This window comes from Garra rufa, chromosome 14 (assembly GCF_049309525.1).
Source record: "Garra rufa chromosome 14, GarRuf1.0, whole genome shotgun sequence".
NCBI lineage: Eukaryota > Metazoa > Chordata > Actinopteri > Cypriniformes > Cyprinidae > Garra > Garra rufa.
The window spans coordinates 33,614,676-33,758,854 of NC_133374.1; the positions used below are offsets into that span (position 1 = coordinate 33,614,676).

Consider the following 144,179-nt stretch of genomic DNA (forward strand, 5'->3'; position numbering starts at 1 on the left):
TGCTGCCGCCCCTCCCACTGTCATTTCCATCCTTCATTAACTGGCTACTAGTGGTTGTCATAGCAACACTGTGAAGACTAAAGACTTCCATTAGGAAACCGGCAAGTAATTCCCTCGCTAATGCTTCTCGACTAATGGAAGCTAAATTGACACCTTATATAGGTCTTAAAAAAAAAAGAATAATAATTTAATAGAATCTGAAATTTTTTTCTGTTTTCTCAATAAGACAGCTGAAGTACACAATAAATTGAAATAACAATAGATGATGTTAATATTTACAAATGATATGTAAGGGTCATTCCACGAAATGCCTTTTGCGTCCCTAAGAAATAATCAAACATAGAATTAATATAACGATTTAAAAACATAACAGTGTATTCTTTCATCAATATTAAATTTTTTTAAAAAGTGAATTAAATCTTAATTTAAATAATTTAAATGGCGTCAAAAGGGTAAGGTTTTTGGCCTGTTCTGACTTTTAATTAAATTATAGTCTTATTGTTAAGCAATGCTTTTGGCATAAATATACATTTTTTCTAAAAAAAATTTGACATATGGGAAACAGGGATGACATAGATTAGGTGTCACCCTGTTTCAAACATTTTAAAGGTCACCCTGGGTGTATTATTGAGCTAATGTCTATATCATCCAGTGGTATATGAGCCTCAGTTACATTTTTAGTTATTATCGTTGGTATTGTTACTATTACTATTGTTGTTGTTAATGACCAGGATAGGATGATCAGTCTCAGTAAAACTCTTTTTTTTCTCCATAACTCATTGTCAATTTAATTTACATGGATGCATTCCATGTAAATTAAATTACAAACAAGAGCAGCAAGGTGACTGCAGACTCTCACCCCATTCTTTCAATGTTCAAATAAGTCAAACCAAATTTCAGCATCAAGATCTTGGTCTGGTTTCAGATGATCACAGAAATGCCAAGATCTTATCATCATTGTTTGCCTAATAATTGATCCAGATCAGTATATTTTAAGTTCTGTAAGGGGGCCACAGACAGACAGATAGACACATTTTGTAATTACAATACTTTTAAAACATTAGGGCAAATTCCAAATGGCTTTTTTGCGCCCTTCAAGGGAACTTTGGGAAGGGGACGCCATTTGTAGGGACGTTCCAAACAAAAGTGAGCAACTTAATTCCTTCACGAAGGGCCCTTCCAGAAGTCTGTTAGCGAAGGGAACATTCCATGGTCAAAGGTTTAAAGTAAAGTTGGGGTTGATTTCTGATGCACAACTGATGGAGTGCTGAATGCTGCATGCAGTCAGTCATTCCCTTCGCCAAGGGAGTTACAAATGCTTAAAAGAGACAGAAATGCCTTACTCCCTTAAAAGAACCTTAGGGATGCTCACTTCCGTTTGGAATTCGCCCTAGATCTCTTAGAAATGTAATGTGCTAAATCAACAATGAACTAACTTTAACTGACAAATTGACTGTTTACTATTGTCATACAACTATGTCAAGTAAGTGCAAAACAATATAATGCAATTTAAAATGGTAAAAATGTAAACAAATATGTGCAGTGTGCTGAAGCATGTGTGCGCTGTCATCCCTGTTACTCTGTTACTCTTATATTTATAAAATATAATATATATATATATATATATTTTTTTTTTCTTGATTGCCATGTGGTCACCATCCAGAATTAGGATGTTCTTGGTCATCTGAATGACAAATATAAAACTATTAAAAAAATAAATTCCAAAACTTGAAGTCAAGTCAAGTCACCTTTATTCATATATTGCACATGAAAATAGAGACTCCAGCCACCATAGTCCAGTGTTTACCGGGAGCCAGAGTGCCTGACATCTTGGCAAATTTAAAAGTGCTGGCTAATGCTAAACGTAAATTCAGTAAGATTGTTATTCACGTCGGCACTAATGATGTTCGACTTCGCCAGTCGGAGATCACTAAAAATAATGTTAAAGAGGTGTGTGAACTTGCAAGTACGATGTCAGACACTGTAATATGCTCTGGTCCCCTCCCTGCTTACCGTGGTGACGAGATACACAGTGGATTGTCATCATTAAACGGTTGGATGTCAAAGTGGTGCCCGCGAAATAACAGGTTTCATAGACAATTGAACGAGTTTCTGGGGCAGACCCGACCTGTTGAAAAGAGATGGTCTTCATCCCTCCGGATGTGGAGCATCTCTCCTATCTAGAAATATGGCACATAGTCTTAGCGTTTGCACTTGACTAACTGGGGCCCAGGTCAGGAAGCAGACAGACTGGCTAAACCGACCGTCTGCTAGCCGCCTCACGTCACAGAAATCAGTTAATTCTCAGCACATAGAGACCCTTTCACCTAGATATCACACTATAGAGACTGTGTCTGTTCCCCGAGCAAGAAAATACAAAAAACGCCTGAATCAAATCAAGACTGACAATTTAATTGATGTTCAACAAATAAAAAATATATATAATACAGAGAAACAAATGATAAAGCTTGGCTTATTGAATATCAGGTCCCTTTCTACGAAAGCACTTTAGCCTAGCCTAGGGTCCGAGATATGCCAAAAAAACAGGGGTTTGGTGTTGTGGACTTTCCTACTGGTGCTGGGATGTGAGGGAGGCGGAGCGAAAGTCCACAACACCAAACCCCTGACGCTGATTGGTTGGAACACTGTTTGTTTTTGTGTGGAAAGGTTGGTAGTGCCGATTGTTTTATTGGCATATCTCGGACCCTAGGCTGACCAGAGAGACGCGGTTTTTTCACAGACAATTTATGGGGCAGGCAGCGAGCGGATCGTGATGAAAGGTCAGCTGAATTTGACACTTTATGTTTTAGGCTAGAAATCGCTGATACAACCTTTAATAGTGGGTGATTTTAACATCCATGTTGATAATGAAAAAGATGCATTTAGGAACAGCATTTTTAGATATTTTGAACTCTGTTGGGGTTAGACAACACGTGTCAGGTCCTACTCATTGCCGAAATCATACTCTAGATTTAATACTGTCACATGGAATTGATGTTAATGGTGTTGAAATTCTGCTGCAAAGCGATGATATCTCAGATCATTATCTAGTCTCTTATATACTCCAGATAGCTAAAACTGTTAATTCAACTCCTTGCTACAAGTACGGTAGAACCATCACTTCCACTACAAAAGACTGCTTTGTAAGTAATCTTCCTGACTTATCTGAATTCCTCAGCATATCCAGTAGCTCAGAAAAACTTGATGATGTAATAGAAACTATGGACTCTCTCTTTTCTAGCACTTTAGATAAAGTTGCTCCAGTGCGCTTAAAAAAGATTAAGAAAAACAGTGTAACACCATGGTATAACGATCACACTCGCGCCCTAAAGAGAAATGCACGAAAAATGGAACGCAGCTGGAGGAAAACAAAGCTAGAGGTTTTTCGTACTGCTTGGCGTGAATGTAACTTATCTTATAGAAAAGCATTAAAAACTGCCAGATCGGATTACTTTTCGTCTCTCTTAGAAGAAAACAAACATAACCCTAGGTATTTGTTCAATACTGTGGTTAAATTAACGAAAAATATAGCAGAAACAGGTGCAGACATTTCCCAGCAGCACAGCAGTAATGACTTTATGAAGTACTTTACCTCCAAGATAGACAATATTAGAGATAAAATTGTAACCATACAGCCGCCCGCTACAGTATCGCATCAGATAATGCGTTGTAGATCTCCTACACAACAATTCCACTCATTCTCTATTATAGGAGAGGAAGAATTGTATAAAATTGTTAAATCATCTAAACCTACAACATGCATGTTAGACCCTATTCCATCTAAGCTACTAAAGGAGGTACTTCCAGAAGTCATAGATCCTCTTCTGAATATTATTAATTCGTCACTATCATTAGGATATGTCCCCAAAACCTTCAAACTGGCTGTTATTAATCGACTCATTAAAAAACCACAACTTGACCCCACTGAATTAATTAACTACAGAATCTCCCTTTTCTGTCAAAGATACTAGAAAAGGTAGTATCCTCACAATTATGCTCCTTCTTAGAGAAAAATGGTATCTGTGAGGATTTCCAGTCAGGTTTTAGACCATATCATAGTACTGAGACGGCTCTTATTAGAGTTACAAATGACCTGCTCTTGTCAACCGATCGTGGTTGCATCTCTCTATTAGTGCTACTGGATCTTAGTGCTGCGTTTGATACTATTGACCACAACATTATTTTAAATAGACTTGAAAATTATGTAGGCATTAATGGTAGTGCACTGGCTTGGTTACTTATCTGACCGTCATCAGTTTGTGGCAATAAATAGAGAGGTATCATTTAAATCGCAAGTGCAGTATGGAGTACCTCAAGGCTCAGTACTAGGGCCATTACTTTTTACGCTTTACATGTTACCCTTGGGAGATATCATCAGGAAACATGGTGTTAGCTTTCATTGTTACGCTGATGATACTCAGCTCTATATTTCTTCGCAGCCCGGCAAAACATATCAATTCGAAAAACTAACAGAATGCATAGCTGATATAAAACTGGATGGCGAATAACTTCTTACTGTTAAATTCTGAAAAAACAGGTGTTAATTATTGGACCTAAAACCTCCACAAGTAATGACCTAAAACACAGTCTAATACTAGATGGCTGCTCTGTAAATTCGTCGTCATCAGTGTCAAATGCTGAAACATTAATTCATGCGTTCATGACCTCAAGGGTAGATTATTGTAATGATTTATTGGGTGGTTGTTCTGCACGCTTAATAAACAAACTCCAGCTGGTCCAAAATGCAGCAGCTAGAGTTCTTACTAGAACTAGAAAGTATGACCATATTAGTCCGGTTCTGTCAGCACTGCATTGGCTCCCTATAAAACATCGTATAGATTTTAAAATCTTACTAATTACTTATAAAGCCCTGAATGGTTTAGCTCCTCAGTACTTGAGCGAGCTCCTATCGCATTATAGTCCCTCACGTCCGCTGCGTTCTCAAAATTCTGGCAATTTGATAATACCTAGAATATCAAAATCAACTGCCGGTGGCAGATCATTTTCTTATCTAGCGCCTAAACTCTGGAACAATCTACCTAACACTATTCGGGAGGCAGACACACTCTGTCAGTTTAAATCTAGATTAAAGACACATCTCTTTAACCTGGCTTACACATAAAAACATTAACACATTCCTATAATTCAAATCCGTTAAAGCATTGTTAGGCTGCATTAATTAGGTAAACCGGAACCGAAAACACTTACCTTAACACATGATGCACTCGTTGCATCGTAAAAAGAATGGCATCTACGCTAATATTAGTCTGTTTCATTCTGTATCCGGATCAGATGGTCACTGCAGTCCCCCGGATCCAGTCCGTACCCAGCTTAGATCATGGATCACCACCTGGAGATGACTTCAATAGCCGTGGATGTCAACCAGATGAGCTCCAGAGACGGATCATCACTAAAGACCTTGCCAACCTAGACGGCCATCGGCGCTACACCACAGGAACCTGATGAGTTCTCTACAATCGGACATTGGTACAAACTGCTGGTTTCGTCTGGCCAGAGGAGAACTGGTCCCCCGACTGAGCCTGGTTTCTCCCAAGGTTTTTTTTCTCCATTTCTGTCACCTTTGGAGTTTTGGTTCCTTGCCGCTGTCGCCTCTGGCTTGCTTAGTTGGGGACACTTTCCAGCGATATCGTATACTATTTGAACTGAACTGACGATGATATCAATGAATTCATTGATGAACTGCCTTTAACTGAAAATTGATTATTTACAATAATGCGTTACTTACACACTATGGTGCTGTTTAAATACTGTGCAGTTGCTTTGACACAATCTGTATTGTTAAAAGCGCTATATAAATAAAGGTGACTTGACTTGACTTGACTTTTAACAATACAGATTGTGTCAAAGCAGCTTTACAGTATTAAATAGGAAAATAGTGAGTCAGTCAATAATGCAAAAGGGCAACACAATTTTCAGTTAAAGGCAGTTCATCATTAAATTTAGTGATGTCATAATCCAGCTCAATTCAGTTCAAATAGTATACGATATCGCTGGAAATTAAGTGTCCCCAACTAAGCAAGCCAGAGGCGACAGTGACAAAGAACCAAAACTTTTTGGGAGAAACCAGGCTTAGTCGGCCGGCCAGTTTTCCTCTGGCCAGATGAACCAGCAGTTTGTTCCATGTTGCGGCAAAGTCAGATTGTGCAGAGGACTCATCAGGTTTCCAAGGTCTTGTGCCGATGGCCGTCTAGATGACAAGGTCTTCGCTGGGGATCTGTCTCTGGGGCTCATCTAGTTGACGTGGTCTCCGCTGACATTCAGGGCTGTAGAGGTCGCTCTAGGTGCTGACTGCAGTGACCATCTGATCTGAATACAGACTGGATCTGGGTGGCAACGGTGAACTCGGAATAAGAATGAAACAGACTAACATTAGCATAGATGCCATTCTTCTTACGATGCAACAAGTACATCAGGTGTTATGGGAAGAGTTCCCGGTTCCGGATGACCTAATTAATGCAGCCAAACAATCCTTTAATGGATTTGAATTATAGAAATGTGTTAATGTGTTATGTGTAAGCCAGGTTAAAGAGATGGGTCTTTAATCTAGATTTACTTTTGAATGGTAGTGTGTAGTCAAGTCAAGTCAAGTCAAGATTATTTATACAGCGCTTTTTACAATACAAGTTGTGTCAAAGCAACCTTACAGTATTAAAATAATAAAATAAAATGTCAATAATAATGCAAGAGTTCCATATTGCAACAAAGTCAAATTGGGGAGGACTCATCTGGTTCCCATGGCCTTGTGCCGGTGGCCGTTTAGGGTAGGAGTTCTTTCTTGATGATCTGTCTCTGGGGCTCATCTAGTTGACACGGTATCCGCTGACATTCGGTTGTAGGTGTTGATCCACCATCTGCTCTAGGTTTGGACTGGATCCGGGGGACTGCAGTGACCATCTGATCTGGATACAGACTGGATCTGGTGGCTATGGTGACCTGGGAATAAGAAACAAACAGACTAATATTAATGTAGATGCAAGAGTTCCAAGTTGCCACAAAATCAGATTGGAGAGGACTCTGGTTTTCGCTGTCTTGCGTCGATGGCCGTCTAGGTGATGAGGTCTTCACTGATGATCTGTCTTTGATGTGGTCTCTGCTGACATTCAGGGCTGTAGAGGATATCTCTGGGTGCTGATGGGCACGGACTAGATCCGGGAGACTGCAGTGACCGTCTGATCTGGATACAGGTGGCTACGGTGACCTCGGAATAAGAAGGAAAGATACTAATATTAGCGTAGATGCCATTCTTCTTCTGATGCAACAAGTACATCTGGTGTTATAGGAAGTGTCCCTGGTTCCGGTTGACCTAAATAATGCAACCTAACAATCCTTTAACGGATTTGGATTATGAAATGTACATACAGAGATATGTAATTTAATTACAAAATAAATGTAACTATGTTACAGTTACTGAGAAACAAATGTGTAATTAAATTACTTTTGAAAATGTTAATGATTACAAAGGGGGTTACATCTGAATATTATCACACACACACACACACACACACACACACACATACAGATTTATTTGCCAAATTACATTGTCCGCTCTAAAACATGAGACACCAATGTTTCAGGAGTTTAGGACAGATGCTTATTCGATAGGCTGACTGTTTTATTTCATATTTGGGTTTATGAGATTTATACATAATAAGCTTTCTATCGATGTATGGTTTGTTAGGATAGGACAATACTTGGCTGAGATACAACTATTTCAAAATCTGGAATCTGAGGGTGCAAAAAAATGTAATACTGAGAAAATCGCCTTTAAAGTTGTCCAAATTAAGTTCTTAGGAATGCATATTGCCAATCAAAAATTAAGTTTTGATATATTTACAGTCAAAAATTTACAAAATATCTTCATGTAACATGATCTTTACTTAATATCCTAATAATAAATTTATCATTTTGACCCATACAATGTATTTTTGACTATTGTTACAAATATACCCATGCTACTTAAGACTTAAGGTTTTGTGGTCCAGGGTCACATGCTTTATTATAGGCATTGTTAAATGCCAGTGTTTTCTGTCATAGCTATGCAAAGATCAGTACTGAACGATCTCAAAGTAAAAAGAGATGTTAAAGTCTGATTTTGTGGTGGCTGTGATTTAAAATGACATTTTTCTAATCTTAATTTAAATGATGAAGGACTTTGAAAGTCTGACAGTAATCAGTATTGAGTACTACTGTAAGGTTAACCCTGTCTGGTTTGAATGTTTAAGAATGAATAATCAGAAATTTAGAAAAGTTACCAAAAAGTAATCAAATGTAATCAGTTACACTACTTTAATAAAGTAATTGAAATAGTTACGCTATTTATTACATTTTAAATAGGGTAACTTGTAATCTGTAACTTACATGTCCAAAGTAACCTTCCCTACACTGTGTATATGTACGGACATTCTGAAATTCATATATAATTTAGAGAAAAAAAAGGAAGAAAAATAAAAATAATTAAAAAACATTGTTTTAAAATAGAAAAGTCTGCAAAATAGAAGTGTTTTTATTCATGGACTCATGGACACTGTTTTACCATACATGTGTTATGTGTGGAGTGTTATTTGTGGATTACGTTATCATGACTATCCTGACCATCCTCATTAGTGTTGAGCTGACTCATCAGTGAGCATTAATGATGCTTTCTTAACAAAGTTCGGGAGGAGCACGATCAGATAATCAACCAATTTGGCACAGGTGGAACTCGTTTAGATAATCATCCTAACTAGCTCGATAGGTATATATACACAGCTGACTCACCTTTGAACCCACAACAGTTTTCCGGCATCCTTCCTCCACCCCAATTCCTTACTCTTAATCTCTTCTCATCCCATACTAGGGACAGGGGGAGTTCTCTGGGTTCAACCCTCCCTCAGGGCAGCATGCCAAATATGCTTACTATTTGCTCAATCAGACTATATGTGAGAGTGAACTCATGAATGTGTGTTCATGGAAGGAGCAAGTCAGCAGTCACTGCTGAATGTTTGCCCTGATCATAGTCTTTGGACACATTGGTATGGTCCTCATGGTCCTTATACAGCTGTAAATATTGAACATCTAACAGTAATTTACATTATATGACTTAAATGACACTTGCATGAAACTTTAAATGAAATGACTTGCAGTCACATTTCAAGCATCCTTAATGTTTAAATAACCTGAAAGAATCTCACAAGGCCTGTTACAAACTTAGTCAAGGTCGTATTTGAATCCAAATAACAAACAAAAAAAACTAAATTGAATAATCAAAGTCTCATGCTAGCACACTTCATGTTCTGTATGCACTTTTTAAAAAATATTTTTTGTTCATCCCTCAGTCCGTCAGAAGTCATGTGTGGCCCGTCTGGGTGGGCGTGCAGAGGGCCTGGATGCTGAGCGGGAGCGGTTGATGGTACAGAGGCTGAAAGAGAGATGTGAAGAACAGGCTCGGCAGCTGATCACCCTGCAGGACGAGCTCAGGAAGTCATCACGATGCTTGGATGTATTCACCATAACCACACAACACTTCTGTCAAAAGGTAACACACTGTCAAAGCTATGAATGCTAGAGTGCTGGAAACGTTACAGTTAAAGAGATAGTTCACCCAAAAATTTAAATTTGATGTTTATCTGCTTACCCCCAATGCATCCAAGATGTAGGTGACTTTGTTTCCTCAGAAAAACACAAACGAAGATTTTTAATGAAAACCGGTGTTGTCTGCCAGCCTTATCATGGACCTGGATGGGCACCAAACCTCTAAAAGTAAACAAAAACATGCACAGACAAATCCAAATTACACCCTGTGGCTCGTGACGATACATTGATGTCCTAAGACACGAAACGATCGTTTTTTGTGAGAAACTGAACAGTATTTATATCATTTTTTACCTTTGATACACAGCCACGTCCATCTCTCCTGAGCACGAGTTTGGCATCAGTCACGTCACATGTGCACGCGCTCTGTCGTAGAATACGCAAACGCCGGAAGCGATCTGTCGCATGAATACGACACTCATTGTTTCCACAGTGCACAGAGATTGTTGGTATAGCGGCTATTCAAAATGGTAATTACTTGCGCGTATCCTGATTGTTTAAACTGATTTAAAGCTAAAAGATTACGTTTGCTTGCACAAACTCATCCGGGACTTTTCACTGATTTCCCCTTACGGCGTTTGCGTATATTACGCCAGAAGCGCGTGCACATGTGACGTGACTGATGCCAAACTCGTGCTCATGACAGATGGACGTGGCTGTGTATCAAAGGTAAAAAATTATATAAATACTGTTCAGTTTCTCACAAAAAACGATCGTTTCGTGTCTTAAGACATCAATGTATCATCACGAGCCACAGGGTGTAATTTGGATTTGTCTGTGCATGTTTTTGTTTACTTTTAAAGGTTTGGTGCCCATCCACGTCCATGATAAGGCTGGCAGACTGCACCGTTTTCATTAAAATTCTTCGTTTGTGTTTTTCTGAGGAAACAAAGTCACCTACATCTTGGATGCATTGGGGGTAAGCAGATAAACATCAAATTTTCATTTTTGGGTGAACTATCCCTTTAAGACCCACAAAAGTTGCAGGTTCAATCCTAGATAGGGATGACCCAGAATTTAAAGTTAAGGTTGTAAATAGCATTAAAAAAATTGCTAAATAATTGTTTTGACTGAATTGTTCGAAGCTTTGTTCGAAAGAATTGATTTGTGGAAATAAGCCTGACTTCCCATCACTATTACAAAAGCAGAGCTTTTGATCCCCTGGATGATGTAATCATCAGGTCATTTGATTCTGGTTGAAAGATAAATCAGCCCCTTTTTCTAGTCACATTAGGAACAAGACAAAGATTCTTACCATTTAAACTGTAGAACACTAATTACAAAGAAGGGCAGTTCTGAGCAAAGTAATTTGATCAAGAACCCATGGGTCAAAAAGCAATTCCTTAAACACAAACTTGCTCAAAAATAAACAGCTGTTTGACTGACTGTACAAATAGATTTAACACAAAATTTAGAGCTACAGTATGTTTTTACAGGCTGCCAAAACTTACAGAAAAGAGAAGCAAATGAATCAGTTTGCAGAAACCACTGGAATCCAGGCAGTGATTTGCAGTTACCATTTGTTGAGATATGTTCTGTCAGATATGTTGAATATTAGGGTAAAATCATACCTTAGGTTATAAGCTTATGTTGTACTGACACCTCACCAATTAAATATTTACTTATATTCTTTGTAGTCTGTGATGTTTTTGTTGTCTTTGTAGTCTATGTCAGCATTTATTTAACCCTTTAACTGATATCTCTACGTACGGTTCAGCTAACTTTGATAGGGAATAAATCTATCTAAAGGAAGAGATGAGAGAGCAATATTTCCACAGCTATACTGCCTCATCTCTGTGTCTGCATTGTCCATGGAGGGATGGGAATTTTTAGTTTTGAGGAGTTTCCAATTGACACCAGAAGTTTACAAACTACAGTCAGTCACACAGAAGGGAGATTGGTGCTAGTCAGTCATCAGATAAAAGGGTCAAACAAGCAATCAAGGAAGTAGGGATGAAACCATAAAGTTGTTGTGAATAGGGTAGAGGGTAAAGAAAAGAAAAATAGGAAAATATATGACAAAATGCAGAAATGTTTATTTATAATAATTATCCAAATCATGTGTGACCGTACAGTTGATATGTCTGTAAAACATGGTATTGCATATATATTGCCATATGGCTATATATATTATACAGACACTTAAAAATATATTTTTTTAACTTTGTCGACCCTGAAAGTTATGAGATGTATCCAAGAGACTAATAAAGTTAAAGGAATGTTTACTATTGCAAAATAACTCATGAAATAGTTATCTGAATTTAAAACAATACTTACCATGGACTGACATCTCAAATGTACGGTAGAGTTTTATAAATAAACATAAATTGAAAAAAAGTGCTTGAGGCAATTTATTAGATGTCTACTAATAAGAATTTTAAGTTAAATAATTTTTTCATTAGCTCCTTTTAGGGGTGAAAGTTAAAGGGTTTTAAAAACATCCAGAGAATATTAGACAAACCCTAGTTTTCCTTACAAAGCAAGTAGATTGATAGATAGACAGACAGACAGACAGACAGACCAGAAAATATCAGCTGTGGGATGCTACATTTTAACCTGTTGGATATTGACCAAATATCTTTTGGCTTTAATAAGATTACCCCAAGAAACAGGCAAGAAATCATGAATGAACTGACAAACTCGTAATTACACCTTCAGAAGTGGGAGGTAGGAAATTTCCAATAGCACGTGAATTGCAGCATAGCTATAATATTGCTAAGGTGTTGTGAGTGGTTCTTTGAGTGTTTCTATGCAGTCATCAAGTTGTTCTAGGTGGTTACTTGGGTTTTTCTACTTGTGTGGATGGTAAAATGTTCTAAATGATTGTTGCTGGATGTTCTGGATGGTTGCTATGTTGTTAAGGTGTTGCAAGTGGTTGTTTGCATATTGCTATGTGGTTGCTAGGGTGTTGTTATGTAGCAAAAAAACATGTAAAGATCATTCCAAATTACCAATTACTTTTTGTGTGATTTATTCTATTCAAGTGTGCTTTTTTATTGCAGTTTTTTGTTATTATTATTTTGGTCTGTTGCATCTTTATAAAGCACCTAAATTACAATTTCTTTTTCTTTTTTTTTGCATAGGACTGTTGTTAGAGCATAATTAATGGTGTAGAAGTGCAAATGTCAAGATTATCATAAGTGTTGCCACTGTTCTATAGAACAAATTCTTTATCATATTTCATCTGGAATGCTTTCTTTGGTCAGGTTGGATGCTTATGAAAATGTGTTCGTTCCCAGTAGACTTTAGTATCAGACAATGCACATGTGTAATTTCGCTCTTTATTGATCTCATTCTCCTGTTCCTATCTCTTCATCATTTACCCCTCCTCCTCCCAGCATCCTTGAGTGTGTGTGTGTGTGTGTGTGTGTGTGTGTGTGTGTGTGTGTGTGTGTGTGTGTGTGTGTGTGTGTGTGTGTGTGTGTGTGTGTGTGTGTGTGTGAGAGAGAGAGGGCGAGAAGCTTGGGGGTGGTCTGAAGAACATGTGTAGAATCGCAGACTCACGGTACTCATTGTTGCAGTAGTCAGGCTATGATGCTAATCACAGGATGAGGTAAGGCTGGTTGTTGGGCGATTTTTCTTTTTCTTTCGCATTCTCCCTTACTCTGCCTGTCTGTCTTTCCTCCACTCCCCCTCTCTCTCCTCATTTCTCTCTCTCTCTCTCTCTCGTGTCTAGTGCATATGGTATTCCCCCGACAGGTTTTTATGAAGCTACATTCTACCCTAGCATGAGCCAGTGTTGCTGTAATATCTCTCTGTACGTGTTGTTTGGATACTACGGTAAAACAATAGCAAGAATAGTGTGTGAGTGTGTGTGATGCTGCATTATTTCTCTGTGACTTGTTTGCTAAAGTAGAATCAGTGATGCTTTTTGCACAAGACCTTGTTCATTTCATTCTACAGTCATCTTTTAGATACTTTGTGATGATGGTGGTGGTGGTGGTGTGTGTGTGTGTGTGTGTGTGTGTGTGTGTGTGTGTGTGTGTGTGTGTGTGTGTGTGTGTGTGTGTGTGCTGTCAGTGAGAACAAACATGTGCTCTTGTAGTGAGGGAAACACCCCACCCTGACTGCTGACACTTGATGTGAGAGGTCTGTTATCACTTATATTTCATTTCAGTTTTGGTTTTTATTGACCTATTTGTGTTTTTTTTTTTTTTTTTTTAGGTGTTGTGGGTTGTTTTTAGCAGGTTACTATGCTAAAGCGATCTGGGTGGTTGTTAGGGTGTTGCTATGTGTTTTTTAAGGAGTTGTGGGTTGTTTTATGTAAGTGTTCTGGTGTTGCTATGTGGTTTTTACTGTGTTGGTTGTTTTTTGCAGATTACTATGATAAAATGTTCTAAGTGGTTGATAGTGGATGGATGTGGTGGGTTGTTTTTTGTAGGTTACTATGCTAAAGAGTTCTGGTGTTGCTCTGTGGTTTTTACGGTGTTGTGAGTTGCTGTTTGCAGGTTACTGCGTGGTCACTAAAGTGTTCTGGGTGGTTGTTAGGGTATTGCTATGTAGTTTTAATGTGTAGTGGGTTGTTTTTGCAGGTCACTATGCTAAAGTGTTCTGGGTGGTTGGTAGAGTGTTGCTATGTGTATTTTACAGTTGTGGGCTGTTTTTTGCAGGTTACTACATGATCACTAAAGTGTTTTGGGTGGTTGTTAGGGTGTTGCTATGTGGTTTCTAAGGTGTTGTGTGTTTTTTTTCAGGTTACTACATGATCACTAAAGTTTTTTGGGTGGTTTTTAGGGGCCATTCACACAGAACGCGTCTTTGCATTTAAAAACACGAGACGCATCGCTCAGGAAGGGTTTTTTAAAAAGCGTCTCAATACGCGCTTTTGAGATGTGATGCAATAACGAAAATAGTCAATGACAGAGATATTTCTAGGATATTTTTAAGGAACAAGTTGTGATAATCGCTTGAAGAAATGTCATATAATTCAAGGTATCCAGACACAGCCACTATAAGCACCTCCTCCGCCGTCAATTAAAACAGTTGTCATGCCAACTTACTACTGTAAACAGAAGCTCGCAACATTTGCCTCACCTCTGAGTTCTTCTGATTGGTCCACTGCTTTGTAACTGACATTGATGAGCGGCGCTGTGTGTAAAAGTTGAAATTCCTTGAACTTGACATGGCGTCTTAAAAACATGGCTCTCACGTGCGAAGTACTGCAAAATATGCGAGACGCAAGCGTATCGGTCATGCACATCCATTGATCGTGTGTATACATAGAAAAACAATGGAAAAGTAGTTCATTAGAATGGAAAAACGTGTTCTGTGTAAACGGCCCCTTGTTGCTATGTGGTTTCTAAGATGTTGTGGGTTGCTTTTTGCAGGTTACATGATCACTGAAGTGTTTAGGTGGTTGTTAGGGTGTTGCTATGTAGTTTCTAAGGTGTTTTGGGTTGTTTTTACAGGTTACTATGCTAAAGTGTTCTGGGTGATTGATAGGGTGTTGCTATGTGGTTTCAAAGATGTTGTAGGTTGTTTTTTGGAGGTAACTATGTGGATACTAAAGCGTTCTGGGTGGTTGTTAGGGTGTTTCTATGTGGTTTCTAATGGGTTGTGGGTTTTTTGCAGTTTACTACGCTAAAGTGTTCTAGGTGGTTGGTACGGTGTTGCTATGTGGTTTCAAACATGTTGTGGGTTGTTTTTTGCAGGTTACTACAATAAAATATTCTGGGTGGTTGGTAGGGTGTTGTTAGCATGTTGCTATGTGCTCACTAGGGTATTTTGAGTGGTTACTAAAGAGTGCTAATCTGTTGTTAGTGGGACTTAGCATGTTGTTATAAAGTTTCTAGGGTGATTGCCATACTTACTGGGCCAAGGCAAAGAGATTAGTTTATTTAGTGTAAATATATTAGTAAAGAATACCATAGAAATGTAAGGTTAACCTCTCATCATAATGTCTGTAGACAGCGTTAAAGAACCAAAATGTAATACTTAGGGATAATGGTTTATTCAAATCCCTAATCCTCAAGATAAGCAGTAGTAATAACGATGCTTAGTAGACAACACCAATAAGAAAGTACATGTATGTTTTTAAAGCATGTCTAGTGTTATAGGTGTGTAACAGGTGTTATAGGTGTAACAGTGTTACGCCCTACAGATTTATCTTTTGTTTTATAGGTGGGGACTGAGTCCTTGAGACCGCCTTGCTCTCACTATTATAGACCTTTCAGAGCAGGAAATGAAAGTAGGTGAGGTAACCACGGTGAAGAACAAGGCAGTCAGATTTGTATTCATGGAAGGACTCCCCTGGGATCTGCATGACATGTTTTGTGCTGGAGGAAAATCTGATTGGGTGAGATCTGGAGAAGGGACATAATGTTGACAGATCAGGGCATTTTGTGGGGTCATAGGGTCTTGACCCTGCTGCTGGTTTACATATGAGAAGGTTATAAATTAAAAATCTAGGCTAGCAGCATCTATTCAAACCATGATAAATTACAAATTGTCTACAAATTGTCTAATGTTTATTAAATCAGTTTTATATATAAAAAAGGAAGACTTTTCTTTACAACAGTCGTTATTATAGCAGTTTCATTTGGTGCAGAAATTACATCACCTTTAATTTATTTTATCTTTTTATTATCTTTTTATTCATTGTTCATTAACCTTTTGTCAGATTTAATGGCCTAATATACAGATTAGTTTTTTTGGTTTTGTTTTTTTTAAATAACATGCTACTATTTTGGACAGGTGCCATGGTAATGGCATGGCATTCCTAAAGGTTGTTAATACAATGGTGCATGGATTTAAGTACCATGGAACTACTATGGTACTACCATAGTAATTTCCACAATGGCAGTCACTGTCCATATGGGAGTTTTAAAACAGCAGATGGTGTGGTTGGTTCTTAGCTGGCGTTTGAAACTGAATGAGTGTAGAATTCAGGTCTGCTATGTTACAAATGCTGACTCATGCTGTATAATTTGCTGACATTGATTCTTCTAAATAAGTATGGATCATAAAAATCTCATTGTGTTGTGGAATCATTAAACTTGCCAGGTATAGATGTAGTTGGTTATGTCAGTGTGAGATAAATGTGTGTTATTAACAGATATAGCTACTATCAGTGCAAATCGATGCATATTAAGGTCTGTGGCACGTTTGGGTACTGGATATATATATATATAGAAGTGGATCCACAACAGTTTTGGTGCCTGATCTCATGCACAAGAAAGCTTTCCACCAGTAGCTTGTCCAAAAATGTTTACAGATTACCAAAAATTGCATTATATATTGTTCCATCTGTTTTCCCCATGCTTGTTTGCTTCACGCATTTGTGACATGTATACAAATATATGTGTGGAAGCATCAGTATGTCTCTTGAGAAGACAATACCACCTGTTTCTAACTGCCCTACTTTTAAATTGACACCTACCATGGTGTTTCTTGATTGTCATCACTGATTAATTAATAAACACATGGTTTCTATGAAAGTTAAGAAAAACCTCTTACAGAATTTGTGAAAATGTGAATAATTGTAACAAAATAAGAGAGATCGTACAAAATGCATGCTATCTTTTATTTAGTACTGTCCTGAGTAAGATATTTTACGTAAAAGATGTTTACATATAGTCCACAAGACACAAAAGTAGCTGAAATTATTAAAATAAACCCCCTTCAAAAGTTTGGGAACCCTTGGTTATTGAAAATGTGTGTGGTTACCTGGATGATCTACGACTTTTTCTTTTTTTTGTTTTGTGATGGTTGTTCATGAGTGCCTTGTTTGTTCTGAACAGTTAACCTGAGCACTGTTCTTCAGAAAAATCCTCCAAGACCTGCAGATTCTTCAGTTTTCAAGCATCTTTTGCATATTTGAACCCTTTACAGCAGTGACTGTATGATTTTGAAATCCATCTTGTCACACTGAGGACAATTGAGGGACTCAAAAAACAACTGTTAAAAAAGGTCCAAACCTTCACTGATGCTCCTGAAGGAAAAACAATGTATTAAGTGCCTCGTGGTGAAAATTTTTGAACAGAATGAAGATGTCCAAATTGTTATTATTTTGTTGAAATATCATTTTTTATCCATTTAGTACTGCCCTTCAAAAGCAACAGAAGGTACTTGCATGTTTCCTGGAACACAAATTAAGTACAATTTACATTGATCTTCAAATTAAAAAAAGTTTTCACCCCAGCTCTTAATGCATCATGTTTCCTTCTGGAGCCTCAGTGAATGTTTGAACCTTTTTTAATAGTTATGTCCTTCAGTTGTCCTCAGTGTGAAAAGATGGATCTCAAAATCATACAGTCACTGCTGGAAAGTGTTCAAATATGCAAAAGATGCTGGAAAACTCAAGAATCTGCAGGACCTGGAGAAAAAAACTGTCGTAGATCATCCAAGGAACCACACACAGTAAGAAGCAAGAAACAAGGGTTCATAAACTTTTGAAGGGGGTTATTTGAATAATTTCAGCAATTTTTTGTCTTATGGACTATATATAAACTTATTTTATGTAACATATCTTCCTCAGGATAGTACTAAATAAAAATAACATGCATTTTGTATGATCTCAAAGATGCTCATGCTGCTTTGGTACAGATGAAAATTTTATATGATATGTCAACTGTTGATCACATCCCTGTTGAGGTGACAATCAGATCTAATTGTATACCTGTTACGGTTAACGTTGAAAATAATCCAAACCAGAAACACATAGACTGGACCAAGCTCTCTACAGAAGAATTGGCCTCTTACTATGCTTGCACTGATCAATTATTATGTAATATACAATTACCAAGAGATGCAATTCTGTGTACAGACAGTAACTGCCCAAACATCAGGCACAGAACAGATATCTCTTCTATGTATTCAGACATAGTCAGAATATTACTTGAAGCAAGTTTACCTTATAATAAACACATAAAGAAAGGCAAAATTAGGCCTGGTTGGAATACACATGTATCTCAGTTTCTCACTGAAGCCCGCGAAGCAACAACATCTTGGGTCCTAGCGGGCAAACCTAGACAGGGGCCTATATTTGACCATAAAAAGAGGACAAATGCGAAATACAAATATGCAATAAGATTTATTAGGAAGAATGAACAAATCATGAGAGCTGATTCCATGGCCAAAAAACTATTAGGCAAGAATACAAAAGCCTTTTGGAAAAATGTAAAAATGATTAATAATAGCAAACCCTCTCTCCCTTGTACAGTAGACGGAGTCTCTGGGACAAATATGATTTTAGAACTTTGGCGACAGCATTATAGTAAATTATTCACCTGTGTTCAGAGTGAACCTTACCAGGTTGATAATGTTACTGTAGTAGATGCAATTAAAACTCATGAGGTTTTTCAAGCAATCAAAAACTTGTCTGTAAATAAAACTACAGGTATGGATCTCATCTCTGCTGAACATCTCAAATTTGCAAGTTTAAGGTTAGCGCCTCTTCTTGCCATATGCTTCACTGCCTTTATTGTTCATGGTTTTATGCCAGAATCCATAATGAAGGTTCTCCTAGTTCCTGTAGTAAAAGACAAGGTAGGAAAAGTGGGCAATTCAGATAATTACAGACCCATTGCGCTCTCTAGTATACTCTCTAAAGTTATTGAGCAAATTTTTCTGGTAAGGATTGACAAACTAGTTCATTCAACAGATAATCAATTTGGGTTTAAGCCTAAACATGGCACAGATATGTGCATTTATGCCTTAAAGGAACTACTAAATGACTACAAGAGCAAGAATTCATCTGTTTTTATATGTTTTTTAGATGCCTCTAAGGCGTTTGATCGTGTGAACCATCGAAAATTATTCTATAAACTATGTCAAGTGGGTGTGCCCAAGTATATAGTTAGATGCTTGTCATATTGGTACGCAAACCAGACTATGCAGGTCAAGTGGGCAAACTGTGTGTCTGCTCCTTTTCAGGTCTGCAATGGGGTCAGACAAGGAAGCATTTTATCTCCTATTTTGTTTAATTTTTATATGAATGACCTGTCTAAACAGTTAAACCAGTGCAGAACTGGCTGTATGGTTGGAAGCTCAGTAGTAAACCATCTAATGTATGCTGATGACTTGGTTGTGTTTAGTCCTAGTACAGCTGGTCTCCAGCATCTTCTCAAACTGTGTTCTGAGTTTGGAGAACAACAAGATGTCAAATATAATCCATCTAAAAGTGTAATCATGATTTGCCGAACGAAAGAGGACAAAGGTATGATATTCCCTGACTTTAAGTTGTCTGGTAATGTTCTTAAGGTCTGTGATGAAGTCAAATATCTTGGTCATGTGATCACAGACCGTCTGTCTGATGATGAGGACATTTATCGTCAGTGTCGTATGTTATATGCACAAGCTAATGTACTCCTTCGGAAATTTGGTTATTGTTCTGATGAAGTTAAATTAACCTTGTTCAAAGCATATTGTACTTCTCTGTACACAGCAAATCTCTGGTGGAATTACAAAAAAGCCAGCCTTCAGAGACTACAAGTGGCTTATAATGATGCACTAAGACTTTTGTTAAAAAAGCCGAGATGGACTAGTGCCAGTGACTTGTTTGTGTCTGCTCGAGTTAACACATTGACGGCTGTTTTGAGGAACATAATGTATAGTTTCATTTGCCGACTTAATGAGTCTGGAAATAGTGTCATCATGATACTGATTAACACTGAATATAGCGCCATACGTTATACATCTAAACTTTGGAGACACTGGTATGACTGTCTCCTGAAAGGATAGAGTAATTTTTTTGTGTGTGTGTGTTTTTGTGTGTTGTTTTTGTAAACGATGGACCATGAGTCTGCAATAAAGTCTATCTATCTATCTATCTATCTTATTCTGTTAAAATTATTCACATTTTCACAGATTCTGCAAAGGGGTTCCCAAACTTTTGCAATGCCACTGTATGCTGGTATATCTTATTTAAAGTGGTATTTTGGCTGGTATGTTTTATTTTGTAAAAAGTGAACAGCATTTTATGTTGTTTATGAAAATTGTATCCATAATCAGGTGCTGGAGTTCTGCAGATTTCCACAGATTCATTCCTCATGTTCATTTATTACAAACTAATTTGATAATGTTTTGAGCACAGTTAATCATATCTAAATCAGTTCCTCTGTATAATTGTCCCTTACACTCATGTGAGCTTGCAGATTGTGTGTTTGTTTTGCAGAGCGAGAGTGCTGCTGTGAAGGAGAGGGAGTTGTCCCTGCAGTTAGCCAGGATCAGGGATGAAGTGGGTAAGTCTCCTCTGGATCAGAGGTTAAAACAAATTACATCACACATCACATTGATCTCATGCCACCCACATTTGCTGTAGCATACGTACAAATGTTAGGATGATGTCAACCATAAAATAAAAAGGTGTGTTCGACTTCATGCGGCGCTGCGCAGACTGATCGGCGGCTGACTTGAAGTAGTGCATGCCGGTTAGAAATTTTGTCCGACTTGAACCGGCGCCGACGCCACGTGACGTTCACGTGTGGCATCAAAGTAACGCGAGAGCGTTTCGAGAACAGCCGGCTTGCTCAGCCAGCGCAGCATTTCAGGAGCGACTGCGTCAGGCTGTGATGACGTCACAGCTTCTCATGATTGGCCACATTCACCACATGACGATGATCACGCGTTTCGTGCCATTTTGTAAATAGTTTACGATCTTTAGACTGCAGTACATTTTTTCCCTTAAATTCTTTATATTGGATTTGTGCATAAGTTTATTATTGTACTTTTTTCATACAGACCACTTATAGTATTCAGCTGCATATTTAAGTAATATTTTTTATGGAATAACTAAAATGTCACAGACATTTAATGTAATGTTGTCAACATTGATTGATGCTGAAATCTGTAGTTGCTGCTTTACTTGCTTGTGCTGCATTTCTTTCAACAAAAAAAGGTATTTCTATAGCTTCCAGTTCATCTGCAATAAAGTAGGCAAACGCCACGTGATCTGCCATGTTTGAGGAAGCAACGAGATCCCCAACGTGTCCGACTTGACGGCTCCGTTTTCAGCTCCTCCCCGACTGCTTTCGGCTAATCTCGCCGATCGTTCTGCGCAGCGCAGCATGAGCTCGAACACACCTAATGTGTTACGTTCATGTCTGTTCATTTGGTTTCTCCCATTGTCTCCCCCTGTCATTCTGTGATCATTTGGTGTATTCCCTCGTTTGTCCAGATCCCCGTCACCTGTGTCTAATTATTAGTTCCCCTTTATAAGTCTGTTTGTTTGCTGAGTTCTTTGTCGATCTTTAACGTTGAATGTTCGTGTGTGGAAGTTCTCCGTGTTCTTGCCTTGATCCTGTCAGAAGATTATTAAATATATTGTTCTTATTGTATTTCGCATCTCGTCCATCCAGCACGTAAACCATAACAAAAAGAGACTACATAAACCTTCTCCGAGTACATATTTGTAAACTGCATTATCTCTATCCATCCCTCTCATATTTAATTTGGCATATGACTCGTTTGTGCACAGATGAAGTAACACTTCACGATTTTTGCCTAAAATAGTATCATATTCTACAAATATAATACACTTTTTTTTTTCAAAATTTTCACTCATTTTAATTACCAAAAATATTGTAATTATCTGTGTTATTTTGTATGCAACCCTGTTACAGCATGCTTTCCCTTGCTATTCTCTATACTATTCCGTAAAACTGACACCCAAGAATTTTGTTTTCAAATATTTATGTATTGACTACATTGACAACATTCAACCATCAACCCTCTCAGCCAAGCTATTGCAAGAAAAATTATCAAACAAATATTTACATTTATTGATGGGAAATTTAGGTTTATCACAAGTCAGCATTTGATGTCTGAGTGACAGCTGTATTAATGCTGAATTTGCAACCCTGCTACTTTTAACCTTGGTATCTATTTTGGTGAACAAACTAAATTTTTAATTCCTATTCATTAAATACAGGGTTTGCAATTTTCAACGGGTCTCAAATTTTGCTAAAGGGTTTCAAAAATTGCAAACGCTATATTTAGTGTATAAAATAACAGCCAGCTCATGTAGTATTTAATTTGTTCACCAAAATAGGTTCCAAGGTTAAAAGTAGCAGGGTTGCAAATTAATCAACATTCAACATTTATCAACAGCTGTTTCAAACTTTGTTTTAACCATTTTTTTTTTTTTTTTTTTTTTTTTACAAAATGACGTCACAACAGGTCATTCTTCAATTCTGCTTGAAGTATATCAGAGCTTTTATACTTTTTAAATTTACACTGGCACCTGTCGGTGTGGATGTGTTATCAAATGTTTTCTAAATGTTAAGCATATCCTTTTACTGACTATAGCAAACTATTTTCTGTCTCTCTAGTGGTCAGTGTTCAGCGGTGGGAGCATCTGCAGGGTGCGAAGGCCCAGCTGGAGCAGAGTTTTGAGCGGGAGCTGAAAGGACTCCAAAAGGAGCAACAGCAGGAGCTCAAGGCCCTACAGGAGAGACTGGTAGAGGAGCACACCTCTGAGATACAGCGGCTCCAGCAACAGCAGAACAGCCACCTGGAGCAGCTGCGTTCCCAGCACCAGGAACAGGTGAGATGAGGAAGTAACAAGGTGTAAATTCTGAATTTATCATTGACACACCTTTAAGAGGCTTTAATTTTAGTATTGTACAGAAAGGAGTGCAGGGTGTGAAGGCTCATGAGGGTTAAGAAAGAGGGTTAATTAATGTCTATCTAGTCTGATGATGCACTAATTATCTTCCCTTAAAGGGGTCATGAACTGAGAAACCAAAATTCCCTTAAATATTTGACATATAAGAAGAGGTCATTGTACTATAAAAACATCTTCAGAATGAAAAACTTTCTTGCTAGTCTAAAAACCGCTTATATTGAAGCCAGTCTGCCAAAACAACATGTTCTGGAATGTGCCACTCTGTGATGCAATAGTGTGGCTAAACACTGTCTCCGCAGACGAAGATCAACCCCTGCTTCTACATGACTGCCTGTTCTGCCTCGCCCACTGATTCACGCACGTGATGTAAACAGTGAGAGGCAAACTCAGGTCTACGCAGAAACCAAATGATAAAGATCGCTCTGAATACAAGAAGACACTGTTGAACAACAGTCTTTGCATTGCCTTCCTTCTGATCCAAATAAAGTTCCAGACCTAAGTTCCAAAACTAAGATACGTTTAGATGTGAGGTTATTTAGATAATTGCTCACCAGTGTGTTGTGTTATTTATGAGTAAATAAGGTGTGATACTACAGTGACAAATTAAAGCATTAGGATGGCTATCATACTTGGATCATACTATCATACTCAAAAAACAAAACTCACTAAATTGCTGAACCAATTAGACATCAAAATTCAGCATATGAAACTCTGATGCATGCTGGGTATCAACATAGTACAAAACTCATTCACGACTCCTAGAATGCATTGCAGTTGATCTATTTATCTAAATTAGTTTGATGATTGTTACCATTGTTGAGGTTTGTATGATGAGTGTTGATGTATAAATCTTTCTGTTTGTTTTGCCACAGTATCTTTGCATTTGTGAAATTGTGGGTTGCAAAAATGATATTAATTTAGTGCCATTAACATTGAAAACTAATTTTAACATTGATTCAGTGTTTTTCACTTACTCTCTTGCTATCTGGGTTGGTCCTTTGTTCACTTAATTTTACTGTGGATTTGTTTACAAACAAGGCTAATACTAATAGACGATGATGTGTGATGTGCCAGCTATATTGTATATGACACTAATGTCACCACACAAGAGTGAGTAACTGTTTTAATTATGTGGTCACTATTGCTTTGTCTGCTATTACAGATAGTTTCATATCTACTGAGTATTTATGCATTTTTGACCTAAATCACAGCAGCGTCCATCAATGAGGAATGTGTGCTGTCAAACATATACAACTGTTAGCCAATCATAGCAGTGGGCATTTACTTCTAAGTCTACCAGATGTTCACCATGCCTATTCAAACAGAACGTTCTGATGAGGGGGGTTAAAAACAGAAAAGAAAATAACCTATTACTTCTAAATTATGTTTTTTGGTGTAAAAATTTAAAAAGGGGATCTCAGAGAACAGTACAAAATAACAAAAAATGCAGTTCATGACCCCTTTAAGCCCAAAATATACCTCAGTTTTGACATGCTTAGAGCGTACAGCCACACAACGTTTAGTAAATTAGTGTTATGCGCACTGTACACATACTCTGCTATATTTCACTGACAAAATTGCTTAATTCAGTTTTGTCAGTGAAATCCAGTCATTTCAATGGGAATCACGGAAATGAACAGAGTGATATAAGATGAAAGCAGTATGGTACAGTATGTTTCTATGGGTAATGATCAAATACAAATTTTACTATTGTAAAATGTTGTGATTTACCAATATGAATCCAATGTTTCAGAGCACCTTGTAATAACTGTCAACCATTTTTGTTTTTCATTTTAGATTGAGGAAATGAGTGAAAACCATGAGAGGGCCATGATGGAGATGGAAGCAACCCATGGTGCCACGTTGGCCACTTTACAGGAAGAACACACTAGAACCATTAAGAGTGAGTCCTGCTTACAGACACATCTATCACACTCCCAGAAATTGAATCAGCTGTGTCTAGTGAAAAACCTAGTGAGCTGCCTACATTGTAAAATGTAATAAGAAAAAATGAGGAAACCGATTGCACTTAAAAAAACTAGGAAATAGGAATAGTATGTTGTACTGACAAATGTTTAGTTAGTATAGTTTACTTACACAAGAGTTCTAGTAACTAAAAAATAACTGTAGAGGGTACTTGATTGTTTACTTTAGGTTTACTCTTGACTTAGTATTGCTACTCACTGACTCCTAGAGTGCATTGCGGCATGAATAAATTATGCAATTGCTTTTTTTTACTGTTGTTTTCATTTGCCAATTTTATTTGCTGTCTTGTGTCAGTGGTAGCACAACAAAAAGAGCAAATAAAATGGTTATTGTTACAGTTAATAAAAATAAATGAAATTGAATTGTTACCATTGTTGTGATTTGCGTGCTGAACGTTACAGTCTGTGTGTGATTCAAGCATATTACCTCAAATATTAAAGGACTGTATCAACCCAATTAAAAGCTTCTGAAGGTGTTTATAAAGAACAATAAAATAGTAAAGGATCATTAGTAAACATAAAATACAGCTAATGATATATATGTAAAGATTGAATTAGAAGATAGATCGCTTTCTAAAAGCAGTGTACTTATTTATCTTTCCTTGAAATCAAATTACATTGATTTCATGATGCATTGCTGCATCAATAGGAATAAAGTTATAATAAAATAAAGTTCCAAGTGCCCAACCAAAGGGAACACTAATCACTATAATGGTAAGTTTATTTATTATTTTTTTTAATCAACATTAATTTATGACGTCTGTTTATGTGATGTTCTCTCAAATATTTCAGTTTTATTGAAAGTTCAACATTTAAGATGACTTTGGGAAACTAGTGAAAGAAAGATAACTGCAGACATGTAGGAAATGAGTGAAAAGTCAATTAAGAATTGCCCCACCTCAAAAAATTTTCTTTTCTTTTTCTTCGGTTATTTTGCACATTACCAACATATTAGTGCACTGCTGCCTCTTACTGGTATATTAATGTTGTTGGTTCCTTTGTGGCTACTTGAATATTTTAAGTAAGCGTTACTCGAAGCAGTGAGTAAATTGTTTTACTTGCCTTGAAAGTAGCTGTAACTTAATAAAACCTAGTAAGTGTAGCAACTAAGTAAAGATAACTAACTATATCTAAGTAAGGTAAACTATTGGATTTTACAGTGTACTTAGACAGCATTATTAGGGCATCATAGCCTAAAAACTATATAATACCATGTAGGTTTGACCCATTATGAGAATTGTAGTGATTTGTGCTGAAAGTCCTTGCTTAACAACATTACTACACACAGCTGAATCAAAACTGTTATTTTTTTTAAATGTTAATTCTTTTTCATCAACGTTTTCATAACATGAACTGGTTGTTTGTATATAGACCTGAAGATGGCACATGAGCAGCAAAACAAGTCAATGGAAGAGGAATTTGAGAAGCTCAGACTTTCACTACAGGTAATGTAGGTCCTCTTTTTTTGATGCCATCATGTGTTGTACATTGTTTTTACCCTTTTCTTTATAACAGCATGTTTAAGGGTGTGTGTTTCTGTGCTGTGCTTAGGATCAGGTGGACACCTTGACATTTCAGAACCGTGCTCTGCGAGACCGGGCCAAGCGTTTTGAAGAAGCACTGCGCAGAAGCACAGATGAGCAGATAGTGGTATTGGTCTTAATATTCTTTTTTGTGCATGTGTGTCCAGTGGTATTAAAGAAGAGTTCATCCCTAGAAAATGTAGTCATTATTTTTTTAGTTAGTTAGTTTGTCAGGTAGGTACTTGTGGAATTAGGGTGAGTGCATGACCCGAGAATGTTTGTTTTCGAGCCCCCCCCCCCCCCCCTTTTTTTTTGTCAACATTACAGTTCTGCAAATTCTATACATCAAGGGTACTTTTTAAAATGTACTGAAACATGCCAAACAGTTGTTTACTGCTTTGTAGTTAATTTATATTTTATAATGTAATTATAATGTAATTTAATTTATAATGTAATTATAAATATAGATTTAGTTAATTATATGGTTAGATGTGGGATGTAGATACTGTACGTTGTAGATCATCTGTTTTCTGTTTGTGTGTGTACAGGATGCCCTTGCTCCATATCAGCATATCGAGGAGGACTTGAAGAGTCTTAAAGAAGTTCTGGAGATGAAGAACCAGCAGATTCATCAACAGGAGCTCAAAATTTCAGAGCTGGAAAAAATGGTAAACTGCATTAAGAAACATTACAAAACAATAAATATAGCTCTGAATATTAAAGACACAACGAAATCCGCATTTATGTTTATGAACTTTTTAAACAGATATATGCATTTAAAATGTATGTGTGTTAACTTGCATCTCTTTTGAAGTGAATTCGGCCAAATTTTTTATTACTAAAGTTGCCATACACAGTTTTTTGATCAGTCAGATATTCTGTTGAATAAGAATGTCCCTTTCCCTGCCAATCAGCATGTAGCTGAGTATGGTTCATGGTGTAACTAAAGCCTATTTAAAAAAAATTCTCCCTCCATATGTCTCACTCAAACTTGCAAGGAATTTGTCAACACAGGACAGATTTCATAAGGTCTTTAAAGATGTACTAAAAAAGGCAGTTATTGACAGATCGGAGCGCGCTTCGCACCTACCCCCTTGCGTTACAGGTAAATGCATGGGAAAAGCTCCCAGGGGTTTCACAATGGGTGCTGGACATTATTAAAGGAGGCTATTCGCTACAGTTTCACCGACTTCGCATGTGGTATATGTGCCCACCCCAGAGTGCCCACACATATTACATCAGGCAGGTCTTACGGTTTCTGTAAACCGGACGACGCCCAGTCTACGCGGCTAAAAGCTGCATCGAGTGTGTTAAATGTGCCCGTTACCACGCAACCACATATACACACAGAGAAAGCAGTCCCCGCGGTCAGCGTACCCCGAGCCTTGCATGTCACAGACACCGAAGCGGCTCCGTTAGTAACAGATCGGAGCGCGCTTCGCACCCACCCCCTCGCATTACATGCAGATGCATGGGAAAAACTCCCAGGGGTCTCAAAATGGGTGCTGGACATTATAAAGAGAGGCTATTCGCTCCAGTTTCGACGACGCCCTCGCCGTTACACGGCGCGCGTCGAGACCACGATAAAGGCAGATGCAGCACACCTGCTACGAGCCGAAGTGACCACTAGATCTAAGGCAACTGAACAAAGCGCTAGTGAAGCGAAAGTTCAGAATGCTCACAACCAAGAAAATCCTAGCACAAGTGTGCCGAGGAGACTGGTTTGTGTCAGTGGATCTGAAAGACGCGTATTTTCAAATACAGATAGCGTCGCGTCACAGGCGATTTTTGAGATTCGCCTTCGAGGGCCAAGCTTATCAGTACACAGTCCTGCCATTCGGTTTGTCCCTAGCACCCCGTACATTTACGAAGTGCATGGACGCAGCGCTCGCCCCGCTCAGACAGAAAGGCGTGCGAATACTGAATTATTTGGACGATTGGCTGATTTTAGCGCAATCTCACTCAATGCTCAGGGAACACACGACCATGTTACTCGATCACCTCGAGAACTTGGGTTTGAAAGTCAATTGGGAGAAAAGCTCGCTGAACCCCAGCCAGAATATCTCCTTCCTGGGCATAGAATTGGACTCGCTGGCAATGACAGCGAAGCTTTCGTCAGTGCGCGCGCTGAACGTTCAGAGCGCAGTGAGCGCGCTCTGCCGCAGCAAGTCTGCCCCGCTCAAGGCCTTTCAAAGAGTGTTAGGTCTTATGGCTTCAGCATCATCAGTTCTACAGTTAGGGGTGCTTTGCATGCGCCCACTGCAGTTCTGGCTGAAAGCGCGCGTGCCGCGCCGAGCGTGGGCGTCCGGTCGACTCCGTCTCACGATCGATCAGAGTTGCGTTACAGCCCTGATGCCGTGGAGAGCAGCCGACTGGTACCGAAAAGGTGTCACTCTAGAGAGACCCTCGAGGGTGAAAGTAGTGTCCACGGACGCGTCCACCTCGGGAGGGGGGGCGCTGCTAGAGGGCAGACCGGCGTTCGGCCTATGGTCAGAACGAGAGAAGTCACTGCACATCAACTGCCTCGAAATGATAGCAGTGGAGAATGCGCTGACATATTTTCTTCCCCTATTGAAGGGAAGTCATGTATTAGTCCGCTCCGACAACACATCGGTAGTGGCTTACATAAATCGCCAGGGCGGACTCAGGTCCAGAAACCTGCATGCACTTGCAGAACGCCTTCTGGTATGGGCTCATCGCAACCTGTGCTCGCTGAGGGCAGCGCACGTGCGGGGGACCCTATATGTAGGACCAGACAGACGGTCCAGGAACAATGTTCCGGCGGGCGAATGGTCGCTGCACCCTCAAACGGTGCAGCTATTATGGAAGGTATTCGGCAGAGCGGAGATAGATCTATTTGCATCTCAGGACAACGCTCATTGCCCATAATTCTTTTCCAAAGCCAAGGACGCACTAGCCCATACGTGGCCCCGCCGTCCTCTTTATGCTTTTCCCCCGGTCTCTCTCCTACCTCAGGTGATAGAGAGGGTGAAAGAGGAAAAGTGTGCAATTCTGCTGATAGCGCCGTTTTGGGGAAACCAGACTTGGTTCCCAGCGCTGATGCAGATGACGAGCATCGCACCGTGGCCAATACCTGTGAGGAGAGACCTCCTCTCGCAGGCGGGCGGCGCGATCTGGCACCCCCATCCCGAGCTGTGGTCCCTTCATGTATGGGTCACCAGGGAATATATGATGAACTCCCCACAGGAGTGATATCAACGATCACACAGGCTAGAGCTCCATCTACTAGACGGCTCTATGCCTCGAAGTGGTCGATATTTGCGGACTGGTGCACAGCCCGCGGATCCACACCCACAGACTGTGGTGTGACAGATGTACTTTCTTTCCTACAAGAGCTGCTGGACAAGGGCAGGTCCCCGTCCACGCTCAAAGTTTATGTGGCGGCCATAGCAGCGTTCTCGAGGACAACGCTAGGTCAGTCAATAGGGAGGAACGATTTAATCATACGCTTCCTTAAAGGAGCTAAGAGGTTAAATCCACCCAGACCGCCTTCAGTCCCAACATGGGACCTTTCTGTGGTGTTGGACGCTATGAAGAGCGAACCATTTGAACCACTACAGGCGGCTGAATTAAAATATCTGTCTCTTAAGGCTATATTCCTACTAGCGCTTGCTTCAGTGAAGCGCGTAGGAGACTTGCACGCGTTTTCAGTGGGCGCGACATGCATGGAGTTTGGACCCAACGACTCAAAAGTCATACTCAAACCCAAGCACGGATACGTGCCAAAGTCTATTAACACACCGTTTCGAGCACAGGTCATCGCACTGTCTGCTCTACCGGCTGTGGATGAAGAGGCTGACGCGAGACTCTTATGTCCAGTTAGAGCGCTAAGAGTCTATGTGTCACGCACGTCTGCTTTTAGACAGACAGAACAGCTGTTCGTCTCGTTTTACGGGCATTCTAAGGGAATGGCTGCGTCAAAACAGACTCTATCCAGATGGATAGTGGATGCTATTGCACTGGCGTACGAGTCCAAGGGCAGGCAATGCCCGCTGGGTGTCAGAGCACATTCCACGAGGGGCGTGGCCTCGTCGTGGGCTTGGTCGAGTGGGATCGACTTGCAAGATATTTGTACGGCGGCAGGCTGGGCCTCTCCGTCTACATTTATAAGATTCTACAACCTGGAGGTTCCTGCCCTACAGGCCAAACTGCTGTTGGTCTAGATATTAACAGATATCTAGACCCATGTTCCAAGTTTATCCAGGCCGTTTACCTGCCCGGATACACCAGGAGCCAGTGTTTTAGGGCACTAATCCCCTTATACGTTTAAACACTATATGAACCCCGGGCTATGGCCCTAGGGTCTATGGTATCAGATCTTGGCATGCATGGCGTTTTACAGGGCGTTCCCCTAGCGTAAGCTACGCAGTAGGAGAGACCTCTCGTAAGAGAACGTACTCGGTTACTAACGTAACCTCGGTTCTCTCAGATAGGGAACGAGTACTGCGTACCTTGCCGTGCAAGCGTGTGCTCTGGGCGCTTTTATGATGAAAAAAACAGAGTGTAGCTACCTGCGAGCGATATTTATAGGCTGGGATCACGCCACTTTCGGCGGGAGATGACGTATCAGGCGCGAAATGCACTCATTGGAGCTGGCATCGCGCCAAGCCTCGCTCGATAGGTGCTGCAGTTGCTGCGGAGCAGCCAATAGGCACGCAATACGCCTCGCCTATGTCTGCTCACCGCGGCAACGCGTTTTACATTAATACAAAATTAAGGATAATTTTTTGGCTTCAATATCTCTCGCGGAAAGGATTTTCCCCTAGCGTAAGCTACGCAGTACTCGTTCCCTCTCTGAGAGAACCGAGGTTACGTTAGTAACCGAGTACGTTTTCAGTTACTTGTGCCAGTAGACATTGAAAAAGTCTATATGCAGATGTAAGTCTATATGCAGATGTACACCGCCGCTCAAAAGTTTGGGATCAGAAAGATATTTTTTTTTTTAAATAGACTCTTATGCTCATCAAAGTTCCATTTATTCGATCAAAAATACAGAACAAGTAATATTATTAAATATTATTGCAATTCAAATGTTTTTATTTTAATATACTTTAAAATATAATTTATTTCTGTGACGCAAAGCTGAATTTTCATCAGCCATTACTCCAGTCTTCAGTGTCACATGATCCTTCAGAAATCATTCTCATTCTAATTTATTACTTTTATTATTGGAAACACTTGTGCTGCTTTATGTATGTGTTTGGAACCTGTGATACTTTTTTCAGGATTCTTTGATGAAAAAAAGTTTAAAAGATCAGCATTTATAATAGAAATCTTTTCTAACAATATAAATCTTTACTATCACTTTTTATCAGTTTAACACATCCTTGCTGAATAGAAGTATTAATTTCTTTCAAAGAAAGAAAGAAAGAAAATAATTACTGACCCCAAGCATTGAACGAGATGTTTATTGTTACAAAAGTTTTCTATTTTAAATAACTGATGTTCTAAGTTTTCTATTTTAAATAACTGATGTTCTTTTTAACATTTTATTTATCAAAGAATCCTGAAAAAAGTATCACAGGTTCAAAAAAAAAAAAAAAATTAAGCAACACAACTGTTTCCAACACTGATAATAAATCAGCATATCAGAATGATTTCTAAAGGATCATGTGACACTGAATACTGGAGTCATGATGCTGAAAATTCAGCTTTGTAGCACAGGAATAAATTGTATTTTAAAGTATATTAAAATAGAAAAAAAAAAATTTTGCATTAACATTTCACAATTTTAAAGTTTTTTTTCCATTTTTTTTTTAATCAAATAAGCGCAGCCTTAATGAGCCAGAAATTCTCCTTTAAAAAGCATTAAAAATCTTACTGATCCCAAACTTTTGAGCAGCAGTGTATTTGTCAACTATAGTCCAGTAACAGTAACAATAGTGTTACCAAGATTCATTTTTTGGCCTCAACAAGGCAACCCACCTGCAAAATAAAGTACTTTTTTGGCGTCTGATATGACTGTACTGATATGACTGTACGTACATGATATGACAAGTTTCAGTGATTCTCCATGTTATAGATAATGAGGAATAAAGCTGTTTGAAATTAGAGAGAATTTAGAGAATTTTTCAGTGATTTATCATGTTTGTCATGTTTTTACACAGGCCCAAAAGAATGTTCTGTTGGAGGAGCGTATTCAGGTGTTACAGCAGCAAAATGAAGACCTAAAGGACAGGATTGACCGCAACCTTGCCACGTCCAGGTCTTTATAAAACATTTCTAGTTATACCATTAAAAGCATCCTAGTTTGGAATGATTTTCAAACTACATTTAAAAAAAAAAAAAGTTCTTTATTGGCATCGATGGCACCTTTAACATTAATGGAACCTTTCCATTTCACAAAAGGTTCTTCATAGTGGAACAAGTTTTAGATTATTAAAATGCTATACCTGCTAAGTGTTCTTTGAAGAACTGTTTACAAAAAGGTTTTTTTGGCACCACTGTAAAACTGCCCTTATAAAATCTTTACTTTTAAGAGTGTATGACCCCTGTTAAGCTACAGAATAATTCTCAGTAGTTGTTTCCTCTATTCTACCAGGCAACTGTCAGAGGAAAATGCCAATCTGCAGGTGTATGTTGAGAAAGAGAGCAACGAGAAGAAACGACTGAGTCGCACCAATGAAGAACTTCTGTGGCGTCTTCAAACGGGCGAGTTGAGCCCACGAATGTCTCCCACCCAGTCGCCCCTTCATCGACCAGCCTCTAGTCCCGGTTCACCCTCCAAACAAGAACCCTTCCCTAGATGAGTGTCCAGTTCTCTGCCGCCTCTCTTACTCTGTCTCTCGCACACTTTTTCTCACTTTTTTTTTGTATTTCAACTCATGTTTTTCATTGTGTATATCTGATTTAATGGAACAGAGGATGCTCTCACAACTCTTACACCATTGACAGTGGTCATTGCCCTTTCTGTTTCATCTCGCCATAATTGGAAGGTATTCTCACTAAATATTGATAGGTTTGATACTGTGATCAAGGTTTGAGTTGGAGAGTGTCTGAACAAAATAGCTGAAGGCAAGTATATGTACAGTCATGTGAAAAAGTTAGGACACCCTATTGAATTTCATGGTTTTCCGTATCAGGACATCAAAAAAAATCTGGTCCTTGGCTGGTCTTAAAATTTTGAAAACAAAACCTCAGATGAACAACAACACATGACAAATTGCACCGTGTCATTATTTATTGAACAAAAGTAAAGCCAAAATGGAAAAGCCATGTGTGACAAAGTTAGGACACCCTTACTGTTAACATTTGAATAAAGAGGGTAAATAACAGTCAAACACTGCTAATCAAATACCTTTGATTAACTGATCATCAGCAAGTTTGAGCGCCTCTATAAAAGCATAAGCTTTGGCAGTTTGCTGGTCTGGAGCCTTCAGGTGTATGTTAACACAATGCCAAGGAGGTAAGACATCAGCAATCATCTTAGAGAAGCATTTGTTGCTGCCATCAATCTAAGAAAAGTAATACGGCTGTGTCCAAACAATTTGATGTTTATTCACAAGTGATAGACATTTCGTCACCTTAGAATTATAAGGTTCTATCTGCATTCTGAGCACTTTCGAGATATTGAGCTTCAAAGTTTTTGTGTTCCATAGACTTCTGTAGATAAAACCATTTTTGTTTTCTAAAAAAAATGCCCCAAATGTACATAGCTTACAAAAGAAACATCAAATAATGTAAATACATTGTCACAGAATAAGAATATGTGAATAACTCATTTTTGACAAAAATGTCAGATAGAACCTTATAATTCTAAGGTGACGATTTAAAACAGACATCTCTCCTTCCAGGAGTGGACGTCCCAGAAAATTCACCCCAAGATCAGAGCGTGTAATGCTCAGAGAAATGGCACACAACCCAAGAACTACACCTCAGGACTCTACAGGCCTCAGTAAACATGTTAAAGGATAAAGTTCATGACAATACCATTAGAAAAATATGGGACAAAAATGGCATGTTTAGAAGCCTTGGCAAAGGAAAGCCTCTTCTATCTAAAAAAATAAAAACATGGCAGCACAGCTTAGGTCTGCAAAGTTGCATCTGAACAAAACAAGTGTTCTAGAATAATGTCCTTTGAACAGACGAGACCGAAGTGGAGATGTTTGGCCATAATTCACAGTGCCAAGTTTAGTGAAAACCTAAAGAGCATATCAGCACAAACACCTCATACCAAAAGACAAGCATGCTGGAGGAGGGCTGATAATTTTGGGCTTGTTTTGTAGCTACAGGACCTGGGCACCTCACAGTCATTGAGTCGGCCATGAGCTCCTCTGTATATCAAAGAATTCTCGAGTCAAATGTGAGGGCATCTGTCTGACAGCTAAAGTTGGGTCAACATCGGGTCATGCAACAGGACAATGATCCCAAGCACACCAGAAAATCTACAACAGAATGGTTGAAAAGAAAAGAATCAAGGTGTTGCAAAAGCCCAGTCAAAGTCCAGAGCTCATCCTGACTCAAATGCTGTGGTGAGAGCTGTGCATAAGCAAATGCCCACAATCCCTAATAAACTGGAGCAACGTTTAAAAAGAAGAGTGGTCCAAAATTCCTCCAGAACAACGTTTATCTGAGGATTTATTTTCCAAATTTTAAGACCTGCTAAGGACCAGATAATTTTTTATTATGTCCTGATACAGAAAACCATGAAATTCAATAGGGTGTCCTAACTTTTTCACATGACTGTAAATGGATAGTTCACCCAAAAATGTAAATGTAAAAATGTCATTATTTAATTGTTCTGAACCTGATGACTGACTTTCTTGTAGAGCATAAATGGAGATTAAAAAAAAAAGGTCATTGTTGTTCTTCTCACACAATTACAATGAATAGAGACTAAGGCTTTTAAGCTTTAAAAGTATGCATAAGAGTCCAATTTAAGTTGAGTGATATATACCGACTACAGTTTAATCAGATAGTTGAGTCAGTGAGTTGAACTCAAGAACCAAATCAGTTGTTTTCATGAATGAAACAATCTGTCTTGTTAGTATGATGTGACATACAAATGAAAACGTTGTCTTTTAGTTAGTCAAGAAAATTGTACTTTAACAAAGTAGTCCTTATGTTGAATGTTTGTTACATGAAGCAATAATCTTACATTATTAAGATTATTTAGACTGATTCACCAGTTGTATAGATCACTTTTAATACAGTGTTATGGTGCTTTAAAAGCATTAATCCCCATTAGTTGTAAGTGCATGGAAAAGACAGACCTGCACATTTTTTAGAATTTCTCCATTTGTGTTCTATAGAAGAAATTCATTCATATGAGTTTGGAAAAACACAAGAGTAAGAAAAGAAGAAAATAAATTTTGAGCTTCAAAATGGCTAAACTAACAAACATGATTCTACATTAGAGAGAACGGAAACAGGAACATTACTAACCCCTTTTTTACTGTAAGACTGTATCGTGTTCATCACAATGTTGTGCATTATGAAGTTTCATAGGCAATTTTGAAAATACACCTTTTTTGTACCTTCTGCTCTGGATTTGGCTCTTGGGCTTGTGCTGAGGTTTTCCATTTAAACAGGACATCATGGTGCTTGTTCCTTAACCTTTGCCTAAGGTCTCAAGCTTTCCCAAAGAATGATCGGAACAACATACCAATTTTACTAGGAATTTGCCTTTTTCAAAGGAAAACCACCCACCAGCAACCTTGTGCAAGCCCAGGCAGTACTGTACTCAATACACCGAACAGGAAAACACAGGAAAACATCTTTATAGGCAAGTTTAGGATGGACATCTGTCATTCAAATGAGGTAAATACTTTGTCAAAACACAATGTCAGCTATTAGTTAGGTAGTCTAGGTGCTTAAATGTCAACACAAATTTGAGTTTAAGATGTACTTACACTTTTTAAGGTGGTTTATTTGCATTTTGTAACCACTATACAAGGACGCTAGTATAAGTATGGACTGACAATGCAGCAACTTGCAAAACTTCAACCTGCTGTCTTTACCTTCGTCTCATGTTTGTGAGGTTGAATAATCCTCATGCCTTCATCTCAACTGTCCATGTTTACAGAAATATCCGGAATGCATTAAGCTGTAAGAACTGCCTGAGAACTTGATGCCACAGTTATCGTTCATGGCTGTTTATGTCCCTCTTCTCTGTACAGTACGTATCATAAGTCTTCCAGTTGCTCTGACTCAGATAATATGCTTAAACTGCAATCATGTGGACACTACATAAAGACTTTCCTGCATAATATTTAACTAAAAGATCAGAACATTACGATGGCATTTCAAGTTTGCGACAAGTTATCATGAGTACCTCAGTCCTTGAAAATGCAGGCTTCTACAGAGACTTATTGTTTATTGTAATACATTCAGGGTCTACAGTGTTAAAGCCATGGTCTCAATACAGGAAGTTCTTTAGTCATGAATAATAACCAGAAAGTATTTAAACTACACATGCGTTTATCTTCCCTGAATGGCCTACAACAACTGTCCTGTATATTAACTGGATCATTTGTATGTGTATATGCACTTGTATTCTTGCTGACATTGTGGTGAAAATCTGGATTCAGTCTGGGAACTTTACAAAGGAGTTAGGAAGTCATCTCGTTCATGAATGTTTTGTTACTTATATGTCCTAAGGGGACAATATACATGTTTTATTTTATGTCCAAGTGTACTTACTAGTGCAGCTATTAGTGATTAATTTTTTTTATGATTAGCATAAATGACCATGATTGATTTTTTTTTTTTATTATAAAATTAATTTATTAAATTATTTGTTAACATTCTTCAGCCTTAATATTTGTACTAACACAGAGAGTGCAAATGGCTGCTGCCGTTTACAAACACTTGAACTAAAATGATGGCTGATTTTATATCATTGTACTAGTGAATTTTGTTTATTTATTCCTGCTCATTCTGGGAGTACCACCTCCCATCTCAGTCAGAGATCTAGCTCAGGTTAGGAAGGTGCATTACAAATGTCATTCACAGTTTGACTCAATACATTCTAAAACATCTTCATGTTGTATCTACAGTACGGAATGTAAACTACACGTATACATTTGAAGGTTGGCGTCTATGTAATATCACACTTGTATTTAAATGTATTTCAGTCATATACAATTACACTGAAAGCTCTGAATGAAACAATGAAATATAAAAATCAACTACCTGTCTGCTGAGAAAAATGCTACTGTTACAATTCCTTTAGTGTCTGCTTGGATTATGTTCATCTCTGCTTTTGAAATATAAATGAAATGAAATCTTTAATCAATCAGGTTTTGAAATGCACTGATGTTTTTTTTTTTATTTTGTTTTTCCTGTGTGTGTCCCATGGACATTATTATGGAGTTTCTGAATGCTGCTTCTATTATGAATAGTTCAGCCAAAAATGAAAATTTTGTCATTATTTACTCGCTGTCATATTGCTCCAAACTTGTATGTTGTTATTTTTGTCCATGTATTTTGAAAAATTCTGTATAAATCTTATATCATCGGCAAACATTGGATTTAATTTGTTTCATCCTTTCTGGAGCTTGACAACCTGTCAACATCACGTTTAACAACATAAAAGTAGTCGTTATGACTTGTACACTATGTTCCATGTCCAAGTCTATCCAAACTATGTACTGGCGTTGTATGGAGTAGAACACAGAATACATTTGAGAATGAAAAGAGGATGAGTTAATAATGATTAAATGTTAATTTGATTTTGATGAACTGGAATACAAACACAAACAGTCTGTCATTGGATATTTATGGGGGGACTGTAACATGGATTGTGTTAATGGAATGTCCTATTGATTGTTTTTTTTTTTCTTTTTTTTTTCCTAATTTGTGTTGTACAGCTTGTATGAGCTTTATGTGTGATCTATGTTTACAACACTTTAATGTAAAAGCATGTCTTAAAGCTGTGATATTATTTATTTTGTTCAAACCTGGTTAGTGTAGCTAATCACTGTTGTGATGCATTCAAAAACTTTTGATGATTATGTTGCACTTTATTGCACTTTGGGTTTAAATATTAAAAGACATTGTAAAAGCATCCTGTTTCTTACAGCTGACTTTTGACAACTCATTTAAAGGAAGTATAACTTTGGAGGGAAGAATTATTTTTAGTTTTCAAGAGTCTGGCAAAATAATATTAACTCATATATTATTATTATGAACTTAATATAAAACATTAATTAATACCTCAGAAGCCTTTTTACTATGCAGTTTTTTTTAATTGTTCACCCACAAATTAAAAAATTACCCACATACCACCAGCAACAGCCCTGCCTCAGGCCATCCATGATGTCAAAGAGTTTGCTTTTACATTGGAACAGATTTGGAGAAATCGTTGATTCATTGAGACATTTATTTTAAAGGGTTTGTTTCTTACACACATGCAGCTTTTCACATAACAATATGTTAATTGATGTTAGGAGACTCATTCTGACGGCACTCATTCACTGCAAAAGATCCATTGGTGAGCAAGTGATGTAATGCCAAATTTCTCCAAATCTGTTTTGATGAAGAAAATAAGTCATCCACATTATGGTTGGCCTTCTTTCTGTTTCACAGAGAAAAACAGTGCATTACAACTTTTTTTTAAGAAGTCTAGAAAAGTGGAAATCATTATTTTTTGGACGTGAAATGCTGAATGATATCAATAGGTAAGGGGAAAATAATGGTGGAGTTTTTTTCTGCTGCAATGGTGTTTAGAGTCTGGAGGTATCGCAGCTGCAGAGCTGATGGTGACTCAGCGATCACCAGAGACGCTTCCTTCAGAGCCCGTGAGGCGTTCATCTCACCCTCAGCTGCAATCACCTACACAGTGATATAATAATACACTTGAGTCGCTTGTGTGATATGTTGCGCCTGATATGGATTTTTCTCTGCATAATGTATTCCTCAGTATTTGGCTCAGCTATTATATTAAACTGCAGGCCCGTAATCACTGATTTTCTCCACATTATCCCAAAATGATTTAAACCTATGCAATAATGGGTAACAGGGTTGCAAATTTTGCTTATCACTCAACAGCAGTTAGCTAATATGTTACCAAATGTAATTTGTAATCACTGATAATCTGATTGTTTGCACTACAATTTGCTGGCTGTGAAAGTTTTTGTAAAATCAATTTGGAAACTTACTTTTTGCATTTATATTTACAATTACATTTAAAGTCAGAAACATTATCTTTCAAGGATCTGTTACCATTGTATTCGGTGTAATTCTTCTTCAGAATTCATCTGTGCTACTGCCATGTGTTTTTGAAACTAAATATTCACTATGAGTGCACTATATTTTGTTTGCCTTTGTTTGCCTAATATTTCTGCAACCTAAATTCAATGTTGGGTCAATTATTTGGCAGTAATGACTTGACTTTGATAATTAAATACTAGTTAAAAAGCATTAGAGTTTGTTGTGGTGGTCTTACTTTGGCACGGGCTTCTCGAGTTGCTTCAGCCTCTGCTGCCATGGCCCTCTGAAGCTGGAGGGGCAATTTAACATCCTTTATCTCCACTCGCTCCACTTTAATGCCCCACACACTAGTGGCCTCATCCAAGGCAATCTGTCATCAAGATGATACAAAGCTGTCAGGACCGTGAGAAGATCACAGGGTTTAGCTTTACAGCTGAGGCATCATTTTAATAGCAAAGAAATAATTCTGGGCTGCGTCTGAAATTGCTTCATATAGCCATTATAAACGATATAGAGGGGACCGTTTTAAGGGTACAACCATTTGTAATTACAGTATGTCACAAAAGTGAGTACACCCCATTTCAGCAACCATTTAAGTATATATTCTCAAGGGACAATACTATTGGAATGAAACTTGGATATATTTTAGAGTATAGTCAATGTGCAGTGTTTATAGCAGTATAGATTTATTGTCCCTTGAAAATTATTCAACATACAGCCATTATTGTCAAAATAGCTGGCAAAAAAAAAATTGCTGACAAAAGTGAGTACACCCTAAGTGAACTTGTTCAAAGTGTCAATATATTGTGTTAGCACCACTGTTATCTGGCACTGCCTTAATCATCCTGGGCATGGAACTGCACAGGTTGTTGCTGGGATACTCTTCCTCTCCTCACGGAGCTGCTGGATGTTAGACACATGGTGCTTCTTCACCTTATGCTTGAGGATGCCCCACAGGTGCTTAATAGGCTTCAGGTCTGGAGACATACTTGGCCACCCCGTCACCTTCACCTTAAGCTTCCTCAGCAAGGCAGTTGTCATCTTGGTGGTGTGTTTGGTGTCGTTATCATGTTGGAAAACTGCCATTCTGCCTAGTTTCTGCAGGGAAAGCATCATGTTCTGCTTCAGAATGTACAGTGCATAATGGAATCCATGTTTCCCTCAATGAACTGCAGCTCCCCAGTACCAGCAGCACTCATGCAGCCCCAGACCATGATACTACCACCACCATGCTTGACTGTAGGCAAGACACAATTTTCTTGGTGGTACTCACCAGGGCATCGCCACACATGCTGGACACCATCTGAGCGAAACAAGTTTATCTTATAGTTTCATCAGACCACAGGACATGGTTCCAGTAATTCATGCTCTTGGACAGGTTGTCTTCAGCAAACTGTTTGTGGGCTTTCTTGTGAGCCAGCTTCAGATGAGTCTTCCTTCTTGTTGCAGTGTGCAGCGTATGGTCTGAGCACTGACAAGCTGACCTTCTACTTCTGCAACCTTTAAAGCAATGCTGGCAGCACTCATGCATCTGTTTTTTGAACGAGTGCTCAACTTCGTTGATCGACCCTTGCAAGCCCTGTTCCGAATGGAACCCATCTAGGAAAACCTCTGTATGACCCTGACCACTGTAGTGTAACACGGTTTCAGGGTGCTACTGAACCTCTAATAGCTTTGGCCATCTTTGTGGAGAGCAACAATTCTAATTCTCAAATCCTTAGAGAGTTCTTTGCCATGAGATGCCATGTTGAACATTCAGTGGTCAGTATGAGACAATTGTACTTAAAGCACATTTTAATTGCTCTAATAAAAGATATACAACTTTGTATGGTCCTGTCAAACAAATAAAAACATAAACATGATGAATAGGATGTGTGGCTTGGCATGGTTAAACAACAAACTGCTGTTATCACTTAGGGTGTACTCATTTTGTTGCAAGCTATTTTGACAATAATGGCTGTATGTCTGTACAAACAACATACTGTTAAAGTATAAGGCTAGAGAATGCCCATGCACAGTGCCCCTATACTGAGAGTTCATGTACCTGCATGTTGTGTGAGATGCCCTCTCTATCAGACAGCAGCTCTGACAGACTCTTTGTGCCCAGAACATTTCGCAAGGTGGTCTGTGCCAACAGCTGTGTTGCATGGCCTGCATTGGACACGTTGGCCACGGAACAGATTGGGTCAAAGACACGAAAGTACACCACACCATCCACACTCACGGTCACAGAGTCCTTTGTCAGGAACTGTTCACATATAAACATATATGCTCATCTTTTCATATACTGATCCAGACTCTTTACATTACAATTAGTCATTTAGCAGACTCTTTTATCTAAAGCAACTTACAAATGAGGACAATGGAAGCAATCAAAAAACAAGTATTAGTTAGCCTAATGCAGTACAAGTAGCAAAGTTTTTTTTAGTTAATTATATAATAAATAAATATAATAACAGATAGAATAGAAAAAGGAAAGAGCAAGGTAGTGGTAGAGGCATTTTACTTTTACATCATGTACTCAGATGCTAAGTCTTAGTTTATTTAACATTCTATTGGTATGACTGTTTAATTTGTCAAACTTTGTATTGTCATAAGGGTTATATATATATATATATATATATATATATATATATATACACACATATACATATATATTAGTAACCAGTTATAAGGTTCTCTGTAACTAAACTTGTTAAAATGAAAATTACATATATAATATGTACACACACACAATTTTTAATGTAAATTTATTAAAGTACTACTAAAATTTTTTATATAAATGAATGCGATATAATATATATTATATACTATAATAGTATATAAAGTATGTAATTATTATATAATACATACCTCTTGGGCAGGAATATCAAATGTCACCGTTCTCAAGTCCACCTTCCTGAATGTATCAGTACATGGTAGCACAAAGAAAATTCCTATTAAACGTATATATAATATACGATGAGGGATGCTCTGTATAAATAACAATAAATTATAAAAATATGTACTGTTTAAATGAGAATCTTTTTCATACCAGGCCCTTTTGGTTTCTTGTCCACAATACGGCCTAATCGAAAGATCACAGCTCTTTCATACTCCTTCACAATCTAAGAGTGAGTCAGTAATGTAAATTGTACATATGGACAGTCATTATTTACATAGATGATGATGATTATGTTGAACAATTGACTGCCTATGGAAAATCTACATATCTTACCTTGATGCACATAAATATGGTAACAGGAAGCAAACCTATAGTGATAATGATGGCGATAAAGATAATGAACCAGCCAAAGCATCCCAGTGAAGGTGGTTTATCATCTGAAAGACATGGAGCCAACAAGGACCTTCAATGAATCATTTTTTTTTTTGTCCAGTTGTTGTTTTTAAAAGCATAAGAGGTAAAAATAATATATTATTTTTTTTGGGAACTAATAGATATTCATCCTTAAATCTATATCCATTCAAATCTCATTTGCAGTTAAACTGCATTTCTAAACTGATTAGAGATAGTTGAAGTGGATAATAATTATTTTAAGCACCTCCTTTTTGTGTTCTACATGCAAGTCCTAAATAGCCACAAAATTAAATGCACAACTGCAAGACATTTAAATTTTATTAAAGAAGCCTTTTGAAATATTACTTGTAAAGGTTGCAATGCATGCCAACCAGTCATTATGTTAATGCTGTGATTGTTTAATCAATGGGATATATAATTTCTTTTTAACCCTAGACTGAATGTCAGGTAAACATATCAAATGCCACTGAGGCACTCCTACTGACTTACCATGTGCTGACGATCATGCTTAACTCCATGTATCACTCAATTTAGAGTGAAAATGTTGCCATGGGGTATTGTCATTATACAATAAATATAAATACAATTCAATTTCAATTTAATTTTATAACTTTTTAAAAATGATTACAGTTATAGTATTAAAATAATTGTAATATTTATTTTGAATATTTTAAAGATTTTGTTTAGAATATAGAAATGTACAAAGGCATACCTTCTATTATATTTCTGCTACTCTCAGTCTCTCTGTCTTGAACCCTGATTACCGTGGTCATTTTGAAGAACGATACCAACTTGAGATGTGTTGCTGCTGACAGCAGGTAACAGAAGCTTGTAATGTGTGCTCACCTTCCCATGAGGGTGTGTCCTGCTTCCCACTAGACCAGGTGTGTGTGCAACACTGAAGGAGAGGAAAATTCTGACTCATTTGATATCAGATGTGAATACCATGAGCCTGAATAAAAGCCATCAACCTAAACCATTAACCATTAGGCAAAATAATATAAAAAACATTTTTGTTCAGAGTTTTTCAAGCCAGGTATTTTTAAACAAGTATTGTAGTGGAACATTTATAATTCATAGATTTGTACACCATCCCATGGCGGTGGAAATATGAGCTGTTAAATCACATGACAAAGCCTGATACATGTCTGTAGTGTATGTATGTAGTGTTTTCTAAACTAAAATACCAATATCATAGTATTGTTGTAGTTATTGGTTAAAGCTAGACCATGTAACTTTTGACCCCCTTTGCGGATGATTGTGTCAAATAATGTACGTATTGCAATTTCCCACAAAACCTGCCATGGTTTGATGTTTCTTGTAAGATCACATTAACATTTTCTTTGGCATTCATCTACATTTTCTTTTAGAAAGTATGTATACCTTTTATGAATTATGTATATATTTGGTTGAATAAAAAACATATAATTTTGTAGTTTTACTTTATTTGATTATCCTTAGATATTATTTGACTACTTTTTGATTATTGTCATAATCACTACCCAGGTAGAAATTTTTCATGATTTGGGAAAGTTTTCAGCTGCAGGATTTATTTTAGTTCCCAGAATATTAAATTATATGATAGCATTCTTTAAAAACATTCTAAAAAATGCTTTTGATAACATTGTTAGAACATTATCCTCTAACATTGCTCAGAAGTCAAATTTTTGTTGAAAGTGAAAACCCAACCTTTATTTGATGTCAAGCTCCAGCATCACTAAATAACTCCAAAAACAGCATTACCAGCTTCACTTACTATAAACCAGATTGACTTTATTTCTGTCATACATTTACAAAAGATCTTTTTGAGATTAAAAGAGGTTTAGATGTTGATGTCTGTTTGAAAGTAATGGTTTGGTTTGATGTCACCATTATTTGCTTTAGTTAAGCAATTTAACTTTGACTTTTCAATGTTTTTTTTTTTAGCTGCTATAGCTGTGTTTGTTATGGCCAAAACAACAAGAGAAAATGTGATCAGATGGTGCTGGCCACTTGCTGACTATCATGTAGTGGTCTAATATAAGCTATTATTTCATGTTATTGACTGTAGTAATGTGTTTTAGCAGCATAAAATCCAGCAGTGTTATAATCAGATAATCTGTATTTCATTTTAGAAAGTTAGAGAATGTTATCCTACCATTTAGGAGAATATTCTGGGAACTAAAATAAAACTTGCTGCTGAAAACATTACCAGAACATAGCATAATGTTCTCGGAACATTCTTAGGACAATACCATTCCTAGCTGAGACAACTGGAGTGCACACAAGCTTCTCTACAGGGCACACCTCGCTTGTCTTTTTTCATCTATTAAACATATCAAATACCCCATGATTCTATTCCCCATGATTCTTGGCCTGGATTTATTATGGCTTCATGCATCACACCTTTGTATTGTTACTCTGTTTGCTCTGAATAATTTAAGTGGTGCGTTCCTATGAATTCTTTGTGTAGTCTTGTTATTGTGTTACTACTGCATGTTTGAGCACCTGCATTCTTGTCCTGGACCCTGTGTTTTGTGCCTCTGCCTTGTTGTTTGAATCTTCATGAACTGGATTATATTGATATTTGCATCTTTGGACTTTTGTCTGTCTTTGACTACGCTTTGGATTACCTTTAATAAAGACTGCGATTGGATCTTCAGCCAAGTCCCAGAGCAGTATCCGTAACAATTATCCTTAAATATTTCAAATTTATACAAAATATAAAAATAAATGAACGTTTGCTAGTATTGCATTGTAAACAATTCAAAATATTTGATAAAGCATTTAACAAATTAATATTTATTTTTAAATACACTATTTTTTTTAACTATTAATTAACTACACTCTTAAAAATAAAGGTGCTTTAAAAGGTTCTTCACAGCGATGCCATAAAATAACCATTTTCAGTTCCACAAAGAACCATTCAGTGAAAGGTTCTTTAAAGGACCATCTGTTTCTTACCTATTTTATAATCTGAAGAATCTTCTTTTGCCACAAAGCCCCCTTTTGTGAAACAGAAAGGTTCTTTAGATGTTAAAGGTTCTTTATGGAACTATTTAAGCAAAAAAGGTTCTTTTATGGCATCGTGAAGCACTTTGTACTTAAACATACTTAAACCAAAATGACAGTGAAGCTTTATTGTTTGTAAAATAGTTGATTTGACATGCTAAATGCCCATAAGGCTGAAAAGGAGTGCATTTTACAAAATACCAAAAACATTCAAATACAGTATTGTTTGCCCACACATTTGTCTCAGCCTTTAGAGCTGTTCAGATACTGTATGTGTATACCAAGACCTCATTAAGGAAACTATGCACAGCTTTGAGTCTCGAGAGTCACATGCAATCAAGACCATAGATACAGTCTATGTGTAAATGATCATCTCAATGGAATACAAATATGAATATATGAACACAAAAACCTTTCTTAGCCATTACGACAGTATAACATGTCTGCATACTGTATAATAGTAACTGTACAATAGTATTAGTATTAGTATTAATAACTGTACAATAGTATTGCTACCTATATCACAACAACCCAGTATGCCAGTTAACTAATATAATTAATTTAAAATGAACATATTTAAAACAAAATGCATTTTAAAATATTTATTATAGCATCAGCTACTGCCTAGAAAGAAGGGCAATTTAAGTAAATACATTTCTTTTCGTGTTTGCTAACATGTGACCAGTATATATGGATGGTAGGTCATACTGTAGGTCATAAAAGTGACTTGAATCTTTCAGAGCCATATACACAATTCAGGTTTTTCCATTGAATATCTCCAACATAATGTTCTAAAAGCAAGCTAAAGCACTAGATGGCATTAAAAAGACTGGACTCAGTCTTCAAAGGGTTGCATCATGATCTTGCGACTGACTTCATAAGCTAAAAAGAGTGCTCCATTGGCAGGAAATGTTCGGATCATAGTAGGGGTCAAACCGGAATACAGAACTCCGACTCCTGAAAAAAAGATTGCAGAATATAAACTAATAGACAATGCAGCAGATTTTGTACAGCAGGTTTCTCGGCAAAGTTTTTAAAGGCCTTAAATGATCAGATTTGCCTGTATCGGATACAGTAGGCTTAGTTAACATGTTTTGCTTTAAAATTATATGAGAGAAAATAATGTAATGGTTATTCTTTGGTTTGTAGACCAACATTGAACTATCAGAGAACTGAATAGAAAGTGCTATTAAACAAATGCCACTATAATGCTGAAATATTGGGAGAAAACTTGCAACAGGTCAAGCTTTTAGACATGAACACTTATCATATGATCCTCAACAGTGACAACAATTCTTCATGCTGCAGTGCATGATGGCCATTTCTACTATGATGTTACCCAGCATGCATTGCAGCATTACAAATTTTGTTGATGGTCACCATTATTGAGATTGATATGCTGTTCTTGAAGTCTGCATGCGTCTAAATAGCAGAAGCACTAAAATACTTATATGCCACACATACAGCAGAATTTGTATTAATTACTTTCAGAGGAAGATTTTGCTTGCATGCTGAGCTGCACAGGACTGATTCAAAACGTAAACAAAAGCTACTACTGGATAATTTAGAGATACGTATATATAAAGATCCAGCATATGAATCTCAACAATGGTGACACTCAACATATGAATTAAAAGCAGAACATGCTAACTAATCTGTTAGTTAACAAGTTTTTTGACTCTACAGCGTGAAAACACTTTCTGTGCAACAATACTGCAATTGCTTATAAGCAAATTACTTGGAATTTCAAAAAGGGTCAGGAGCCCATCAAAAGCAAACACTGATCTCCATGATGGTAGCATAATTTTAACCAATAAAACATCAACATCTGATCCTCTGTAATTCTCAATAACAGCAGGTGTTCATCACTAATGCTCAATCATCATTTAACCCCTTAAGCTCTGCAGCTATTTGGGGGATTTCCACCTGCATTTGGCCTACCTAAATTCAAATGGTTCCCCTATACACATACAATGGAGGAAATAAAAAAAAATGGTTTCATTGTATAGAAAACCATTTAAACTACATAATATCAGTGTAATTCTTTATAAATAACATTATATAGGTTTCAAATATTACAATAAAAACTAAAAAAACATTGGCGCTTTTTGATTTTTTGAAGTTTTTTTAAAAAAAGTCTGTTATTCAGGTTTTGGGTGTCTCAGCTATTTGCAAATTGTTTTGTTTGATTCCACTAGGTCTCAGGATATACCAGAAATTTTTTTTTTTCATATAACAGTTTCTAATGGGAAGTTATTGAATTATAACCAAAGGGAGTCGCATTGCCCCTTTCCCCCCTTTTCCCCCCTAAAAGTGTCCTTCTGTTTCTTTGCAAAAACAGGTTTTATAAAGCACATTACCCCTTAGAATACTATTTTACTATGTACCATAGCACTTTTCATGATTATTGACTGAATTATGTTTCATTTTTATGTTTGCCTGTATATTTACTGAAACACCTACTGTACTTTACTGTCAATATTCAATATACACTCAATACATAGCTTAGCAGATTGTTTTGGTGTCCTTTACGTTTCAAACTAATTATGAGCCGCGGATCCTCTGCTCCCCATGGAAACGGCCCGTTATTTATTCATTTAGCGTCTATTTTGGCTAATGGCGACCGCTTTATTCGTCTGAGACACATATCTACGGTCTGAGAGTCCAAAAACTACATATCCCAAAAGACCCTGCACCGTCGAAGCACCTTTTGTGACCCGGAACCTCTCCATGACTCTTCTTCGCTCTGCGCGTCTGGAGAGGGAGAGGTGACGGCTTTCACACCTCGGAGCAGCACAGCAGGCGGCCGGAGAGTGTAATCTGATCTACTGAAGCCGCTGTCAGTCAGCCGTGAAGACACAGACACCTGTTTGAGCGGTTTTGAGCGCGTTTGAAAAGCCGCGCCCGTGCTTCAAGGAGCGCGTCTGGCAAAACAATGGATTTCTCAGCAATGGAGAAACGTGAAAATGGTCTCGTTTGAAAGAAGAGATCCTAATCTAAAAGATAAAATGGAGTTTGTGGCTGAAGCAGTAGTATGTGGAGGAAAGTAATAGAATATATTATTATACTCTTGAGATAATATTCTGACATCGCGATTCAATTGAAGATTATTTGATCTGTGTTTGTCACACAATAAAATGATTTACATGGTCAGATTCTTGAGAATGAGAGCTTTCTTGTGATAAATTGTCTGTTTTGTGAAAAATATAAGAAATACACATTCTTTGTAATAATTCTTCACAATCGTTAGGCGGAAATTTGTGTGTGGTACGACATAAATTCTAAGCATAACTTTATGTATCATAACTTTATGTATCATAAAACTAAAAGTTATGGTATTTCCAGTAAAGAGGAGACTCTAAGGTTTCAAATGAGACCATATATGGGCTGATACTATATGAGGAAGGTCATGTAAATGAAGCATCAACATTTTGAAACAATTTTTGGAGAGTTTAAGAGGTTAATTAGTCACTTTATTATCTCATTACATTTAACTCTTTGAGGACTTGGGATTTGACTTGAGACTTGCTTGTGACTTGAAAAGAAGGACTTGGTTCCACCTCTGGTGAAATCATTTCATCAGTTCATGGGTGGAACAAACATATGGCAGGACTTTTACTTTCTGACCCCTGGACTACCCACCTCTGCTTACCCTAAATGGTACATATTAGTACTTTAAAGGTCCATTTTAGTACTTTGAAAGTACATATTGGTACCTTTTTACTTTTGTACCTTAGGGTACTGCCCCAGTGACAGAGCTGTACTTTTTTTTTCTGAGAGTGTAAAAAAATCTATTTTTACATAAAATAACTCATTTTTACAGTCATTTTCCTTCACTTTATATTATACGATATATTAAGTATTTTTTATACAGAAAAATGTCTGCGTATTTTTCATAAATTACTTAGAAATGTGTGTAAAATCAAAAAAATAATAGTGATGATAATTTCAGAAATCACCACCAGATGGTGCAAATGGACAGACAGACCCATTGCTCACACCTTTTAAAATGTAAGTAAAATATCCTAATTTAAATAAAGTGCAAAAACCTTAACAGGATTTTTAATAAACGTTTTACAGGTTTCCTGAATTATTACAATAAAATACATTCACATTAAATTAATAATAATAATAATAATGACAAAAAAAAGGCAAAATGACTGACACAGTGGCTGCCAAACAAGAAACGCAAAATTAAATATCCTAATTTACATAAAGTGCAAAAACCTCTACAAGATTTGCATTACATGTTTAACAGAAAAACATTTTACAGGTGTTTTCTTGAATTAATATGATCAAACATGTTCACTGTAAAAGGAAAAAAAAACTTAAAAATGAACACTAACAGATCACTCAAGATCTCAGTATCTTCACTTATTACTAATCAGTTAGATTTTTTTTTATTTTATACAAATGTTTTTGTTGAAAATAAACAGAGGTTTAGATTTTAATGTTTATTGAAAATAGTTTGTCAACATGAAAGAGATTTATATGTATGTGTATGTAAGAAAGTGTTTTCTTAACCTGTGCTCTTGTTCCTTTGTTTTTATTTATTTTTTCCTCTGGCTGCTTTAACTTTGTGTTTCTAAAGCAAATTATTTGAAATTACAAATGCAAGAAAAATCTGATTAGATAATGTTGTATGTATGGCCAATAAAAAATTCTGCTTTTTTTTTTCTCTGAAAATATTCAAAAAAATTTTGAGCTGTGTTCTACATGCACAGAGGCATCATAAATTAGCATATTCTAATATCTAACATTTGTGACGTGTTTATCTGAATATTTTGTCAGCATTGTTGGGATTCATATGCTGATTCCTTATGTCTGTGTGGCTCTGAATTCCTCTCAAAACTAGTGATGTTACACCTGACACAGACAGAGTCTTCGAAGCTTGCATTGAAAATATCAGACACTTTGAAAAATATTAATTTTGTACCTGCAATGATGAAGGAATGTAAATGTCAAATGTAAAAAAAAATATTTATAATATTTATGGGCATGACGCCTCTGATTATTAATAAACTTGATACTCTATATTTAATTCAAAACCTTTATATTAATAGGGTGTGGTGTGCAGTTTTAGGCTTATTAGTGTATCACACTATTAGCCTAGTTAATGGCATTAACTGTAATAAAATAAACAGTAAGTTTAGTTTCCTGTGCCAAGCTTCTGAGTTTCCAGTTTTCGGTGATGGGCAGGATATAACATACAGTATGTTTCACTAGGTTTTGCAACAAAGATAAATACTTAAATCTCACCCTCATTTCCTAAAATCCCCATAACAGTCTTGAGGAAGCCTTCCTGCTTCCCTGCTAAGGACAGAACCTGGATGCGAGACTTCACACAGTCTATGGGGTACACAACCAACCACAAACAGGCACCACCCAAACCACCGCTGAACATCAAGGGCACAACACCTGTCAGAAACACTTAATCAAGAAATATCTTCCATGCAAAAAAGAAAATCATATGGGTTTGCAATGACATGAAGGTGAATGCATGGTGACAGAATTTATTTAAAGGGATAGTTCACCCAAAAATGAAAATTTGATGTTTGTCTGCTTACCCCCAGGGCATCCAAGATGTAGGTGACTTTGTTTCTTCAGTAGAACACAAATGAAAATTTTTATCTCAAACTATTGCAGTCTGTCGGCTGTTGTTAATGACAGTTGGACATTGCAGTGGATCAAAGGTAAAAATAATATAAATAATGTTCAGTTTCTTGCACAGACTGATTGTTTGGTGTCTTAAGAGCTCAATGTATCATCACGAGCCGCAGGGTTTAATTTGGTTTTGTCTGTGTATATTTTTTGACTCTCAAAGCCGTGGGTCCCATTGACTGCTATTATATGAGTGACTGACTGCAACGGTTTGAGTTAAAAATCTTTGTTTGTGTTCTACTGAAGAAGTCACCTACATCTTGGATGCCCTGGGGGTAAGCAGATAAACATCAAATTTTCATTTTTGGGTGAACTATCCCTTTAAGTGGCCTTCCCATTGACTGACCTATGTGCTCTTTGTCTCTGCCCATGTGGTGGGCAAACATTGAGCGGCTGAGTTCATATCCTCCAAAGAAACAGAAGTATCCAGGTACCTCTCGGACTATAGTTGTGGTGAGACCCTGATAGAAACCCAGAGGGCCGTTTGTCCGGAGCACATTTCTTACAACAGACCACACCGTGCTGAAAGAGAGAAAGGAATTTCAGCAAGATATAAATCTATCTAAAACAAAAACAAAAACAAAAACAACAACAACAACCACAACAAAAAAACAATTGTTTTGACTAATTTTCATCGTCTTTTCATTTGTGTGATGTGTAGTTATGTTGTTTAAACTGAAAGTATTTATACAGTACATCATTGTGTTTATTTATTTTAATTTAGGGTAAAAAAATTCTGTGGCAGGTTTCAAAAGTCTTAAGACATAAAAAAAAATCTACTGTACATTCATTTTTTTTTCTGATTTGACTTGAATCACAAATAATCTACACTGGAGAATATAAGAAATAAAAAAATTAAATCTAAAAATAAGATAAAGATAAAATCTTAAAAAGAATAATGTAAAAAAATATATTAAAAAAACATTAAACAGACCTTTTCTGTCCACTGGCGATCTTGCCGGAGGCCTCCATTTCATGCATGGCCTGCAGCCGACATTTAACCAGTTCAGTGGGGCATAAAGCCAGAGACGAGAAGATAGAAGCGACAGAGCCTGAACACGCCTTCTGAACATCACTAAAACACATAAAACAGCTGATAATCACACGCTGAACTTCAGGAGAGGTCACACTGACCTTATAGTTTATGTATAATTTTAATGTTGAATCAAATGTAATATGAATGACTGCATATCAATTAAGATATACTACCATTTCTGAATCAACAGTGAAACCAAACAAAATACTTTTAAATATATTTTATTACATGCAGCATGTTTAACTGAAGAAGACTAATACTTAATTATGATCCATATATAAACATTTTATTAGAATAAAATAAATAAAAATTACAAATTTCATTCACTTTTTTTCCACACTTTTTTGTTAACAACAGGAACACAGGGATGAAATAAACTTCAAAATATGAGTCCCAATGATGACCATGCAAGAGTTAGAGAACGATAAGCAGTGGCCCGGGACAAAACAAACAAGGCTATGATGCGGGGCAGTGGAGGAGGAAGGGTGAAGGAACAGGATAGAACCAGTGAGTCACTAGAGCTGGATGGGTTGATGGTATTTTTTAAAATAGCTATAATAGAATACATAAAACAGGTTGTGGGTCACATGACATAGCGTCTGTCCTAGAGGATTGAATTGCATCATGCATATTGAGTGCACTAGTGAAACATAAGCACATCGGAATTACTGTATGTAGCCAAAAAGGGAGGAGGTGTGTTCAATGCTTCAACACACACAACATGTACAGTATACAACATTAACCGCCCACGTTTTTAACAGAGCTTTTTTAATGATTTTGCTGTATCTTTACAGTTACTCCAGCGTGTGGACAAGCACTAACCAATAAGGACCAAAAAGTTTTTTTGGACATGGCACTATGGTAATATCATTTTGTTCTCCATTAATGTGAATGTGCAATGTCCCAAAACTGACATGAATGTTATTCAGTAATATATGAGTGTTTCTTCAACTATGGACTATTTTGATCCCATGGACTCTCTTGAAAATTCCTACCACAGGATAGTTGTCATTCCCTTCACAAGACTAATCATTTTTATTTGTGTTCTATTTCACACACATCCAGTGGTATATTAAAACAATCTAATAATTTGCTTCAGAATGACTTTCACAAATGTTTTTAACTGCATAGCTAGGTGCTTGATTTTATACACCTGTGTCAATAGATCAATTGATATAGGTCAATAGGTCAATTTAATAATTAAAAGGTTATTAAATTAATAATAATTAAAAGGTGTGTCCCAATTCTTTTGTCCATATAGTGTGTATATATACTGTATACACCATTGTTATTTTACTATTATTTATTTGTTATTTGCCAAAACAACATAACATTTTTTTTTTAAATATTTATTTTATATTTGGCGGCCTTTGAGTCCCAAAGGTTGAGATTCAATACTCTATACCAAAGACATTGTCTCCTTAGTAATAATAATAATAATAATAATAATAATAATAATAATAACAATAATTCATTATGGAAATTATGCCACAAAAGAAATAGGTCATCTTTATTTGTTTAGATGTTCATAGTTGTTAAAACATATTAGTTGTATAATGATAACAGCTATTAATTCATTTTTATGATGGATGTTCAGAGTTTAAGTGTCTAAAGCTTAATGTTTAATAGTACAATGGTATGTCTTATTCTTTGTGTGGCAGTTCACTGTAATGGTACCTCACCTGAGATCTGTACCTTGGTCCAGTCCTGAAACAAAGCGGACAACATTCTGGCAGAAGCCATAGCTCATGAAGAGCACAGCGTTTTCAGCAATGTTTGCTAAGAGGGCAGGTGTGGTGCCCTGATATAGCCCTCGCAGTCCAACCTGTTTGTAGACTGAGACGAAGCAATGGACAAAGCCTCTGTACAAGCTGGGGAAAGTCTGCATCTTCACCTTGGCTGTATCGAAGGGCTGCCCACTTAACACACATGCAATCCCACCTTACAAAGACAAAAGAGAGGCAACAGTGCAGAACATGCCTGAATGTTTTTAAATAACTGATTCTTACTGTAACAAAATTTAAGCAAAATACAAAGCTGTTACCACATGCTCCAGCTGACAGATCAATGATGGCTTGAGTGAGAGGATGTGGAGCCATTATAGAAATTCTTCCTGTAAAGTGCAGGACAAACGTTTTTACTCGGATTCACCCGGATTAGCTCGCATTTACCATAGTATGGATGCAGAATTGACAGGATCAACAGGATACTTTATAAGATATCAATGCTTCATAATATATCAATAACATGTTAATAAATAAATAAATAATAAAGTATGAACTTGTGCCCAGTACACTGAAAAAACATGTAGACATTACAGCTAAATTTAGAACTAGAATATTGCATAAATTTAATGCCTAAATAAGAAGAGGGTATGTGTATCTAACCTGTGAGCTTTCTATTATTAGTCTTAATCTTTAAACCAGATTTAGAGGGAATCCCCCCTGGGAGTCCCTTTGAGCCCAACACTGACCATCTAAACCTCTTGTGCCAACATTCACATGCCAAGATCAAAACGTATTAGCAACATTAAACTCAGCTACTGCAATCTCACATATAATCTGCATAATCGCACAAACCAGGTATTCTCACACTCACCCGCCCTGTATTCTGGATCACTGACTGTCCTGGCAGCTGACACTTCTACAGACTATATCCAATAATGTGCTTGGTTCAAGAGCCTCGGAACAAACCGTCCTGTGAAAGAAGTATTCTTACTACTGACGCAAAACACACACCTGAAGCCGGTACTAACACACACTTCCTCAATCACCACTACAGGTGTGTACATGCCACAAACGCAGGCCAAGGGTGCGTAGGGTTCGTCATGTGGGGGCTTCCTGGAACCGCGTGCCCTGGAAATAAGAGAAGGCGGTCGTGTTGCTGTCATATCCTGCAGAAGTTGTTGACTCAACATTAAGATTGTGACACAAGGTCACTTAATCAAACGCGACATCTGAGCATAACAAATTCCAGGGATACTGATGTGTTATAACCACTAGATGGCAGAATAGACTTGAGTTTACATAAGATTCCAAACTACAGTCGTGGCCAAAAGTTTTGAGAATTACATAAATATTGGAAATTGGAAAAATTGCTGCTTAAGTTTTTATAATAGCAATTTGCATATACTCCAGAATGTTATGAAGAGTGATCAGATGAATTGCATAGTCCTTCTTTGCCATGAAAATTAACTTAACCATTGTTCTACCATTGTTAACCATGGTGACCTGCAAAGAAACGCGTGCAGCCATCATTGAAAAGGTGAGCGCTACCATCAGTCCTGTGTCATGCCAACAGTAAAGCATCCTGAGACCATTCATGTGTGGGGTTGCTTCTCATCCAAGGGAGTGGGCTCACTCACAATTTTGCCCAAAAACACAGTCATGAATAAAGAATGGTACCAAAACACCCTCCAACAGCAACTTCTTCCAAAAATCCAACAACAGTTTGGTGAAGAACAATGCATTTTCCAGCACGGTGGAGCACCGTGCCATAAGGCAAAAGTGATAACTAAGTGGCCCAGGGACCAAAACGTTGAAATTGTGGGTCCATGGCCTGGAAACTCCCCAGATCTTAATCCCATTGAGAACTTGTGGTCAATCCTCAAGAGGCGGGTGGACAAACAAAAACCCACTAATTCTGACAAACTCCAAGAAGTGATTATGAAAGAATGGGTTGCTATCAGTCAGGATTTGGCCCAGAAGTTGATTGAGAGCATGCCCAGTCGAATTGCAGAGGTCCTGAAAAAGAAGGGTCAACACTAATACTGGCTCTTTGCATAAATGCCATGTAATTGTCGATAAAAGCCTTTGAAATGTATGAAGTGCTTGTAATTATATTTCAGTACATCACAGAAACAACTGAAACAAAGATCTAAAAGCAGTTTAGCAGCAAACTTTGTGAAAACTAATATTTGTGTCATTCTCAAAACTTTTGGCCACGACTGTATGTAGGCTACAGATAACATGTAATCATGGATGTTTACATTTTAGACAGGTACACAGTATGGTCTATTGATAAGGCTAATGTAAGAATAAAATTCCCCTTGCACACATATTTTAGTTTCTGTAATGTAAAAATCATTCAAAACAATAGAATTTTTCAAGCATATTGATATTACATAATATTAAGTTATTAAACTATTATTTTTTGCATATATATTGCAAATAAGTAAATTTTTTGTATTTATAATAAACACACCAAAATAAACATAGGACTATGTCTTGTCTTCATTGATTTCCCCTAATTTAGAAAGAGAAAGAAGTTAAAATAGATATAATAGTCTAGATAAACATTGTTTCATAACAGTTTAGGGTCGGCGATTTCCAGTTACACTGACACTGAAAGGATCTTTATTCGTAATAACCACTGTGATCAACGGAAACATCTTGGTTGGAAAGTTAAGCGTCAAGTCTGTTTCTGTTTCTTTTTTGTTTTCTCTCTTTGACTTCGATTACTATTTTGTAACAACATAATTAAACAAACAAAAATAAGCGCGTCTGTGTATGAACAAGCAATATAATGTTGTTAAAAGCCATGCGTCAATATCGCGAGTGTTTTCATAACATCCAAACTCCGTGAAAGTTTGTTTACTAGTTTTTAAAGGACGAAAACACTGCTTGTTTCGCTTTCAAAAGAGCGTCTGTGATTGGCTGTCAGCACTTGTCAATTATGTACGTGGGCGGTGTCAGGTGACATGATAGTGAGTTCCAGTAAACGCACTTAGAGTTTTGGTACACAGACATTCAACAAGCGACAGCAACAGGACTATCACATAATACTGGACTGGACTGGATTACAAAACTTTATAACAACACCAATCCGATGCTGTTCTAGCCACATTGTAACTTTTAAGTCGTTTCCAATGTAACCAAGTCAGTTTAAAGTAACTGCATTTTCTTTCTAGTTATTGTTTCGCGTTTCACGTCATATTTTCTTTTGACAGTCATATGTGACATTTTAAGAGACAAACATTATTGCTGGTACCATGGCTGACGTAGCCCAAAACCAGATGGTCGAGATCGACCCGGACTTCGAGCCGCTCTCTAGACCCCGCTCCTGTACTTGGCCGCTACCGCGGCCGGAGTTCCCCAACCCCGCCGCCGCCGACTCCAACACATCGTCCCCGGCTCCGTCCGTCAAGCAAGAGCCCTCCAGCAACACAGACTTCATCAACAACCTCAGTTTGCTGGAAGAGAATGAGGACTACGCTGATCAGAAGCCTCTCATGCTATGCGGCGATTTCCAGTGTCAGGAGAACTGTATCCACCAGCAGCAAATCCCGAGTCACCAGCAACAGGTGCCCGTGCTCTCCTCTCCGGTGGCCGCTGCTGCTGCAGCCGCGGCAGCCGCTCAGCGCAAGAGCAGCTCGTCCAGACGCAACGCCTGGGGGAATATGTCATACGCGGACCTGATTACCAAAGCCATCGAGAGCTCCCCCGAAAAACGGCTCACCTTGTCTCAGATCTACGACTGGATGGTGAAAAGCGTCCCTTATTTTAAGGACAAGGGGGATAGTAACAGCTCCGCTGGTTGGAAGGTATGTATGTTTTCAGTTTTGGTCTGTACACTCATGCGTTAGTCTCTTGCGCCTTGTGTTATGGTTTTTTTATGCCAAACAGTTCAACTTCTATAAACGCGTCTTGGTTACCATGGTTCCCATTCAAGTTGCGCTCCCATCCAGCTGTTATGAAAACAAAAACGCGTCTTCTGTGAACGCCCCCGTGTCATACGAGCTTTTGGTTTTTGCTCAGTTGGTATTGATTCTTGCTGTACCCTGTGGCCTAATTACTGAGATTTGGGGCTGATTATTATGCATCCTCCTACTTATTGTTTTCGGATTGTCATGGGATTGTCAATAGTCTGCATTCATTGTCGTGTAGGACAGATGATTGCCTCTCATTACATGCAGCACATGGGAGGTGGTGAAGTGCAGTCAATAGTTCAAGTGCTGACCCATGTCACATGCAGGTCCCGAGTAACAAGTGTTTTACAGATGCCTGCTGACAGCTAAGACTTGTAGGATCTTTCCACATTTTTGGGTAGAACTCACTGGAGTTGACTCAGCCCAAATACCAGACCCCCTAAATGCCAGACTACTCATAAACCCTAGTCACATTAACAAAATTTTGTGGGATAAAAGGTGATTTGTTTATTGTCAATAAAGCAGTAAAGTCTGAAGCACAGCTCAGACAGATGTAAATTTTTAACCAAGTATCTTTTTGTTGGTTAGTTAACACACTGAACTTATATGACTAATTTAAACCCTGTATTTCTCCTGCAAAAATTTGCATAACAATGGTAAATATGACCACACCTTGAGGCCCGGACTAATACAACACTCCCTAAAACCCAGACCAAGACAAGACCCCTCAATGTCCAGATTTAGACCAAAACTAGCATCGAATTGATGGCTATTATTAATTTGTATGTCACTTTTTCATACAATATGCCCACTGAAGGAGATTTAGAGGTGGACCTTAACACCTTTTTTAAAAAGGTATACAGTTTTTGTAAAATTCATACGAAACCGCCACCACGGGTTGAATTTATTACAACATTCTTTAATGATGAGAATCATATTTATTTTTGTTTTTCCAAAAACAGAAATTCTATTATAGAAAATAAATGTTATATTAATTGATTTAACTCAGTAAGTGTTGTCAAAAAAAGGCAAAAGAAATGGGGTAAATAAAGCTTTTGAGGTCATGAAGAGTTTGTCAGTTTTCGTACACTCGAAGTAGAGTTCAACATAAGTGTGACTCAGATCAATAAGACTGAGCTTTGGTCATGTTTATGTCTCATTAAGATCAAGACGTCAAACACTAGCTGAAGAAACGTGATAAGGTGGATCCCAATAAATCAGTTTGGGTGACATGATGTCTTACATTGTTGTACCACCGGTATGCCTGAACCACCCTGGCAACCAGAAAAACATGAAAACAGTGCTTTTTATATCCATGGAAACTTCTTCGTTAAGTGGGTCCAAAGTTGTGTTGTTAGGTGTAGTGCATCATCACACCGCACGCTATTAATATCCGCGGGATTAACTGTCAATACCCCCCTGATGTTTGCCAAGTATGCAAGCATGGCGGTCTACACATGCAAGGAAAGATCCGCTCCACCCTCTGATTTTTTGTGTGTCTGTGTGCCAGCATTCCACAATTGTCATGCTTTTGTGCGTCTGTTGGGGAGGAGTATATGCATTGAAGACTGAATGCATTTGGAAAAGGGTGCGTTTTACCTCTCTCACCTCTGATGACACATAATTCTTAGTAGCACAGACAGCACTCAGCGGCTTTCCCACTCTTATCGGAAGCACATCTGATGAACCCAATGTCAAATCTGTGTATATTTGTGTTGTGTGGTTGTAAAATTTATATGATCTGTACAGTGATTGGATGCTCTGTACGTGTGACTCATAATGGGGCAATGTTTTTAAGAACCACAGGAAATTTCCCGCAGGAACTGTTCAATTTTATTCTGATCTCATAAACAATGTGGCGCTGGTAATGATCAGTTAAAGCGTCCCTCAGGGGCACAGCTTCTGTCACTCCAAACCAATATGCTGAAAGGAAGGAGAGGCTCAGATGTTGAAAATCCTCAGTTTTGCTTTATTTTACGTTATTTTTTGTGTTATTTTTCTGTAACAACCAGACACATAAAAAATAAATGGTAACACTTCAGTATTGCTTATTAGCATGTTTATTATTACCGTATTGCCTGTTTATTAGTACTTATAAAGCACATATTCTACATGAACAGTTTCTACATCCCTAATCCTACCTAAAACCTAAACTTAACAACTACCTTACTCACTGTTAATAAGCAGTAAATTAGGAGTTTATTGAGACAAAAGTCGTAATTAATGATTTATTAATAGTGAGAACTGGACCTTAAAATCAAGTGTGACCAGATAAATTGTTAATTATATTGTATTAAATAATATACTATATAAATAATGTAAATAAATACTGCATGATTAATTTGTGCTTTTAAAATGTATTTGTCATTGCATGACCCTTGCAAGTAAAAATATTTTATTTGTTTTTATTTTATATTCATATCTGTATTAATCCAAAATCTTGAAAAATGTTAGCAGGCATCTTTCTCCAGGAATTCAGTTATTTTGGGGAAGAGACAGAGACGCAGGCACCCTACTTTTTGCCAGCTTTATTTTCTCCAGAGAGCTGATAGCCACACAGAGAAAAAGCAAGGGGGAGAGGGGGAGAAATCTATCAGCACTGCTCCTTGCGCGCTGTGATCGTGACAAGAGAATTGAATCTTTGACAGCCCCCTAACACCCCACAATCAACCCTCAGTGCTGAATCATCTGGCTAAATTGTCAGTTCGTGAAGCAGAGAAGAGCTCTGTATTGCTCTGGGCTTCAGTCCAGGGGATAAAGTAACTCTTTTTGACAAAGTGACTTTGAGTTTAATGTCACACCTCCAAAGGGTGAATTCTTGAAGCCAGGTTACCGTAGTCAAGTCCCCCTTTATTCTGTTCCCACAATCCACTGAAAACCAGTGTCAGTTACGCTAGCGCGCTGATGTATTTTATTATTAAGATATTCACAAACTTTGGCATGTGTATTTTATGGTAGCAGATGTGATAAAAGAGTAACGACTAGCTGAGCATAGTTAAATTGTCACGTTAGTTGTTTAGTGAATTTAATAAATAATAATAGTAATAGTAATAATAATAACAATAATAAAATTATTCAAATAATTATTTTATGCTACAAAGGTAACATACAATACATTATATATATATAATGTGTGTGTGTTATAATGTGTATTTTTCATTTAATATATATCTAATAAATCTGAATAATGTAATATAACATTGTTCATCATCGTTCAGCTATATATAAATAATGGGAATATATACAATTTATTAAATAATAATAAAAATAATTTATATATTTGTCGTCATACCTTCTTTTTAGAATGCTGACTGTTGGGATATCTATAGGAGAACTGTCACATTTAGAGATGTATTGTTTAGAGCATTTTCCTTCTAGATTTTAGTGAATGACAAATTACCTCTAATAATAGTAAATTGATTCTAGTGAGGCTGCCATCTCTGAGCAACTTGACATGATAACGCATCTTTTCTCCACAGAGAACGTCCGTAGCACATAATTTGCAATTTGTTAAACAGATATTAGGGTTCAGATTTCAAACCAGATCATTGCTGTGTTTTATTTATTTATTTCATAATTTTTACTTCTCTATTATGAATAAGCATGTGCACTAACCACTAATTCTAGTTTTCAATTCAGAATTTACAGGCACAAGCTATGACAATTCACATGAGTCTGATGCTTTCTGTAGAGAGGATCTTGTGTTGTGTTGTGAAGTTTTTTGTGAATCTCCTGTGGTGTATATCTGTCTGTAGAGTGGTAAACTCTAGTTGCTCTTGCATGTGTTGATTTGGAAAGGTTACACGTGATATGAGGTCTCTGAATGTTTCTAAACAAACATGCCTACACGGTTCGGTTTGATCTGTGCTGTGTTGTTTCTTCGTCTGCTTTTGCTATATCTATGAAACATACGTCACTCTCGCAGTGTAAATATTTGATGCAGGTCTCTGTCGCCAATCACTTGAGCCCCCTTTGATGTCCGCAATTGATTTTCCTGTTGTCACAACCCCGTCTGTCATTGGTTTCTCCCATTGTCTTCCCCTGCCATTCTGTGTTCATTTGGTTTAGCCCTGTGTTTAGCCATTATCTGTTTCACCTGTCCTTGTAATCATTAGTCATCTGTGTCACCTGTGTTTGATAATTAGTTGCCCTTTATAAGTCTGTCTTTGAGTTTAGTCTTTTGTCGGTCTTTAACGTTATCTGGATGTGTGTGAAAGCCCTCTGTGTTCCTGCCTGTTCCTGCCTTGTTCATCTTGGAGAATTCTATTAAATTTATTGTTGATTGTTAATCTCGTCTATCGTCTCGTCTCGTCCTGCACACCCGCGTGACAGAAAGACCGACCTAAAAAAAAAATTCACGGCGTCTTCCCCTGCGTTTATTTTCCGTTTTTTTTGTATCAGTGTTTAGTTTATTTTTTTTTTCCCCCCCGTCATGAACGATCCCGCCGTCCTCATCCTCCTCCTGAAGCAGGGGAACCGCTCTCTCGAGGACCACACCAGAGACTTTATATTCCTCGCCCCGTTTACGCACTACCCGGACAGTTGCCTATGCACGTTCTACCGCGTGGGACTTAATGATAACATCCAGAGGCAGCTGTCCGGGGAGGGTCCTCGAGAGAGCCTCGCCGACTACATCGAGTGGGTGCTGGTGTCCAGCAGAGCTTCGTTGACCGCGAAGGATGACACCAGCCCCACTCCAGACCCAGAACCCAGCCCAACATCACCCCGACAAGCGGAGTTGCAGCCCGAGCCCACCGACGATGGAGAGCCCGAGCCGAGAGCGACAGAGCCAGAGCCGGACCCATCGGACCAGGTGCGAGAGCCGACTGCTACATCCGCGACGGTGGAGTGTGACGTGGAGCAAGAGAGGGCTACAGAGAGCCCTGCCCACTGCACCACCACTGGGGGTGAGAATGAGCAACACTCTGGGGACTTAATAGACTTTTCCACAGAACCACTGACCTGCCTGAACTTCCCACCCACCCGCCCTCTTCTGCCTATGCCTGAGTCTCCGCTGGTCCCGTCCAGCCATCCTGAGTCTCCGCTGGTCCCGTCCAGCCATCCTGAATCTCCGCTGGTCCCGTCCAGCCGTCCTGAATCTCCGCTGGTTCCGTCCAGTCGTCCAGAGTCATCGCTGATTTCGCCCAGCCTTCCTGAATCTCCGCTATCACCTGTCAGTCCCCCTGCTCACCCTCAGTCATCCACCTGTGCAGTGGGCTCGCCGCGGGACTGCCAGCTTCCATCGGCGTCTCGGCTGGAGGATTCCTCAGCTCCGCCTCCAGCCTCCGAGTCCTGGACTCCGCCTCGGCCCTTCGACCCCGCGGTTCCACCACGGCTCTCGACGCCCTCCTCTCCACCGTCGCCCGTCGATCCACCAGCTCCACCGGGCTCCATCGTCTTTCCGGCTCCGCCCTGGTCAGTCGTCACCCCATCGGCTCCTCAGGACTCTGCTCCTCCGGCTGTGCCTCGTCGCGCCGTCCCACCGGCTCCTTGGGACTCCTCCTTCCTGCGGGCACAGCCTCCATCCTCTGTCGCTCCGGCTCCGCCGCGGATCTCCGGGACTCCGCCTCCGCCTCGGGCGCCAGAGCCTGCTCCACCTTGGCCCTCCGGATCCTCGGCGTCACCCCGGATCATCGGCTCTCCGTCTCCGCCTCGGGCTCCTCCGCCATCTGCTCCGCCTCTGTCGGTCGGCCCCATGGAGTCGGCACGCCTTCCTCCACCATGGCTCCTCCCTCCGTCGGCTCCACCGTGGGCCGTCATCATGGCTGTGGTCTGGGTCAGTTCCTCCTGCTTCAGGCCCCTCCTGTTTCCTCCCTGGCTCCTCCCACCTTCGTCGCCCCCCTGGACTCTGTTGACTTTGTTTGTTGTCCCCCTCCAGGGGTACCGTCCTCCGCCCAAGCCTCCTCCCTTATGTACTCTGTTCTTCCGCCCCTCTCGTTTTCTCCACGGCGCGAGGACGCGCCTTTCCGGAGGGGGGCGTGATGTCACAACCCCGTCTGTCATTGGTTTCTCCCATTGTCTTCCCCTGCCATTCTGTGTTCATTTGGTTTAGCCCTGTGTTTAGCCATTATCTGTTTCACCTGTCCTTGTAATCATTAGTCATCTGTGTCACCTGTGTTTGATAATTAGTTGCCCTTTATAAGTCTGTCTTTGAGTTTAGTCTTTTGTCGGTCTTTAACGTTATCTGGATGTGTGTGAAAGCCCTCTGTGTTCCTGCCTGTTCCTGCCTTGTTCATCTTGGAGAATTCTATTAAATTTATTGTTGATTGTTAATCTCGTCTATCGTCTCGTCTCGTCCTGCACACCCGCGTGACACCTGTCCTGTGGTACGTCACACTTTGCTCCTGTGATAACCTATCCTCCAATCAACTGATACTTTTTGAAAACCGTTTTCAAAACATAGGCCGCAGTTCAGGTACATTCACCCCGGCCATCTTAGAAAACAGTTTGGCTCAGAAATATTGTAATTGTAATTTTTGTGGATGTCATTTGTATAGCCGGTATAGTAACCAATATAGGTTCTTAAGTCTTCAGTAGCGATATGATAACTAGAGATTGGAACATCTTATATAAGTTTAGTAATATCTATCATAGCCAAACATTTGGTTGATATCAGTCTATAACTATTAAATTAATGTGATGTGCAAATGTTTCCCAGTGGAAAAAGAAAAAAAGTTTTCAGTTAGTGAAAAAACAAAAATAAAAAAAATAAAGTTTATTTAATAATCAATTAATTAATAAGTTAATAAAATAAACACTCAAATGAGTTGTAAATAAACGTTTACATTGCACATTAGGCAATCACATTAGTTAGTTAGTTAGTTGTTAGTTAATTTATTATTATATGCCATTTTTTAGATTTTTCATTGAGGATGCAAATTGGGTTCAAAAATCTGACCACAACTGTTCCCTGTGATGTTCACATTGCCTCCTGCTCTATTACTGCAAGAAAGGAGTTATTTCCTCGAAGAGCTGAGAACATTAGATGTAACATCATTCCAAGAATCTCATATTTTGGCCGAAAGAAATCTGTGTCTTGCTTGTCAAGCTCCTGCTGGGACAGTGCAGTCAGCCCTTGTACTTGAGTATGAAGGATACTTGCATTCGTCCAAAAGCCCTGACCTCCCCTCTGTTCTCACCCCTTCCCTTGTCTTGCATCCTGGCAACAGCCTCTCTTCTGGCTGTCGCTTGTGCTCACATGGGTCGCTACACTTAATCAAATATGACTCTGCATAAACTGAGTCGTTGGCTGTTATTTTTTAACTGTAAATGCTGTGCTAGGCCAAAGCGACGGATAGAGCGCTCCTCAGTCATCCCCTAAGGCTCTGGCTGCCTGACGCACGCTTTTGCTTGAGTTCAGATAAGGCGACACTCATTAAAGGTTGCATAATGAAACGTTTACTGGAATCCCAGAGCTTCAGGCCAAAGTCTGGTGCCACTTGTTAGTCAGTGGAACTCCTTCAGCAGAGAGTGAGATGGGGGTGGCTCTGCCTCTCTCATGCACTAATGTGACCTGCATTTCCAAACTCAGACCTAACAAACTGACATACAACGGCCGGTGGACATGTAATTTCGGAGCACATTCCATTCCAGGCCTTTAGTCTTGCAATAAACCTCTTTTAACCTTTCCCTTCTTCTCGTCAGCTTGAGGTATTGCTATCCTTTCTTTCAGTCTACACCCTGTTATGGTGAATGTTTTATGTGCTGAATCACTATTCCTGGCATGCGAGTAGTAGCCATATGTGTATGCAAGTGCATACGTGTGTGAAGGTGTTGTGTATGAAAAAACTGTGTCAAACTGTTGTGCTTTTTGAAGGAGCATTTAGTTTGAAAGGCTTGTTTGGTTTACTTCAGACTCTTTATAACAGGGGTATCCAATCCTGCTACTGCAGGGCCAATGTTCTGCAAAGTTTAATGCCAATCCGCCCCAACACACTTGCCTGGTTAGCTGGTTCAGGTGTGTTGTAATTATTTAGGATTCAGGAATCAAACTGCTAACACAATGGTTAGCAGCTCACTGGAGGGGAAGTTTTTTAATGAATAATTACTCAAATCTGTTGTATGGCTTTAGAATATAGCTCACAAGTCTATCACATATTATGGTCCTTTTTCCATCATTTTGGAACCTGACAGCCCCAGTCCTCCCATAATATGGAAAAGACCAGGATATTCTTCAAATAAATCACCTTTTGTGTTCTACAGAATAAAGAAAGCCTACAGATTTGGAATGATGTGAGAATAAATGGAGATAAAAATGACTAAAATATCCTATCCTGTGCCTGAAGGTCCAACACACTTGCCTGAAAGGTCTTACTAACCCAGAAGACCTTGATTAGCCATTGCAGGTATGTTTAATTAGAATTAAATTCTGAATAGTGGCCCTCTAGGAGCAGGATCGGACACCCCTGCTTTAATGTCATAAAAACAAAACAAAATAACGACTTATCTTGGAACATATTATTTGCATGTAAGTAGAGATTACCATCCCTATGACAGAGAAAAAGGAATTAACAAGAGCAATGTTTGATATTCTTCAAGTACCGTGGGATCCAAGGGACACATTTGCAAGCACCGAAAATATGTTCTGCAGACTTCTGCTCTGCCACAAGTGCTTGGCAGTACAGTGTCCAAAGAAATCAGACGCAAGCAATTCATTATCATTACAGTATTTGTTGACTTTCAAATGGCTACACTATTTCCAAAGGGAGAGACATTTGCGTGAAATTTTCAAAGCCCAAACTTGCCTTAAAGTTTACTAACAGTTGTTCTTATTTTGTTTATCAACAATGCGCTTAGGCAAGGCAGTGTATTTTGGGCCGCGTTACATAGCGATCTGAGTTCCCTCACCTATGATGTAAGAGTGCACTGTGGTAAGACCTTCCAAGTAGGACAGTTCCGGCAAGTCTGCAGCAGACCCTTAAAACCATCAGCTGGATTTAAACTGTGGACAAGGTGGAGGGGGGAAGTATTTTGGGGCTTGACAGAGCCAACAGGGGTTAGCATGCTTCTCCCCACACTCTCCTGTGCTCATCTGCCTGTCTGGGCAGGGTGACAGGGTGGCGTAACCGGCCTCACTGTGGTCAGAACACGCTGATATCTTGACGGACCGCTGGCCGCAGCCCAGGGACAGAACATCACATCCTCATGATTCAGTTTAACAGGGTTGGGGATTGCATGAGGTAACAGGCCACAGAGCTGGATGTTGGCAAGATTGCTGTTTGGGTTGCAACATGCTCCCCCATCCCCATAACATATAAATACAAGGAGAAAGATGGCAAATATTTGGACATACATGTCAGACAGTTTTACCACTGATTATACGTTTCAGCAGTGATATAGACATTTGGAGACTTGGGCTATTATAAGGTGACCAGATTTCTGAAATGAAAACCGGGGGCATTTTCAGTCCAGCGGTCAACATATTGTTCAGATTTCCGATGTTATTATCTATAAATTAAAAAAAGGGTTGTTTGTCTATGGTAAATGAAGTTCTGTGTCACCCTTGGCTGTTACCACACAAATAAATTTAGGTTTCCCAGTCAGTATTTAGGTAGCAACTGACTTAAAGTTTGTGGCAGTTTTCCACTTGTAGCTCTTTCTACAATGTTACAACACGGTTGCGTGACTTTAGTCATGTAATATTAACCTACAGGTCAGAGATATTCTGGAAATTTGGCACAGCAAAATCCAGCTGAAGGAATTTTGATCAACTGGTTTGTTTTTTCCGTCTTTTTGCTAGCTTTAAGAGCCCATCTGATGGTGAGGGTAGACATACTGGACCATTTAAAACCAAATAGTCATGGGGAGTGAGTCAGAATGAGTCACAAATTTGTTTGGTATGGCAGTAGGTGAGCACGACATGAGTGTAAGAAACACTGGTCTACTCCAACTTCACTTCAAGACTCTCGTTAAAAGGACACATCATGTGATAGAACACAAGAATTTCCTTGAGTTGGAAACAACATAGATATCCTCTAACATTTATAATGCCAAGCTTCCTCCCCAGTTCACTTGTACCATATATCGAAAAACTTTATTTAAAAAACATTCAGTAATTGTCATTAGGAAGCTTCCTCTTCAGTTCACTTGTACCATATATTGAAAAACTTTATTCAAAAAACATCTACACTATCTACACTAGGGGTGGCACGGTTCACAAAACCCACGGTTTGGTTCGTATCACGGTTTTAGGTCACGGTTTTCGGTTCTGTATGGTTCTTGTTTTTATTTTTCATTTTAATCTTTAACACTCCAGAAGTTTACTTTGACATATGAAATGTAGCTTGATTATCCACAATTTAGGATACATTATTAAAAAAAAAAAAGTTATATCATGTAATCATGCACAAACTGAATTGGACTTGACTTTAAGCACATTATTGAGACCATCTCTGAGGAAAGCTAGGGGAGATTTGATACAGCAAGAGAGAAGACATTGATGACATGCTTTTCATTTATTTGGCAAAAACAGGACAATGTGTATCTCTACAGGAATTTATGTGCCTTTTTAGCACATAAAGATTGAACTGAAGAATTAACTTGCATGTCTACCAACACACTGGCGTGATGTCTTCTCAGATGAACTGACAAATTAAGATGAAATCATGAAATCCAAAATGTTCCCACACACCTGACCTGGCTAAGGGGCCGTTCACATGAAGCCTCTTTTGCGCACTCAAGTTCGTAATTTCAAATGTAGACGCGCGGTATGCACGCTCGTAATGGAAGCGACGCGGTGCGACACGCTCGTTTTTTCCAGGCGCGTACTTGCCGCATCGAGATAAAAACATCTCAACTTTTCAAAATTCCGCAAGCTCACCGCAGACCATGTGACATGAACCAACCAATCAGCTTCATCCTTTCCTTTAATAAAATTGAAAGCACAGCCAATTTGGATGAACAGCGTATCATAGCTGGCGCATCCTCCAACTCCGGGCAGCCTTCCTTATCTCTCCCACTTGCCATTTCTACACGTGACTGCAGCACTCCACTTTTACGGTCTTTATGTCTACACACACCTCTTATTTCGCGCAAAAAGGACACTCACGAGGCTACATTGCGCATGTGTTGAACCGTTGAACCGTGCAATGCACACACGCACCGAACCGAGACAAGCGAACTGAACGGTTCGGTTGTTTTTCATGTACCGTGCCACCCCTAATCTACACTATTATATTAATTTAGTGACAATGTGCATTGTTCTGAAAGCCACAACAGTTCTGGCTTTGTTTAGAACTATTTCCGTCTGTGACATTGAGCAAAAACAGTTAATTGACAACTGACAATATTGTGTCCAAAATATAACACAATATTAACTTATTGATTTTATACAACAGTTCAATAAACAAACAAGATCTCATTTGCAATCATGCTGATATTCAAGAAATAAAAGCAAATTAAGGTGTTAAATTGACAGCTATAATTTGTTATTGAAAAAAAAATCATTCTTTTTTTTAACTGAGCAAGAATGCATTAAAATTTATCAGAAGTGACAATAAAGGCTTTTACACTGTTACTTAAAAAACTAAAATGCTTCGTTCTAGTCATCAAACATTCTAAAAAAAAATATTAAAGTTTACCAAAAAAATATTAAGCAGCACAATCGTTTTAACACTGATAATAATAATAAATATTTCTTGAGCAACAAATCAGCATATTAGAATGACTTCTGAAGGATCATGTGCCATTGAACTGGAGACAAACGTTGACACTTTTTTCGACCTTGTATACAGGCAGTTTTGTATGTATGTAGGTCAGCACAATATTATGGCAATATAATTGGTGTATAGGTGTGGAGAGCCGAGCCATGATGAAAATAAAATTGCTTTGTGCACTTTTCCAGCAGAAATGATGTTTGTCATTAGGCAGCGCTCCTTCAGAAGAAGATTGAGCTGTCACGTCACATTTCCTGTTAGAAAGAAGAGGTTCATCTGCTGCTGAGTGACAAATGAGGGAGTCAGACCGATAAGAGCAATGGACAGGACCACCCAGATTGATCACAGGGGCCACCACTCACTAAGCTACACTTTGCCCCTTTTTGGGTCATTTTTGTGCATGGAAGTGAAAGAGAGAGAGAAATATGCGTCTTCATGCCAGTATTTGTGTGTGAGTATATTGTAGCCGTCACTTTTATGAGCCCGCCGGCTGCCGAGGCCCCAAACCGCAGGCATTACCCTCTCTACTGTTGTGCAACTCCTGCCCTAAAGCGATTATACATGGTGCCTGTCAGACTGGCCCACTATTATGACACATAGACACAGATTGACTGGCTCATGCTCACATAAACACACTCTCACACACATAGACATGCCTTTACACACAATATTCAAACATTGACCCACTTCCGTGCCAAAAAGCCTATCAAGTAATTCATCTTGATTTTGTTTTAAGATTGCTAGAGAATAGGGAGATGTTACGCTTTTGTTTTTATCAGGCATACACTGTGGGATTTCATTTACATGTCTACATTTGTGTCTTCCTGCTTTTTTTTTCAAGAACAATTTGTGTAACTGGTTTTACAACAACCTCTAAAGAGCCCTATGTTTACAAACAGGGATGGAATCAGAATTTAGTCATACGAAAAATGGGATTCATACTGTGGAATCTTATAGAATTTGGCTAATTTTTGATGAATAAATATAAAAAAGAAGGTCTGTATAATTGGTAAAATTTTGATATGGACAAGTGTATGTACATTTAAAAGTGAAAAAAGAGTACTCAAAATAAATGTTTGCTTGAAGAAATTGTGACAGAAATATAATACTATTTTACTGTACAGTACAAAGTCTTTATTTTGTTTTAGGGGTATTATTCCCATAATTTATATTACTACAATAGCTTTCTCCCCAGGCTGGTACAAATGGCTCGATTAGTTCTGGGTTTGATGAAGGTCCGCCTTCCGAAAAACAAAATGTGTTGTGATTGGTTAGCAGCTTAGACGGCGTTTCAGTACTGCCATGCCCCGTCCTAAAGCAGCAAGTTCCGTGTACAACTGAGCAAGCTAGAATAAAGTGATTGGACATTTTTCTTACAAAACACATCGGATCGTTAAAGCCAAGGAGGCTTTTACTGACCCCTCCGGTGCCATTTATTATGGATCGACTTGTTTTGGACTGATGGAGAGAAACACTTGTCTATTCTAAAGCTTGGGAGTGCCATTATTATTTTTAATATAACTCCAATTGCTAGGGGTGTAACGATATGCCTAGGTCACGATACAGTACGTATCCCGATATTGGGTTCACGATACGATACATATCACGATATTTTGAACAAAAATTAAAACATGAAACTGAAAATCAAACAACAGATTTATTAAAAATAAATAAATAAACAAATTTCAATAGCTTTCTTAGTTTTACATACAAGGTCACATTTTAAGGTTTAATAAAAACCTTCTGTATTAAAATTAACAACTGATAAGGTCTGTCACTGATTTTTTTTTTTTTTTTAAATTTAACATGATAGTGATAAAATTGTCAAGATGTCAAATTCTTTAAACCTGCTAGTGATGCAAGATTCTATGTGTGTGCGAAACAGAGTCCTACCTGACGGGTGAACCGCTATAACTGACGTAAAGGTGGAATAATATTTATCTGTCAGGTGCAGTGCAGGTGACATGCACTGGTATTTGCTCTTTGGACTCAATCCGGTACACGCTGACGCTGCTCTCAAAAGGTCCCGTGCTTGTGTTCGCGCTCTGTCTGAAGACCGTTTAAAAGCCATTTCACATGGGACGCGTCAAGCGGTGGAATCTCAGCGCTGCCTTCTCTCATAGTGAAAGTGTTTTGCTGTCGAGCTGGTGATCGCAACGCGGTCTCGGGGTAAACGTATTGCAAACAACAAGGTCTCATTTTACTTTACAAAAACAAAATAAATAAAACGTAATGAAAATACTATGTGTTATTTGCTATTTGTCATTTTATGGGACAATGACTAGCGTGGTTTTCATGTCAGACACAGTTTACTATGACATTTTACACATAATTGTATTTTTACTGCGCAGGCTATACTACACACATTTTCTGAATTTTTTTTTTTCTTTATTAATAGACTTTCTCCGTATTTTATGGATCATACAGCTCCGAAATGTTGCCATACTGCTAACTTAAATGAGGAGGGAGGGTCCGCAATCTCTGGGTTGGTTGCCATGTTTCCTCACGTTCTTCTTCAACTAGCTCAACTTTTGCAGGCAGGCGTCACATGATTGGAAAGGTAGTCACGGGGTGTGTCGCGATTCTCCCTTATCACACCGCGACACAGGATCGTGGATCTGAGTGTCGTGATTTCGGTTTCATATCGCGTATCGTTACAGCCCTACCAATTGCATTCGTCTGAAAGAAGGAAGTCATATACACCTAGGATACATGGAAGGTGAGTAAATAATACGCTACAGTAGTGTTGGTCCTATCGCCGATACATGATATTATCATTATTGTGCTAATTTATTTAATAATTTACATGCCCGAAACCAGCTTCAGCATAAGGCTAGTGAAGCTATCTACACTGTATGATGAATAAATCTCTTACCACATACTGTACACGGCGCGGCTCCGACGCGGCAACCGATGATTGTCACTCTAGTCAATGCTTGTGTTTACATCAGCTCCGCATGTGTTTCGACCCTCTATACTGCACGTCAACAGCACGGCTCCAGCACGGCTCGCTGAAGCATCCCAAAAGCGGTCAATGCTACATCACTAAAGTTAGGCGAATCCCCCACCTCGTCCCTCCCCACCCGCCAACAATTTGAATTTCCGTAGGCAGGATTTATTTGAATGATATTAATGGACCGAATTGTGACATCATAGCATCCGGAAAACAAACACTGTAGTCCAAAGGAGCTGTTCGTTGTAGTTCTTGAAAAGGGATTTTTTAAAAACTGAATATCTCCCTTTGGAGTGGACTTTGAGATTTGTAACTTTGCAGATGTTTTTATGCCCAAACATACACACCACACACTGGCTAAAATTCAAAAAGTGAAAAAGCATAATAAGACCCCTTTATATTTGTCATAGTTATGTCAGTTTATGTCATTGGTTTTTCCCATTTGTCTTCCCCCTGTCATTTTGTGATCATTTGGTTTAGTCCTCGTTTGTGTTATCACCGTCACCTGTGTTTAATTATTAGTTACCCTTTATAAGTCTGTCTTTGAGTTCAGTGTTTTGTCGGTCCTTAACGTTACGTGTTGTGAAAGCCTTCAGTGTTCCTGCCTGTTCCTGCCTTGTTCCTTTTGGAGATTTATTAAATATATTGTTATTTGTGAATATCGTCTATCGTCTCGTCTAGTCCTGCACACACCCCTGACAGAAGGACCGACCGCAACAGTTCACGGCGTTTTACCCCTGCGTTTTGTTTCCGTTTTGTATCAGTGTTTGTTTTGTTTTTTCCCTATGGAACCCGCCGTCAGAATCATTCTTCTGGAGCAGGGGAATCGCTCTCTCGTGGACCACACCAGAGACTTCGTGCAACTTGTACCATTCACGCACTACCCGGACAGCTGTTTATGCACGTTTTATCGTAAGGGACTCAATGATACCATCCAGGCGCAGCTGTCCGGGGAGGGTCCGCGAGAGAGCATCGCCGATTTCATCGAGTGGGTGCTGGTGTCCAGCAGAGCTTCGTTGACCGCGGAGGATGACACCAGCCCCACTCAAGACCCAGAGCCCAGCCCACCATCACCCCGACACGCGGAGTTGGAGCCCGAGCACACCGCGGAGGAGGAACTAGAGCCGCGAACGACAGAGCCAGAGTCCTCCACGGATGATCAGGCGCGTGAGCCGGCCTCTACTACCGCGACGGTGGATTATGACGTGGAGCAAGTGAGGGCAACGGAGAGCCCTGCCCACTGCACCACCGCTGAGGGTGAGATGGACACTAACTCTGGGGAATTAATTGTCTTTTCTGAAACTATGGACGATAATTCGGATTTAATAGACTTCTTCTCGGATCTTGCCCAAGACAACTCATGTGACTTAATTGACTTTTTCTCTGAGCCACTGACCTGTATAGACTTCCCTCCCACCCGCCCTCGTCTGTCTGAATCTGCCTGGTCCCCGCTGGTTCCGCCCAGCCGTCCTGAGTTCCCGCTGGTTCCGCCCAGCAGTCCTGAGTCCCCGCTGGTTCCGCCCAGCCGCCCCAAGTCTCCCAGGTCAGCAGTCAGTCCCCCAGCTCACCCTCAGCCCAACACCTGTGCAGTGGGCTCGCCGCGGGACTGCCAGCTTCCATCGGCGTCTCGGCTGGAGGATTCCTCAGCTCCGCCTCCAGCCTCCGAGTCCTGGACTCCGCCTCGGCCCTTCGACCCCGCGGTTCCACCACGGCTCTCGACGCCCTCCTCTTCACCGTCGCCCATCGATCCACCAGCTCCACCGGGCTCCATCGTCTTTCCGGCTCCGCCCTGGTCAGTCGTCACCCCATCGGCTCCTCAGGACTCTGCTCCTCCGGCTGTGCCTCGTCGCGCCGTCCCACCGGCTCCTTGGGACTCCTCCTTCCTGCGGGCACAGCCTCCATCCTCTGTCGCTCCGGCTCCGCCGCGGATCTCCGGGACTCCGCCTCCGCCTCGGGCGCCAGAGCCAGTTCCACCTTGGCCCTCCGGATCCTCGGCGTCACCCCGGATCATCGGCTCTCTGTCTCCGCCTCGGGCTCCTCCTCCATCAGCTCCGCCTCTGTCGGTCGGCCCCATGGAGTCGGCACGCCTTCGTCCACCATGGTTCCTCCCTCCATCGGCTCCACCATGGGTCGACATCACGGCTGCTCTCTGGGTCTGGCTCAACCTCTCCTGCTCCGGATCCCTCCTGTGTCCACCCTGGCTCCTCCCACCATCGTCGCCCCCTTGGACTGTCTTGTTTTCCACTTGGACTTTTGCTTTGGTCCCCCTCCCAGGGTTGCGTCCTCCACCTAAGCCTCCTCCATGGACTCTGTTTTTCTGTTTTGCTGCCCCTCTTCTCTGTTTTCTGTTTCTGTTTTGTACGGCGCGAGGACGCGCCTATGCGGAGGGGGGCGTAATGTCATAGTTATGTCAGTTTATGTCATTGGTTTTTCCCATTTGTCTTCCCCCTGTCATTTTGTGATCATTTGGTTTAGTCCTCGTTTGTGTTATCACCGTCACCTGTGTTTAATTATTAGTTACCCTTTATAAGTCTGTCTTTGAGTTCAGTGTTTTGTCGGTCCTTAACGTTACGTGTTGTGAAAGCCTTCAGTGTTCCTGCCTGTTCCTGCCTTGTTCCTTTTGGAGATTTATTAAATATATTGTTATTTGTGAATATCGTCTATCGTCTCGTCTAGTCCTGCACACACCCCTGACAATATTATAGACATATTTAAATGAAAGAAAATGGAATATGGAAAAATAAAACAATTTTAGGGAAAAATATTTCAATGGTCACTAAAAATGTAAGTTTAGGTAAAAAACAACAACAACTGTTTTAGTTTTAATATGTCAATTAGTTAGACATGCTTTGATGATTTGATTACCTAACTATTAAAAAAAAAAACAGAAGCAGGGAAAATTTAAACATGACAAAATTGGAATCCAGTAAAAAAAAAAAATAGATCAAAATAATAAAATAATAATACATAAAAAATAAAATGGAATTGGGAGGCGGGGGGATAAAACTGTTTTTACCAGCCCTACTTTTGACTGTAGCCTGTTTTCACTGGTTGGTCTGAGCTCTGTGTGTGTGGTGGCTGTTTTTATGATAGTGAATTCCTGGGTTGAGGCTGAGCCATTTGGGCAGATTAAACGTGTGCCCACATGTGCGCTCCGTTTTGTTTCAATGAATCATTCATGTCGTGTTGGCCTGCCGACTCACTGAGGCTGAACACAACACAGTAGAGTGAAAACAAGTGGCGGGATTTTTAAGCCTCGTCGCTCTCTTTTTTTTTTTTTTTCTGCTTGTTCGGTCCATGTTGTTGATGTTTTGGTGACAAATATTTCCATGCGTCAGTCTCTTCCTGTCACAGGTGCTGGGGTTTCTGTGACTCATACAAAACTAAGACTGAAAAGCTGGATTGACCTCTTAATGTGTGTCTGTAGTGTACATGTTCATATTATAAATGACTGTAATTTGCATTGAATGTAGAATAAATCCAAAAACAAGTTCATAAAGTACAAAAAATTACATTCCATAAGCAAGTTCAAACTGTTTCCTGCTAATATGCTACTATTAATGTACATATATATTACAAATCTGTGTAATGTAATTAAAAGAGTAGTAACTTTAAAGACACAAGTCTAAGACCTCTAGTGAAAAAATACATTTAAAATGAATTATAATTGAATAAAGTTGAAGCTATGTGGCAGTGTGCTGGTGATGTCATCACTGAAGGAGAGAGTGCTGACTCTGACGCCACATGAGTGGCTTCTTCCTGTTCTCCTGTTTCCTCCAAATCACCTCCCAAGCCTTCCTTTCATCCTTCCCTTTCTTAACCTCTTTCCTCTTCCACATTCCTCGACTCCCACAAGAAACCGTCGGAATGTTACAGCAGTTGCAGTGGAATCTGCATGATAGAGCTTTTGGCTGATGCTTCATGGAAGTCAAGATTGATCGAATAAAACATGCAATTAGATCTGGCCTCTGATTTGCACACGTCTTTACTTGATCTGAACCAGAACTGCTTGTTCTGCTTATGTTACAAATCATTGCATTTAGACACTAAATCTTTTTATTCTCATTTATATATCTGCAGCTATCTCCTCTTAATAATTAATAGTTATCGTCCTTACTGTAATACAATGTTATTTTAGTATCATTATATACTCTTATAGTATTTAATAATTCTTTTTTAAATTAGCTTTTATTTTTACATTTTTTGTTTTAATTTTAATGTTTATTTTTAATTTTAATTTACTATATATATATATATTCATATAATACCTTTAGCCTTATTTTATTTCAGTTTTAGTAATTTTAGTACTTCAACTTAACATTAAAGGCAACATTTCTAATGATAACTTTTATCTAATATACTATATTTTATTTCAGCTATTAAATAATTTGTAGTGGTTTTAGTTTTAGTTAGTGGTTAACTGATAGTGTTGAGGCCGATATATCAACTGATATTTGAGATTTTTTCATTATCGACTTAACTGATCAGTTTTTTTAGAAAGTCTCCCTTGTCTTCCCTACCTTTAAACAAAGAAAGTAAAATAAAATAAAATAGTAGAAAAATGCCCAAGTTTCTGGTCCACATTCACTTCCAAAGTTTTTCCTTTTGGTTTCCCTCTTACACTAAAATATCTTCTTTTATGTTCAACAGAAACTTCATAAACAATATATAATTTCAAAATTAAATGCGTTTGATTGGAGTAAAATATGACAGACATTTCTTCAAAGTCTGTGGCATTTATTCTAATAGTTTTTTTTTTAAACAATGCACCTATAAATATTTTACTTACTTTATATTTTACATAAAAAAGTAATAATGTACAAAGAATTGCACTTCCTAAACTTGCCAAAGAACACAATTACTGACTGTAGTTGAATACCTGTTTGACTACTTCCTGTTGCTTAAAATAAGCCCTCTCTTCACTCAGTACCCTTTATTTACCCCCAATTCCCTTCCATATTTCAAATTATTTCACCTTAAAGTACTTTATAACATTTGTATATAACTGTAAGTTTGGATGTGGCTTATAAGCTCAGACAGATCCACTCATACACAAGGCATCTGGTATGATTTCACAAAGCAGATGGACATATTCAATGCAAACCAAGCATTGAGTAATTAGGTGAAGTCTTTTTTCCCCTCTTACACATATAGTGGCATGACAAGCTTAAGCAACACATTGTTAGTCATTTATTTGCGCAACGACACATTCATTCAACTTATTGTCATCAGCCTTCTATTGTATAGTGCTGACTATCTCACCTCTAAAGAGACCTGCGTTGTTTGTCATTTTTAATTGATTGTACTAAAATAATTAAAGATGATGCAGAGTGAAGCAGCAGCATTAGCCTCATATTTGTTGCATGAGGTCATTATCTAATAGAGCTCACATTTAGAAATGTGCTTTATCTAAAACCCTGCCGGCCAACCACTCATAGTTCAAACTTGCATGACCTCAGATGAAGTTTAAGAAGCGTTTAAAGTGAACGCATGTCAGAGATCATCACTCTTGGTACCATTAGCATTTTCCTCAGCATGATCATAGTACACAATTCCAACGATGATGGGCTCAAATTTTCATATTTGACAAATTAGTTGAACAGTTATTAGCACTCTCACTCTAAACTGTAATCCTTACTAAAACCTTTCAGTCCAACCACCCACAGTTCAAGGTTGCGTGATAGTTAGCATCTACGGCACTCAAATAAGGTCTCTTGCGGCCTGGCTGCAATAACACCCTAGAGGCAGACATATGTCAGGCTACACTTGTCCACTGTACCGTAACGTAACTGTAGCTAACACTCAGACCCTCCTATGAAACCCCACCTTGCCACAAATACATGAAATAGTCTTTATCCAAGCACAGAAAAATACACTTTCTCCTGAGCACACTCTAAAATATCTCCCTCCTTGACTGCCACAAACGTGGCTTTGTCTATGCACAGTGCCATTCAGTACAACCATTGGCTATATGGATTCTAATACGATATGTGCAGCCCAGAGGATGCAATTAAACATCATCTGAAATCACTTAAGTAGTTTTAATGCTTGTTAATTGTGTAATTTGGGTGTAGAAGCAGTACACATGGCAGTGTTAAGGTACGTGTAGTACAGTGTAGTTATAAGTAGGAGAAAAAAAATGTCTTAGTGGCATGCTAGCTGTACAGTTCTGTACAGTTATTATATAGTCAAGAAATCAGTAAAAAAAAGTAACATAAAATTAAAATAACCAGTTACTTTGCATACTAGCATAATACTTGTAACCTGAGAGATTTCTGTCCTTCCATTGGATCCATTCAATCAAACTTTATATCTTCAAAAATTAATGAAGACATCTCTTATGAATAAGAAGTATTCATAGGGTCCGAGATATGCCAAAAAAACAATCGGCACTACCAACCTTTCCACAGATAAACAAACAGTGTTCCAACCAATCAGCGTCAGGGGTTTGGTGTTGTGGATTTTCGCTCCGCCTCCCTCACATCCCTGCACCAGTAGGAAAGTCCACAACACCAAACTAGAGATGCTCCGATCAGCATTTTTGGGGCCGATCACCGATTACCGATCACCAAGATCATGATCTGCCGATTGCCGATCACTGCCGATCACAGAATGGCAGGAGAATGGGAATCTTTGATCTATAATCTAGCAGAGTTTGCACCATTTGTAGAAATGAAACTAACTCTAAATTAGCTATGTTGAAAAAAAAAAATCTAGAAATAGGCTACAGTCAAGATCTTGAAGAACCAACAAGTTAGGGTTGGAGACGATAGTATCGTGTATTGACAATCGCCAGTTGCTGATGCCTTCTCTGCTGAAAAAAAAAAAAAACAGCATACTGTATGCTGCTTAGGTATGTTTTGGTGCTGGGATGCTGGTTTAAGCTGTTTTATGCTGGTCCTTTGCTGGTTTATGCTGGTCATGTTGCTGGTGAAGGACCAGCATTAACCAGCCAAATAACCAGCAAAGGACCAGCTAAAACCAGCATCCCAGCACCAAAACATACCTAAGCATCATATGCTGTTTTTTTCACCAGGGTTTGACGATAGCAAGACGGTTATTATTCTAGGATGCTTCAGAAACTTGTCGTGACATTAACAAACGCATAGAGTGGCCACGTCGCCTTAACGCTCCGCATGGGGAAGAGATTTATTAGGGCCCGAGCCCAAAAGGGCGAAGGCCCTATTGTTCTTCTAAGGGTTCTTATTTTTTTTTTTTTTTTACACCTTCCGGGCACTTTTGGGGGCCTTAACATACTCAAAAACTCTTGAAAATTTGCACACACGTCGGAATCTGCGGCCATCAGGACGCCACAGAGGCTGGGACCCGGGCGTGGTTCAGGGCCTCTACAGCGCCCCCTGGAACACAGTTTGAAAACTTGATGTACTGCGCACACATACTTGCACGTACTGATATGAAACTCGGTACACATATAGATCTCACTAAGCCAAACGACTTTTGTACTCTATGTCATAGGCTCCACGCAACAGGAAGTGAGATATTTAGGGCTGTTTAAAAAGCGCATGCTCTGGAATTTAACGTACTCCTCCCAGGAATTCCATTGGATTGTCACCAAACTCGGTCAGCATGATCTCAAGACATTGGGGACGCTAAATTGCGAGGAGATTTTTGATATCTCGAACGGTTTGGCCGTGGCAAGGCGACAAAGTTATGGCGAGAAATGAGAAACAGGAAGTGTCTAATAACTGTTGCACACATTGCCTGATTCTGATGAAACTTCACCAGTTTGTTCGTTGTATGATGCCGATTCAATAAATGTGACTATTATGAGTCAAAGTTATAGCGCCACCAACTGGGAGCAGGAAGTGTGTCATTTTCAAAATGCTTTGATATCAGCCTCTTAATTTTACTCGATTTTCTTTAAACTTCATCAAAATCATGTCAAAACACGACCGATAAGAATATGTAAAGGGGTCGATGATAAATCGAATGCTGTTGCCATGGCAACATGTCAAACTTTAAAATTAGATTCCTGTCTTTTCAAGGCAGATAACATGCTTAGAATTTCATGAAACTCAACACACACATCAATATTACGCACTCTATAGCGCCATCTTTTGACAAAAATTGGGGGGTTAGTTTTTCCTACAGTCACCAAACTCTGTACATATATTAATCTCATCAATCTGGACAACTTTCTAAATCAAACTCATTAGCTAAGACCAACAGGAAGCCGGCTATTTTAATTTGAATGTGGATTTTTGGAAAAATCAGGCTGTAAACAATTTCACACTCCTTTTAAGAACAACCAGCTATTCACACCAAACATTTTTAACATGAAGAGAAGATTCTGAAGATGTTAAATTGCGAGCGGATTTGTGATATCTTGAACGGTGTGGACGTGGTGATTTTTTAAAGATATAGTAAAAAATATTTTTATATCTTTAAAGTGCAGCATCCAAACTCTTTAAAACTTTTTTCACACAGAGATCTAATCATTCTGAGCAAGTGCTGGTAATATCAAAACTATTCAAGCTTCTATGAATTAAAGAAAATTAAAAAAAGAACTCAGAAACCTCACTCTGCCTGACTGTGTTCAGTCACTGCAGAATGACATTTAGAGTGGCTTAAGGGGGAAGGGGTGAAAGGGAGAGAGGGAGAGAGGGGTAGAGAGTGAAACATGCTATCTTGCTATAGACCATCTTTGAGAAATGCACATATATATATAGTGTAATCGAAAATAAATACGTCTGATCTTTGAGAGTCTGATATTTTGAGAAAATATAAAGGGTCACTAAGTCATTCATTGTTTGTATTTTGCAGTTGTTGTTTTTGTATTTTTTATTTTTTTTTACTGAACTATACCATGAACTTGTCCTATTCAGTCACATAGCAAAAGATTAAGAAAAATGCAACTTTTAGCATTAGCGATTTATCTTCATTGATAGACATTTATTTTCATAGTGTTATTTATTGAATATAAAATTTAAATTAACAATTTCAAGACAAACTTGGACAACAAAACAAGCTTTGCTGTTATCTGTTCAAAACATCTGAAAATTATACCATTTTAAGATGAGTTATATATATATATATATATATATATCGCCCCATTTCAATACTCAACTTGTTTTTAAAGATATTTTGAAAGAATGAAGCGTTTATAGAGCACTTTATTGTGTATTGCTGTACACCCCCATGAACTGTGTTCATGTTCATGTTAATTCACAGTACATAAACTATATATGAATACTTTTTTTAGCTTAATATTAATTAACATTAATAAATGCTATTTATTTATTGGTCATGTTAACTAATATAGTTAATGCTAACAAATGAAACTGAATGGCAACATTTTATATTTTGTGTGTATGTGTCTGTGTGTTGATTTTAAAGTCTAACCCTTTCAATTCTGTAAACTTAAAATCCAAACTAGCAGAGGGTTACTGTGAATGCATGTGCCAACTGGGCACCGTTTTCCTTATTGATTCTTAGTTATGTAGCGCTTAAGAGTGATGTCTTGTAACAGGAGGAGTCACCAGTAAAGCAATATCCACACAAAACTTGTACAGATAGGTAACAATGACATTTAAGCAGAAGTGGTGGACGTAAAGCAAGCAATAATAACATTTTGTTATCATCATGAATCATGTTCTTATCATCATCATCAGAGTATAGGGAAAATTTTGCATATTGGTTCACAGTTGGCATTATCTGAAGTCCTTGCATTGATTGCATTTAATTAAATCAACATTATATTTGGTCAGTCTGATCTTGAGGCCTTAGAGATGTTAAATTGTGAAGATCTTGAGTTTTCATTAAAGGGCATGTCCGTGGTGGCCTGACAAAGTTTGATGTTTCTGCATAGACATAGAAGTTGTTATAACTTAGCCATAAAATGTCTGATCTGCCACAAAATTCACAGGTTTGGTAAGAGTCCTGGCCTGAAGACACCTAAAGACTAATATTCAGATATTATCATAGCGCCACTTGTTGGCAGCAGGATATATCATATCTTTCACTAACTTAAACATACCAAGGTCAATCTGCACCAAACTTCATATGTTTGATAATAGTGCTGGCCTGAACACATCTACATGCCAATAATTAGTTACAGGCATAGCGCCACCATCTGGCAGCGGCAAGTTTGGCACATTTAAAGAACTTATGACATATTTTTTCTATATTTACTGTATTAAAAGCATACTGCCCACCGTTTGCTGATTTCCTGAAGCCACCGGTCGGCGGTGAGCCCAGGTGCGAGGGCCCGTTCATCGCTGCTCGCAGCTTTAATTTATATTAAAGTGCACCTCGCACTAGACTAGGCTATTCTTTGATATTGTAAATGTTCTTTGCTTGTTATTTGTAGCTGCTTTTTAAGATGATGTAAGGATTATATTATCCAGCATTGCAGTCATTAGGATAAAGGAGGTAAAATGTGGTTTAGGCTGAATTAAATATGATATATCAGAATCTGTCTGTATATAGGAAACATAAACATTCACCTCAGTAACATCTATATGCGTCTATTAGAATTACGATGCGATAAAATGGCGCTAAACATACGCACGCTAATTACACGCGCACCGTTTCTCCTCATTCTATATGGACTGAACTACAGCATGAACTGATGACAACAATCAGACATACAGCGGTAACATTATTGCAATATGACGGGTATAGAAAGATACATTCATTTACATTCAAGCACGCACATTCACCACTCAGAATGAAACCGAAAGTAACCTATAGTTTAACTTCTCCGGCAAAACTACAGTCAGCGCTCTGTACACTTACAACATAGTCACATAATAAAGAATTTAGTACTCATGTTGCATGTTGCCACTGGTAAGCTCCGTTCTGCTGTTGTTTACCTAGGCGCCGTGCATGCACGTGTGAAAAAGTTGCGCAAGTAATTTACGTCAAGTGATCGGCTTTTTTGATCGGCGCTTTTGGGGTTCGCCGATCAAGCTATTTAGAGCCAAAATCGGCCGATCATGATCGGTTGCCGATCGATCGGAGCATCACTACACCAAACCCCTGACGCTGATTGGTTGGAACACTGTTTGTTTATCTGTGGAAAGGTTGGTAGTGCCGTTGTTTTTTTGGCATATCTCGGACCCTAGGCTGACCAGAGAGACGCGTTTTTTTCACAGACAATTTATGGGGCAAGCAGCGAGCGGATCGTGAAGAAAGGTCAGCTGAAATTGACACTTTATGTTTTAGGCTAGAAATCGCTGATACAACATTTAACTTAATCCCGAAAAAAACTTTCCACTGCATTTCATTGCTGTCATTAAAGGACCTGCTGAGATCATTTCAGTAATCGTCTTGTTAACTCAGGTGAGAATGTTGACGAGCACAAGGCTGGAGATTATGTCAGGCTGATTGGGTTAGAATGGCAGACTTGACATGTTAAAAGGAGGGTGATGCTTGAATTCATTGTTCTTCAATTGTTAACCACAGGGCTCTGAACCGGTTCAAGAAATGAAAACAAAAAACGAAAACAAATGACATTGAACAGGAACAAAAACGAAAACAAAATCAATTTTAATCGTTCTGAACAGAAACGGAAACAGAAATTCCAAATTAACCGGTTAATAACGGTATTTTTTATCCTTCTCTTTATTATATCAATTTGGCAGACCAAAAACATGAATTCAAATTGTGTGCGCAAATGCGACGGTGACGCATACAACGTGAAATGCCCGCGAAGCAGACGTCATAAGCAGAGCCCTTTCTGATGCGACAATCTTAAGGTTACCAAGCACCTGGCTGTTTCATGTGCAAAGGTATGTTTAGGTTTAAGTTATTGTAGCCTAATTAAAACTTGTAGTTAAAATTACAAAAAATAATTACTGATTGTCTATTGTTTTTAGATGGGTCGCCATAAAGAAAATCCCTTTCGTCAAATTTTTTCATATGACAAATCGTCTGATAAATCGATCTGTAATATTGAAGGATGCGGGGCAGAAATAGCTGGGAATCATGTCTGTAACCTGCAGAGACACATTCAACGTAAACATCCAACAAAATATGTTGATTCGACCAGCAAATGCATTACTTTTTCTTTTACTTTTATGCATTAAATGTAAAATCATAACTATCTGGAGTTCTGTTTTGTTTGAGTGAAAATAGCCTATAATAGGCTATTATGCATATTAGGTCGTGTGGTCAGGATGTTAAGCGGATGGTCTTGAAGGGGCTTATTTCGCTATAGTATTATCAAACAAGAAAATTGTTTTTAAAAAATTATTAGCGCATTTGTTAGGAGTTTCCAGGTGAACTCGTTTACTTTCGGTTTTAAAGACAAGAAGTTCAAATGACAAGAACACGGAATTTGGTTTAATCATTTGTAAACATAATGCCAAACATGTTATTAAAAGGCACACTATCTATCTATCTATCTATCTATCTATCTATCTATCTATCTATCTATCTATCGCACTGTGTAATAAAATAACGTTTATTAACCGGTATTTTTCTAGAAAACCGTTTTCGGAACGTATTGTTTAATGAGGAACACAAGAACAGAAACGTTATAATATCGATTCTGCTCGGAGTGAACCGAATGGATTTTTTTTTTTTTTTTTCGTTTTTTAAGCCCTGGTTAACCATGGTGACCTGCAAAGAAGGATATTGTGGCTACTAAGATTGCACCTAAATCAACAATTTATAGGATTATCAAGAACTTCAAGGAAAGAGGTTCAATTCTTGTTAAGAAGGCTTCAGGGCGTCCAAGAAAGTCCAGCAAGCGCCAAGATCGTCTCCTAAATAGGATTCAGCTGCGGGATCGGAGTGCCACCAGTGCAGAGCTTGCTCAGGAATGGCAGCAGGCAGGTGTGAGCACATCTGCACGCACAGTGAGGCGAAGACTTTTGGAAGATAGCCTGGTGTCAAGAAGGGCAGCAAAGAAGCCACTTCTCTCCAAAAAAAACATCAGGGACAGATTGATCTTCTGCAAAAAGTATGGCGAATGGACTGCTGAGGACTGGGGCAAAGTCATATTCTCCGATGAAGCCTCTTTGCGATTGTTTGGGGCATCTGGAAAAAGGCTTGTCCGGAGAAGAAAAGGTGAGCGTTACCATCAGTCCTGTGTCATGCCAACAGTAAAGCATCCTGAGACCATTCATGTGTGGGGTTGCTTCTCATCCAATGGAGTGGGCACACTCACAATTTTGCCCAAAAACACAGCAATGAATAAAGAATGGTACCAAAACACCCTCCAACAGCAACTTCTTCCAACAATCCAACAACAGTTTGGTGAAGAACAATGCATTTTCCAGCACGATGGAGCACTGTGCCATAAGGCAAAAGTGATAACTAAGTGGCTCGGGGACCAAAACGTTGAAATTTTGGGTCCATGGCCTGTAAACTCCCCAGATCTTAATCCAATTGAGAACTTGTGGTCAATCCTCAAGAGGCGGGTGGACAAACAAAAACCCACTAATTCTGACAAACTCCAAGAAGTGATTATGAAAAAATGGGTTGCTATTAGTCAGGATTTGGCCCAGAAGTTGATTGAGAGCATGCCCATTCGAATTGCAGAGGTCCTGAAAAAGATGGGCCAACCCTGCAAATACTGACTCTTTGCATAAATGTCATGTAATTGTCGATAAAAGCCTTTGAAACGTATGAAGTGCTTGTAATTATATTTCAGTACATCACAGAAACAACTGAAACAAAGATCTAAAAGCAGTTTAGCAGCAAACTTTGTGAAAACTAATATTTGTGTCATTCTCAAAACTTTTGGCCACGACTGTAGTTGTAGTTGTAGAGCATGACGCACACTGACGTTGTAGATTTAGGGTCAGTTCCCCCTCTATATATTTCTATTCTCAGTCTTTCCATTTTAAAATAAGCAACAAAATCAAAATCTCAGATTTGAAAATACAAGGGCAAGTTGGTGCATGGCCTTCACTGCAGATCGCTACAGCAAACCACCACTAAAAGGTCACAGTGATGCACTTCCTGCCAATGAGGAAGCATCCACAACCTGCAAAATGTGTGAGAAAATAAGTGTGAGAGGTGCTATATCTATTTCCTTCTGAGGCCGCCCACCCTGGCTCTGGCAGCTCTCTCGGTTTGATTCATCACCTGCTTTTGCTGACGTCAGCCTGATTCACCGGGTAGCCTAGCTTGCTTGACACCCTGTGGCCAAACCACGCTTTTCCACCAGTTAACTGCAAACATAAATAAATATATAGAATTTCTTCCTTACATAAAGAGGCTGTGTTGTTTGTGCGCTCCTAAGAAAGGTCACTTGGATTAGCGATCGAATCTTCTCCATTGACGGTAAGGAGAGTCCTTAGAGACCAAAACAGGCCCTGTATTTATAACATTAGCATGTTTTCTGACGGAACAGCTGTACAAATGCTCAAAGGAAATGACTTTTAGAATGAGGCTTTTAAAATATGGTGTGTACTACAGTCATAGAAGTTCATTGTTAGCAATGCTGTTTTTATCTTAATGTATGCCTTTAGTAATCATTGTCATTTGTTAGAGTTACCCTGTGCTTTTTTCCTCCCTTTCTCCATCTTTTCTGCGGGCGGACGGCTGTGTTTTGATAAGGAAGCTTTAGCTCTCCAACCCGTCCTTTTTGGGGCAGCGTGCACTACTTGCCCTTGTGAGGTGGACTGTGGCTCCGGTGTTTTTGCGCGGAATGGTGATATTAGCTGGATGCGTATCAGCACTAGCCAGTACTTCCTGCTCTAATACAATGGAGAGGAAGTCAACAAATAGTGCTACACTCAACGACTTTGCTTTGCTCTTTAAATCCTTCCCTCCATCATTTTGTATGACACGACGGGGCCATTGGGGGCACTCACGTCTATACAGTGTGGAGATATGCCACTATTTTAGTTGATATGGATTGGCCCAGGATGGTCAACTAGTTGACGTCTTCAAACAACTAACTATTTGATTAGTGTAGTTGATTAGTTGATTAGTTGATTAGCTTCAACCCTTGCTATTACTTGTTAGAAAATACAGTATGTCACAAAAGTGAGTACACCCCTCACATTTCAGCAACCATTTTAGTATATCTTCTCAAGGGACAATACTATAGAAATGAAACTTGGATATATTTTAGAGTAGTCAATGTGCAGCTTGTATAGCAGTATAGATTTACTGTACTCTGAAATGTCTCTGTATGTTGTTTAACCATGCAAAGCCACATGTTTATGTTTTTGTCTGCTTGACAGGACCATACAAAGTTGTGTATCTTGTATTAGAGCATTAGGCATCATCCCAGAAGGAAGCCTCATCTGAAGCTGGCTCACAAGAAATCTCGCAAACAGTTAGCTAAAGACAACCTGTCCAAGAGCATGAATTACTGGAACCATGTCCTGTGGTCTGATGAGACTATAAGATAAACTTGTTGGCTCAGATGGTGTCCAGCTTGTGTGGCAATGCCCTGGTGAGGAGTACCAAGAAAATTATGTCTTGCCTACAGTCAAGCATGGTGGTGGTGGTAGCTGCAGTTCATTGAGGGAAACATGGATTTCATTATGTACTGTACATTCTGAAGCAGAACATGATGCCTTCCCTTTGTATGTTGAGTAATTTTCAGGGGACAATAAATCTATACTGCTATACAAGCTGCACATTGACTACTCTAAAATATATTCAAGTTTCATTTCTATAGTATTGTCCCTTGAGAAATTATGCTAAAATGGTTCCTGAAATGTGAGGGGTGTACTCACTTTTGCGACATACTGTATATAATAGCTTATTAAATGCTTTTACCTGAATTTTAGAAAGATTTTTTAACCCGCTTAAAGCCGGGTGCAATGGCGCATCCAGTGTTTATCATAGCAAAGGCAATGCATCAGATGAGTTCCATGAGCGGAGGACAGGAATGCGGGAGAGAGCAAAATAGAGTAGATCAAATTTTAAAAGTGACTTGATGCTTCAAATAAAGATATGATCAATTACAATGTAATTTACCAGTAGGTGGCAGGAAGTGACTTTAAAAAAATGCTGATTCATTTAGGAATTAAACATTAGTCGTTATGAGTGAGTCTTTGAGCCATTTATTCAAACCGTTGAATATTTTTAAATAGACTGAAATTAGCATTTTGTCAAAACCTCTAAGTCTTGATTCTCAGTTTATCCACAATCTTGCAGCTCTAGTTGGTCCTTTAGCCACATTTTATGTAAACAAATACATTTTTTTTTTTTTTATAGAAGTGGGGTGGGGTGTCTTTTTTAGGGGTCACATCTATTCCGACCCTATCAACACCTCTGCTTGCAAGTACAGTTTTTCAAAAATATAATTCTAAGATTTGAAGTACACTACATGTGCACATTCACTTCTGTTTTTACAAGGAATGTATTTAACAGTGGTGGTTTAATAAGGTTTAATTAAAAGACAATTTAGAAAATTATTAGCATGCTTTGCTAACAGTCTAAAATTAGCTAATCATCTGTGGTTAGCAAAGTTGAATAGTCCATTTTGAAAATATGTGTTTTATGTAATATGCAATACATTTATTTCATACTAAGTATAGTTCAAATCTATTAAAGATATTTACTGACATATCACTCGAAACTTACTGATATAAAAATTATAATTAAACTTTTTTTTGGTTTTGGAGTACTGCTTGTGCACAATGCACATTTCTTAATATTAAAATTTTATGTCACTATTGATTAGGATTGTATTATCTTCGAATAACATTGGATATTAAATGCAAGATATTTAAAGTGCACCTAAAATATACTTGCAATAATTCTACTTTAGCACAATCAAATATTTTGTATATAAATAAAATTACAAATAAATAACAAATAAATATTCTTAAGTATAATATTAGTTGGACTTCAGCACTACTTCCACACAATTAAAGTTAATTAAGTACAAAATGAGTTGTTCCAATTTATACCACTTTAGTATACTAAAGGTACTCTTGCAAGGCATGTACTTAGCATTAAATAAATGTATTTCATATTTATAGCCTATATTTATTTTTCACTAGGGTTGGAACCAACCTTTCCTTCTTCCAACCCTGATAAAGAATATCAGATATCTTTAAGACTCTGCCTGACGTGGGTATTTTGTCTTTTTTAGGCTAATATAGGTTAAACTGTAAAACCTGGAGCATAAAGTAGATTTATGTAAAAACAAATCAATTACTAGTTTGCATAACACTAAAGGACTGCCTTAGGAAACCGCAGTGGTGTATCCTAGTGGGAGTTTGCTCTCAAAGAAGTGCCCTTTGGCAAGCACATAAAGTGCTTGGCTAATGCTCAGCTAACCTAGCTAGATGACATTGTCTGAGTTGTGTGTACCCTGAATCTTTTTGCAGATGTTAGGAATGAAAATTGCCGGCAACCCTTCAGTCATGACAGACCACTCTGTCTTTTCACACAGCATATCAAAACTCTCTGCCTCCAACATCACTTGTGTGAGAACACATTATCAAGCTAAATGCTAGACTCAGAGAATGGATTCAGATGATCTACTTTTCATGCATTCTGCTTTTCATATTAAATAAAATATGGAAATACAGGGTTTGGGATGCAGAGATGAGATTTTAAAGGGAAAAAATGTAGGTTTCCTCAATAAACTCCTGATGATAATTTTTCCAATTAGGTAGCTAAAAGTTGAAAAGTTCAGAAATGGCTTACAGTTTAAAGATATCATTAATTTACTGACTTTGAATGTTAATTTTGAATCGGAATGTTGGTAATTTAGTAGAAAGAGGGGTATTTAATGGACACCAGCAAAAAACAGGTTTCTTCCAGAAAAATCGAAGCATAGCAGTGAGGAGCCCCCTCACATAAGAGAAAATTAGATTGAGGAGTTGCACACTGGGAGCTGTGTAGTAGGCTTCTCCTTGCCCAAAATTCAATTAGTAGGAGCTGACATTATCCTTTGACACAGGTTTTCTTTTGTGATGGCCAGCCATGGCAGCACGAGTGTGTGATCAGCTGGCTCATGGTGTGTCAGAGTGGCGTTTTTCTAGATGACACTGAGAGAAAAAAGGGGACAAAAGGGAAGATTCGGAAAAGAAAAACGGTCATGTTTAAATGTTAACTGTTCAAAGATTAAAAGTGCATTACAATTATTGCAATGTTGTCAGAAAAAGTATTAGAGGCCAGGCACGGAAGGTATTGAAACCGTTGGCGTTCTTATTATTCTTATTCCGTTTCCGTTCTTTCGAGTCTGTGGCAGCCCATAGTACTGCTTGCGGGAAAGTTGTGACATCTTTAGAGCATGATAGCAAAAAGTTATGGAATTCAAGTTGATTAGTCAAATCGTTCTCGAATAACGCACAAACAAATTCTACAAAAAGCACGCAAAAATGGATGTGGGAAAAATTTTGTTTTCGTACAGTGCTGCTACAAATTTTATGATGATGCCAAAATGACTCTGAGGCTTTATCTCTGCAAAGCTTTCTGTGTGCCTTTGTCACCTGACACTAAACACACCACATCGATTTGATACCAGCGCCACCTGTTGATCAAAAGTGATAAGCCATTATATCATATATTACTAGCAGTTCTACATGCACTTTGGTGTGCTTGGCCCCGTAATTGCTGCTTGCAGCTACATTTGTTGTTATTTTTGTTGTAGTTGTTTTGTTGTTGTTATTACTAAATACTTGCTATAGTAATATATATTAATGTATTATACATTCTAATAGTAATACAATGATACATTTCTTAGTTATATGTATTTAGTGATTTGTTTAATTTTAATTAAAAAATAATTTAAAAATAATAATATTTTGAATAATAATAATTTGCATTGTTGTTGTTAAGTCCTTAGTTTATAACATGCCTGAAATTTGTCTTTGAAATATTCTATATATTTTAATAGTCAATAAGAATGTTTAGGGTTGCATCGATCCGATACTCTGGATCGGTATCGACGCCGATCCAAGCTTTTTGAATGGATCGGATATCGGTGATGCGTGACCGATCCAAATTCGATACCGTTACCAGAGTTTGATTAAATAAATAGCAAGAAATAATAGTCTACTGTAAAAACTATAATAATTCATACAAGAACACAATTATTTTAAAACATTGCCTTAAAAATAAAATACATTTAAAATACGTTGCGCTGCTTACACAACCACATGTGACGTGAGTGTGAGGCGAGTTCAGAGGGAACTTTTACATGCAAAGTCTACTGTACCTCAGTGTGGTAAACATGTCCCTGATTTGGAAATATTTTACTGTTGATACAGCATCTAGTAGCACTGCAAATTGTAATATTTGCAAAGCCAAAGTTTCAAGAGGTGGAAGAAGTGTTTCGAATTACAACACCACACATTTAATCAAGCATCTTCAAAAGCATCACGCAAAAGAACACAAGGACTTCACGAACCGAGCGACAGCTTTTAATACTTTATTTGTAAATACTTTGTAAATGAGATATTGTTTAATACAGCAGTTAAATAAATAAGAAATTATTAAATGACTTGCATTGTCTGACTATAACACTATTGCCTGATTTTGCTCTATTTCGTCGTCAAAAGTAATCTGAAACAAGTCACAACAGTGAGCCACTGCCCATCTCCATTCAAACACAGCAGTGTTTCGTTTATGAATGAACTTGCGTTTTTAAACAAATCTAGTGAAATGATTCAATTTCCCATTCAAACAGAGAGTCACTTGCTTTATTCCTGAATGAACCATCCGTTTGAACGAATCAGATGAATGAAATGATTCAATAATTAAATCAGTGTCTTGCCGCCACCTGCTGGCAGATCTGTTCAGTTATTTATATCTGTAATATTTCTGTTTTCAAAATGTTGTTTTTAAAACATTAATCTTAATATGAATTTATGAATTTGATTGCACTCATGCATGTATCTCTTTTTCCCCATTTTTTATCCAACAATGTGCAAGCAGATTTGGTATTTCTTTCTTTACCTAAAACAAATAAATCTTAATGAAAAAGTGAATTGTATACATTCTTTAGTTTTGAAGGTAAAATACCCCCACTGATATCGGCCTGGTATCGGTATCGGCCGATACTCTGAATTTTTGGTATCGGATCGGATTGGTTTTGAAAAAATTGTATCGTTGCATCCCTAAGAATGTTATACCCAACTGCCCCCAACCAACCACAAAATCATGATGTTTAATTTCTACACCATGCACTTTCTTCAGAGGTCCACCTTGTGTTCAGGGATTTCCTCTTGAACTGTCATGTTTCCTTAGCTGCCCTTCCTTGGCAACACATTGCGGTTGCCAGGTACATGAGGATTCTAATGACGATTGTCATTTCCACTTCTGCGGATGGTTTTTAATGAAAGCAGATATGTAAATACAACAGGACGCCAGGCTCATCACATTTCCCCATTCACCTCTCCCTCGCAGGGCACTTAAGAGCTCCTCTGTTGACTTTCAAAAGTAGGCCAGCGTGTATTAGCAAGATTGTGCCCTGTTGGCTAAGATAGCTTATCAAAGTACAAACACAATCTCGGAAATCAACACAGCGTTGAGGAGACACAACTGTTTAATGTGCACATTAACACTGGAATAGTTATTAAGATTTTCTTGGCACACTTTTCCTTATGAGTAGCTCAGGATTAACTACATCACAAGGACAAAGTGTAGCAGTAACAAGTGTGGTCAATGTATTTAAGTTCAGAATGCCTTGAAGGCCGACCCATTCAGGGATAGTTTGTATTATACGCACACTAAATAAGATTAGGCCAACCTGGAGAAAATCTTACACCAGCATGATCCAGGATTACAGAGTGTGATCTTTATTTGGAAGGAAAATGAGCCCACACTGAAGTCTCGTGTTCCGCTATTGACTGGATCTATTGAGTTCAGCTGGAGTCCAATATTTCATTTCCCCAGAGTGGAATCCGAAACAGAGAGACAGACTAGAGGCCTGGCGAGACCTCGGTTGGAGCTGGTTCTGATTTGGGAAACATTCTGATGCTGTGAGTCAGGCGGCCCCACAGACACACATTCAGTCCAGAGTCAGTCACGAAGGACTTGGCAACTATCACTCCAAGCTGGTTTAGTGTCCTATTCTGAAAGGCTTTGAACATTTCACCCTTTTCTGAAAAACATCAGCTATCTTTAGTATAATACTTAATGTTTTTTACAGTTTAACTTAAAAGTACAGTTCTGTTCTTTACTACGTAAATAAACATTTTTACTGTAGAATTGATAAAAGTGCTTCAGCAAAAATACTCCAGATAATTTTTGGACGTTGGTGGTTTCCACAAGTAATGAATTTCCTGTTTTACTACGTCATGCAACCACACTATAGAAGTTACACAGAGCAGGGATTTTTGCTCTGTGTAGAACCCTCATAAATGACATTATCTACTTCTCAAGGCCACAGCTTTATTTTGATGCTTATTTATATTTTGTGGGGGGACAAATAGTAAAAATTACATAATTGATGTTTACATTGTTGTTGCCAAAAGAAAAAAAATAACTGGAAAAATTATTAAAATACTAGTTTTTTTTTTTTTTTTAATAATCCATTCAAGCTTTTCACAATAAATGCTGATCGATAGCCATTTTTTTTTTTATTAATATTTTTTTTCTTAAGAAATTTTTTCACATATCCCCCGGTGGACCCCATAGAGCCCAGTTTTACAATTTCTAGTGTTGCATGTCTGTGTCAAAAATCTACTAAATTCAGAATGATTCTATTGATAATAATAACAATTGATAATTTACCCTTGATAATCATTTAGTTTGATTAATTGTACAGTTGTACCATATTGTGATTATCAGGTGTGAATTTTCGTCAAGTATTTATTCTTCTTCAGCTTCAGCATGCCACTAACGGAATTTACAGGAAGTGCGCAACAGGAAGTGGGGAGCACAGTATGCCTGCATAGTGCAAATCTTAGAGAAGATTATTTCCTTGTTAGTGCTGAACACCTGACACTCATTTTGACCTGATTGGCATGCTAGAAGACATTTTCACCAGTGTGTCAGTGTGTAAGGATAGAGAAAGAAAAAGTTTGACTGGAATTTCTGCTCTTCTGAATCGATGTATGTGTATGCATGGCAGGAAAAAAGAGTTTGTGTGTTTACTTTCATGTGGCAATAAATCAATGTCTCCTTCTCTGCTGAGTACAGAGATATACTCATGTGGGCGTCTTATCTGTCCCTGTCTCTTTATAATCTCTGTGCAACTGCATACTCGCACTGTTCAAAGGCAAACCCTGTGCCCCTTTCAGCCGATAATATGAACCATTGGTATCGACTGCTTTGCAGGTTTGTCTGGGGAGAGCTGAATAATACGCCAAACAGCTGAACGATAATTTTAAAACGGACAAAACTTGGCATGGACATTGTTTTTGTGTTTCCAGTCTTGTTGCCAGCTCAGGGAATTCCCTGATGTGCTGCTTAATGAAATGTGGTTGCATAAGAAGCAGAACTGTCAATCGATTAAACATTTTAATCAAATTAATTACATGATATGCTGAGTAATTAATCACAATTAATCACATATATCATGACAAATGACAAAGCTGAATTTGACGAAGCAGCCATTAGGTAACACTTTCTATGAAGCCTGTATTTATAATACATTATAAGGGTATTCTTAAGGCATTTTAATGAATGTATAATGCATTATAAAAAAAATGTTATGTTATATCATATCATGAATAATCATAACTACAATTATAATACATTATAATACTTGCGTAATCGAGGTTAACTTTTAAGAGTATGATTATTTATAACACACATTGAACACCATATGAAATCTTCGGTAACACTTTCTATGAAGCCTGTATTTATAATGCATTACGTGGACATTCTTAATGCATTATAATGCATGCATAATGCCTTATAAACAGCATTATAATATGTTATATAATTTTATAAACAATCATAGCAACAGTTACGATGCACTATAATACTTACCTTGTGTGCTTATAACTTTGATGAGTACAATGCATTATATCACCAGATGAAGTATGCATTTACAATGCATTATAAGGGCGTTCTTATATGTATGTTCTTATTATGCATTTTAATACATTAAGAATGCCCTTATAATGCATTGTAAATGCAGGCTTCATCTGGTGTTATAATGGTAAGTATTATAATGTGTTGTAACTGTTTTTATGATTATTAATTAGATGATACAGCAAATCATAATTGTGTTTATAAGGCATTACGTGTGCACTATAGTACATTAATAATACCCGTATGAAGGATTATAAATGGAGACTTTATCTGGTGTTATAATGCATTGTACTCATCAAAGTTATAAGCACAAAAAGGTAAGTATTATAGTGCATTGTAACTGTTGTTATGATTATTTATAAAAAATATATAACATATTATAATGATGTTTATAAGGCATTATGCATGCATTATAATGCATTAAGAATGTCCTTATAATGCATTATACAGGCTTCATAGAAAGTGTTACCAAATCTTCTTCACTTAAATAGACTATATCATATTACAATTATTTTTTACATTTTATTACATTTTATTTTGATGGTCCCCTTAATCACACAGGGGATTTAATCTATTGACTATAAGCAACTTTGCAACTACATGTCAACTAACACTCCTTAGAGTATTAGTAGACTTAGGTTAAGGTTAGGCTAAGTAGAAGGTTCATGACTTGCAAAGTTACTTATAATCAGTTACTGTAGTCTGTTGGGGAACCATCAAATATGTTAGCATATATTTAGCACTCTACTAATAATAATTATTGCTAGCTGACATGTAGTTGCTTATCAATAGCTGTCTAAAGGGTACCATCAAAGTAATCAAACTGATATTACAATAAAAAATAGTTTAAAGCAAATGTGTCATATTATACATTCATCTGTTCAATACCTGATGTTATGGCTGTTTGAGAAAAAAAATATTACTGTTATTATTATTAATATTATTATTACTTACAAGTGGTCTTTGTCTGCTTTAAGTAAAGTAACATAAGTAAGATGACAAGATATTAGACTTATAATATGTTATAACTAAGTATAATCCATTATAACTTAAATGGATGCAACGTGTTCATTGTGTGTTAGAAATCATCATACTTTTAAGCTATAACCACAAATAAGTAAATATTATAATACATTAAATCTGTCCTTATGAATACTCATGAGATGATATAACATATTATAAGGTTTTTTATAATGCATTACGCATTCATTATAATGCCTTAAGAATACCCTTATAATATATCAGAAATATGGGCTTCACCGAAAGTGTTACCATTCTTGAATGGAAACTTCAAAAGAACAGTATTTATGTAAATATTTTGTCAGTCATTTTTGATTAATGTATCCTTGCTAAATAATAGAACATAATATAGTAAGAGATCTAAAAAAAGGATAAAAGTGGATTTTTATTTGTCTGTCATATTACATTATTTAAAAAAAATGTTTATTTTTTTATTACAAATCAACACAGTGTAATGCATACTCAAGAACTGAGCAACTAAACATGAGAGTGTCATGTCTAGTTGGGGAGGTAGAAGAACAACAACAACTGAATATGAAAGTTGTATGCCACCACAAAGTAACAGTATTTGTGAAAGCGTAACACATCATATTAGCATATTAGTGGTTATGGTAGACATGACATCTCCTGAAAGGCATGGGCTATTTTTTGTAATGACACTGTCATTTTAAGTCAAATGAGATTACCCTCTATTTGTAAAGTAATTTGTTGGATTATCTAAAATTATGCATTAGCAAGTGAGTAATAAGTATATTAGTCATTTCTTTCCATGGAATTCAATTGGCCTGCCAACTCTCCTGACCTGAACCCCATAGAGAATCTGTGGGATATTGTGAAGAGAAAGTTGAGAGACACAAGACCCAACACTCTGGATGAGCTTAAGGCCGCTATCGAAGCATCCTGGGCCTCCATAACACCTCAGCAGTGCCACAGGCTGATTGCCTCCATGCCACGCCGCATTGAAGCAGTCATTTCTGCAAAAGGATTCCCGACCAAGTATTGAGTGCATAACTGAACATAATTATTTGAAGGTTGACTTTTTTTGTATTAAAAACACTTTTCTTTAATTGGTCAGATGAAATATGCTAATTTTTTGAGATAGGAATTTTGGGTTTTCATTAGCTGTATGCCAAAATCATCAATATTAAAACAATAAAAGGCTAGAACTACTTTCAAATGTGTGTAATGAATCTAAAATATATAAAAGTCTAATGTTTATCAGTACATTACAGAAAATAATAGGGCTGCAACAACTAATCGATAAAATCGATTATTATCGATAATGAAATTCGTCGACAACGATTCTCATTATCGATTAGTCGGGTCCGCCCACAGTGCATGTGCACTTCAGATGATCACGTCAAATTACAGCACTGAATGACGCATTTCTATAGACACAATTCATCTCAGAAGAGTGGAGGACACAGACTGAGATGCTGCAGGAGAGATACGTGATCTGAGCTCCCCAAAACATGAGAATTCTTTATTTTAAACTATCTCTATTTTGAAGCTAATAGCGTAATGGCTTGCCCTGTGAGGCGCTTTGACAGATCCGTTTGCATCCTCAGTATGAAAACTTTCAGTTTACGGTCATATCCTTATCTGTAAATGTCACAAATTCACACTAGCATTTCCATTTATGCATAAAAGTCCATTCTGGCAGTCTGTGTTAAGTTTAAATCTTTACTGAATGAGCGTCAGAGAGCCGGAACAAAGAACACAGACAGGGAGACACTTAATACTGAGTCAGTGCAAAAACATTCATGTCAGTCGTTTAATGTTACATTTAGATTTAAATACAACATGTAGTGCACGTATTTATGAAGGGTAGGAACTATACGCCTGTGACGCTTTTTACCAACTACGGTGGTGCGATGTTTATATATAAATAAATGAGGCTCAAACATTATTAACAAACGTGCGTGTTTAGGAACCCCGTCGTTGAACAAGCAGCCTACAAAACGCTAAAATAAATCAACGAAATAATACATTTAAATAAGAAAGTAGCCTAAATAAGAGTTAAATAGGCTATTAAACAAACATTCGTTTGCAAAAAACAACCTCGACAGCTGATCAGAATTACTGGCCCGAGTCTGACTGGATCCTGTCTTTGTCTTCCCCATTGCGAAGCTGCTGTTTTTAATAACAAAGTAATTACATTTATTTTCGTTTCTTTAGTTTATAAAGTTAATTTAGAAATATATTTGGAACACTTTTTATTTGTGAAATTCAAGTTTTAGTTTTTTAAAGTAACGACAAAGCACCCAGCGGCAGACATATGAATTTAGCCTTCTCAAATCATCACGATTTAAATTAAAATCCTTAGATATATATATATATATATATATAAAAACGGAAAGCATATCACAATATTAGTTTAATCGTTTAACTTCGATATATGTGTACAAATAGGCGCATATCCAATCGTTTGTGCGCAGAGTGAAAGCTTTGCAGGACATAGAGGTGCAAGCGCCATATGAAACTTCATTTTTGCTCATAAATGTAAGAGTAATAAATTTACTTTAAATTATTACTTCACTAATATAAAACGAAATAATTCAAATAGAAAACAAAACTCTTTTATTATAGGCCTAATCCATAAAGATGCATTTAGGCTTTAAAAGCGCGTCCAGTAAGCAGATCTTTGCGACACTGACTCAGAAAATAGTTTATTAATAAATAATCTGAATATCTCCTTACTTTTCCCCTGCCACATTCATGGTAATTACTTTAGCTGGGGCTTTGCGGCAAGTTTAATCTTACTGCGTGCATCTGAACATGGAACTCTGCTGAAGGCAATTGCGCTCGCTGCTGCTGCTGCTGTTGGCAGGACACTAAACACCACCACGGCAGAATAAATAGCAGAAACACTGTATTTTATGCTTGTTAGTGTGTTTTTCTTCAGATATTTGTCTTTTCTCTTTTTTACGACAGGTGAATTGTTGTCAATTGTTAAGCACTGTGTTTTCATAGCATTCAGAATGTGGAATAGAGTGATTTAAAAAATAAATAAAAAAAATAAAAAATCGTCATTTTTTAAGCCAACTAATCGATTAATCGAAAAATTAATCGGCCAACTAATCGATTATTAAAATAATCGTTAGTTGCAGCCATAGAAAATAATGAACTTTATCACAATATGCAAATTTTTTGAGAAGGACCTGTATATCATGTCGGTATTTGATAATAAAGGTTGGCTTTCAAACTAAAATTTCCCTTAGTTATTAACATAGCCTAATTATTTGTTAAATTCACCAACAGAATGGTACATTGCCATAATGTGTCATCGCGATCGGACAGGTGATGCGTGAGCCATCTAGAAAATTCAGAGCGATGACAAAATGACTCAATAGCATTTGAGGTGAAACTAGCACTGCTTGTGGGACAAGTGCAAAAGCAAGAACTTACTCTTCTCCCAGTTACCAAAGTTTTTCAGCTGAGAACCAGTGGCCCCATTCAAGTCTGTGGAAGCACTGAAAATGCTGAAGGCGGAATTTGACGTGTGATTCAAAAAACACAGTGGACCAACACCAGCAGATGACACTACATCCCAAATCATCACAGACTGTGGAAAATTAACACTGGACTTCAAGCAACTTGAGCTATGAGCTTCTTCACCCTTCCTCCAGACTCTAGGACCTTGATTTCCAAATAAAATACAAAACTTGCTCTCATCTGAAAAGAGGACTTTGGACCACTGGGCAACAGTCCATTTCTTTATCTCCTTAGCCCAGGTATGATGCCTCTGATGTTGTCTGTGGTTCAGGAGTGGCTTAACAAGAGGAATACAACAACTGTAGTCAAATTCCTTGGCATGTCTGTGTGTGGTGGCTCTTGATGCCTTGACCCCCAGCCTCAGTCCATTGCTTATGAAGTTCACCCAAATTCTTGAATCGATTTTGCTTGACAAGCCTGTAGTTCTCTCGGTTGGTTGTGCATCTTTTTCTTCCACACTTTTTTCTTCAACTCAACTTTTTGTTAACATGCTTGGATGCAGCACTCTGTGAACAGCCAGCTTCTTTGGCAATAAATGTTTGTGGCTTACCCTCCTTGTGAAGGGTGTCAATGATTGTCTTCTGGACAACTGTCAGATCAGCAGTCTTCCCCATGATTGTGTAGCCTAGTGAACCAAATTGAGAGACCATTTTGATGGCTCAGGAAACCTTTGCAGTTGTTTTGAGTTGATTCGCTGATTGGCATGTCACCATATTCTAATTTGTTGAGATAGTGAATTGGTGGGTTTTTGTTAAATGTGAGCCAAATCATCACAATTAAAAGAACCAAAGACTTAAACTACTTCACTCTGTGTGCATTAAATGTATTTAATAGACAAGTTTTACAATTTGAGTTGATTTACTGAAATAAATGAACTTTTCCATGACATTCTAATTTACTGAGAAGCACCTGTATATCTTTTGAAAAGAAATGATCATTTGTCTGTCTGGTGCATACAAAAATAATAAACTATTCTAGCATTAAAAGGTATAATAAATACAGATAAAATCATAATAAAATAATAATAGTAGTCAGTCCAGCCCATGGAATTTTCTTTTATAAACCGACCCGGCCCCCCATTAAAGAAAAGAAAATTATGTGGCCCGCTCAGAAAAAAGTTTGGGGACCCCTGCTTTAGAGCATTCAGGTTCTTTTCCACCTGACTGCTTCAGATCTGAGACTTGGGTTATACTTAGTACGTGTGAGACCTGCTGAGCTAATGATGAGCTAATGACAGGTCTGGGCGCTCTCTCTGTCTCCTGCTAACCACACTCACTCATTCTTGACGTCTGTCAGCAGAAAGTAACGCTGTCTACACCAGACATGACCCAACATGAGGCCAACGCTCAAAATGAATGCATAATTAGACCCTCGTTTTATGCTGGACTTTGCCTTTTAAAGAAGACATGACCAATGAGGAGTGTGAGGAGCATAACTGCATTGTTCTGCTTTCTTCCTGCACAGGTGTCAAGGCATTCACTCCCCCACGGCTGCATAAAACTGCTTTTCTAGTCCAGTAGTAATGAGGTTAAGCCATCACACATTGGTGTTATTTGTTGTTAGTCTTTTTGACATCTGATTATTAAGAGCAGGCTGGAAATGTGTATTTTAATCAGAAGAGAAGCTCTCACATGTGGCTACATCTGAGTCATACCGGCCTTCTTTCTGCTGTCTTTTCCTGGTGAGTTTTCCATTTTAGAGCACAGAGGACGATTATAGTGGCATTTTAGTTCTGCTTTAGAAGTAACTACTTGCTTCTGCAGGACTACAGGTTCTGTCATCACAATCAGATCAGACTGCAAACTCACAAATCATCTGAAACACAATTAATTTTGATATTTTGCTGATTTGCCAAATTTAGTAGGCTGTTCCATCATGAAAATAATTTCATTGAACCAGTGTTTTGTTTAGCATTTATTTAGATTTGAGCAATTGTTTAGCAATTTATTTTGTTTTGTTTTTTCAATAATTTATTTAGATTTTTTTTGTATTGTTTTAATTTATTTTAAATCATTTATTTTTTATATGGTTTATATGTACGTGAACTGTGAACTGTGACCTGCAAATTCGTATCACGTGAAGACGTGTGACCTAAACAAAATCAATACGTCATTTCGTGACCCCTGAATTAAAAGAACATACACAATAAAGCCCATGGAAATTGAAAACATCATGGGCCAGATTTACTAAACAGGCCAAAGTAGCGCTAGAGTGCAATTCCATAAAAGCGCAGATGGGAGGGGAAAATTCTGCTTGTGATTTGCTGACAGTGCGCACATTAAAGAAAACAGACGCAGCCAGATAATTTCCATAATAACCAGCACAATTCACTAAGAGCAGAGCTAATTACCATCTGCTTTAAGACATTTTGGGGGGGGGGGGGGGTGTTGAATAATGGCCCAAGAACCAATAATTTGACAAGCGTTACTAAAACGCTGTGTGATTCATTTTAATACTCTCCTCTGAAATTTCATTGTTAAAAACTGGCTTTTGATTCCCAATGCTGATGCCTTCAGTAAATCTTGGATGCTTAGAGATGGAAAGAGAGGGGGAAGGAGGGGTCACAGTCACAGAACAGTGTGGCCTTTCAGGCTCCTTGGAGGAAGGGATTGAAGTAAGGAGGGAGAGAAATAGAAATGGAACTCTGTGTCCTTGGCTTGTGGACTGCCCCGAACACATGACCTCCATCTGCCTGTGCAGCTTACAGTGACACGCTCAATCACTCAAATACACACACTAGTGTATGTTAGTGTGTTGCGTAAAATCACTAACATTTTAATGTATAATTTAATAGATATGACCACACACCTAAGCCAGAAATATACTTTATGCAAGTATGCAGGCACGAATACTTGGTCAGCGTATTTCAAGCATGCGTACTTGGCAGAATCCAGCATCAGTGCTCAGGAGGGTGATAGAGTTACTTTGAAATATCTGCACTATATTATTCAGGTAGCTAGTAATAATACTGACTTGCTCAGAAAGGCTGTTGGTTTGTCCACCATGAACCTTGAAACATAAATACGACGGGCTGTTGAATTATTAGAATATAACGCACCCCCGTGGTGGTGATGCAGACACGACACATAATTTGTCTATTTTTAACTTGTTGTTTACTATATTTATTTGCTTGGTCAGTGTTGTTTTAGTTCTTTTGCTGTTGTAGCCTGTAAGGACCTCTGAAAACTGAAAACATTTGACGAAATCATATGGACAGTCTAGACCTGCCTAGACCTACTTTAGCCGTGCGTTTCTCTGAAAATGATTGCACACCTTAGAATATGCAGCTATTCAACATAAAAAGCATTCAACATAAAGGCAAAATGCTTAAGTATGCATAACATACTTATGGACCAAAATTGTTCAATAAAAAAACACTTGACTCTTAACACCATCAGAGTGAATTTCAAAATCAATTTGTAGTGTTGTCGAAAGTAGGGCAGCCACATAGATTTCATCAGAAATTGAATATAGCACCAGTGTACTCTTGGCATCTCATCCATAATTTTTTCCCGCTGCATTACTCGCGTCCAGTGTAGAAACAGTATAAGAGTGTCCAAAATAAAGAAAAGTAAAAATCTTTTTTTATTATTAGTTTGAAAAGTTTGCCAAGTTCTTGAACACCGGAAATTTTTTTTATACCATTTTAAGATTGTTTAAATGTTTGCAATGAATGTGCTGTGGTATAACCATCAAATAAAAAAAGTAATTAAAGTATATACTTATTTACCTTACATTTGTAACTTCATCATTATTTAAAATAAATTAAATTAAATTAAATATATATTTCAAGGTGAAAAGTATTTTTGGTGAATTAAATCATTCATAATATTTTGGAAATGTTTTTGAAAAAGTCACACCACATGATATCAGGGCAGTTATATCACGGTGACATTTCTAAGTTTGTGTTAATCATGGAGGAAGTGTATATATGAGGTAACTGTATATATGAATGTAATTTAATAATAAATAATTAGATCTTGACAAAAAAAATCACATTACATCAAAAATCACGTCACATCATTGAACTAGTTACTGTGCCTAGTAGAGCAAAAGAAGATGGTTTTTGAGTTAATGCCCACAATATTGTCCTTTGTGGCAACACTGAGAATGCAATGTGTACTTGCGCTGCATTATAAATTATGATGAAATGTATTTCGAAATGTAATACACATACATTCAAAGAATTTTAGTTCACATGCTTGGGTAGAGTACATCAATTATTTTCAACCTAATTTCACCCTTATGTATTACATGCTATCAGATGCTACACGTGCAGTGCTTAGGTTAAAAATAACCTAGAATATTCCATTAAAGCTGCTTTATTTCTTTAAAGCATTATGCTGTCTGTATGATTTATACTTATCAGGCCATGGGGTCATGTTTTACAGAGACATTTTAAGGCATATTTAACATCTAGATGTCCATTATTTAAGGGGGCAGTGGAGTGGGCACTGCTTTGGCTGTAGTTGAGATTTTGGGTTTGTATCTGTGGTCTGTAGGGCTTTGTTTATTCTCTCTGGAGTGAGAATGACTGCGGCTGGATCTGGTGCCAAACAGAGGTCTGCCAGAGGAGGAGTGCAGTAGGGCAGCTCTCTCTCCTCCCCCAGCTTGGCTCTGTGGCCTGGCATTCTAGTCCGTTCCACACACACACTCACAAACTCAGAGGCTCAAATACACAACCACTGCTTCCTGAAAGACAGGAAGTGAGGCCGGCTTCCTGTGACAGTCCTCTTTTATGTGGTCACTTCCTGGTGTTTGGCTCTTGCTGTTGACTTTCTTCATTTTTTCCTGCAGCAGGGGCTTCAAATCGTGTATATGTGAAATAAACTTTGAATATTTAATAGTGGTACATGCGAGGGTATGTTGACACATTTAATTATAGACGACCTGGAAATATCAGGGAATTTAAAATGTTTTTTTTTTTTTACTTTTTTTTACTTTTTTTAGGTCTAATCTATTAATCTTGCTAATAAAATCTTCAAAAGGGAAAGTTGTGGAGATTGTTATGCTCATTTAGAAAGTGCTCATTGAAGTAATTTATATATATAACCTAATAAATAATAATATATAAATGTAATGCATGATTCTAACTGAATTCGACTGCCAGCAATCATCAAGCAATTTTGTTTTATGAGGACAGCAGATTCGGCATTTTGATAAGCTTGTGGGAAAAGTACTGTTTCTAATGCCATGCGAAGAGTGAGTTCAGTAAGCAAGTGATCTGCGGAAGGTGCGACTCAACTGGATTGTTAAACACAGTAAACAACCTTCTTTTCTTATTTGTTAACAATACACATGCAAAACAAATATTTCTATTTTATTTCCTTTCAGTGTTTTAATTTACTGATATCAAATAAGAATATTCTACTTTGAATGGAATACAGCATAATACTGTGTCACTACAATTTTATTATAGTATAACTTGTAACAGCTATGGTATTGTAAACACCATACAATCATTTATTTTAAATTATTATTTAGTTATTTAGTTATGAATTTAAAGCTCTACTGTTATTGTATTAAAGGTCGATTGAATAAAAATATATAACAATATGAAATGACAGAAATGTGGACAATTTTACCACAACACAATATACCACATTTTAACTGTAGGCCAATATAATAACATGATTCAGTTGCATAGATGACACATTGTGCTCTTACTTGATCATAACATTCTAGAAATTGCTTAGTTTTATATAATGCCGTCTCATTGTGTGTACTGTTGTGGTATTTATGGAATGGCAGTATTGTTGCAAACCCAAGATTATAGGATCTTCGCACAACAAGAGTGATGGTTGGGGTTTAGTATCCACAGACAGGAATGTGGATTGGGACACTGTAGTTCCAGAAGAGATAGGGTATTAGCAGGCTAGCTGTGATTACATTTGAACTTTGAACACAGTGATTAGCTGGAATGTCGAAGTTCCTGTGTTCTACCGCCACTAATACATCAACTATTGTCAAAACAGGCTAAAAATGTGTCAATTGGGAAGGAAGCTGCAGACCTGCACACAGGATGAACACGCTTTGATATCATTTGGGTTCTCTTAGTCGTTTTTTGGCCGTTTGTTCTCATAGTTTTAGGGACTGATTCAACCGCGGTTTGGAGGAATTCATTTGGCTTGTGCTATTTAGAGGACACAAACATACAGTGCAGCAGTCAAACAGGATAAATGCACTCTCTTTTAGCTCCAGTCTGTCATCATTCCTAGGTAGCATCAGAGTAGGAACATTTCAGTAGTTCACCTATAGTGCACGGACACTTTGATAACACACAACAGGAAGTAGAAGAGTTTGGAGCCCCATCCAGACGTACTGCTTTGCCAGACTGAGAATGCCGTGTTCTGTCCTGGTATTCCCCAGACCCTCAGGGCTCCCATTCTCCCAAACCTCTCCATATATCCAACAGTGATGCCTCTTCTAATGTGGTTGTGGTTAAATTTGTCACGCTATACATATTTGAGGACTGGTCAAGAGACATTTCACGTGACATGTAAAGTTTTCAGTTCTGCAGTTCTTCTGTTCAAAATTTGAGCCAGATGGATGGTTATAGTTAGCAGAGTGACATTACTTCAGTTGGTAATGTTCTACTTTTGGATTCATGTGTGAATAGCTCTGAATTGTTGTAATTCGTTTGATTTTCAGATTTACTTTGCTCTGTCAGTGCTGATAAACATAATGTACATCATCATAGAATGTTACCTGTAGTTATTATTCTGATCTACTTTTTGGACCATGTGATGCGTTCTGCCCACTACAATGGTGAGAGGTGTTTCCAATTGGCTGGCTTTACACAATTTCTGGGAGTCTAAGCATTTTCATGCATTTTTGAAAACTTTTATTTTAATTATTTGATTATTTTAAAAATGTAAAGTGGTTCAACCATGCAGTAAAAAGCTATTGAATGTGAAGTAAAAAGTACTAGATCTATCTTGATGTTTTCAAAAAAGGACCAACAAAATGACTTCTTGCATGTTGGTTACACCACACTGACTTTCTCAATCTAAAGACTGTGTTCTAGTAAGGCTGTATATTTCGGCTTTCACGTACTTTGTTACGCGTAAAGGATGCATCAAGTGTATCCGTTGCATCCTCCAGTCACCCTTAATCCACCACTACACATTCCAGTTCACAAAGAAGAAATAGCGGAAATGAGTCAGCACTAAGCTTGTCCAATATCTTTATCAAATACAAAAAAAAAAAAAACGTGATTGGAGATGAACGAATTATGTTTGTTGTTATGAATTAATCACATAATGCTAAACTGCTCATGATGTAAACCACTGGGAGACCACAGATGCTTGACATTTGCTGTACTGCATTAATAGAAACTCTATTTTTAATGTCTTTAGTTTTTTTTTTAGTACATCAAGTTAAATGAAAAATGTTGAATGAAATGTAGCCTTAGCAATCTACTGAAATAAATTAAGTTACTTTTTTATATTATTAACTGAATGTAATAATATAAAAGTCTTTTAAATTTTCAATATTTTTTTTGTGCTGTGAACACGGTGCTGTGAACTTTAATGATGTAGCCAGAGGACGTACTAGATACTAGAGTTTAATGCTGAGGAGGACTCTCAGAAAGACTAGACTAGGACAGATGCAGCCTCATTAGGATGCCACCTTACGATTGATTCATTTGATTTGATTAAAAATATTTTTATTCTAAGCCCACAAAAATGATTCAAATTAATTTTATTTCTGAATTGAAAAGACATTGGAACATATAGGTTGATGTTTAAATGAATTGCATTTGATCTTTCAAGATCTGTTTCTCTTGAGCATGTCACAATGACCATGTCTACAACTTATATATAAAACAAATACTATAAAATGTATAGGCTAGATTTACCAGAATAAATAAGTAAATAAATGTGTCTCTGCATGTGCTTCATGGAGCTTTTAGTTCACAAACAACTGCAAAGATCATCTTAAGCTGCCATCACATCCTGTAACTATCCATTAACAACTCTAAATTAGACACAGGAGGCATTAGGCCAGCATTTCAAAAAATCCCCCATTTTCCACCTCTCTAGGGAAAATGGTCCTAATGATTGCGATCACCATGACAACATAGGTAATGCGTCTATGCCAGGCTGAATGTTTACCTGTGTTTGCCAGACATTATGGGATGTGAGCTCATCAGAGTGAAAGAAAGTACATATTTTTTACTACACTAAATTTGCCCTAGTGCCACAACTATTCATTGGCAATAATAGAATAATAGGCACAGAAATGGCTGTTTTGGTGGTCATTAAGACAGTTTGCTTTTTATGTGATACTGTGTGTTGCTAATTAAGTCATAACATGTGGCAATGCATTTTTAAATGTATTTTTCTTTTCATTTTTGTGCTCCTATAAAGGAACACGTCATTAATTGAGGGCAGAAGCTGACAGGCCAAGCCACTCAAACTAAAAAAAAGCAATGTTCACACTACAGTGTTTATGCTCTTTTGGTAAATCAATTTACAAATGGCTTACTCATAGTTGCATCTGCACATAAAACTGAGAGGGTACATGTCATCTTTAATACCTTCAAATCAGTTCATCCACTTTTGAGGTTCTTCAAGACAGATGTATAATAAATAATAGTCTTGGAGCTCTGAAAGTGAGGATTATACGTGAAATAGGAATGTCCATTGTCGCTTAAAACAGAATTGCGTTTTAATGATTCACAGCAAAACATCGAAGGCACTCTATCGTTCTGTTTGAATGGACCACTGAGAGCAATTTGTAAATATTTGCAAGAACATGTTTATAAGAATGGCTAATGTTCAAGGAAAACTGTCCTCAAGTGTCCTTTGAATGACAGAAAATGATGCATATAGATGAAGGAAATGGTGAGTGGACAAAAGTAGAGGTGAAGAGAAAAAAGGCCTTAATAGAAAGCAGCTGCTGTGAGGATTTGCACTCTGCTGATTTACCGTCAGAGGGGAATTTACGGGAACAAGGCAAACTACGAACATAACACTCACACTTTTTTTTCTCCTCACTCTCTCTCTTCCACAGAACTCAATCAGACACAACCTGTCCCTACATAGCAGGTTTATCCGAGTGCAGAATGAGGGGACAGGTAAGAGCTCTTGGTGGATGCTCAACCCTGAAGGCGGTAAAAGCGGCAAGTCACCACGACGCCGGGCTGCCTCCATGGACAACAACAGCAAGTTTGCCAAAAGCAGAGGACGAGCAGCAAAAAAAAAGGTAAAAGCTGCACACCAAAACTGCTTCAATGTCTTTCATAAACAGTAGACACCACATTTTTTTTATACAGTTTTTCTTACAAATTGTTCTGTTCATCTCTAACTTTATAGCTGGCTCTTCAGGGTGGGCCTGAGGGGGGCGCAGACAGCCCAGGCTCTCAGTATGGCAAGTGGCCAGGCAGTCCGAACTCCCACAGCAACGATGACTTTGATGCCTGGACAGCGTTCCGTCCCCGCACTAGCTCCAATGCCAGCACACTGAGTGGCCGTCTCTCGCCCTTTATTGACGACGAACTTGGCGACTCTGATGTCCACATGGTCTACCCAGGCCCTGGGTCAGGTGCCAAAATGACCTCCACTCTCCCCAGTTTGTCTGAAATGGCTGGTTCTCTGGGTCACAGAGGTTCTGAGAATGCGATGGAGAACCTTCTGGATAACCTCAACTTGCTCTCACCTAAGAACCCATCGGTTGGGTCCTCAGTAGGCCCTGGATCAGGATCCAACCAGTCCTCACCCTCTTCGCTCATGCAGGCCAGCTCTGGTTATTCCCCCTACAGTTCCCCAAGTATGGCTGCGGTCAACCAGCAGACCCAACAAGACTATCGTAAGTGTCTCTACGGCCAGGCAGGAATGGGTAGCATGTCCCCAATGCCAATGCAGCCTCTGCCAGAAAGCAAGCCCAGTTTTGTTTCCGGTCCAGGAACTTTGGGCCAGTTTAACTGCACAGCAGGGCTGCTGAAGGAGCTTCTTACATCTGATGGAGAGCCTGGAGATCTCATGCCCTCAGTGGACACTGTTGTTTCCCAGTCAGGTGGAGGCAGTGGATGTATGTTGCCCCCCTACAGCAGTGGGCGGAATGAACTTATGGGAGGTGGAGCATCTCACGGCCATGCCCTTTCTCATCCACACAATATGCACGGACAAGCCACATCTCTGGCATTGAATGGGCGATCATTGCACCCTCTGACCGGGATTGGTCACAGCGGTGCTGGTGGACGCTTGGGAAGCGTCAAGTCAGCCATGCAGATGCAGTATGGAGGCTCCAGTCATATTGGAGCTGGGCTTCCTCCTTACTGCAGTGTCAACAGCAATGGATATGGGCGCAACCCAGGGATGATGCCCCACCAGCAACAGCAACACCTGGAGAAGCTTCCCAGTGATCTGGACGGGATGCCTGTGGAGCGATTTGAATGCGATGTTGAGTCCATCTTGCATGATACGCTCATGGACGGAGAATCGCTGGACTTCAACTTTGACCCCATGGCCACCCAACAGGGATTCCCACCTCACAGTGTAAAGACCACCACTCACAGCTGGGTGTCTGGGTAGGAACTACTTTTATTAAACTTATAATATTTTAACAACCCAATAGTATCTGAAGTCTGTAACCTTTTCAAATTTATTTTTTAGAGTAAAACTCTCATTTAAACACTTTGTACACTCTTTGACACAAGTCAATGAATGTGAAGTGGCTTCTGGGATGTCAATGAATTTGATGTTTTTTTATTTTTGCAGGTAAAAAACTCTCAACTGGAAAACAGCAGCACTGAGCGGCTGCCCACACACATCAAAACCCTTCATCAGGGAACGTAGCCCCCATTATTCTTTCGCTTTCTTCAGCAGAGGCGGCTGAGATACGACCTCACACTGCCAAGCACACTGGCTCAGTTCAGAGCTAAATTGCAAGGACGTTTTCCTCAGACATTGGGACTCACATTCAAACTAAGTGCCAAACCAGTTGCCTGTGCTCCATAGCCAAATTGACAAGCTTTATTTTGCTGCCTTCTTCTTGCTGTAGAGAATCAGTTGTCAAATCAGGGCAACGAAAACCCGAGGCCCTTACATCTGCTGCAACACAAACCTACCAATGTCCACACCAATTTTTAGTAATGATTTTACAGCTGCACTTCCATTAAGAGCAAACTGTGATAAGGTATAACCATCAAATCCAACACCAGGCAGCACACCTCAAGTTCATTTGATACACCTCAGAAAAGTGACTCCCATGGTAATAGCTCATTCATTGTTGCGTTGCCAGTTCAAAACCCTACTCTGCAAATTTTTGCTGATGGTAACACGTTCATGCTGTGCTTCATGGAGACTCCATGATTGGCCTTAATGGGAAGAAGAACTGGAACAGCGGTAGGCAGGAATGACTGTAAATAGATTTATTTAGAAATAGTCCTGCACAAACATGACCTTGAAAATGTTAGGGAAATTGTTGCAGACTAGTTGAACTATGTCACATTCAACACATCATCACACTTTCATTTTATGTCTTTTAACACTTTCATTCTGTCTCAGCATATTTGACATAGGGGCAGATGTACTACATTTCTAAACAATGTGTTATTATTAACTGGTGTACAGAGAGTTTACACAATAATATCAACAATCAGGGCAACAGATTTAATGTTGTTTTGCAAATCTGAGAGAAACTGGACTTGACATTTTACATTTTGATAGGCTTACATTGAATAGTGTTTCTCATCTGAATTATATACATCTTTCCACATTTCTTGTAAATACATAAAATATATATTTCAAAAACATATAAAATAGAAATAAGAAGGTTATTATATTTAGAAGGTTTTTTGTTTATTTTGTATTATCACAATTATTCTTATTGCTGTGTATTATTGGCTTTAGTTTGAGAATTTGTTTATTTAAAGAAATAGTTCACCCAATAATGAAAAATTATAATTTCCTAAAAATATACAGTAACTTATTTTTTTTCCAAACCAATTTATTTATTCTGTGAAACACAAAAGGTGACATTTTGAACAATATCATGGCTGCTCTTTACTATGTAATGAAACTGAATGGGGACTAAGTCTTGCAAGTCTTTTGAACTACAAAGATGGCTCATCACCACCATTTGATGGTAAACACCACTGGTTTTGTGTGTTATTTTGCACATCTTATAGCTTCATGTTTGTTTTGGAGGATTTCTGTGAAAAATGACACATTTTGATTGACTCAATCCTTTCATTTTGTTTTTCATTGTATGGAAAGGAGCAGCCAATCCATATAATAAACTAAATTAATTTGTGTGTCATGGAAAAGAGTAAGTCACACAGGTTTGGAATGACATGGAGGCAAATAAATGATCCCAAAACTAGAATTTTGGATATTTTTTTTAATAAACTGTTAATAGTGCATTTTATTCTGAGATTATGGGTTCTTCAAAAAGAAACAATTCCCAGATTTTTTTTTTTTTTTATTGGTTCTTTCCTACAATGATTAGACCTGTCTTTGTTGTGACCCAAATAAGAGCTAAATCCCAGTGTAAAGACACAACCTCAAACTTAAAAAACAAACAAACAAATAAATAAACAAACTATTGTATTTGCTTTTTATAATTTCTCACAGGGCTGGGACACCACCAAAGCCTTCAACAGTGGTTAATGTAGTTTAGAGCTACAGCGCTAGGTGACTCCAATGCCTTTGCCACTGTTTTGAATCTGTTACTGTAGTAAAGCTACAGTTCTCTGCCTTCAAGGAATGTAGAGGCATTTTTTAACTTAACATTATTTGGCAGAAGGAGAAGTAGTGTACTTTTATCATGTCATGGTGTATTATTTACACTTGTATTATATTTCTATTTTAATTCACATCTCTCTCAAGCTGCAGGCACTGTGATGTATATGTTCTACAAGTTTGTGGTGATTTTCCAAGTCTGTGGTGCCTCAACTTTTGTTTTTCATTTCTATTTTATTTTAGTTTCGTATACCCTTTATAAAGACTGTTTAGGCTCCTTGCACCCAAATGCACTACTAGACTTTAACATCTTTCAAATTGACCAGCACAAATTTCAGATATCTCAGACAATTCATTGAAGACTTGGTTTCTTGAGTAGTGTTACAAAAAAGGCTGAAGACATTTTAATGCTTTGTAGAAAACTAAGATATATATTGGGTTCTCACTCTTGGCCAATTATTAAATATTAAAATGCTTAAAGTTATTAGAGGTGTTCTTTAAGGACGTTAACACTGTTCTCTAACTAGGTGGAATGTGACAGAGCCACAAGTTGGTGTTTTGGTTTCTGTTTCTGTGGCTTCCTACTGTGTAGCCGTACCCATTGTGAAATCTCATTTGATCCAAAATCCCACTCTGCATAACTCTATATGTAACATAAAATATGATTGGCTGTGCCATAATTTTTACTTTTTAGTATGGAATTTTTTGTCACGTCTGGTTGGGACACAGTGAGATTCAGTCGTGAGAAGAGTAGCAGATGTTTGTTAACACAAACAGCTTGCATCATTAAAATATTATTATTAACCTCTGACCCACACTGCCTCAGTCAGCACAAGAAAAAGACCAGATTACTTTGTGCCCAACATCATGAACATGCATTTGCTTGTGAATTTAGCAGGTGACCCCACCTATGCACATCCATGTACTTTAATGATTATTACAATTATTGTCATCTCCAGTATGTTTTAATGATGACGAGATATTTGATATTTCATGTTTGATAGAGCTGTGGAGTCATGTTAATGTCACAGATGTTAGTTCATAGTTCTGAAGAATATGAAGTATATTTAGAGAGTAGAAGATAATTTACATGCACAGCTTTTTGTACACTGTTATTCTTGTATTTAGCAGCAGTTTGTAAAAAAAACATGGACAGTTGAAAAAGAAAAAAAATTATGATGATTGAAACAAATTTGGAAGAAAATTTAGCTGTTTTTCTTCAGATTGTGAAGTTTGGACCAATTTTTAATGACAAAACTATGAATTAAAATATTGCACTTTGTCTATAGATGTAATGAGTTCTCCTAGAGAGATGAAAAAAGTGAAGATTATCTATTTTGAAACAAACTGTTACATTTCTTAACTTATGTACAGAAATTATTTGATTCACAATCAAAAGATGATATAACTACAGGTGCAATTTGTTTATGTGGTTAAGAAAGTAATAATCTATAAGAGAGAAATGATATTGTTAAGCTGACATGCCAATACTGACATATGTATATTTTATCTTTATTCTTTAAGTTTGTCAGCAGTGAGCAAACAGTTTGTGAAATGTGAGGCCATAGTGCTCTGATTTTGTTCTTTATGCCGATGTTGTGCTTGTTTTTCTGTACAAGAAACATGCTGCCGCTGTAAAAAGCCATGTGTATATAAATTATGTTATATAAAAGAAGAATCTAATGTGATTGTGTCTTTTTATTCATTCACAAGGAAGCTTTGGATGCTTTGGCTTGTGGGAAACATTAAAACCATGTCCAAAAAGCACAGTAAAGGTATTATTTTGATTATGAAAAATTAAAAACTTACATATATTTAAGTGTATTATTATCAGGTATATCCACACATTTTAACAGATTTATTAAATGCACACACATGCTCAAAGTTAGTAGCACTAAAAGAGTCATGCCAGATGATCATCTGTCAGATAAGGTCAGTTGAACCTTTAAATAATAATTTAATTTGTTTTTCATAACTTCAACAAATACTTCAGTACTTAAACAATTAATCAAACTGCATTATAGCCTAATAACATAAGTACAGAACCGTCACATATTCATATCCTTTATGATGTTTACATTGAAAAGCCATTAAAATGACTATTATTACTGTGCAAATTCATATTAAATTTGAACATTATACATTTACATTGAACTTTTGCTTTTATACTTTGCTTTGAATTTGTTTTCAATTTTTCTTTTAATTGACATTTTATTGCAGAAGAAAAAAATGGAGAGAAAAAACAACAACAACATTAAAACACTTACTTTGGTTCCAGTTAAAGAAAACCTTTTTTGGTTTAACTCATCTTTTCTTTCTTTTTTTATTTAACAAACAGTAGAGTTTAATTATACTTGGCCTATACCTATCATTCTCTTTCATAATAATAGTAATAATAATTAAAAGTATGATTTACAGCACATCTAGTATATAGTTTTACATGTAGATTTATATACATGTTACATACATCCTAAATCCAATTTAATTACAGCCATCATGTCTGTACTAGCTTTGCACACTTTGGGGAATATCTGCCCATTCTTTCTTGCAGAATTGCTCAAGTTCAGTCAAATTCTGTGGTGAGCGGCAATGGACTGTTCTCTTTAAATTCATCCACAGATTTACGATTGGACATTCATCTTCTTATCCAGTATGTTTAGGGTCATTGCCGTGTTGGAAGGTGAATGACCTGCCCATCTTCAGCTGTCTAACAGTGGAATGCAGGTTTTCTTCAAGAATTTGGAGGTACTTGGCAGCATCCATTTTCCCTTCAATCTTGACCAATTGTCCAGTCCCAGCTGAAGAGAAACACCCCACAATATAATGCCACTACCATGCTTCACAGTAGGTATGGTGCGTTTTGGGTGGTGTGCTGTGTTTGCTTTTCACCAAACATACGCTTGGAGTTCAGTCCAAAAAGGTCAGTTTTGGTCTCATCAGATCATAGCACCTTTTGCCAGACGGTTTTTGCATAGCGCAAACGAAACTGAGTGTGACACTTTTTTAGGAAAGGCTTCTTTCATGCCACCCTGCCATAGAGGCCAACTTGGGAGATAGTTGCCACATGCACAGACTGACCAGATCCAGCCATAATGTAAGTCCTTCAAAGTTGCCTGTGGCCTCCTGGTAGCTTCTCTTATCAATGCCCTCCTGACTCATCTACTTTGGACAGACAGCCTGATCTAGCAATGTGCTGGTGGTGCCAAACGCTTTCCACTTCTTGATGCTCTGAACAGTACTCCGAGGGATAGCTAAAGCCTTTGAAATGTTTTTGTAGCCTTCTCCAAACTTGTGCCTTTCTACAACTTTATCCCGGAGGTCTTTTGCACCGCTAATAGTGGGATCTTCAAGAAACAGCTTGTTTTATTCTGAAGTACAGCACCACTACTTCTGATGTCAGATGTTTCAATTAGCCTGGTGTTTAATTTAGAAGTTGATTGCTTGCACCTGAGCAAGTTAATAATGGTATACTCTAAAAGGCTAATCACTTTACCAAACCAGACATCTCACTGAATAATTTTTAATAATCCTCCAGAATTTTTTAAAATTATATTTTTACTTTAATGATGAGGGTTATAATGTGTATATGCAGCTCAAAAAAGTTAAGACTTAATTTGTTGTATTTTTCAGGGTGTAATGTGACAAAAGGTAAAGGTTTTCACAGGGTATGATGATTTTCTATAGGCACTATATATTTTATATATATATATATATATTAGGGGTGGGCATAGATTAATTTTTTTAATCTAGATGAATCTAGATTAAATCTTGGAATTAATCTAGATTAATCTAGATTAAAATGGCTAATTTGAATTCTGCTGAAGGCATTCAGAATATGTGTGCTACCCAAATAATGACTAAAAGTAAGTCTTCGAGAACGGGCCAGGTGGCGCATTAGATCAGGCGCTCATCTCCTGTTTCCAAAATGCATCACAAACTGCTTGACAATTGCATTTACAACATAATTACCTATACAAACTTGTGTAACCAAGTACTTCAGCGCAAAAGGCTGCACGACGTGCGCGTTGCCGTTAAATACACAGACGTGCACGGGCATGGATTTCTGCGTGCATAGTCTTCCATTAAACTGCGTTGCTTTTAGAAGCGTCAATTCAGTTGTTGCATATAGTTTAATGTCTTTATTTCGGGATTATCAAAGTAAATTATAACTCACGTGCCCCAGTAAAAAGGGTCTAGCAACACACCTGCCCTGAGGCGGCTTCATAGCTGCATCCATGTTTGCACGTCTCATTTGATGTGGTAATTTCACAGAAGTTGAAGACTCATTCTCGCCCCCTACAGTGCAATTCGACTAGGTATACGTCATCCGCGCTAAAATATCAAGGTGAAAGTCATCATAGCTTGCGTAGTTTAGACCCAGCTCCCAACCCAACTTTGAGAATAGATTAACGGCGATATTTTTTTCATCGCCCGATAAGAGTCTCACGTTAACGCAGCACGTTAACGGCCCACCACTAATATATATATATATATATATATATATATATATATATATATATATATATATATATATATATATCAGAGGTCGCGTTAACCGAAAATTGTCAGTCATTGACGGAATTTTTTTAGAAATGATGGAAAAATCTGAAGGCCGTCTGTCACTTTGACAGATTAGCCTACACTGAGGATGACCTATTGTAATTTGTAGCTGTAATTCCCACTCCTGTCCAGTTGGTGGCGAGTGCGCTCCAGTGTGGCAGCAGAGAACTGAATCCAGAACAAAAACGAAACTGTACATGTGACTACAAAGAAGCTACAACGATCTGTCACGCCACATTATAGAGCGCCAAAACGGTATTTATTGCTTGAATTTCCTAACGAAAGCGACATAATTTGAAATTTAAGACTTGAGACAGGATGTGGTGTTGAACATGAAAAGTTAAGCAGTCTCATCTGTTTATCTGTTCTCTTCAAAATAAATGCCTATATTATAAATCTATATTGTCCTGAAAATGTGAACAAACATAAATGCAATTAAATGTGGTATTAAAATTAAAATATGAAAATTAAAATGACGGGTAATAATGGATTATGACGGAATTTTTACGACCCTGTCAGTCAAAATGACGGGCAATGTTCAAGTCTAACGCAACCTCTGATATATATATATATATATATATATATATATTAGTGCTGTTAAAATTACTGCATTAACGCAGGCGATTAATTTAAAAGATGTTCACCAAGACGGCATTTATTTGATCAAAAATACACTAAAAGCAAGAAATATTGTGAAACATTATTACAATTTAAAATAACTGTTTTCTGATTGAATATATTGTAAAATGTAATTTATTCCTTAGATGGCAAAACTGCATTTTCATTTAATCTGTCTAAAGAATTAGTTATTTGTTAAGATGTAAAAATTGTTACAGTGCAATACCTGACTTGGCCTTTAATGGAGCTGCTGGAGATTTTTCACTAATAAACTCTAATCAAATTAAGTAAAAGTGGAGCGCATTCACTATATTCTCTTTGAACACTCCTCTGCTTTTAGTCAGAATGAACGCAGTCACCCCATTTCAGGCTTTGGGTTCTTTCTGGCTCCTCTTCAGCACTGAGATGTGATCAGCTTGGGGGTTTCTGGAGCCAGATGGTCCTGTGGAAAGCAATCGTGTGAAAAGCAGTGGGGATCTTTGTCCTGGCTTTGATAGTAAAGGACGCCAAGAAAAAAACTGCTTAACTGGCACTTTCTTCCCTTTGCACTTCTCTCCAGGTCTGGGTGTTGGATTTCTATTATGGTTCGGGCTTCCAGCTGGTCCGCATCACTAGAATGATCTTGACATTGTGCCCTGATCTTTCAACACCCAGCCAACAGAGATATCTGGATCCAATATACGGTTTATCCAATATATATTTCTTAAGATCCAAAAAAAAAAAAAAAAAAATATTGAAATGCCCAGAAGTGGCTTTGAGAGGGTCACCCAAGGACTTGCGCTAGGTTCTGGGAGACAAACAGGTGGTAAGGCTTGATGCAATATGAGAACTGGCATTTACAGTATTACTTTTTCTCACAGTTCTCCTGGGTTTTGCCTTGCTCTCCATCTCAGTCCTTTGTGTAGCAGTGTGGTCCAGCGTTCTCTTTAAACTGCATGTGTTGACAGAAAGAAAGAGGAAGTGCAGGGAGGAGGGACGCCACCCTGCTGAAGGCCCCTCATGAGCAGCTCCTGTGGAATGCAGTGCGTGTGAGTTTTCCGCGTATGTGCGTAAGATTGGTGTGGACAGCAGCCAACTGCATACATAGCCCTTACATTACAGAGGGCACAAGGCAAGACAGGTTATGTGAGGACACACATATGTGACCCTGGTACAGTCTGGAGACTTCAACAAGCAGGTTCTTTTCAACAAGCTCCTGCATTATTGAGCAAACAAAAAGGATTGCTTCTTTTGGCAAAACATGATTTCAAAATAATTTCCGAAATTTAAGTTTTTTATAGATTTAATTTTACTAGCAAACAGCTCAAGCACAACATTTAAAGCCAATGTGTGTTAAAACATTTTTTGGTTGGTTTACTATGCAGACAACTGAAGCATTTGTAGGTTGAATACCCTGAAAAGATGACACACTGTGTCTCTGTGGCACGTTCAAAACATTTCTTCATTTGTTTGAACCGCCCAACTAGCATAGCAACATTAGCTTGACCAATGGCGTTAGTTTAGGCCGACCAACGGAGTGTTTGGGAAGCCTGTGTGAAAACATTATGCGTTTCATGCTGCTAGTGGTGCAGAATACATACACTTCACTTGTAAAGAACCACCCAGAATTTATATCTGTGTCTATAGTTTTTAACCTTCTTTTGGATCAGTTTAATTAATTTGTAGATGTTTTAATAAAACATTGGTATAATCAAAAGCAGTAATTTGCTAGTATTCAAAAGCATTTTATTGGCCTGTTTAGCTAAGCCATCCATACACAGCAAACAAAACAAGCCCTGAAAATGTATAAAAGAACATACATTATAACACTTAAAGGGGTCATATTATGCTTTTTCACTTTTTGAACTTTAGCCAGTGTGTGGTGTGTATGTTTGGGCATAAAAAACATCTACAAAGTTACAAATCTCAAAGTCCGCTCTAAAGGGAGATATTTAGTTTTTTTTAAAATCCCTTTTCAAGACATACAACGAATGGCTCCTTTGGACTACAGCATTTGTTTTTCGGATGCTATTATGTGATAACGTAAATCCTGCCTACGGAAATTAAATATGTTGGCAGGTGGGGGATTCGCCTAACTTTAGCGATGTATTATGGACAACCACTTCTGGGATGCTTCAGCGAGCCGCAGGTCGACGAGCCTTAACTAAAGTGTCCGTGAACTGCTCCGGAATACGTGTGGCTGTAAACACGAACACTGACTAGTAATGATCCATGGATGCATCGGAGTCACGCCGTAGATGTGCAGTGTGTGGTAAGAGATTTATTCATCATACAGTGTAGATAGCTTCACTAGCCTTATAATTAAATACATTAGCACAATAATGATAATATCATGTATCAGCGATCTCGCAGGCTGACGATAGGACCAACAATACTGTAGCATTTTATTTACTCACCCTCCATTCATCCCAGGTGTACATGACTTCCTGCTTTAAGACTAATGCAATCGGAGTTATATTAAAAATAATCCTGGCACTCATACAGCAGCATAGACTGAACGGCACAGTGTTTCTCTCCATCAGTCCAAAATTACTCGATCCATAATAAAAAGTGTCTCCTTTAGCGACCCAATGTATTTTTTGTAAAAAAAAAAGCCTGGGAAGAAAAGCCATTGTAATAATGTAAATTATGTGAAAAATTATGTGTTTTTGGAACCACCAAGCATGAGAGCATGTTCTAGTGCACCCCTCAAAACAAAATAAAAACTTTGTAAAGGAGCATTATAGGACCCCTTTAACATTTAAGGGTAATACATGATTTGTTAATTTTGTTAAAAATATGTTATACTTTAAATAAAACATTTTCAAAGGTTTGTCAAAGCTGTTTTTATGCAAGTTTGGCCTGGGTTTTTGTAGCAATTTCACTTGTTTGATCAGAAGAAGCCACCAGCGTGTAAAATTTTGAATGCTTCAAAACGGTAAATTAGTTTGCGAATCAATTGGTTCAATGTTTCTCCCATCACTATTTCACAGGATACTATTGCCACATGGTAACTAAGGTGTTTCTGTGCCTTCATGTTTAGGTTGTGTTTTGGACATCTGTTTCCTGTACACCTTGTAATCCCCTGATTGTTTTCACCTGTTTCTTGTTAGTCTAGTACTCTGTATGTATTTAAGCTTTTGTGTTTTCAGTAGGGTAGACTGAGTACAGTTGAAACACCTCAAATAACTTACGTACACAGGAACCCTAAGCCGTGATTTTTTTGTCCACACGTGTATTAGTGTTCTCTTTCATCATGGGAAATTTAAAATGTTTGCGTCTTTCCACTCCAAAAATATTGTCAAAAGTTTTTTTTTCCAAGGTGAGTTTTTCATTTCACCATGACCCTTTCACAATGAATAGCTTATTATTCTTTTATGATTGTTAAACTTAACATATATCATTGCATTAACATTACTCTGTGCTCTAAAAATAGGCATATTTTATGACATCGTGCCATGCAAGGTCTTTTCCTAATCTAGAGAAATGTAGAGTATGTCAGTGGGGTACTGTTGAGACACATTGTCCCTATTGTGTCACATGCTGTTTAGTTGTACAGTGTTATGATAATAGGTTAAAAGTCACATTTACACACATGCTACGCAAATTATGTTTAAAAAAATTATATTTGTGATATTCAACTGTTATTAATGGACATATTTTCTAACATGAATGTTAAGAGGATACCATAGCATTTTAAGAAATATACAAGGTGGTAAAGTGGGTATAGTTGATACACCCTTTTTTAGGTCACTATGTATACAGTAACAGTTCAGTCATAGAAAATGAAATGCCTATTCAGAGGCTGAGTGTGTTTGTATACTGACATTACCAACGTTATGGGGACCAAATGTCCCCACAAGTACAGTAATACCACTAAATTCTAACCTTACGGGAATTTTTTTTAGATCCCCATAAGGAAACAAGCTTATAATTCATACAGAATGACTGAAAATGTAAAAATGCAGTAAGTTTTGAGTGATGCATATCTTTGAGGGGTGGGTTATAGAATATACAGGTATGTATATTTATGGTTATGTTTACATTTGTACTGTTTGCAATATCTTTTCTAGTGTTCCTATTTTGTTTAACTGAATCTGAATAAAATAAATAAAATAAATAAATCTGAATTTGTGATGGGTAGAAATGATAGGAAGCAAATGCAGTGACAAAAACCAGGTTTATTATGAAGTAGAGAAGATGAACAAAAACACAGTGATGATGGTGTCTCTCGGCCGGGTGGTGCAAGGGCTAGATGGTCAATGATGGTGACGAAGTGCAGCGATCCCGTGTAATCCAATCCAGTGTGTGAAACTCCCATGCAGACGATCCAATGATGAAGACAAACAAAGAACATCCAACTCGACAGGAACAGCAACCTGACAGACGCACATCCAACTAGCCAAGAATCCAGAGAAACGATCTGACGGGGAAGGAAAGAATGAGGTGAGTTTATATAGCCGTGTAATGTGAGACACCTGGTGCGGGAATGATCGGCAGCTGTGCTGATGAGCATGATGAGCACAGATCACGAGACATGAGAACACAGCGGATGCGTGAACCGTGACAGTACCCCCTCTCCTAGGAACGTCCCCTGACGTTCCCAGACTCCTTTACCTGCTGATTGAAGTCATCAATAAGAGAGTGATCCAGAATGTCTCTGGCAGGTACCCAACTTCTCTCCTCCAGACCGTAACCTTCCCAGTCCACCAAGTACTGAAATCCCCTCCGCCTAGAGTCCAGAATACGATTAACCGAATAGGTTGGTTCCCCGTCTACGAGTCGCAGCGGTGGGGGAACCGGGGCTGGCGGATTAATACGTGCGAAAAACACGGGTTTAATCTTTGATACATGGAAAACGGGATGAATTCTCCTGTACACTGGAGGAAGGTTGAGGCGGACTGCCACCGGACTAATGATTTTGGTGACAGAAAACGGGCCAATAAATTTGGGAGGGGAATGTTTTTAGTAGAAAGCCACACTTTAGAACTGACTACGTATACGGGAGGCCTAGACCGGTGGCGATCGGCTTTGGCCTTGGTACGCGCTCCCACCTGGAGTAGAGTCTCACGGGCTCTAGTCCAGGTGCGATGGCACCTCTGGACGAAGGCGTGAGCGGAGGGAACTGCGACTTCGGATTCCAGACTGGGAAAAATTGGTGGCTGGTACCCTATACCCTCTCAGTTTGCCCATTGCTTTGAGGATGGAACCCCGAAGAGAGACTAACAGACGCCCCCAGAAGCTTACAAAACTCTCGCCAAAATTTGGACACAAACTGGGGTCCTCTGTCGGAGACCACGTCTGTCGGGAGGCCATGTAACCGAAAGACGTGGTCAACGACTGCCAACGCTGTCTCCTTGGCTGAGGGTAATTTGGGCAAGGGAATAAAATGGACCGCCTTCGAGAACCGGTCCACCACGGTCAAAACTACCGTGTGACCCTGGGAGTGTGGGAGGGCGGTGACAAAATCTAGAGCGATATGGGACCAGGGTCTCGAAGGGATCGGCAGCGGTTGTAGGAGCCCATCTGGGGGTCTGTTAGAAGTCTTACCAGTGGCGCAAACTGAGCAAGCCAAAACAAAACTGCAAACGTCACGAGCCATGAGTGGCCACCAAAATCGTTGCTTGACCAAATGTGTGGTGCGATTAACTCCTGGATGACAAGCCACATTGGAACAATGTCCCCACTGAATAACCTCGGACCGTAATCCCTCTGGCACAAACAAATGGTTCGGTGGGCAACCGACCGGAGGCGTTACCCCTAGTAAGGCTGTTTTAACCTTCGATTCGACCTCCCAAATGAGGGCAGAGACAATAAGTGTCTCGGGAAAAATACCCTCGGGAGTGGAAGGGTGATCGGAACGGTCAAGAATACGTGACAAAGAATCGGGTTTGACGTTTTTGGAACCCGGGCGGTACGAAAGTGTAAAGTCAAAGCGTCTAAAAAAAAGTGCCCACCAAGCCTGCCTAGAGTTCAATCTTTTAGCAGTTCTAATGTATTCTAGGTTTTTATGATCAGTCCAAATGATAAAAGGTACCCCCGACCCTTCTAACCAGTGGCGCCATACCTCCAATGCTAGCTTGACTGCCAACAACTCTCTGTTACCAATATCATAATTTGCTTTAGCTGGCGACATACGGTGTGAGAAAAACGCGCAGGGATGCATCTTGTCGTCTGTGGGTGAGCGCTGTGAAAGCACCGCACCTACCCCCACCTCTGACGCATCGACCTCCACCACGAACTGACGTGATGGATCAGGGGTGACCAGAATGGGAGCCGAAACAAAGCGGCTTTTGAGGTTGGCAAACGCAGCTTCGGCTGCGTCTGACCACCTGAACGCCATTCTAGGGGAGGTCAAGGCAGTCAGAGGCAAGGCTAGGTGGCTGAAGTTGCGAATGAAACGCCGGTAGAAATTGGCGAACCCCAGAAACCTCTGTAGGGCCTTACGGGAATCTGGACTTGGCAAATCCACCACAGCCTTAACCTTCTCGGGATCCATGCACATACCCTATATATAGACGACATGATGTACCCTAAGAAAGGAACAGACTGTGCATGAAAATCGCATTTCTCCGCCTTGACAAAAAGCCCATTCTCTAGCAGCCTCTGAAGCACTCATCAGACGTGCTGCACATGTTCCTGGAGAGACGAGGAAAATATCAATATGTCGTCCAGGTAGACATATATGAACTGATCGACCATGTCTCGTAGCACGTCATTGACGAGTGCCTGGAAGACCCCTGGGGAGTTGGACAAACCGAAGGACATGACCAAGTATTCAAAGTGCCCTCTGGGGTATTAAAGGCAGTCTTCCATTCATCTCCCCTCCTAATGCGGACCAAATGATAGGCATTTCTTAAATCCAATTTTGTGAAGACCGACGCTCCCTGCAACCTCTCGAAGGCTGAAGATATTAACGGCAAAGGATAAGTATTCTTTACCGTAATATTATTCAGCCCCCGGTAATCAATACAAGGTCACAGAGAACCGACCTTCTTCCCCACAAAAAAAGAACCCCGCCCCTGCTGGAGAAGAGGAGGGTCGAATGAACCCCGCTGCTAGAGAATCAGAAATATATTTCTCCATAGCCTCTCTCTCTGGAACTGAGAGTGAATATAACTTGCCTTTAGGCGGAGACGTACCTGGCAGTAACTCTATTGCACAGTCATGGGGACGATGAGGAGGAAGAGAAGCAGCCCGAGACTTACTGAACACTTCCTTCAGGTCTAGGTACACCGTGGGCACGTTACACAAATCCGCCGCCTTCTCCTGAAACAAAGAACCAGAAACAGACGGACAAGCAGACACAAGACAAGACTCATAACACTTAATGCTCCACTCAGACACAGACTTCAGCTGCCAATCAATCCGGGGGTTGTGTTTGATGAGCCAGGGGTGTCCTAATACAACGGGTGCATGGGGGGAGTCCAGGATGTAGAAGGGGATACTCTCACTGTGGTTGCCAGACATAGTGAGAGTGATGGGTTCCGTGGTAAAGGTAATCGTGGGGAGAATCTGGCCATTGAGTGCGTGGACGGCAATAGTGTTGGTGAGGGGGAGGAGGGGAACATGATTCAGACATGCGAAAGTGAAATCCATAAAGTTACCTTCTGCCCCCGAATCCAGCAGTGATGATCGTGATTGTTCCATCTTAGCCTAACCGGGAGGAGCGTGGAGGTCAAGCTGGATGAGGTCTTCTTAGCGGAGATCCCACCCGACAGTAGCCTCAAATTTACTGCCGGGCTGGCCCTTTTACCGGACAGCTATAGGCGAAGTGCCCCGCTGCCCCACAGTAACACCGCCGCTCGGCTCGGGAGAGTCAAGTGTCTACCCGTAGGTGTGATAGGCGCAGCGGGAACTTGCATCTGTTGCATCCGCTGGGTCAGCTCGGACACCTACACCACAAGAGCACGGATGGCCTGTCCTCACTCACCCATGCTCTTCTCCTGGTTGTCCAGCCGAGAGATGCATGCCCGCATGCAATCCTTCATGGTGACCGGGGTGGTGCCTGCTGCTTCCATAAGGCGTCAGATCGTTCTGTGATGGGTAGAAATGATAGGAAGCAAATGCAGTGACAAAAACCAGGTTTATTATGAAGAAGAGAAGATGAACAAAAACACAGTGATGATGGTGTCTCTCGGCTGGGTGGTGCAAGGGCTAGATGGTCAATGATGGTGACGAAGTGCAGCGATCCCGTGTAATCAAATCCAGTGTGTGAAACTCCCGTGCAGACGATCCAATGATGAAGACAAACGAAGAACATCCAACTTGACAAGAACAGCAACCTGACAGACGCACATCCAACTAGACAAGAATCCAGAGAAACGATGTGACGGGGAAGGAGAGAATGAGGTGAGTTTATATAGCCGTGTAATGTGAGACACCTGGTGCGGGAATGATCGGCAGCTGTGCTGATGAGCATGACGAACAACACACACAAACACACAGATCACGAGACATGAGAACACAGCGGATGCGTGAACCCTGACAGAATTAAAAAAAAAAAGTTGCACAATGTAATTTTGTAATTTTTATACATTTGCAATAAAGGGTTAGCCAGCATTAGAAATGTGTCTTAACTGTACCATGGTAATGTTTCAACTGTACACCATATGGGTGTACCTTATGTTTATGAGTTAATTGTGGAAAATATAAACTACTTATGGCTATAATCAATTTATGATATTTTAATACACAAGCAAAAGAATTATCATGTGAAAAATTACTTCATTTCAGCATCTAGTTTTTGTGTAGTGATGAAAAAAAGCAGAAAGTTTCTCTACTGTACTTAATCTAGCCTATTTTTGGTCAGGTACATGTATTGTCCAATATTTGCATCTTGACCTGCATTACAATAGATTATTACCTTGCCTTAACAAACACCAGTAATTAAAACTGTAAAATTCTTTATAAATAAATAGCTTTTACATTAAGAAAAAAAAAAAAAAAAACTCAGAACTAAAGAAAAAAATAAAACAAACTGTAAATGATGATGTTTCATGTGAAGTCTTTGTAAAACCTTAAGGAGCAAACAACCACCATCTTTCATCATGCTCTTCACACTTGGTGTTGCAGTAAAAGTACAACCATGTGATTCACAACTCAATGCAACAAACACCTCAATACTGCCAGACACTTTTCTTTCCCAAAAGAGGGGTTTAAAAAGTCATTATATAATTGTATATACATGTGGTAAATTTGACGGCAGTCTTTGCATGGAATTCATTCTGGTGGCTGGAGATGAGACACTAATGTCTCACCTTGCTTGTCCATATGGAGCCAGTTACAGACTCTGAAAAAGCATTCAGCCCCTAAATTACAAGCGATCTGCCAAGAGCAAACGTAACTAGCACATTCATCAACCCACTTGGAAAGAGAAAAGGATAAAAAAAAAGAGAAGCAGATGTAGCGAACGGTTGTGTGATGAGAGATGAGGAGTCTCAGACTGCTGTCCTCAGTTGACTCCCCACTAGTGTGACGATCACCAAAATGGGTGGGAAAAAATCATGCAAAATTACATAAGTGATGTTACAAGTGCCACTGAGTCTGAAATTTGACTCATGGATATTGATATTTCCTATGCCTAAAGGAATATTTTACCCAAAAAGGAAAATTCTTTCATGCAAACTTATATGACATCTTTCTTCTGTGCAACACAAAGAAGTTATTTTGCAGAATGTCCAAGCTGCTCTTTTGCATACAATGTAAGTGAACAGTGATTTATCTAGTCAAGCCACGAAAAAGAAAATAAAAGTATCATAAAAAAAAAAACAGTACAAAGAAGTTGTGCACAATATAACAAATCCTTTAAAATCATTTTATTTGATTTTATTCATTTATTTGTGGAAAATCTTTTCCTCTGCTGCAGCTCTCAAATTTTCTGCAGTTGGACTCATTTTAAAATACTCAGAAGCATGTCATTAAGATAATTATCAGTTATGTTTGATAACTGCAATAACCTGAAAAATTTTGGAGCATGACAACCTCAATTCCCATTTTCTTTCACTGCATGGAAGTGAAACAAGGACACTGGAGCAATTGCTAATATATGACAAGCGAAATACACAGCTCGAAAGCAGCGGAGCTTTTATTATGCCACAGTCGACCACTTCCGCTCCTTTCGGTCATGCGTATGTAGGACAAAGCATCACTGTTTTATCATACTAGATACAGTTGAGTGTGTTGAAAGTTCTGTTATAATGCTACTCTGTGCATTCGTCACCCGTTAATAAAATGCATGCAACGCAAGGACACGGCCCGTTTCATTAGTTAAAATTGCTTATTCTCTGGAAACATTGGGGATAATGTAAGTACACAAGTCAGCAAAATATATAACACTGTTCTAGTGTTTTTTAAACATTTTTATAAAAAAAAAAAAAAAATCTTAAATATTGTGGCTTTAAGAAAATGGTTCTAAACATTACTAAATTAGGGTTCTTCATGTAACAATATTGGTGCTAAAGAGGAACCCCTTTCTAAGGTTCCATAAAGATCCATGCCTTGCTATATATGAGCTTTATGCTGTTATAAATAACATTTTTTAAAATTGTTTCACTAGTTCGCTTTTGCATATAATAAACAGCGTAAAGTTAAGCGTGTTTGGCATGCTGTCCGGGAGAGGGCTCCGAGCTCGGTAGTCATTCCCGAGCCCGGGGCACTCCCCCTGCCCAGGGAGAGGGGTCCGAGCTCGGCCTTTGGCCCGAACCCAATAGCGCTCCCCCCCTGGCTGGAGGTGAGGAGAAAATAAACAGGGGGGGTGGGAGGGATGCTGGAATCAGAGATAGCTGAAGGTAGGACTGCTTGGTTATTTAAAGGGACTGTAGTAATGGGATAGGGAGAGTGATTGGATAGGGAGTGATTGCTGATGATGAATTGGCCGTGTTAATTATCTGCGCGAGCTCCTCCTGAAATTTGTTAATGAAACATCACTTATTGACATTATATAGTATTGTTTTTTTCCTAGATTTTATATAATAAATGATATTTATGTATTATTATTTTTTAACCCCTCTATTCATGTGATATTTTAATATTTTGTAGTCTCTGATTTTACATAAAAACCAACAGCATGTAGTGTCAGTTAAGTATATTTATTTTTATTCACTTGCAATTGTAGCAATGCCCAATGTTATTAGCTGAATACATGACAATTGACACTAACAATTTATAAATACATAAAGAATTGCTAATGTAAAAATATAGTGTCTCTAAGTAACAGTTCAGTCATAGAAAATTAAATGCATCTTGTCACACACAAGGATGAAGGCAGAGACGGGGGTAAGTATAATGGGATGATGGTAAGTTTATTAAAACAGCAGGTAAGTTGTAAACATCGACAGAGGTGTAACGGTAAGTATGCTTATCTGAACAGTCCTGGGTGAAGTTATAGAGACTCCACGGGAACATAGAGGGAAATAGAGTCCAAAGAGTCCGGGAGAGCAGCGCTAGCATGGAGTGCAATCTGTAGACCAGACGATGAGTGTCTGGAGGTTCCGGGTATATATAGGGCAGATGTAAGTGGAATCAGGTGTGTGCAATCAGTAATCAGGTGATTCTGAACGAGTGGGTGGTGCTTCAGAGGGCGTGGTTTGTGTGGGTGACTGGGGTGACACTCTGACACATATTCAGAGGCTGTGTGTGTTTGCATACTGATATTACCAACGTAATGGGAACCAAATGTCTCCACAAGTACAGTAATACCACCTTCTAACCTTACGGGAATTTTTTTTAGATCAATGTGCACAATAATGTGGCCTTGACCTTCACTGTGTATATTTTGATTATACTGTGGTGCAAATAAAATAGAAATAATCAAACCCCCCTTTCTTTTACATTATTTGTTCCCTGCCTCACAGACACATCACTGAATGATGGTTTATTATGGGAGGCCTTTTGTCTCTCAGGTGTGAATCACTAAATGTTCATGTCCATTGTCACTCCCTTACATTTTAACACAAAACATGTCTTAAAAACTTAAATCAATATATTGTTTTCTGTGAATGAGTGAACATGATTTTTTACATCATTTTGTAGCAAAAACTCTAGTCTTTGACATCCTGTTCTCACAAGTTTTGTGAACAAATGTTCTGTATGTGTTATATGATCTTATTTCATTGACCTAAAAATTAGATTTTTTCACTAACCATGTATAAACGTTTTCTCAAAAACACATGCACATTCATGCTGCTGACATATTATTGTAGTTTGTGCTGAATACAGTGTAATCAGACACTAATGTGTTTTTTTAAAATACTGAAAAACCTCCCACAAATGTCAGGACATGTCAAAACTGCTTCAGGACCCCAAAACATCCTCAGACCCCAGAGGGTTAAAGTTACAATTCTGAGGGGGAAAAATAACAGAAAAACAGAAAAAAAAAAATGTTCCTGAATAGAACTTTTACTACATGTGAAGAACCTTTAAGAACATACTTTGTACGCCTTCTTGAATCATCTTTTAACATATAGAAAAAAATGTTATATGTATCAGGTTAAAAAGAGCATCGAAAACAAATATTTGGATTTAAATATATAATATATAAATAAACCGAATATAATACAAAATATAAAACACAAAAATAAACAATCACATATTAAGCCAAAGGTTCTAGGATGTAAATTGGTATTTTGTGTGTGAATTTTTTTTTCACATTGTTTAGAAAAACTCTTCCATCTACCCGACTCTTTCAGTCCATGTTTTGGTCATAGTGTGGCATGAGACTTCAGTTCTCTTACGGGAAGTGCATGAGACGTGCAGACAGAGTCTCATGGTTGATCATAACGTGGTATTTTGGAAGTGCCACAGCACTATAACTTAATCTGTTTCCTCTTTTGAAGACTGTGTGGTTAGGAGACTCCTGTTGAATTTCCAGTCAGCACCTCATTTTACATAAACACAACAACTAAACTTACTACAGCAAAGGTTTTTTGTTTTTTGTTTTGTTTGTTTGTTTTTTTACTGCACTTTGTGAACCAATAAAACAAGTTAAGGTGACAAAATATCTGAATTAATTTTGGGAACCTAAGCTTACGGGAATCACACTACTGCATATGCCAGAGATATTTCATCACTTTGAAATGATACAGCATTTCTGCATACCTAAGAAAGGCCAATTCCAAAGAAGGTCATGGAGTTTACACTGGGGAAGTGAAAGATATTTGGCCACATGCTAATAATCCATTTTAAAAATCACAAAAACTGCACAGGTTCATCTGTATGACTGTAGCTGATAATTATTTTACCGTAGGGACAACGGTTTCAGAAAATATGGGTTTTATAATAAATATTTCTGTTATGATTGAATGTTTTAATGATACATATTTTGCTTTAGAAAAACAAAAATAAATTTGGTCATTCTTGTCACTTTAATTCTAAAAATTGAGAATTATTTCTAAATAATAAATTAGGACTGACATTTTAACACATGAATCTAGTGTGATTAATGATTTAAAGACAATAAAACTGAGTAACCATGACTCTTGATATGTTTACAAATTCTGTTATAATTGATTTTCCAACAATTAATTCAAGTAATTCAAGCTTGAAGTATCATCTTCATGTTTATGCACATCCACAGTCAGTCCACCTGTTTTTAAAACTTGTTGTAAACCATAGGCCAGTGATAGTCACATGTTCAGTGATATGAAAATAAAACATACAGTATATTGAAGTGCATATTAACATACAGTTTAGCCTGATTAACTGTACACTCATCTGCCAAAATAAATGTATTTGCTTTTTTTTTTAAAGCAGTTGTACAATGTTCAGTAGTGTACAAATGTCCTATATATAAAACATTTAAAATTATTTATTCTTATTTAAACTTATTTTAAATAAAAATAATCTAAAAAAAAAAATATGCAACTAAAATGTGTACCAAAATGACCAAAATATCTGAAACTCCACTAATTTAAGTTGTTTCTGACTCTCACAGGCAGTAATTGTCACCCCAAGATTACGTTTTAATATGACAGCAAGCTGCACACAATTAGGAGGTAGAGAAGGAAGTGTGTTCTGCACGGGTGCAGAGGACTGATGATTACACGTGAGGCAGGAATGGACTCATGGGTGATGCCGTGCTGATACCCAGCACAAGTCTTATGACTCTCTTCCCTATATTTTTGAGCAAAACACAACTCATGCTACCCTTGTTGTATGCCTCTTAAGGTGGTGTGCTTAATTAGATTTGTGGATTTTATTCATTATACTGATTACACTATCAGTGGCTGAATCTTATGAAAACTGTCAAGAACATGTCCATGTCAGAAGAAAGGGTTAAGAAATTATGCTTTGCTCAAAGAATACTTTTGCACTGTAATATTGTAGAGTGCTGCAGGGATGACATAGTTTTGTAGGCCAAACCCCAGAAATGAGTATAATTTAGCACTTCCGGTTCCATCGTCCTGAAGTCAATATGTTTTTTAAATTGATTTTGGATAAATGCCTAAAATACGGTCAACACAAGCTTAACAAGAATATTTTCATGGTTTTATTCTGTAACATTAAATACATCAGTAATATCCACTTGTGATTTTTTAAAAGCTTATACTTGTCTTAGAAAAGGTTGTTGTTAGCAGCTGGCCAAATCAGATTACAGAAGTTATTGTGACAGTAAGCATCGTCACACTGAACTGGTAAACTAATCTACTCATAAGTTGATTTCACAGCATTGTTGTGTATATATTATAATCACACTCTTGCAAACTATTCTAACTCAAACTGTCAGGGAAAATGTTTTTTTAAAACAGAGACTGAAATAGTCTGAAGCTTGATGGTGGTGATGTTGAAGTCATGTGACTGTGGTGTAGTTATTTTTATAGCTAGAGTCTTAGCTTTTTACTTCTGCCGATTGTATTAAGGCTTCAATGTTCATGAACATTGTTTTGATTGTGAAGATTATTATGATGAACAAAACATGTAAGAATCATAAAGATTTGTTGGTCACAGAGCAATAATCCAAAATCCAATAGAAATATCTTATTGGGTTTTAGTATTTGTAGGTGCTTCACAATTCCATAGAAGAATTAACATCTGAATAACCTTTATTTTTTACAAAAGGTACTTTGTGGTAATTTATTATTTAATAAAACACTCAACACTAAGTTTCGGGAGCAAATGTGCAATGTCATGGAGAATATGTCACAGTGTGAAAAAAAAAAAAAAAAATTGTAATTCTCCTAAAACAGGCTTCATTTTTTTATGGCAATAAATCATTAATATTAATTGTTCAAAGATTATGACTGTTTCACTTCAACCACACTTCACAATTTTTTGTCTTTTAATGTTTATTTTTATACGAAAAAGGTTATTAAGATGTCAACACTGCTGTGTAAAGGAAATAAAAATAACAGTTTTTTTCACATTTATCTTTGTCATGTCCACCAAAGCCATAATTTAATCAAAGTGTGTTTAATCAAAATAATTTAATCAAAAAGTGTGAAAATATGATTTAATTTATGTGTATTTAAGAGAAAAATAAAATGTTAGGTGTGAATTTAGTTGTAGATGAGTCTGCTATTTTATTTCAAGCAACATCTTTTCAAGTTTTCATCTTTTCAGTTCTTATGCATTTCCTGAAAATTTAACCCATGACAAAATACTTAACAACTGACCATAAACATTTATTGTTTTTTAGCCTAAGAGATATATCAGTGTCCCACTAATCTTTATACCACCCACCCTGCTCTCTAGATATTGGCATCTGCCAATTGCAAAGGAGAAAAACAACCAAGAATACATAGTAAAATTAATGGGGGGGGGGGGGGGGGTAGTAGTACTTGTAAATTAAACAACCAACGCTGATACTGCAAACATTAATTTACCATCTGGAGAGTTTGCCATCTTTGCCCACTGCTGTTTGTAATCGTGGCACAGTGTTCTCAATGGCAGGACCCATGGTTACACGGCATCAGCCCATGAGGCCAGTCAAAAGTCATGTAGATATTAATGAGTGTAATGGTGTCTGTTCTGCCTGCTGACCTCCAGTGTTTGTTTTTGTATTAATCGGGAACACATGCGTTACCTGAACCCTCTCCTCACACTCCAACATGCCACGTGGGTGGCAAAGGATTGAAAACAACACCTCGTAGTGCAGCAAAAACAACCGTGTGTGTGTGAGCGTGTTTCCTTCCCCTGCTTTGTTACTTCACTCCAATACACTCCGTTCACTAAGGCTTTTAGGCCACGCTCTCAAAATGCAATAACAACACTGACCAATAACAAGCATGTTTGCTAATAACAAATTTATTTGCCGCACTGTAAAGGATATAACTTTCACCAACTACTCTGCTCTCACGAAAGCCTTTGTCGACAGCCAAACATGTTATTTCCATTTATGAGTTAATGCTAGGTATTTACATTCTAAGTCAATGAACAAACTTGGAAAACCATGAAGTTTTTTTTTTGTATGTTTTGCATGGTAAAGCATCATCCTAATTCAGTGCTAGCTCTTTGTGTTTAACATGGACACTAAGGTCTGTCTTTATTTTGTGTGATTGCTATTTTGCAGTTTGATAACTGGATGACAATCATGTTTTTCTGTTTTCTTCTTTAGTACAGTTTGAAAAACATAATTTAGATCCATGGCAGCTAACAGGAAGCATCAGTTAAATATTTTTGGCAGAGAACTCCAAATCAATTTTGTGAATCATTTGTTTGGACGGCTCATTTAAATGAGTTATTTGAGTCATCGCACAATAGTGTTAACAGAAGTCCTTGTATGCCATTTTTATATATTTTTCATACATTTATTTGTGTAGTGAACTTCATATTTTGTTAAATACTGCTTTTTATGACCATGCTTTCAATTACGCTACATGGGTTGTGTCAAAAGTTGCAACGTTTATGATTCCAGTGTGTCACCCACACAATAATGCTTAGTGAATCAGTTCTGATGTTTTTACTAACCAAATATGGCACACTGATTTTGATTTGTGGAAACTAATGTCCCTTGTAAAAAAGAAGTGTGCTTAATTATATCGATCATAATGATCATGACTACTTCATGACATTAATTATGTAGTGTACTTCATGACTGTTTCTAAACACATACTTATACACTCTTTGTTTAATCATTATGTTTTAGCATTACATTTAAAGTTAATATATTAAATGTACTAATGTAAGTGTATTTAAAATTTTTCTCAGCACAGCAGTACACTTTAACTATATCAAAGAAAATAGAGGAAATTATAAAATTACATTTGAAGTTGTACTTAAGTCCTACTTAAATGGGTTAAAAACACTCTAATGTTCAGCTAATTGCATTTGATATAAATTTAAACTATAATACTTTTTAGGTTATTTGCAAATAATATGCAATTAAATGTCCAAACCTTACATTCAGTTTATACTTATTTAACTACTCTTTTGTAATTCTTTTGCACAAGGGGTGTGCTAGACACATACCCCTATGAATTTGCTGCAGTGCAAGAGGCATGTTTACTTGTAATCCACCAAAGAAATAACATGTGCAGGTTTGAAATTACATAATGGTGAGTAAATATTACTAGATTTTTTTTTTTTTTGGTGAAATGTTCCTGTAACACTACGGGCTTGGGTAAAGTCAAGCAGTTTTAAATACTGACGAGGGAGTTGTGGACTACTAGCTGATCACAAATGAGAAACTGATGGTGCCTAATGCACAAGAAAGAGAGAGAGAGAGAGAGAGAGAGAGAGAGAGAGAGAGAGAGAGAGAGAGAGAGAGAGTACAGAGAGAGAGAGAGAGAGTACAGAGAGAGACAGAGACAGAGACAGAGAGACAGAGCACAGGGCCAAACAATTAATCCTGGAGAAATATGTTATGTTGGCTCCATCTCAGCCCATCTGCTGTGAGTCTCTGCCTCCTCAGCAGATTTCTGGAGTGAAGGGAAATAAGTAATAAGCAGAGTCTTCATGAGTCGCCCACTGCTGAGATACACACAGGTGCTTCAAGACCAGAGCTTGAGAAACTGTACCAACACTCCAAACCTGATCCATCATTTACAGCACTAGAATTACTCAAACAAATCTACTAGAGAAGCAAAAGTACTGAACTCAGCCTGTCACAGCATCTGGAAACTTTTTAAATGTGACATGAGAAACACAAGCCTATCAGACACTTTAATTTTGGCTAAATAGAAATGTAAAAAATGTTTGAGCCATGTTACATAACATTTTGTGCTGGTGTTATATCTAAAAAAATTAAGTAAGCATCAACTACACGCCCTATATTTGATTGTTAGCATGTTACTTAGCTCTCTCTTTCTATCTCTTCTGGCTGCTCGCTTAGGGGTTACCACAGCAGCATTATCTGCACAGCCATTTGGCCCTGGTTTTATGGCAAATGCCTTTTACTGACGCAACCCAGTACATCTTGTGCAGCCCCGCTCAAGACACACTTAAGCCTGGAATACACTACGCGATTTTTACCCCGATTTACAGTCTGGAGAAGTTGAGGCTAGTTGCTGAAAGTCAGAGCCAGTCTGCAGATTTGAGTTGACAGATGATGGTCACAGACTCCGATTTTTTAGCTTCAGATTTTGATTCCATCCAGTCGGAGGATATCAAACATGTTTGATATTTTCAGCCGATTTTAGAACACATATTGTTTTCATTTGTTATGCGTCTCCTAGCAACAAGGCGAACGTTTCTGCATGAGTTTTTGTGATCGGAACTATTTCAAAGTCAGCTAGTGTATTATCCTCAGTCGTGTAGTGTATGATGGCCAGTTTTCCTCTGTCACTGTTTACAAAGTCAGTAAGTGTATGATGCCTATTGTTTAAAAAATCTGGTAACACTTTATAATAACGTTCAGTTGTAAGTCATTTATAAGTGGTTAGTTAATGATAAAATAATGATTTGCAAAACATTCATAAATGTTTAATAAGTGATATGCTAACAATTTGTGTATGTATTGTTAATTCATTTACTAGTAATTTACAAGTAATTAGTTAATGATGAACGAATCATTTACAAAACATGACTATGCATTCATAAATGATTAATAAGTGATATGTTAGTATTTTTATGTTTTGTAGATTAAGTTATAAATCATTTACAAGTGATTAGATAATGATGAACTAATAATTTACAAAACATGACTATACATTCACAAATGATTAAGTAATATGCTAACAATTTACAAATCTGTCATAAGTTATCTTAAAAAATAGCATATCATGAAATAATCAAACAGATCCTTAGTAAGTAGTTAATATGTTACTAGTTAATATATTTGTCACTTAAAAATAATTAAAATATCAATCATTTAAATGTTTATCCTTGACTGAAGATCGCATCATGAATAAATCATTTACAAATCTTTCTGCATCCCCTAATCTAAATTGTAAACAATTCATCAGTTATAAATGTTTTACTCATTATTCAAAGGTCTTTCACCCAGTGTGTATACCCACCTGACACCCACACAACCTGGAACCGGCAGGTTTGTAAAACATTTACAACTGATGAGTAGTTTACACTTTAGATTAGGGGATGCAGAAAGATTTGTAAATGATTTATTCATGAATTTACACAACAGCTTTTGAATACTTTGAAGTGTGTACTGCAATGTAAGGGCTGACTGGTGAGGGTAAAGATGTCTTCTCTGGCAAACATGAGCTGCGCCCCAAATGACGCACTATACACTCTGCACTTATTCACTATGTGCTTATGCACTATGCACCATGTAGTGTATGGATTATATAAGGTTATTTTGTATTTTATAACACCCTAAAAAAAAGTTCACAGGAAACTCAATTTTTTTTTCATATCAGCTTCAAATTTGGAATAACTTATTTAGATGTAAGGCTTCAAATTGATATCAAATTTAGGATAAAACCTGTTATGTAAAATATGTATTTGATATAAAATATAATAAAAATTGCACAGTGTATTTTCTTTACAGTGAATTTATATTTCTGTAAATTGTTAATACTTTATTTATTTATTTTTTTAATTCTGCTTCTGCAATAATCTGCTGATTGTTTTCTTTAAAAAGAGGTAGTAACTAGTTTTTTAACCATTTACTAAGGATCTGTTTGATTATTTTATTATATGCTATTATTAAGATAATTTATGACAGATTGGTAAATCGTTAGCATATTACTTACAATAAAATGAACATATCACTTATTAATAATTTATAAACACAGTCATATTTTGTAAATAAATGAATTAACAAAACATACACAAATTGTTAGTGTCACGTATCTGGTCTATCCTGTCATCATGAACTCTTGCACCACACTTCATGGACTTCATTCCCCACAAGCCACTGCACTAATCACTGCATTCACCTGCTGTCACTTTACTGATTACCACTCACAGCTGCACCTCATCACACTGACTGCATTTAAGCTTCTCACACACACACAACCACTCTGCGAAGTCTTACCGTTCCCTATGGTCGTAATTCCGAGCGTTTTCCCTTGTGTTGGTTTCCCTGTGTATGACTCTGGACTGTGTACCCCGCTGACGATTCCTGCTACCTGCCATTGCGACCATTGCCTGTGTATCAAACTGTTTCCTGGATTTCCTACGTTGTTCCTGTTTTCCGGTGATCATTCCTGCCTGTTGACTATTCTCAATAAATGCTGCTAATGGATCCGCACGTCTCTGACCCTCCGTGTGACAGTTAGCATATCACTTATTAATCATTTGTGAATGTTTTGTAAATGATTATTTCATCATTAACTAATCACTTATAAAAGACTTACAACTGAACGTTGTTATAAAGTGTTACCTACTATAACATACATAAAACACAAAACAAAAACAAGAGTAAAAATATTCCACCTTTAATTAAAATTAACTATTTTAATATTTTTAGTATTTATAATCATGATTTCTCTCAACTCCATCCATTAAGGATTAAGTTGAGGATGAAAATCTGGATGAAATTTTTTTTTTACTGAGATTATCGTAATGCTCTCTTTGCTCTGTGCAATAATTCAAGATGAATTTGGAGGCATTTGTATTTCTAAAGGGGGCTCCAGGATCCCGGGGGCAGATACCCAATCACACGTGTTCTAACCAGATGCGATGTCACAGCATGCTAAAAAAGGTAAAAAAAATAAAAATAAAAATAAAAAAAAGTATTTTTTTTCCTAACCAGCCTTTATACATGACAGAGATTCTATTTTACCTACGCTTTCTATTTCTGTGACTTTGTAGATGATAATCTCTGATTAGGTACTGATTATGTACTATTATATTATTTAATGTTAAAAATGTGTAATGTTGGTTATAATATCATTTTGTGTGTTCTCAGTCATACTGAAATCAACAATGGATAATTTACCTCAGATCTTAAAAATAAATTAAAGGAAACATGAACGCTAAACTGTGAACTCTCTGTGTTGCAGCCTGTTACTACAATTGTTTAAATTATTATTTTTTCTCATTAATCTACACTCTGTACCTCATAATGACAAAGTAGAAACTGAATTTTAGAAATGTCTGTAAATTTATTAAAAAGAAAAAACTGAAATATCACATTTACATAAGTATTCAGACCCTTCACAACAACATTTGAAATTTAGCTCAGGCGCCTCCCATTTCTCTTCATCATTGCTGAGATGTTTCTACACCTTGATTGGTGTCCACCTGTGGTAAGTTAAATTGATTGGACATCATCTGGGAAGGCACACACCTCTCTATAAAAGGCCTCACAGCTGACAATGCATATCAGAGCGAAAACCAAGCCATGAGGTCAAAGGAAATGGCTGCAGAGCTTAGAGACAGGATTGTATCGAGGCACAGATTCTGCTGCACTGAAGGTTCCCAAGAGCACAGGGGCTTCCATAATTGTCAAATGAAAGAAGTTTAGCACAACCAGGACTCTTCCAAGAGCTGGTCACCCAGCCAAACTGAGAAATTTATGAAGAAGGGCCTTGTCTAGACTGGTGACCCAGAACCTGATGGTCACTCTAGTTGAGCTCCATGATAATATATGCATATGGGAGAAACCTACAGAAGGACAAACATCACTGCAACACTCCACTGATCTGGGCTTTATGGAGGTGTGGCAAGACTCAATCCCCTCCTCAGTGAAGACATATGAAAACACACTTGGAATTTGCAAAACAGCGCATAAAGGCTCTGAGAAACAAAATAATCTGGTCAGATGAACCTCAATTCTAAGCATCATGTTTGAAGGAAACCAGCACTGCTCATCACCTGAAGAGCACCATCCCAAAAGTAATGTGTGCTGGTGTTTTTCAACATCAGGGACTGAGGTACTCGTCAGAATAGAAGAAAAGCTTAATGCACCAAAATATTGAGATAGCCTTAACTCGTAATTAAAAGATACACTTAAAAAGTCAAAATAACAAGATAAAAAGTCAAAATTATGTCTTTAAAAATTGTAATTACAAGATAAAAAGTTGAAATTATGACATAAAATCAAAATTATGACTTACTTAATAAAAACCTAGTCCAGAGCATTCAGAGTCTCAGACTGGGCCGCAGGTTCACCTTCCAACATGACAACAATCCTAAGCACACAGCTAAGGCAGTACAGAAATGGCTATGGGACAACTCTGTGAATATCCTAGAGTGGCCCAGCCAGAGCCCTAATTTGAACCCTATCGAACATCTCTGGAGAGACCTGAAAATGGCTGTCCACCGATGGTCCCCATCCAACCTGACCAAGCTTGAGAGGATTTGCAAAGAAAAATGGCGGAAAATCCCCCAATCCAGGTGTGCAAAGCTTGTTGCGTCAAACCCAAAAAGACTCAAAGCTGCCAAACTGCTGCCAAAGGTCGTTCAACTAAGTACTGAGTAAAGGGTCTGAATACTTATGTAAATGTGATATTTTAGTTTTTTCTTTTTTAACAGTTTACAAGTGCATTATGAGTGTAAATTAATGAGAAGGAAGGAATTTAAACAATTGTAGTATCAGGCTGCAGCATAAAATTTTAAAAAGTGAAGGGGGTCTGAATAGTTTCTGAATGCACTGTATTTTTTAATTACGTTATGGTATAATATTTACGAATTACGATGTACTGCACTGAGCTGGCAAAGAGAGCTCCGCCCATACACTCTTCTGATTGGCCGTGGTTTTAGATGGATTTTATTGTGCCTTGTCTGATGTGGATCTGATTTTGTCACTGAAATCTTATCACATCTGCTTAGATCACAGTGAGTTCCGTCTAAAATCACATTTTGGCTAAACTGTTCTGTGGGATGGGGCAGAAATCAGATCTGAGGGTGCAATGCCACCTTTTGTCCTCTTGGAGCACTGGGTCTGGCTTTTATAAGTATATAATAACATAGTATAAACAAAGTTTTTAAGAATTATAATATTTAAATAAACAGCCAAAAGTCACAATAAAGAATCACAAAAATCAGCCTCTCACAGAAATAAATTAAACTCTTATATGAAGCTTTTCTGTGTTTAGAATTAAATAAATAATAAAATTAAACACTTAAAATAATCTGCTGGTTAGAGCTGTGGCATAGTGTATTCCTCATGTTCAGGACACAAAACACATCCTCTCTCATCGGTATTATTATTATTATTATTATTATTTTTACTATAATAGTATTCATTAATATTTGTATCAAGACTTTGTTGTGTTTTTCTTACAAGTAAAGACTATGCAAACTTTCACTGAGCCATTTCAGTGAAAAGGGGATAACTGATAACAAATATAACACACAAATACACAGATAAAAAATAAATAAATAAATAAATACATATATATATATATATAATGAAGACATAAATAAAGTAAAATAGAAAAAGGAACCTATGGTCTTGTTTAACCTTTCAGTCAATAAAATTACATCATGGAATTGGTTCCAAAGCAAAATAATAGTTATTTTTTGCTTTATTAGTAAAGCTACTTTTCACTATAAGTAAAAAAATGAATAAATAAAATAAAAGAGCTTATTAACAGTTTGGTGAGTTATGGCTCCACAGCTCAGGTCGCTTTAACCTGAGATTCTATTCTGGCCTTCTCATGTTCCCTGAAGAACGTCTCCAGAGAGAACAGGTACCACAGGATGGAGATTAAAGCCATACAGGACCAAATTTTAGAAAATCTCTAATATATTGTCATAATATGTAATAATGTGACATTTTTTCCAAGTAAAAGAGGACTTTTGCCAAAATTAAGGGAACTGATTTTATTTGTCCCCCAATATTGTAAGGCTAAAACATTAAACCATGCCTGACCTACGGGTTACACTGCCGTGATGTGAATTACCCATTTTGCCTCAACTGCCACATGGTTAATTCAAAGGTGTTTACCACAGGTTGTGTCTCAATGATCTCATGTGGTCTGCAAGCTCGTTCCGTGTTGTTCTCCTAGCTGCAGTCTCTCTGTGTGAGCGCCGCAGGGCCGGGCCGAGCGGGATGCACAGCGGGAACCGTTGAGCTGTAATTCAGGGGACAGATGAAGGCCTGCTGCTGCTGAATTAGAGATCCAGACTGCTGGAGACACTCTAATTTGCCCTGCCATGTGCAAAGGCATGCGTGGCTCGGAGCACTGGCCTGATCGCATGATTAGCGGGTTTGGCTTGGTTTTAAAGTGGAGGATGAGTCTATTAGAAAACACATGAAGGGGGATTTAAAAATGTGACCCTGGACCACAAAACCAGTCATAAGGTTAAATTTGACAAAACTGAGATTTATACATCACACGAAAGCTCAATAAATAAGCTTTCTATTGATGTATGGTTTGTTAGGATAGGACAATATTTGGCCGAGATACATCTATTTGAAATCAGAAATCTGAGGATCCAAAAAAAATCAAAAATACTGAGAAAATCACCTTTAAAGTTGTCCAAATTAGGTTCTTAACAATGCATATTACAAATCAAAAATTACATTTTGATATATTTACAGTAGGAATTTTACAAAAAATCTTCATGGAACGTGAACTTTACTTAATTTCTTAATGATTTTTGGCATAAAACAAAAATCAAAAATTTTGACCCATACAATGTATTTTTGGCTATTGCTACAAATATACCCCAGCGACTTAAGACTGGTTTTGTGGTCCAGGGTCACAAATGGTTTTGCCAAACAAAAAGCATATTGGTTGGCGGTAATGGGAAGCTGTGAAAATAAAGTGAAAATGATTAATAGACTATAATACAAAACATTATCTCACCATATAGTCCAGTATAGCCAAATATGATCTGTGCGAGATTTTGCATTATTTTTGCTGAACATTAATGGATAGAAATTACTGCCTCCTGAAATGTAAACCACACCACTGTTACATGAGTTTACTGCTGAATTTTACTGCTGAATTTCACTGCTGTTGCATCGAGAACCCAGAAAAAGAAGTTATGTGAGTGCAGAAACAGAAAAACAGCAGAGAACAAGCCTTCCTACAGGAAATGAAATGTAATTAATCAGAGCAGGATGATTATTCTTGAGCTGTGTGGTTTTTTTTTTTAATGTAAGCATGAAAACTGAAGCCAAGCCCTAAACCTAAATGTCAGTGTGGTATGCAAATGAGATTGTATGAATTCATATGAATAAGCCATCATTTTGCCAAAACGTAAAATACAGTAGTACAGTAATGAATTGCCATTTAGTCTTCTTTTTGGTGTTTAAAACCTTTGGATTGACATTCATTGTATGGGTGAAAACATTTGAAAGAATATTTCAATCATGTTCTTTTGAGTTAAATTCTTTAATTCATTAATTTGGAAAACACAAGGTTGAGTAAATGATGGCAGAATTTACATTTTTTAATGAGCTACCCATTAGGGTTTGGCATGTACAGTAAGTTATCCCGCATGCTTGTGCCATAGACATGAATTATCCTTGAAATTATGTATCTTAAACCATTTTAAAGAATGTAACCACATTAAATGCATTCTATGATTCAAAAATCAATTTATACATCAAACAGTGAAAGTAGTTTTC

The 144,179-nt window shown here is 38.0% G+C and overlaps 3 protein-coding genes across 5 annotated transcripts; 1 reads left to right on the plus strand and 2 right to left on the minus strand.

The window, feature by feature from the left end:
- Nucleotides 1–39,266: 39,266 nt before the first annotated feature.
- stoml3a (stomatin (EPB72)-like 3a) lies at nucleotides 39,267–43,907 on the minus strand. The gene is made up of 7 exons (XM_073818390.1): nucleotides 43,847–43,907; nucleotides 43,054–43,157; nucleotides 42,871–42,943; nucleotides 42,690–42,772; nucleotides 41,881–42,084; nucleotides 40,072–40,206; nucleotides 39,267–39,458 (listed from the first exon to the last, which is right to left on the minus strand). The coding sequence occupies exons 1-7, from the start codon at nucleotides 43,905–43,907 to the stop codon at nucleotides 39,267–39,269; spliced, it is 852 nt and encodes a 283-aa protein (XP_073674491.1).
- Nucleotides 43,908–46,238: 2,331 nt separating this feature from the next.
- slc25a15a (solute carrier family 25 member 15a) lies at nucleotides 46,239–55,695 on the minus strand. Of its 2 annotated transcripts, XM_073818176.1 has the most exons (7): nucleotides 55,421–55,689; nucleotides 54,867–54,935; nucleotides 54,505–54,763; nucleotides 52,721–52,861; nucleotides 52,133–52,308; nucleotides 51,385–51,543; nucleotides 46,239–47,082 (listed from the first exon to the last, which is right to left on the minus strand). In XM_073818176.1, exons 2-7 carry the CDS (start codon nucleotides 54,919–54,921, stop codon nucleotides 46,961–46,963), a joined length of 912 nt encoding a protein of 303 aa, XP_073674277.1. In that variant the 5' UTR covers nucleotides 54,922–54,935; nucleotides 55,421–55,689; the 3' UTR covers nucleotides 46,239–46,960. The 2 variants fall into 2 exon arrangements, with proteins under 2 accessions (XP_073674277.1, XP_073674278.1); XM_073818177.1 differs by lacking the exon at nucleotides 51,385–51,543 and having other exon boundaries at nucleotides 55,421–55,695.
- A 1,874-nt stretch (nucleotides 55,696–57,569) lies between these two features.
- On the plus strand, nucleotides 57,570–114,843 carry foxo1a (forkhead box O1 a). Of its 2 annotated transcripts, XM_073817547.1 has the most exons (4): nucleotides 57,570–58,364; nucleotides 109,485–109,676; nucleotides 109,787–111,000; nucleotides 111,191–114,843. In XM_073817547.1, the coding sequence occupies exons 1-4, from the start codon at nucleotides 57,813–57,815 to the stop codon at nucleotides 111,192–111,194; spliced, it is 1,962 nt and encodes a 653-aa protein (XP_073673648.1). In that variant the 5' UTR covers nucleotides 57,570–57,812; the 3' UTR covers nucleotides 111,195–114,843. The 2 variants fall into 2 exon arrangements, with proteins under 2 accessions (XP_073673648.1, XP_073673649.1); XM_073817548.1 differs by lacking the exon at nucleotides 111,191–114,843 and having other exon boundaries at nucleotides 109,787–111,004.
- Nucleotides 114,844–144,179: the final 29,336 nt, after the last annotated feature.

What these genes read in the sequence shown, in the direction of transcription:
- slc25a15a (XM_073818176.1), bottom strand. Translation starts at nt 54,921, where the DNA reads ATGGCTCCACATCCTCTCACTCAAGCCATCATTGATCTGTCAGCTGGA. An exon ending in GACCAAGGTACAGATCTCAG is followed by an intron (nt 52,862 to 54,504) that starts GTGAGGTACCAT and finishes TATGTGTTTTAG; the next exon opens with TGATGTTCAGAAGGCGTGTT. An exon ending in GGGGATTTTAGGAAATGAGG is followed by an intron (nt 47,083 to 51,384) that starts GTGAGATTTAAG and finishes TCTTTTTTTCAG; the next exon opens with GAGTCGGAGTTCTGTATTCC.
- foxo1a (XM_073817547.1), top strand. Translation starts at nt 57,813, where the DNA reads ATGGCTGACGTAGCCCAAAACCAGATGGTCGAGATCGACCCGGACTTC. An exon ending in ACAGCTCCGCTGGTTGGAAG is followed by an intron (nt 58,365 to 109,484) that starts GTATGTATGTTT and finishes TCTCTTCCACAG; the next exon opens with AACTCAATCAGACACAACCT. An exon ending in GACGAGCAGCAAAAAAAAAG is followed by an intron (nt 109,677 to 109,786) that starts GTAAAAGCTGCA and finishes CTAACTTTATAG; the next exon opens with CTGGCTCTTCAGGGTGGGCC.
- stoml3a (XM_073818390.1), bottom strand. Translation starts at nt 43,907, where the DNA reads ATGACCACGGTAATCAGGGTTCAAGACAGAGAGACTGAGAGTAGCAGA. An exon ending in TAGCAGAAATATAATAGAAG is followed by an intron (nt 43,158 to 43,846) that starts GTATGCCTTTGT and finishes CATGTCTTTCAG; the next exon opens with ATGATAAACCACCTTCACTG. An exon ending in TTGATATTCCTGCCCAAGAG is followed by an intron (nt 42,085 to 42,689) that starts GTATGTATTATA and finishes ATATGTGAACAG; the next exon opens with TTCCTGACAAAGGACTCTGT.